This window comes from Eschrichtius robustus, chromosome 3 (genome assembly GCF_028021215.1).
Source record: "Eschrichtius robustus isolate mEscRob2 chromosome 3, mEscRob2.pri, whole genome shotgun sequence".
NCBI lineage: Eukaryota > Metazoa > Chordata > Mammalia > Artiodactyla > Eschrichtiidae > Eschrichtius > Eschrichtius robustus.
The window spans coordinates 165,183,480-165,326,404 of NC_090826.1; the positions used below are offsets into that span (position 1 = coordinate 165,183,480).

Sequence of the window (142,925 nt, forward strand, 5' to 3'; positions counted from 1 at the left end):
AAAAGTTCAGATACTTGACATCTCATAGGTCCACAGCAATGGCTTCCTAATCGACCTTCTCAAGGAAGCATCCCCACAGTTGCCAGGTTGGTCCAGATAACCTGTCTTTGGATTCACAGCCCCCAAGAGTATTCCTATCTTGTCTTCCCCTGATTATTCTGAAATAGTTTAAGATCTGTCTCCCTCCCTAGAGACAGACTCTAAAATGACCCCGAAGTATTCCTGCTTACAGGTGTTCATACCCCTGTGTAATCCCCTTCTCTTAAGCGTGGGTGGCATCTGGAACTTGCGTCTAAGCAATAGGATATGGAGAAGATGATGAGCTATCACTTCTGTGATTGTTATATAAGAGCACCACTTCTGTCTTGTTAGCAGTCTCTCTCTATTGCCTTCTCAGCTCACATGTTTTGGTGAAGTCAGTGGCCACGCTGAGGAGGTCCACATGGCAAAGAACTGAGGGCTGCCTCTGGCCAAAGCCAGCAAGCAGCTGAATCCCACCATCAACAACATAAGCTTGGAAGAGGATCCTTCCCCAGTTGAGCCTCAGATGAAACCTCAGCCCTGACCAACACCTTAACTGTGGCCAGAAGCAGAGGACTCAGCTAAGCCACACTGCATCTCACACAAACTGTGGGATAATAAATATGTGTTGTTTTAAGGTACTACGTTTCTGGTAATATTTATGGCAATAGGCAATTGGTATACTCCCTCAGTTGCAAGCTCCTGAAAGGCAGGGATGGCATTCTATTCATCTTTGAAGTCCTAGTACCCAGCACAGGTGCTCTAAGAATGTGGCCCCACTGAACTGGCCTCTGTCTCCCCTCTAACATATCCTCCACATTGCCTCAAGGAGATTGTTCTAAAATGCTAAAGTAATTGTGTCACTCTCTGCTTCAGACTCCTCAGAGCCCCTTATTATTTTAAATAAAAGTCCTATTAGCATAGCAATCAAGGAACCTCACTACATGTCCCTAAACTGCTGTTCCAGGCTCTTCTCCCCCAGTACTGAGCCTCTCCCACCCTCTGCTCCAGCCACACCCGCCTACCACTCTTCCACCTGCTCCTCCATAGCTCAGAGCCCTAGCACATGCTGGGTCCCTCCCTGCCTAGAAGACTCTTTCTTCTTTGCTCGGCGAGTTCCTACTTAGCCTTTACGGCCCAGCTCAAATAGTGCCCTTTCCTGGAGCCTTCCCACCTCTTCCTCCAGCCCAAGGGCAGCCCGCCACTGTGCTCTCCTGGTACTTTGAATGCTGTTATAACATGTATTACACTGAGTTATCCTTGTTTTCAAACTCGACTTCCCTGCTGATCTATGAGTTCTCTGAAGAACTTCCTAGACTTCTAGTCTTCTTCATATACCTCCTCCTGTCCTTCTCTCCCGCTCTCCCTGCCTGGAAAACTCCAGAATGGATTGATGCGTGAACGAATGGCATTAATAATAATACCCAAGGCTGAAACAAGGTGCTCATGGGTCAAACAAGAGCTAAATAGGCTGCATGCATGGGCACACAGGGAAAGCTCTAGACACCTACAGTGTCGATGGACGGTGGTTTGCAAGCACAAGAGATATGCTCTCATGTTGCTGATACTGTTCCTTCATTGTGAGGAACAGGAGAAATGGGAGGCCTAAGAAACTTCCTCTTTCTGCTGGAGATAGCTGTCTATTTTGTATTAGAACATTACACAGGGACCTTTTCTGAGACTTTGTCCTTAAAGACTCCGTATGTAAACTTTACACTTCCTTCCTCTTCCTAAAATATTAGATGATGGGATAGGTTTGACTCAAAGGCTCTCTCTGGCCCTCTTGGACTTGCTGATTGAGACCACTAAAGCCCAAGGCAGACTATATCATAACTTCAAAGGAAATATCTTATAAATTTCATGTAACTTACATGTCCTCCATGCTCTTTCTCATCACTTCCTTTTGTCACAGGGAGTCCACAGATATCACACAAATCCAGTTATCTAGAGAAGGCATTACGGAAGGGGTGTAGATGCTGAGGCTGTTCCCCATTGCTTCAGTTTTTAAGCCTTACAATAAGAGCAGCTTTTTCAGTCACAAACCGGCTCAGTGAGTGGGAGAGGATCCCTGGAGAAGGGGCGTACGTGGTACAAAACCATAGACCCAGTATCTTTTTTTTTTTTTTTTTACTTATTTATTTGGTTGCCCTGGCTCTTAGTTGCGGCATGTGGGCTCCTTAGTTGTGACATGCAGGTGCCTTAGTTGTGGCATGCGAACTCTTAGTTGTGGCATGCATGTGGGATCTAGTTCCCTGAACAGGAATCAAACTGGGGCCCCCTGCATTGGGAGCGTGGAATCTTAACCACTGCGCCACCAGGGAGTCCCTACCAGTATCTTAAACTGATAACAAACGACTTGGTTTAAATTTGAACGAAGTCTTGACACCACATTTCAACTTGAGTGTTGAAGTTGGCTAAGTTCACAATTAGATATGAAAAGCAGGAGCACATCTTTTCAATCCATCTCTTATCAGTTCATGGTTGCTTGCAGACAATGAAAAAAATATATTTATATATATAAACCACTAGCTTAGATAATGGCTGATCCACGGCATTTGCATGTCCATGCTTGAATCAGATCTGTAACACATCCAATCCAACTGTGCAGAAATCTGTTATTCAAGTGGTTGAAAAGTCTATTTGAAACTAGATAATTGTTCCACATGTAAGTAGGGTCTACCTATTTATGCTTTGCGGCAGGAATATTTCCAGCCAGTTTGATTTTCCAGCACCACCTCAAAATAGAAAGTAGAAAAAATCCTTCTGCTTTTTGCCCCTACCTGAGGTGGAGACAGTGATCATTCAACAAACATTTATCAAGTACCTTCTCTACATCAGGCCCTGCAGCTGCAGATGGGAATGAGGCATTATTATTCCCTGCCTCAAAGAGAAGGAGACAAAGGGAGCAGATTACAACAGATGTGTAGTGAGTGGTGTTGAGTAAATGTTTGATGAATGAATGGAAGAAATAAAGAATAAGCTATCATAACACAGGGAAGCCCCCATGATAAGGGCTGTACACAGGAAAATAAGAAGACTGGGGGGTGGGCAGGGGTCAAGATGGGCTTTTTCTGCTTCCTATCAACCTAGAATCACAACCTGTGCTATCTGCATTTTGCTCCTCCAGATTCTGTGGCCTATTAGTAGTAGCAGAGGGCAGCAAGACTCTGTGTGTGTGTCTTTTTTTTAATTTTTTTTTTTAAGATTAAGGAATTAATCGTGAATAAATATTTCTGTGTAAGGTAAGGTATTAGGTGGCTGGGAGAGGGTGGGGTTGTTCATAGAAATGCCACAGCTGTTCACATACCTAAGGGCAGACACAGAACCTGCCAGCCTCATGGGCATGGCATCTGGGATGCCACCAGTTGGTGAGGCAACTCCTTTCTCTCTCCCTGGCTTTCATCCGGAGCTGTAGTTTCTCTGGTCTCCACACCTGTCCTGCACTCCCCACTTCCCTAGAAATCTTTTGCTCATTCCTGGTTTCTCTTATACGTGCTTCACTAGCCCCAAGTTTACTACGTGATCCTTCTGTTCATTCCTGTAATAAGGCTTCCAAAGTCCCGTGAGAAGAATCCAACTGACTGCCTCATATTTTCATGCCAGGTCATTAGCCAGCCTGTGGATTAGCTGTCTTTGGGAGCCTTGTCCATCTTGGTCTAATTAGCTGTGGGCCCAGCATGGCCCTTTGATAACCCAGCATTTCTAATCAGGAACAGGCAGGCAGATTCACTTAGAAGGGGATGTGTCCTGAGAACAGGCATCTCTCATGTAGTTTTACATGCCTGAACGTGGGCATAGCCAACCTAGGTGTCATTAGACCTCAGAGTTTCTCAAGATAGAACAAAGAGAAACTGCTCAAACCCCTCCACCCTTGGTGCTCCCACCAGGAGATCAGAGTAGCATCAGCATAGGAAGGAAGGGTATCTGGGTACTAAAGAATCTTATTCTAGAAGCAACTATTTATTGAGTACCTGCTTTGTGTAAGGCAGATTCTTAGATCCACTAAGTCTTGGACCTTTTTGGTGTGAGGGGCTAAGGGGTTGAGAGCTACTTTTTTAAGAAAGCATATATTTTGGAGTGCTTAACTGTGCTTTATCTAATAGATCTCCATAAGAACACTGTGGAGAAGGGTATTAGAATGCTTGCTATTTTACAGAGCTCAAAACTGAGGCTCAGAGAGTTTCAGTTACTTGCCTAAGGACACACAGCTATGGGAAATGGAGGAGCCTATAAGACCCTCAGCTCTAACTGAGCTGTGTCTCCCTCCCTCCCTCCTTGGCAGCAGCTGAAAGAAGGGTACAGCTTATTTTTTTTTTTTTAAACCAAATGTACCAAATACCAGACTTATTTTTATTTTTTTAAATTAATTAATTAATTAATTAATTTTTGGCTGTGTTGGGTCTTCATTTCTGTGCAAGGGCTTTCTCTAGTTGTGGCAAGCGGGGGCCACTCTTCCACGCGGTGCGCGGGCCTCTCACTGTCGCGGCCTCTCTTGTTGCAGAGCACAGGCTCCAGACGCACAGGCTCAGTAGTTGTGGCTCACGGGCCTAGTTGCTCCGCGGCATGTGGGATCTTCCCGGACCAGGGCTCGAACCTGTGTCCCCTGCATTGGTAGGCAGATTCTCAACCACTGCGCCACCAGGGAAGCCCGGTACAGCCTATTCTTGATGCACTTGCTGGTCTCCCCCTAGAGTGGGGGGCAGGGATAGTCTTCATCATCTTGTGTTTAGTAGCTGCTGCAGGCCTGATGCACAGCTCCCACTCACTAGTCCAATACCTAAGGAATGAGTGAATCATCTACTGCCTTACCCAGATCAGGGGGAAGGTGAGGGAAACAAGTGAAGAAGGGGTCAGAGCATCCAGCGCAGACAGCTTTCCTGATGGTGCTGATTCCTTGGTCCTTTTGCATAATGATTTGATTGCTTGATTCATCTGTCTATTTTTTTTTAAATTTAAAAACATGTAAGATTGCCACTACATTGTAAATCAACTATACTTCAATAAAAACATATTAAAAAATAAATAAAAACATGTATAGATCCATTCTGTGTGGGGCTAACACCTAAGGCTAGAAAAATAAATAAATCAGGGTCCTTCCCTTCAAGAGCTCACTATCTAGGAAAGAACAGGAAAGACAGTAAGATTGAAGATTTTTACAGTGCAGCAAATAACAGAGTTATATGTGATGGGGAGAGGGGACACAGAATTATTCCATGAAGTTCTTGAGTGATGAATGATTTCATATTTTACCCAGAGAGTATATCACATGTCAGGCACTGTGCTTGGCACTAGGATGGGGGCCCATAACATCCTTATCAAAGGCTGTATCTATCCATAGCTATTTTTAAAAAATATTTATTAAGTTATAATTGATATACAGTCCAATAACGCACATATCTAACATTTCATAATTTGATAAATTTTCCCTGGTGTATACATTTCCTTACAATTAAGATAGTGAACGTATCTATCACCTCCAAAAGTTTCCTCATGCCCCTTTGTCTTCCCTGTCTCCCATTCCTCCCCACAGCTCCCCATTTTTAGACAGCCACCAATCTGCTTTCTGTTATTATAGATTAATTTGTGTTTTCTAGAATTTTCTATAAAAGGAATTATGCAGTAGATACTCTTTTCAGTCTAGCTTCTTTCACTCAGCATAATTATGTTGAGACTCATCCATGTTGTATGTATATGGATAGTTCATTTCTTTTTGTTGATGAATAGTATTCCATTGTATAGACATATCACAATTTGTCTATTCATTCACATGTTGATGAACATTTGGGTTGTTTCCTGTTTTATTCAAATAAAGCAGCTATGAACATTGGTGTACATATCTTTGTATAGACATATGCTTTCATTTCTCTACAGTAAATACCTAAGACCGGAATGCTTGGGTCATATGATAGGTATATGTTTAACTTTTTAAGAAACTGTCAAACTGTTTCCCAAAGTGGTTATGTCATTTTCTATTCCTACTAGCAGTGTATGAGAGCTCCGTTCCCCCATATTTTTACCAAGTAAGTTTTTACGTTTTTAACCATTCTAATAGGTGTGTAATGTTGTTTAATTGTGGTTTAACTTGCACTTCCCTACTGACTAATGATGTTGAGCATCTTTTCATATGCATGTTTGCCACTCTTATACCTTCTTTGATGAAGTGTCTGCTCAAATCTTCTGCCCGTTTTTTTTAATTGAGTGTTCTCTTATTATTGAGTTTTAAGAGTTCTCTTTCTAGATATAAGTCCTTTATCAAATATACACTTTGCATACATTTTCTTCTAGTCTGTAACTTGTCTTTTCATTCTTTTCAGAAGAGCAGAAGTTTTAAATTTTAATATAGTCCAACCTGCCAAAATTTTTTTTGTGGATCATGCTTTCAGTATTGTATCTAAGAAATAGTTGCTTAACTGAAGATCCCAAAGATATTCTCTTATGTTTTCTTATAAAAGTTTTATGGTTTTAGCTTTTACAATTAGATCTATGAGCCATTTTGATTTAATTTTTTGTATGTGGTTCAAGATATGGATTGAAGTTCTTTTTTTTTTTTTGCATATGGATATCCAATTGTTAGAGCACTACTTGTCAAAAAGATTCCTTTCTCCACTTTTCTGCACCTGTATCAAATATCAATTGTCCAATGACCACCTAGAGGGGTGGGATAGGGAGGGTGGGAGGGAGACGCAAGAGGGAGGAGATATGGGGATATATGTATATGTATAGCTGATTTACTTTGTTATAAAGCAGAAACTAACACACCATTGTAAAGCAATTATACTCCAATAAAGATCTTTAAAAAAAAATCAATTGTCCATATGTATATATGTTGGCCTATTTCTAGACTCATATTCTGTCACATTGATCTATTTGTCTAACTTTATGTTAATACCACATGTTCCTGATTATTGTAACTTTATGATAAGTCTTGAAATCAAATAGTCCTTCTACTTTGTTCTTTTTCAAAGCTGTTTTGGCTCTTCTAGATCCTTTGCAGTTTCCAGTGAAATTTCGAATAAGCTTGTCAACTTCTACAAAAATAAAAACTTGCTGGGATACTGATTTTGATTGCACTGGCTCTATAGATCAATTTGGGAAGAATTGACATCTTAACAATATTGAGTCCTCCAATTCATGAACATGGTGTATCTCTCCGTTTATTTAGGTCGTCTTTAATTTTTTTCAGTAGTGTCTTGTAGTTTTTACTCTATGGTTTTATACATCTTTTTTTCATGTATATCCCTATATATTTTATAGTTTTTGATGATATTATAAATATTATTTTTTAAGTTTTGATTTCTGATTGTTCATTGCTAATATGTAGAAACCAATTGATTATGGTATATTGGTCTTGAATCCAGCAACCTTGTTGCTATGGGCTGAATAGCATACCCCAAAATTTACATGTTGAAGTTCTAATTCCCAGTACCTTAGAATGTGACTGTATTTTGAGATAGGGTCCTTAAAGAGGTAATTTAGTTAAAATTAGGTGGGCCCTAATCCAATATGACTGATGTTCTTACAAGAGGAGGAAATTAGAACACAGACACACAGAGAGAAGACCATGTGAAGACATAGGGGGACGATGGCCATCTAAAAGCCAAGGAGAGAGGCCTTATAAGAAATCAAACCGACCAACACCTTGATCTCAGACTTCTTGCCTCCAGAATTGTGAGAAAATAAATTTCTATTGTCTAAGCCACTCAGTCTATGGTACTTTGTTACAGCAGCCCTTGCAACTAATACACTTGTTAAACTCACTTATTAGTTCTAGTAGCTTCTTTGTAGACTCCATAGGATAATCTACATAGGCAATCATATTGTCAATAAATACAGTTTTACTTCTTCCTTTCCAATCTGGATGCCTTTTATTTCTTTTTCTTGTCTAGTTGCTCTGACTAGGACTTCCAGTACAATATTGAATAGATGTGGCAAATTGCTTACCACTTTGTGCTTTAATTTCTTCATCTATAAAATGGGGATAATAATAGTATGTATCTCATATGGTTGTTATAAGGATTGAAATGTGTAAATATTTATAATGTGCTTAGAACAGTGCCTGGATAATAAGTGCTATATAACTTTTTTTCTTTGTTCATTTAAAATCATGGAAGGCTACCAGATTCTGCTTCAGATGCAAGCCAACCATGCTGGCTTCCAGATATGGCTTTTGCTCCATCTTTTCCCTAATCCCTGCCGTCCTTGGTAGCACAGTTAGAATTTTAGACTGGTAGAACTATCATTTAGTTCTACCGCCAGCCCAAGGCAGGAATCCCTTCAGCATGCCATACCTGACCAGTTGCTGGCTGCGTTCTGAGCAAGAACTCTTCAGGCTGATTGAACATTCAGGAAGCCTGAATTTCTCAGTTCTTCGGAATGCCAATGATGTCTGGCTGTGAGGTGACAGTGAGAGTTCCCAGAGGCTGGAAATCTAAGATTCTGTGTTCACTGTATGCACTGCTAGGTCCTCCAGTTGTTTCCACCATGACACCTGGCATGGGTGTTTGCATTTCCTATGATAGAAATAAGCTCCATGGAGTGGGTCTCCTGGGAACTGGCAGCTCCTGTGTCTTGCCACTGGGGAAGCGAATTAGGGGCAAGGGTAGGGCTGGCTTCTCTGCCTTAGCAACTGCCCAGATCCTGAGTCAACACCTGAATAAACTCTGGGCTCTTTTTATTTAGCCCCATTGGGGATGGGAGAGGAACCAGGCTCAGTCTTTTCAACATGGCACGTTAAAAAAACAAGTAGGACTCAAAAGTGTCTCATTCCTGGGAATTCTTAGCTAGAAGATCTGAGTTTCAGATTTAACATGAGTCTTTTTCTGATGCAGCAGCAGGCTGCTTTTCTCACTTAAAGAGTATTGTTACATAAACAAGCAAGAGATGCGTTTGCCACAAGCAAAGTCAAATTTCCATCTAAATTTTAGCTAATAAGACTATTAGGACTGATTCAGGCTTTAGAGTTTTACATTTCCTGAGCCTGGCAGCTGTATTTTCCCTCTTTCCACTAAATTCTGTAGTGTAGAATTTAGGGAATTATGGAAAACACACTTGCAGCACCAGAGCTTAAATGCGGTAAGATCCCTGCCCAGTAGTAATTGCTGATGGTGGGGGAAAAAGTCTCTTGAAAATCATCCAGCTGCAGGAGACTGAGCAAGGGGTCTCAGGCCTTCTTAGTTCCAGGACTATCCTTTTTCTTAAAATAACTTTGAGAATTGAGTGCAAAAATATGCCAATGTCACATTTGCTGTGTGCATTTAGTAATAGAAAAATGTGCAGTGCAAAGGCGTGTTTATACAACTAGCAATTGCACTGCAAAACCATCAGCAGCTCACAGCCCAACCAGTCTTCCAAAATACAAGTGTGAAGCATTTAAAATCTGCAACTCTGCAACGAGGTGCCCACAAAGTACCTTCTTCGAATTTGCATATTTGTGTACAAGAACACAAACCGTTTATATAAGGCTTTAGCCCGTTTTAAATGTTAAAAAAAGTCCCCATGATTTGCTTTGCTTAAAATGCACGCTCAAACTTTATTAAAAACATTTTTCAAAAAAAGTTTCATAAAGCTAGCCGTCAGCGAGTCTCGCTGGAGGGTGTGGAAAATGCATCGTATATCTTTAACCCGCAGAAGTTAAAAGGTTTTTTTTTTTTTTTGGTTGTTAGCTAACAATGGAAACTTTTTTTTTTTTTTTTAAGTGTTTCCCTCCCTCGGTCTTGCCAAGCAATAGAAAAAAAAGAAGAAAAGAAAAACTTGTTCCGCTGAGTTCAACCCCAGACAGGCTCACAACTTCCTTCCTGCTTTCCTCCCCCAAGCCCCCGCCTTTCTCCCTCCTCCCTCCTCCACCCCAAACCCCCCCCGCCCCAACTTTTTTTTTTTTTTTTTTTTAATCGCACATTGAACAAACACTGAAGTAGCCGGGAGCAGACGCTGACAGGGGTAGTATCTCCACAGCCCACAAGGGCGTGCAGGGCCGGCCGGCGTCGCCACCGCCCGGATCTCCCGCCCCGGCCGAGGAGCTTTCCCTCTTTTTTCCCATTCCCCTTTTTTTTTGTCTTCCAAAAGAAGTGAGGAAACCATTTCCGAGCTTTTTTACTTTTAAAGCCATCTTTCTCCTTCGAGGTCTGCGTCCCCGGGCCATGTAGTCTGCACAGGACGCGGGAATCTTGAGCAATTGCAGGTAAGTTTGGCGGCTTTTTAATGGCTCTCGCCTCCAAACCCTCTTTCCCCTCTCTCTCTGCTCTGGAGCGAATCTGAGGGTTCCGGGTTCTGAAAAGGCGCAGAGAGGTGGGCCGGGGAGACGGGCAAGGGGGTTTGATTGGGGAGGGTGGCGTGGAGAGGAGGGAGAGGCGAGTTTTCGGCGTTTCCCGTGCTCGCCTTCCGGGCCGCTGACTCCCCGCCGCCTACCTCGGCGCGCTGCAGGCGTCCACGGGCTCCGGCCGCCGGGCAGCCGGCTTGGCGCCGGGCGAGGCTGCCCAGGATGCGGAGAAGCCCTGCACTCGGCCGCGCCGCCTCCGGGCTTAGAGCGGGGCCCCGGGAGGTTTGCAGAGCCCGGGCTTCCGCCCGGCTGCAGCCATGCACACCCTGGAGTCCTTGCGAGTGGGCAAGGGTCCCGGAGCCCGCAGAGGCAGCCGCGTCCTGCGGCACAGGGTGTGCGGAGTGCGGACTCGCTGTCCGCGCGTGTACACACACACACACACACACCCCTACGCGGGGGGCGACAGCGTGGGGGGGGGCGGCGTGTATTGGTTCCGGTACAGGGGACGAGCAGCGCCTCGGCCCCGGGCGCGCGCAGACGCACCCACACTCACAATACACACTTGTTTGGGGACTGGCGACAAAGCCAGTGCTGAAAAATGCCTAGGCTGCGGCCCCGCCGCGCGCCCAGGCCGTCGTAGGCCGAGGGACACAGCACCAAGGCCAGGGTCGGGAAGGTAAAAGGCAGGCACGCAGGGGTCTTCCTAGATCCGGGCTCAGGCAGCGGTCGGGGAAGGCAGGTCCAGCTCAGGTTCCCTCCGAGTGGGTCCCTGATGGCCAGAGAGAGTGGAGCGAGGAGATCCTGAAGCCCAAGGCGGGGGTGGGGAGCTGCCCCGTTATACCCGATGTAACCAGTGTTTGCAAAGCCGAGGGGACCCAGAGACGGTGGAGGGGGTGTCCTCACTCTCGGAGAGCTCGGAATCTGCCGCGCCCCGCACATAGCCCGCTTAGGAATCAAGTGGTTGTACAGTCCCCCGCCCGTCCGCGCGGCTCTGGAGGCAACTCTTAGAATTTGGAATTTGAAGGGACCTTCAAGCGCATCACAATCTGGGGCGAAGGGTGGGAGCGCACTCGGAAAACACACCCACAACCTAGCTGGCGACCGAGGGCCCCCGGGGTTTGTGTCCTCGCCGTGCCGCACAGTCCCTGTAGATAAGATGTCCAGTGGCACCGATCCCCGACCGATTGGGGGATCCCAATCCCAGTCCTAGCCCCCTAGCCGTCCCCCGCCCCCGCCCTCTGGGGTCCTGACTTTTCTCCTTGTGTCTCCACAGCGGCGCTGTTGTTTACGGAACTCTGGGCGGGGGCTGAGCCCGCGGTCTTGCCCCCCGCCCAACGCCCAGGCCATGCCACCCCATCCGCGCGCGGAGCCGCGGCCGCCGGGCCTCTGGGGCTGAGCCGGGAGCCGAGAGCCGCGGGAGGAGGAGGCGCCGGCGGCGGAGCCGGAACAGGAGCGGCGGCGGCCGGCAGCGCGGCGGACCCAGTACTATGGCTATGTACTGCTATGCGCTCAACAGCCTGGTGATCATGAATAGCGCCAACCAGGTGAAGAGCGGCGGCGGCCCTCGGCCCAGCAGCAGCGAGACGCCCCCGCCGCCGAGGAGGGCCGTGTTGAGCCCCGGCAGCGTTTTCAGCCCCGGGAGTGGCTCCTCTTTCCTCTTCCCCGCAGCCGAGTCGTTGTCGCCGGAGGAGCCCGGGAGCCCCCCGGGCTGGCGGAGTGGCCGGCGCAGGCTGAATAGTAGCAGCGGCAGCGGCAGCAGCGTGGGCAGCCCGAGTTGGGCGGGTCGCCTAAGAGGCGACCGGCAGCAGGTGGTGACCACCGGTACCCTCTCCCCTCCGGGGCCGGAGGAGGCCAAAAGGAAGCTTCGAATCCTACAGCGCGAGCTACAGAACGTGCAGGTGAACCAGAAAGTGGGCATGTTCGAGGCGCACATCCAGGCGCAGAGCTCCGCCACTCAAGCGCCCCGCAGCCCGCGTTTGGGCAGGGCTCGATCGCCCTCCCCGTGCCCCTTCCGCAGCATCAGTCAGCCCCCAGGAAGGGTCCTGGCTCAGAGTGAGGAGCGGAGGACAAAGTCCTGGGGGGAACAATGTCCGGAGACTTCGGAGGCCGAGTCCGGGAGAAGAGGAGGGACGCCCAGCCAACGCCTCTCGAAGGACAAGGAGGGAGTAGCACCTTTCCCCGGCCCTGCTGCCCCGGCAGGATCAGCGGCTCAGGGTCCAGGCGCTTCGGTGAAAATGAGGAAGCCAGTCCCGGCCGGACCCCACTGTGGCTCACCCATTGCTATGGAAGTTGACAAGAGGGTTTCTCCTCTTTTGGGAACTCAGAATTACCAAGCTCCCTCGTTGGGGCTGGTCGGAGTGACTTTAACGATGGCCACAGAAGTGGCAGCGAGAGCCACATCCACTGGGCCACACCATCCACAGGACCCTGCCCTCACTGAGCTGTCTGACACGGCCCGCGAGCTTGGGGGTGTGTACCCCCGGGAGGCCCTGGCCAAGAGTCAGGGGCAGTCTTTGGGCAGTGAGACAAGTCCGGCCCCAGAGAGGGGCGGGCCCCCCAGTGGAGAGCCCCCTGGGAAGGTGGGGAGAGAAAATCTGCCCGGTGGCATGCCCGGCTCCGGGGCGCCTGAAGCGGACAAAAAGCCAGAGGAGAGGACTGTGAACGCACAAAGTCCGGCGGAGTCCTCTGAGGCCCCGAGCTGGTTCAGGCAGCCCGGAGACCGGGGCTCAGTAGGCTCCGAGGGGACCCAGAGTGGGGCCCTAGTGGCCAGGGAGGCACGGCCGCGCTCCAACAGAGTGGATGAAGGGTCTCCGACGGTGGGCTTGCTTGGGGGCTGCAGCTCAGCACAGCCAGGCCCCGGGGAGGTGGAGGTGGGGATTCCCTCTGGCGGAATGCTGGAGCCTTTGCCCTGTTGGGAAGCAAAAGATCTGAAAGAACCTCAGTGCCTTCCTGGGGACCGGGTGGGTGTGCAGCCTGAGAGCTCCAGGGTTTGGCTGGGCTCCATGGAAGAAGCGGGTCTGGCCTGGACGTGTGGCACAGGGGTGCAATCCGAGGGGACTTGGGGAAGCCAGCCGCAGGGCAGAGATGCCCACCCCAGCCCAGAGCAGCTCTCCCCAGATCAGAAGGACAAGCCTTCCCGGGGAGAGGCCTGCAGCCGAAGCAATATCCCTGCCGTCATCATTACAGACATGGGTGCCCAGGAGGATGGTGCCTTGGAGGAGGCGCAGGGAAGCCCTCGGGGCGGCCTGCCGCTGAGGAAACTGTCCTCTTCCTCTGCGTCTTCCACTGGCTTCTCCTCCTCCTATGAGGACTCGGAGGAGGACATCTCCAGTGACCCCGAGCGCTGCCTCGACCCCAACTCTGCCTTCCTGCATACCCTGGACCAGCAGAAGCCCAGAGTGGTAGGTCTTGCCCTGAGATTTTTCTAGAACTTGTGCTGCTTTCATACCCACGTGTCCCTTTTTCTTACCTTCTACTGAGTCAGAAAGACTCTGACCAGGGCCCTGGGGCAGTCACAACTTACAATTCTCTCCAGGTGTGTTTGCTGGGGAGGTACCTAGGCACTGGCCATGCACTTTGTAGCTTGGATAGCGAACCGGAGTCATTTCTGTTGTTATTTCCATGTACATTTTAAAAGACATTTTTTAAGGTACCTCTGGTAGGTCACCACTCATTTTTGGGGAAGATAATATTCATGAATGTTACCAAAAGCTTCCTGGTGAATCTCCAAAGATAGTGAACAGAGCTGCTGAGTGTAGCTTTTGTCTGATCAGGTGAAACACTTAATTCTGTGATTCATTTAGGCGGAGGAGAACTGACAAGGATGTCATCGAATTAACTCAGGCTCTACTAATAGGCCAGGAAAATGAGTGACGTGATTCTGGAACAGGGCCCTGACACCTGCAGATGTGGCAGTGGCCGGTCTTCTGGGTGAACAACCACCTAGCCTCAGTAAATTGTCGGGACATTGCAATATTTGTGGGGCCAGCAGAAGATACAGTTTGATGTATGAATTAAAATGAAAACTAGGCTTTGAGCTAAGCAGATAGTTTCTTTAATAACAGAATATTATATTACATTAGGTTGAATTGCATCTGGGTGATATCCCTAGGGTAGATACCTCGTCATGGATATGCTCGTTGGCTGGTACAGGTACATTTCAAGTACGTTTTCAAGTGCATCTGTTGTGACTCAGCACACTGACATCTTGTTCTGGCTATGGCAGTAGACAGGGGTTTATTTCTGTACACAGTTCATCTCAGTCCTAGGCTGTTTTCACTCTTAGGAGGATCAGAGCATCGTATGAAAGATGTAAGAGTTGAAGCTAGCGCTTCTGAAAAGGTCTGGACTTTCTCTTAGCTTTTCCAGAGTCTGGGGAATTTCCTAGTTCAGTGTGTAAGGGGTTCTTGTGCTACCTTGGGCGAAAGTCTGCATTTTATTGTAGTAGGTAGTCTTCCGATTTAATCTTGAATATCAAGTACTATTTGCTGTACCTCAATAACTTAAACCACAGCAACTGAGAACTTTGTATTTCTACTCTACATGCTGCTCTATAAGTTATTTTGGACTCCAAAGTATGTGTCTGTCAGACTCCCACTTCAGAAATCACAGTCTGAATCTTTGTAGACCAGGCATTTCTTTTCATGAGACTCTGCTTTCTGCTGATGATGGGGAGGCAAATGTGTGTGCAGAATCTGGCCCCAATCAGCCTGGCATTTTGTGGCCAGCACAGGGCATCTGGCACGGGCACACCACCTTTAGAGGAGGGATGGTCCACCTGGAAGGGGATGGATCGTGGTGAAGGGCAGGTGGAAAATGCTTCTCACTGAGGATATGGCTCAGGTTTCTCTGCCTTCTTGCCCACAATTAAAGATCTATGAGATGGTCCTCTGTTTCACTCCTCCCTTTGGCTTTTTATACCCTGGAGCGTGGCCAGCATAGCCAAGTTGTTTTAACTTGTTCTCCAACTTTCCATTTGCCCTTTCTAGTGGTGGATTAGCAGCTCCTATTGGCTGGCTCTCAAAGTATTTTATGTGTCCCGATGTTTGAAAAGGGCTCTTGTCTGGAAGTGAGTTAAAGGGGAGATAAATAATGATAGATGACAATATTTTTTTTTTCATTTGCCAGAGGGATGCCAGCTAAGAAACCAGAGGGTTGAGTGGTGTCAAGGTAGCGAACGGGTCCAGAGGTAGAAACGAGGCCTGCCCGTGGTCCAGCCTACCTCCCTTCTTTAAACAAGGTTTCAGACACCCACAGAGAAGGGCCAGGGAAAAAGCCCCTGCCAGCCTCGCTCTCTGGTCATGTGCGGCTGATAGGGAGTGTCTGTGGGGGGAAGGGTGGGTAACCAACTGGAAATTATGGGATCCTAGGGACTTTTGAGCTTTTGGTTGACTGCTTGCACGATAAGCTCAGTTTTCTTTTTCACGTACAGATTGTTGCGGTGGAGCCTTATCTGTGACACCAAAACATCTGCTCCTTGAGTCAAAAATCACTTGATTAGCTGAGATTGATATTTTGTCTACAGAAGGCCAGATAACTTGATTGACTGGGCCTTTTGGCTTGGCTGTTCAGTGTTTTATAGATAAAACCCCAGCCGGCGCTGTTTGAGGCTCTACAGTATCAATACTCGGTCCTCCCCTCAGACTGTGCTTCTTCTGTCTACACTGCTGCACTGCACTCAGGGGCACCCATCCTCACCCGTGCGCACCCGCACACACACACTCCCAGCAGCCCACTCACACACACAGGTTGGAAACTGCACGTTCAGCCTTCTGGTCACACAACCAACCCCTGACCTTCAGACCCATACTGAGAACACTTTTTTTTGTGCTGCTGTGTCTTTGAGCAGAGTTAGACCTTTCATGCCTCGTGTGGCAGTTCTTTGCTTCTGCGGAGGGATGATTGTGTGTGACGTGGTACGCAGGCAGAGGTGACAGCCCCGCAAAGCCTGGAGCCTGGCTGCTGGGTTAGCTCTCCTGCTGTGTGGCCTCCCTGCCTGCTTATCACTGTGAGAAGTCCCAGCGCCAGTGTAGGGGAATTGGAAGATGTCCCTGTAGTTAAAAACAAAGTGACAAGCAGGTTGTTTGGAAATGCACTCTGAAACTTATTTAGCCATTTAGATTATGCAAATTAGCAGAGGCCTTTTTACTGAAAGGGAATGTGGTGAGAAGCGCCTCTGCTCATTTGCTTCCATGGGTAGGAGCTGTATGCAAAGTGCTTCAGGCCTTTCCTACAGCTCAGGCTTCAGATATGCCTGTCTCTGAAATAGAGTGTTCCGAGTTTTTGCTCCTCTGTGTCTGTTTCTAAAGGAGCAGGCGCTTGAAATTTGCTCAGAAGTAGTTGTATCACGCGCTTTGCGTTCAGTGGCTTAAATTCAGGCGTGTTCACATTTACGGCTTTCTGAGATCTGAACAGAAGCGAATTGCACTGAGGAAGAAGGGTGTTCTCTCTTGTTCTTTAAGACAACTAGAAATTAATCAACAGTTCTTGACCTCCCTGTGTTATTCCATTTAAAAGTAACTGGGCCATTGAAACACCAGGTTTAAAGTGCTAAATTAAAATAAGCATGCATCTTCCAAAAATAGATTTTGTTGATTTATTCCAAAATTGTACTATCAATCATGTGTACAAAAACCAAAACAAAATGCTGGTCTAGTTACCTGGGGGACATTTAAGGAATTATAATACAAAATCCTTGCCTTCTTGGTGCTTACTATATTTTCAGGGCCATTGGAATTTTGTTTCCTTTACTTTTTTTGTGTGTTGACTAGTTTTGTTGCCTTTTTTAAAGTAAAAAACTAACTAATATATATGGTAAAAAAATTCGAGCAGTTTAAAATGGTTTTATGTGGTTTTTAAAAGTGTGAAATTTTTATTTGGGGGTGGTAAACGCAATTAAAATTTAAAAGCCTTAGAGGGATACTTACTTAAAAAAAAAAAAAAAAGAATCTAGTGGTAAGTACTTTTAAGTGGGAAATTCTTATCTGGAAGAGAATATGGAAGGCCCAGATTTATGGGGTTATGAGTTTGGGTTGCATATGCTGTTTTCTTAAGATGGGGCACCCTTCCCCCTCAGGTGTGCAGCCAGGATCTTTCTGGAAAGGCTTCAGGACCTTTCAGATCTGGGAGGACCCCTAGTCATTTATGTGAGGTTCTGGGTGTTACCCTGATCTGTTTAAGAAGGAGGAAACCAAGACTCAGGGGCAAAGGGACCCAAGGGCTGCAGCTCTGGCTCAGATTCCTCCTTTTAAAATTTGCATTCTGTGTGAGGACGAGCTCATGGGGGCCTGTAGAGTTCTAACTCTCTGTGACTATGTAATTCCAGACATTTGATTCAAAACCTGCTGTATGTGAAGTACGTATCAGGGTGTCTGGAAATGTGACAAGATTTCTTTGGTGTGGACCTCAGGCAGTTGAGGCCGAAACTGGGCACATTTAATTGTGTGCTTTTCCTTAAGATCCATTAACTATCTGCCTCTCATCTCTCTTAACTGGAAGAATGGTTCTTTGTAATTTCACATTGAAAAAGTATCATCAGAATAAATCAGTACAATACCCAAGATTCTCGTTAATGGTTAGACTGATATTAGAGGCCGTGCTGGTAGGATGCCAGCACATTAACCTGACAAGTGAAAAATGCATTGTTCTCTTGAGGGCTTCGGCCTCCTCAGATAGTTAAGTTTGGAAACTGAGGCTTTGCCTCTGCAGAGCCAAAACGTCACTTCAAAGACCTCGTTTTATCAAAGATAAAAGTAATTCATCCAGCTTGAATCATTTCAAATAAAGGTGGGGCGTAGAGAAAAAGGGAGATTGGTGTTTAGGCATCACAAAAACACAGCTCAAGATTTACCAGGCTTTTAGGTTTAACAAGAAAAAACGTATTAAACTGGACGACTTCTGCTTTTAGAGAAATGTATTTCAGGTGTTACAGAAAGCATTTTCAGAACTTTGGTTTTTAGCGCCAAATTGCTACCAAGCCACTTTTCTGATTTTGTTGGCACATGCCAGTTAAATGTAGTTACAGATTAGATTAGTTCTCTGTAGTTTATTTATATTCCTGGGAGCACTGATAACATTGTTTAGGCTTATTATATTTTGTCAGGTTTCAACTTAGTTGTCTAAAGGCAGAATTTTAAAATATTTAATGGAAAGAATTTTATACCTTGGTTGAAAAAACTTTGTAGACTTCAGGTAATCAGTGATTCGGGATTAACTCATGAACTCTTCTAAATTGTGTTGTGGACACACCGTCAGCATGGGAGGGTCTATATATATACATATTTTAAATTTATTTAGGCTGCGCCGGGTCTTAGTTGCAGCACTCGGGATCTTCAGTTGCGGCATGCGAACTCTTAGTTGCGGCATGCGTGCTGGATCTAGTTCCACGACCAGGGATCGAACCTGCGGCCCCTGCATTGGGAGCACAGAGTCTTATTCACTGGACCACCAGGGAAGTCCTGGTCTATGGGTTTTGATAAGAGATGAGATCTTGGCATCATTGTAGGTTATACACATTGTTCCCTCCAGCCCATGACAAATGTGCCTTGCAGTGATTTTTTCCTGACTGGGTGGAATTGACATTGTGAATGATGTATTTTTCATGAATTGGGGAGCTCATTGTTTACAAAATCACACCAAACCCAACCGTGAACTCTCTGGTAACATGAAAAGCCAGTTAGAGTGCCAACCTCCATTGTCTCATTGGGATATTTGGGATTTTGTATGTCCGGTTCTCCTGAGACTGTGTGCCCTCCTGTGGTTGCATACTATTATCTTAGTTAACTAAGGACTGTGGTACTACAGGTGGCCTCAACAACATGGAAACACTCAGCATTGTAGCATTCCCTCAGATCGATGGGTCCAGTCTGCTAGACTGTGGAGGCCACCCTGGGAGTCTGGAAGAATCTGGTCCAACCTGGTCCCATGATCCTGTAGTCAGACTCGACTTGCTGTAATTCTGCCATCAACTATCTCGTTGTGGTTCCCCCAGACACCTGGTCGTTCATTTTTCCAGGGGTATATTATTGTTTTAAAGACAATTCAGGTCTCCTGGGCTAAAAGACACTATAGATATAAATATGATCTCATTAGGAAGTTAGGCCTCTGTTCTTAGAATTTAAAAAATAACAGTTTTTTTTCTATAACCTACATAAGTATCATAATATAAATCTGAGTCTGGGAGAGGCTTTAGAGCTCATTTTCTCCAATATCCACATTTTACAGGTAAGGAAAGCGAGGCCAGAGCGTATTCAATACAGTTATGTTTACATTTTTCTTTTCCCTTAAAAAACTTCATTAGTGGATAAACTCCTTACTCACCTGGGGAGATCCACCTTGGCTTTAAACTAGGACGTGTTTTTAAAATGTTTGTTAAAGGAATGGATGAATGAATGAATGATAGACAGTAGCTCTGCTGCATTATCTACCCATAAAAGAACTGTCGAGTCATCCGGGAGAGGAGGAACAAAAAAAGGGAAAAAAGGAACAATTAAGGCAGACTCATTGCTTATTCCTGTGACCTTCCTGCCATAGGAGTAGGGGTGCCAGACTGGGGTTTAGGAGACCTAGGTGAAATCCCAGTCTGCACATGGCTTGCAAGCCCTCTGAAAAATGGAGAGAGTAGACCATGACCTCACGGGGTGGGGGATGAGAGTTCAGGGATGCAGTGTTCTAAAAGTGCCTCGGATGGCTCCTGGCACATGGTACAGGCTCAATTAATGTTAGTGGAGGTGGAATCAGGAGACATCTTAAGTACTGGTGAGGCAGTGTCTGTCTGGAAATTTCGTTGGGTCCCTTGGAAGAAATTCTTGGTAGCAACTCTAGGATTTTGTTGAGGTGCCACTTTCACCCAGTACCATCCTGGAAGATGATTCTGCCTCACCCAATAAGGCTGCCATGAAATTGATTTCTCAAAGACGGGTATTCACAGCCTACCCGTGAATTCACACACTACTGTGGGACCACAACAGCTTCCTGAAGTGCATTTCATGGAACACTGAGAAGAAGGCTGGTCTTACCCTCTGTCTCTGTTTCCTAGTGTAGTTTCCTTTGGTTCAGTTATGGGGCTGGGGATCAAAGACCAATACAGGCCTCAGGGAACAAGATCAGTGAGGACACCTTCTCGCAGAGTGTGTGTGCAGGGAAGACCACTCTGATGTTTCTTACGGGAAGGCAGGGCCCTCCAGGCTTTCTCTGATGAGGAATGATTTATGATCATCCTTTCACTGGTAAGCCAAGACGCACGCTTTTGACTAACTTGTCCGGTGTGTTTCTCAGCAGTTCCATTAAGAATTCACTCCTAGAGATCTGATCTTTCCCCTCCATTGAGCTTTACTTGGGCATTTTACTTACTTGATATCACTTAATGGAAACCCATTCAACAAAAGGTATCTCTTAAGGCCGCTAGTCAGTACTACATTTTTTATTTCCTGAAATGTTTATTTCTGTTTTGCTCCAAACCAGCTGATAAGTTTTATAAGTAACCAAAAGTAGGAGCTGCAGACAGTAAGCAAGCAGAATGAACCTCTGCAGTTCATACCTATGTATGATTTAATGGGGTAAGGGGGAGCGTGGGAGGGGGAGTATACTTGTTGTATACTCTAAGTATACTTGTTGTTTTTTATGTTTTTATTTTCCCATCTCAGAATAAGTAGGAAAAAACTTCTCATTCGACCTGGTGGTAACCAGTATTCAACTGAAGAGACTCCACCCTCTTGAAGGTCACTGTTATCCTGTTAATCTAGCATTTTACCTTTGTGGTAAGATTCTGGGTGGAAAGGGAAAATAAAATGATACAGCATCTCAAACAAAGGCATTGAGATCATTTCCATTGACCTGGTGACTAAGATTAGGGTTCGCCTAACCCAGAGATGATATATGTATTGTGAGGCCCGGTAAGGCTCTGTCCTTGCAGAGCTTGCCGAAAGGGTGGTCTGGTCCATTTGCTCACGTTTATAAAATTGGTCTTAATGCATCCGGAGGGCAGGAATGAGGTACTTTGGCCTTGGGCTTTTGGGGCTGTGACAGCTGTTTTCTTTCTTTACCCTTCTTAATGGGTCCTCTGCATCCTGCCCCCCCCCCATTCCATTTAATCAGGGTAAATAAACTGATTGTTTATTCTTCCAAGAAGAAGCTGTAATACATTTTTTTTTTTAATTATTTATTTATTTTTGTTCATTTATTTTTTTGGCTGTGTTGGGTCTTCGTTTCTGTGCGAGGGCTCTCTCTAGTTGCGGCGAGCGGGGGCCACTCTTCATCGCGGTGCGTGGGCCTCTCACTATCGCGGCCTCTCTCGTTGCGGAGCACAGGCTCCAGACGCGCAGGCTCAGCAGTTGTGGCTCACGGGCCTAGTTGCTCCGCGGCGTGTGGGATCTTCCCAGACCAGGGCTCGAACCCGTGTCCCCTGCATTGGCAGGCAGATTCTCAACCGCTGCGCCACCAGAGAAGCCCAAGAAGCTGTAATACATTTTATATTAGCAGCGCTTAATATTTTCATTCACTATGGGGAGTCTTCAGCGTGCCTCGGGACGGAGGGATTTGGTTCCCTGGTGACTGGCCATCCACCAGCTCACCTGGCAATTTCTCTTGGTATGCTGAGAGTTGGTGGGACCCCGGCAGTTACCGGGGAGGTCCCTGCACCCCCAGGCGGTTCCCAGCGAGTGTTTTTTCCAATTTCACTGACATTCTTTCCAGGCTCAGCTCAATTTGTTTTCTTCTTCTCTATGGCAATTGATGACTGAGTCGTAAAATGTATAATTCAGCAGGATCTTGTGTTAAGTGCTTCTTCCACAGTCGTTGGGAAGCTGGTGTTTGGCTAATCCTCTGCTATGCATGGGTGTGTAAGATTTTCTTTTTGTAAGTTAGCTCTCTGGAGAGTAGGTTTAATACAATACATCTCGTAACTATGGGGAAAGGAGACCGGCTGGGGGATGGAGAGGAACTCAGGGAGTATCACTTCTGTAATCCTTATCTAACCTGAATCTATTAGCAGGAAACTGAAAAGGCCTGTGTATGACAATGAGATAAACAGTTTAATCTCTTAACAATGTCAAGTGGAAAATCCAGCCGCAGCCAGTAACTTAAGAAATGGCTAGGAGGTTTTGTTGGGACAGCAGATCCTGAGACCCAGGTTGCTGAGCCAAGGGTAGGAAAATTGGTTGCTGTATGTTCAAGCTGGGAGGTTGGGAAGACACTGGTTCGAGAAACTACTGAAAAATCCTTACGGATACAAAAATATGCTAACGTAGGGGACATTTTGGATGTGTTATGATTGGTATTTTAGTCTGTATGAGGCCATTGAAACCTTTTCCTCCTCTTCACCATTGTCATCATCATTGTCACAGCATTTAAGGACTCATTAGTATTCAGCATCTTGCTAATTCCAAGTAATTTAGGACATGTAAGACCTTCTCTGAGAACTTTCCTGGGCATACTCGAGGAGTGCAGTGTGCTGGAAAGACTAGGACTCTCAGATTCGGCGCTTGGCCTCTTTGGGCTTTGGTGTCCTCATCTGTAAAATGGGTGCATCGATAATCTTGCTACATCATGTGGTCTTTGTGAGTCTTAAATGAGATCGTGTTTGTAGAGTCATTTTGAGAGTGTATTCTTTCCCGCCTAAATTTTTTTTTTCACGAGTACTATGATGTTGCCTTTTTTCCCCAGATTTTCTCTTGATTTCTACAGTACTCATTTGTTTATTTCTGTCATGCACACTCTAAGTATACTTGTTTTTTTAATAAACAATGATCTATTTTTTTTAAATTGATGTGTAATATTGCCTTATAATATTATATTAGTTTCAGGTGTACAACTGTGACGTTGTTTTTAAAGCTTTCCCAAAAGAGGATGGACCAGGGCAAGCACTGCACCAGTGCAAGATATTCCCACATCTGTGTTGCTGAAAGAGAAATTGCTAAGGACTCTGTCAGAAACAAGCTCTATGTCCACAGCAGAGCCAGTTCTGACGTGGACGTGGCAGTGGGCCCGGGGAGCAGGGATGCGTAGACATTCGGAATTACATCCTAGTTCCACTCTGGCTGCTCAGTAGCGCCACCTCCTGCCCAAGTGACCATCGAAGCCAGTGCTGACTGTGGACAAAGCTTCATGCCCCTTGTGGTTTGCTAACTGGTCTATGGAGATGCGAATGCGATGGACCTGAGGAAAGGCTGGAGGGAGCGAGGAGGGGCCACAGAGCAGGGGTCTGATGTTCCTGGAACAGGTCTGTCAGCTCCTGAATAATTGAGAGCAGACTCCGCTCCATCCAGAGTCCGAGGATGCTTAATGGGAGCACTGATTTTTCCAATACCGAGTTGTGGTTTTCCCTTCTGTGTCCTGCAAAGTGAAAGGGAGGAATTCAGCAAAGTCTTGAGTTTTTTTAAAGCAGACATTACATTCAGCAGATATTTCCTGGGCACTTCCTAAGTATGGCCGGGCCCTGGGCTTGATCCCGAAACCCTTTCATAGAGCTGGACCTCCCTTCTGGCGGCTGCCCACGTTGAGAGGCGGACGTGGCACCCCCGTGGCTGCCCAAACAGCAGGCATTTATCTACCGCCTCTGTCTGCAGATACCTGTGCTTGGGAGAATGGCTTAATTGCTGCTATCCCTGTCCTTGGGGATGTGCCCCCTAAGGCAGAGTGGATGCCAACAGACAGACTTGAGATTTGTGAAACTCAAGAACAAGTTGTCTAGCTATTAAACGAGCACATTCATTAAATATGAGTTAATAAATAATGAACCAGTGTTGGCATGGGAAATGCAGGAAGCTTCAGTGCGTGTCGTGGAACAGGGAGTAGAGGAATTGAATTTGGGCGACAGCCACTCAAGGCCTTGAGGGGTTTGCTGTCTCTGTTAGAAGTGGTCAAGCAAAGGGACTACTCTGGATCCAAAGACTCTGCGAGGTTGGAAGGGAAGAGGGCACCCCCACCCCCCCCCCCCCCGCAAGCCTTAACGCCCTGCGTTGAGCACCACACAAATTGATGCTCAGCAGATAAAGAATGTAGCGCTTGGACGGCTAAAATGGGGCCTCGGGAGAACCCCCATCCCCACCCCAGTCGACCAGAGGGACACGGTCAGGAAAACTTGGGAGGGACTGCTGCTCAGTGAGTGTCTGCTCAGTCTGAAGCTTTGGAAGAGCCCTGTGGGTGGCTGGGCTGGGAGTTGTGTAGACCCTTCCAGGGAGAGAGCCCTGGTGTGGCGTCAGGACAGTCCTGGGTTTGAGTCTAAGCTCTGCCACTTCCTGACTGCGTGACCCTAGAGAAATGTCTTACCTTTCTGTCCCTCAGTTTCACCATCCGTGCAGTGGGGCTGCTAATACCAGCCTTAAGGTTGTGAGCCTTAAACGAGGTCGCGTGTGAAGTGCCTGGCACAGTGACTGGACATACTATAAATGCCCAACAAACGGCAACTGCGAGGACTTAGAGGCAGCGGTGCTCTCCTTCCTGAGCGTATTATGCTGAACCTGCAATGTCCACCGTTCTCTTTGTTTAGGTGAAAGTGACGAGGGTACCCAAGGGAGTATTGCTTGCTGGGGCCCTTCTTCCCCTAGCAGAAAAAATGGGGCCTGGGGGCTCTTTGATGCTGAGGTTAGTAGGAGGTCTGTGCTAGAGTGGGGAGGAAGTGAGAGGGTCTGCTGGAGAGGGGGCTCCGGCCAGCCACACCCTCACTCCGTCCCAGACCTTGGCAGGGACTTCACTTCTTTGAGCCTTGGTTTCTTCATTTCCCACGTGAGGATAACAACCCTCTGTCACGCGCTGTTGTGAAGATGAACGGAGATCCTGCGGCCCGAGGACCTGGCACAGAACAGGCAGGGATAGAGGCAGCCCCTCTTCTGGCCCCCCCTCCCCAGTTGTGACACTAACTTGCCTTCAAGTGGCCTCAGCCACCTCATCCCAAAGTGCAGTTACTCGTAAAGGATGATGACAAAATAGGCAGCAGGACTTATTTTTCCAAGAAGGTTTCTCAGTTGCAGGAGAGGCCTCACTTTGTCACCAGGGCTCAGAGCTTAAAGTTTAAAAAACAATCCATTATATTCAGTAGCTTGGCAAGAGGTGTCAGGTTACTCACCGGGGACCAGCCTCTTTTTATTCTGTTTTGGAGGTGGAAACTGGCTGAGGTCACCCAGGCACGGGAGGCCCAGCCTTTACGGGTGAAGAAGGCTCCATCTCTTCTCTCCCCTCCCCTCACTCCTCTGCTTTCTTGGTGTGTCTTTTAGAGTCACCATTGCTCATAAGAGAGAGAATGAAATATATATACATGTGTATAAGAAACATCACCGCTGTGTATAGCTGTGGCTCTTCCTGCCAGGGAGGTCTTTGAACTTGTATGTGATTTAACTGGCCTTCATTGCTTTCCTGTGCCGTGTCTGGTGGCGGGCTGGGCACATGCTTATTAAGATGTTTCTTATTCTCTCTCTTAGAATAAAGAGATGCTTTCTTCCACTGCAGGCCCAACTGAGGTCTTGAGGCCCAGGCTGGTGGTCTCTGCAGCAAGCTTTGCACACCCCCAAAGGAGAGTGAGCAAAGGAGAGCCTGCCCAACACTTCTTAGCCACACGGCTGCTTTTTGCCGTTGTCCTGGCTGAGCAGACCCGGCCTGCTGGCCTGTTCTCAGGGCTGGGAGGGTGGAGGGTGGTATGGAGGGAGAATGCAGTCAGGTGGCTGGGCTCAGCTGGACTGACCTGGGCATACCAGCATACTTCCGAGTTCCAGGAGGGCCTGTGGGAGTCTGTGCAGACCCTGGCAGGAGCTGGGGCTCTGTGGCCGCAAGTCCCCGCCGAGCAGCACAGACTGCTCCGGGGCCAGACATCACCATAGTCTTGGGCACCCTGCCTGCCAAACACGGGCTTCTACTTTGCTGCACACTCGATGTGTGATGTGGAAATCCCTCTTTCCTTCTTGGCTGTAATACAGGGTGGCAGCCTGTGGTGTGCACCCTTGGGGTTCGCATCTTTTCTGTCTGCCGCTGGTCCACGCTCACCTTCCCACCCCAAGACGGCCACTAGGCATCCGGCCAGAGCTTCCAGGCCCTAAGCTGTTGGGTCCTTCACGTGACGTTACTGGGCCACGCACCTTTCTGGAGAGATGGGTCTCAGGGCTGGCCTGTGCTAACATGCCCCCTCCCCCGAGCCCCAGTCTCCTCCTGTCCTTTGCAGGGATGGAGGGGCTGATGTCTGGAAGGAATGAAACCACGAAAGGAACTTGTTAGTGTGTGGCAGCCTTGACCTCAGAGGCGGTCTGGATAGTGAGTGCACAGGACAGTACCTCCCTATTGCCCCGACCTGGAAATACACACAGGACGGTAATTAGTTTCCATCCCAGGCTAAAGCCATAGGGAGCAGCGTCTGGGTTGCTGTTTACATTGTGGAATCACACTGCACATTAAAAATCAGCCCACTCCCTCCGGAGAGCCGCCTCCCCCCCTCACTGTGGGCTGGCTGCTGGTTCACGCTGAGAAGCTGAACAAAGTCTTGCAGGTCAGAGGTTCTTCCTGGCATCCTTTCTTTGGCATTCTGGACTGGCCTAGATTTTCTGATCTGTCACCATTGGCCTCAAATACCACATCCCCAGGGGGAAGGCAGGAGAGTCTCACCAGGAGATGCAGAGGAAGGGAGCTGGCCCTAAGGGTCAATGGGGGTGAGCCTGGAGGGAAGTGCCCTGAATGTCCCAGGTGGCACACTGCTGGGGATCATTAGCTTGACTTCTGACCGTGGTTTGCAGACATGTTGCACTGACTTTGGAAATAAGATTTCAAGAATTTCAGAAAATAGTTCAGTATGACTCCATGACCAGGTATTGTAAAAGAGGATGTAAGTCCTGAGTAGAGGTTTTACAGTCAGCTGCACGAAGGATGGGATGGAGGGGACCCGGCTCAGCAATATTTCTTATGAAATTCGCTGGGAGTTATAATGTTAACAAAAATTCAGCGTGCATTAGCTGGTGGTGCAGCTGTTACAAATGCCCAGCAGTCTTAGGCTGCACAACAATAATCAAATAACAGTGGCTAGGATTTCAGAAGTATCTGCTCTGTGCCAGGTGCGTTCCATAAGTGACTTCATTCAATTTCTGTAAGGCGTATATTATTTTCCTCCTTTTACAGCGAGCAGACTAGGGATCAGGCAGATGAGGTTGCCAGTCCCAGGGGCACAGCTGGGCATTGGCAGGGCTGGGATTTGAACTCATGGGTATCTCCCAGCTCCCTGCTCCTTCCATTGTCTGTCACCTGGAGGAGAGAGGAAGGGGATGGAGCTCTGTGCAGAGGGATGCTGAGTTTAGTTCTGGGCTCCGTGCTTTAGGAATATGGGGACTAATTGTACTGAGTGCAGAGGAAGATGCTGGGCTGACGAGGGGTCTGAACCACAGGCCTTGGAGATGGTTGAGGGAACTAGAGTTGCTTGTTGCTGCGGACATATTACATCTGGGGGGGGGGCAGGAGAGTTGCCTTCACATGGTTGCCTTGGAGTAGCATTTTAGTCTGGTTCAAGATCAGTTTTCTGTTCACAGGGGTGGAACTGAGAGAGGATTCTTTTCCTTCTAAATGAATGGGCCTTTGTACAGAAACACAGATCGGTAGATGGAACTGCAGCAGAAGTGAGCTTCTGGAGCTCCCTCTCGGCCCCCGGCCTGGTGGAGTGGAAAAGTGAAGAACTCCTAACCCAAAAGGGCAATAAAAAGTGAAAGCTCCTCACTGCTCGGACAGAGCTGGGCTGTGAGCCCCTCACCGTGGCGGGAGGGGAGGGCATCAGGCATTCGTTCTGCAGCCCCCAGGGGCCCGGGGGACTCGCCTGCCCCCTCCCATAGGAGAGAGAGGGCAGTGCTGCCCGAGGACAGGGGTCCCCGCAGGTACAGAGCAATGATTTGTACGTGTCCCGTTTCCTCAGGCCACCCAGAGGGGCGTCACGGGCCTCTTCGTTTCATGGGTTCCTGGATTCGGTTATATGGCGCAGCCCCAGGCATTCTGGCCCCTTTCAAATGGCACAGGTGAAAGCCTGTCCTGGGTTTATATTTCAAACACAGTATTAGCACCTCACTTGGAAGTGGGTGCATCAGGTTGCATCACCTACCTACAGACGTCAGGTAAATTAGGAGACACTGGATGAGCTAAGGGAGGAAGTTTATTCCAAAGGGGCAGGTGGCCGGGAGGCCAAGTCTTCCCATAGATGATTGCCTCGGGGCTCCTGACCTACAAGAAGAGACTTTTCTGTGCATAGCCTCAGTGGGCAGAGCTGAGACCTGAGGGTGTGAGCTCCGGGGATGCCGTGTGTCTCCTTAGGAGCACAGCACTGTCACCACCGGAAGGTGACCTCCGGTGAGCACCATGTAGGGGCCACGTGGGGCAGTGAGCAGCGCCACAGGGCAAAGGCGGGCAGGGGTGGAGGGACCGCCGCCCTCTCATGGGGCCCCTCAGCTTGTCAGTTGGAATTCTCAGCCTCAGCTTGGCCTTCTGAGACTCTGAAGAAAGTCTCACTTTTAGGAGGGGACATCTAGGTGGTTTCCAGTTTTTGGTTCTTTAGGTAGAGCTGCTGCGAACCTTCACGTACAGGTTTTTGTGAGACCATAAGCTCTCATTTCTCTGAGCTGAATGTCCAGGGGCGCAGTCGCTGGGTCATAGGCTGTTGCATATTTATTAACGTTTTTTAAGAAACTGCCAAGCTGTTTCCAGAGGAGTGCCCACACCCTTGTACGTTCCCACCAGCAGTGATGCCGTTTCCCTGCATCCTCGCCAGCACGTGGTGGTGGTACTATTTTTTATTCTAGCCGCTCTGATAGCTATGCAGGGCTGTCTCTTTGTGGCTCTAATTGGTTTTTCCCTGATGGTGTTGAACATCTTCCCCTGTGCTTATTTGCCATCTGTATATCCTCTTCGGTGAAATCACCTGGCTTAGAGAAAAAAAAAAAAAAATTCCACAGAGTTGCTGTGAAACCATGGGCAGGGGTCAAAAGCCTTGGGCATTGGTCCCCCGCCCCCGCATGAGCTCCCCCTCTCAGGGCTTCAGGGGAGGGTGCTTGGTCGTCTCTGAGGTCCCTTCATGCCCCAAGCTTCTCTGGCTCCAAAATAGCGTGGTGCCCCAGAGCAGCGCCTCCTTGGCGGGACCGCGGTGTGCAGGAGGGAGGTCCCGGGCCTCCTCACCCACACACCGTCAGCTCTTGTCTCCTCAGGATCCCGCCGAGGCTGACTCACAGGTGCTATATTTAAGGCAAGGTGTCTTTGGGCCTGGAAATAAAAGCAAAAACAAAGGAAGAACTGTCGAGTGTCTCCGTGCCCCCTCTGGGCCTCCTGGAAGGCTGTGGCCCAGCAGGCCCCCGTCCCCGAGATGCTCCTTCCCTCTGCGTCTCCTCAGCGGGGCCTGTGCTGTGCGGTTTAGTTTTGCAACAGGGTCATGCTGAAGGTCCCAGCAGTGCTTCCCTTTTTATGTTAATTAAACAAAAAAATGTGTCGTGTAATTTAAAACCGCTAAGGACAGTGGTGACTGAAGTCATTGTTCAGGGTGCACTGAATCGCACCCTCTCACCCTCGGCTGCTTGGCAGTGTTGTTGATTTTTCGCCTCTTGCCTCCTGTGTCAGGAGTAGGGGCGGCCGGAAGTGGTCTTGAGTGTTAATGGAATTGCTACCAGTTTGAGGGCCTGCTGGAGGGTTTGGTCTCCACTGGGAAGCAGGGTAGATGACATCTGCTTAAGAATGTATTTATTTTTGTTCTTCTGTCTAATGATGTATATGGGACTTTACAGCGTGTGAAATAAGCATCCTTGATCTTCGCGTCAGTGAGTCATAAGAAATGAAAAGACAGGGTTGTTTCTCCCTCGGTATAATGAAGTATAATATTTGCAAAATCTCCTTTGGTGAAATTGTACAAACAATCTATCATAAAGAAGGAATTGTTTTCTGTGTGGGCTTAGAGGAGTTTCGGAGAAAGGGCAGAGGAGTGTCCCTTGAGCCCGGCCCGGGCAGTGGAGATAGTCTCCTGAACGTAGATGGTCACGGGCTTTTCCCCGTGGCCCATTAGAATATTCCAGCACATTGTAGCGGTCATTTGATTGGGTCCAAGACCAAAGATGGAGCTGAATCACATGATGGTTTGGTTCAGAATGCTTTTCTGGTTTGGTACTTTTTGAAAATCTAGGTTTATTTCTGGTTTGAACTTGTTCAATAGAGTTAAGAAAGAAAAAAAAAACCCTCTTGTTACGTTCCTGGTTCAAATTAAAATTATATATTTGCACTTGGTTTGAGGTTGAATAAATAAAACGTATTGTGCCTGTTGGTGAGAAGTTCATTTTGATTCAAGTCACTTCTCCAGATAGCATCACTGTTATAAAACTCATTTCCCATGAGCTTGCATTCTTCCAGGATGGTGTGTGTGTTGACCTCATTTCTTAAATATTCTGGATAATGAGAGTTACTATACTTGCATTAGTACTTTGCAATGAACTAGAAGTAATAAAATACTTAACGTTAAAACCAGCAGAGGTTTTGCTAGGTGCACAGACTTTGTCTTCTTGGGACCAGGCGGAGGGTTTTATCTACTATTTGCAACTAGCTAACTTTCAGGGAAGGGTGAACTAACTCTTTATTCCTACAGCCCACAAACATTTATTGTGTGCTGACTGCATCCAAGTTGTGCTGGCAGGTAGGGATCTGCATATTAGGGAAGCTTAGTTCCTACCCTCTAGGAATTTTCAGTTCAATCGAGGAGGCAAACGACAATACCCAACATCTATTATGCGTTTACTTACTTCATTTTTTGGTTTTGTTTTGTCTTTTGGTTTTTATGGCCGTGCCACGCAGCATGTGGGATCTTAGTTCCCTGACCAGGGATCGAACCCATGTCCCCTGCAGTGGAAGCTCGGAGTCTTAACCACTGGACCGCCAGGGAAGTCCCTATTACACATTTATTATGTGGTCGGCATTGAATGAGGAGTTAAGTGACCTGCCTAAAATCACAGTAGTAGAAGAGTCAGAGTATGAATCCAGACATTCTTATTCTAGAATAAGTTTTCTCAACTTTGGCACTATTGACATTTTGGACCAGATATATATATATATATATATATATATATATAGTTTGGGGGACTGTTCTGCACACGGTAGGGTGTTTAACAGTATCCCTGACCAATAGCACTCCCTCAGGTTGTGACAACCAAAAATATTTTCAGCCATTGCCAAATGTCCCCCGAGGGGCAAATCACCTCTGGTTGAGCCACTGCTCTAGAGCTTGTCCTAGTAACCACGGCTCTATACTGCCTACCCAGGTAATAAGTGCTTAGCACAGTATCCGTGTGTTTAGAATGATAAGTCCATGCAGAGTCCTGTCGGAAGCAGAGGACAGATGCCACTCTATCTGGGGTCATTGGGAAGAGAAGTCTCCAAGATAGTGCTGTTTGAGTTCAATTTTGGAGGAATTCACTTAGGTAGAGAAAGGGGAAGGATATTTGGAATAGAAGGACCCACAGGCACAAAAGCATGAAAGCGTGAGAAGACAAGGCAGGTTTAAGTGATGACAGTTCCCTCTGGACCCTTCACTTCCCTCTCTTGATGTTTTCTTGTTTCCTTAGCATCAGGCTGGGTTCACAGCAGCCGTATAATTCTTACTTTCAGTCAAAGGTGTTGTATCAGTCAGGATGAGCTAGGTTTTGTTGCATAACAACCCCGCAATCAGCGGCTTAAAACATCAAACGTTTGTTTCTTGCTCATGCCTGCTGCCTGATCTGGGTCAGCTGTGGGCTCTGCTGCTTGTCGTCTTCACTCTGTGACCCAGGCTGGTGGTGCAGCCACTTCGGGAACACTGCTGGGCACCAGGGCAGAGGGAATGAGAATGTGGTGTATCCCATCCTGGCTCGTAAAGCTTCAGCCCAGAAGTAGCATCTATCACTTCTGCTCATACTTAATTGGCCAAGCAAGTCTCATGTCCTCAACTTTAAGGCGGCAGGGGATTCGAGTCCTACCACGTGCCCGGGGAAAGAACCGGAAATGTGCTGGAGACAGCACTCACGTCTACCACAGATGTCAAAGGTCCTCACCTGGGATGTGCGACCACGGACACGTCATCCTCTCTTTGAGGGCCTCCTAGCTTGGCTTTCAATGATGGCCTATTGCCAAAGCCAGTGTGAAATCGCTGAGCAAAAAGAGAAAATAAAACTATTAAGATTCCAAAAAATTTTAATACTCTGAATAAGCCAGAGAGGTCCTTGTGGGTTAGGACCAAGTCACAGGCCCTCATTTTAGAGTTAGGATGTTGGGGGTGGGAGTGGGAGAAAGGAGTCAAGAAAATAAGACCTGGATGCAGTAGGTTGTTTTATGGAAGTGGGTGTAGTTGTTCAGGACACTGGTAGTTATCTCAACACCCAGGATGCTTTCCCTGGCTGATCCTGTAGTAAGTAGAACAGCTTTCAAGCCCGAGCCAAGTAGCAAGATGGTGTCCTTCGTAGACTGTAAATTTATGGGGCTGTTCTGAGACAGAAGGAAGCCCTGGATGAGAGCAGGAGCCACCGAGAGCATTTGGGATGATTTTAGAAAGTCTCAACCAATGCCTTATAAATAACCCAGGAGCATTTTCCTTGCTGGAAACTCGCTCAGACCGCGCCTCTGTCCCAGGCCCTGGGGTGAGGAGATAGAGACAGAGGCTGGCTGCAGTGGATCTAAAATGGGAAAAAACCGGAAACCTGTGGGGAGGATGCAGTCCTTGTCACCCCTAGGCAGAGGGGGCACAGAGGTCTTAGAAAAATAGAAATAAAGATAGCAATCGTTGGCCACTTCCCTCCCCAATGAAGTGCTCTCTCCAAACCTGGTTTCCACTCTGTTTCCAAACTGTTTCTCCCTGTGGTGTGTAGGGAGACAGGGCAAGTGAGGTGGACAGAAATGGGGCGGGCGGGGGGGGGACACACAGGCATCGACCCATAGGGAGACAGGATGAGTCACAATCTGGGAACTTGGAGGTAGGGGCTCTAGGGACCAGAAGAGCCGAGAACAGCCAGCTAGGTCCAGAGTCTCCTTACCTCTGGGGTCTTGCTGGAGCATGTGTGAGTGTGTGTGTGCACGCGCGTGTGTGCAGCTGTAGGGGCGCGTGGGGTGTCTGTACCCAGGGGAGGGCTGCGATGCCAGGTGTGCAGTGGGGTAGCGTTCCTGACCGTCCTGCGGTTTGCTGACAGCTGCCTAACCTGGGTTGCACGGGCTTCCTCCCTCTGCTGTCGGATACCCCAGGGTGCTCTGTGATGCACCATGGCTCCCTTCCATTTTTCACACCCCCAGCCTGTCCTGTTCTTTCTCCCTCTGAGAGCATCAAAGCTGATGGTGCCCTTCAGCAGGTTATGCAGGACCAGACGGGAACAGACAGGTGGACCTGCGGGGTGCAGGGCCAGGGCCAGGCCAGCTCCCCCTCCGCCCAGGCCAGGGCTCCCCAGCCAGGACCACCGTCCCTTCAACACCTTTTTCTCGGCTGTAAAGCGGGCATGCTGCAGGTAGCTGAGCAGGAACTGTTTGCAAGTGCACGGGCTCTGGGGACCTGTTTGGGCAGAGGAGGCCTGTAGCCCAGCTGCGTTTGCCGTCTTTCTCAGTTGCCCACTTAGTGTGGGGAGGCTGTGAACTCTTGCTAACCCTTCACTCATCCTCGGATTGGCACTGTGCCCACAGTGATCAAGAGGGCAGGGGACCCAGACTGCTGTGGCCCCCACAAGGGCCCGACCCTTCCCAGCAGGGCTCCGAGAAGGGCTGCTTCCTGGTGAGCCCTACCCACCCCTGGGGAGGTGGAAGGTGGTTAAACCTGTCCTTCCCCGCTCTGAGGTCTCCGGAAGACACAGGTGCTATATATAAAACTCGGCGATTATCTCACTCTTGCTAAGTTTCCACCCTGGCTTGGCTCACTGTAGCCACCGCAGGGAGATTTCCTGAAGCCCTCCTCCCAGTCCCGGGGGCTGGGGGACTCTCCCCCCACCGAGGGCACTGCAGGGCTTGCTTGGGAGGAGGGTGGAAGGGAACGAAGGGCGTCTAGAAGAATGATCAACCTCACGCTCAAGCTCCTGCTAACTGACTTGGGGCCCCAAATGGCCCCAGCCTGCCATGAAACCCCTCTTTCTTCTCTTTCTTGCCCTTCACGTGGGGCCTCGGGGCCAGGGACCGGCGTGGTGGGTGAGGGGTGCTAAGTACTGGCAGACACCCCAGCAGTTCAGCTCAAACCTGGAAGAGACAACGGGCAGGACTCCTGAGCTATTTCTGTTGTCGCCTCCATGACAGAGGAGAGGAGGTCCGGAAGGGCAGGTTTCCACTGAAGCTTTGGTGACTCGAAATTCCCCTGCGTGGTTTTTCTAGCGGGGCGTTGCTGGCATATGCTGGGTAGGACCCGTCTCATAGTTTGGGACTGCCCAGCACACTGCTGGCCATCTAGTATTTTCCACCACTGGGCACTGTTTGCCAGTAGTAACCCCCCTGTCCGCTGTGCACCCCCCTTCCAGACGCCCCCTGGGGCCAGGCCACATACTGTGTCTGGTTAGGAACCCACTGCAAGGAATGAGTTACTTGGGCAGCTTCTCAGGAGGACCCCAGTCAGAGCCAAAGGATTTTGGAGAGGTGGAGAGAAGACAGGGGTGGGATATTAGGCAAACACCTTGTTAGCTTGAGCCGGGTATGGGCCTGATATATTTTTTTGTTTGTTTTTGGTCATTTATTTATTTTTTAACATCTTTATTGGAGTATAATTGCTTTACAATGTTGTGTTAGTTTCTGTTGTATAACTAAGTGAATCAGTTATATGTATACGTATATCCCCATATCTCCTCCCTCTTGAGCCTCCCTCCCACCCTCCCTATCCCACCCCTCTAGGTGGTCACAAAGCACCGAGCTGATCTCCCTGTGCTATGCGGCTGCTTCCCTCTAGCTATCTGTTTTACATTTTCATTCCATCTTCTCTGAATCAGCACTGTTACCTCAGGGCCGGCTTCATGGGTGCGTGAGCAGTGCAGTCACACAGGGCCCCGTGCTCCCTGCAAAGTCCCCACCCTTGGGCTTAATGCTCTGCAGTCGCCATCTTGACATTCTTAATAATTCTGTCTCTGAGTTGTGTTTTGTAAATGAAGTCCTGTGAGACAATGGAGCCTGGGTCCCCTGGGTTGGGGCGCCACCTGCCTCCTTTCCCCACCCCCCAGCAATTGCTGACGTCCCAGCAGGGGCCTGGGGGAGGGGTCTGGGAGGGCCAGGGTCTGTGCCACTGGTGTCGCAAGGTGGGGCGTGGTGGCCATCCCCACCCCAGGCTGGCAACGCCCGCAAAGCGACAACTCAGTGGGGTCGAGCCTCACGCTCCCTCCCCATCCAGGTACCAAGAGTGTCCCACACGGAGGTTGTGATCCTTTGGGTGCTCCCATCCTGGGGCAGGCGAGCCTGTGGGGAGAGGAGACCTCTCCGCCCCTGACCTGGCAGCTGGTGGGAAGGGACCCGGCAGCCCCCTTGAGTGGCCAGAGTCATGGGGTGAGACCCCTGGGTCCCGTGAGGGTCTGCACTAGCCCAGAGATGTTAAACAGCAGAGAATCAACACTACATCAGGTAGAGAAAGAGAGACTGTGGAAGAAAGAAAAAAGTTTTATATTTTACTACCTTTCCTGGCCCTTTTCCCTGCATTTTGAACAATAGGTGCTGCTGTTTTCACTTTGCCCTGGGCCCTGCAAATTATATAGCATTCTTACCTGCCATTTCTGTTTAGTTCTCCTTCCCGTTTCTGGAAGGAAAAAAGACAAGTAATTAAAAGGGATCACTGTGAATGTAGGCGATTCCATGTGTTTTCTCCCTCTGTCCTTCTGAAGGTCATGGTCACCAGCCTCAAACTTTTCCAACAATACCTGTTGGCACAGCAGCTTCTACAGGAAGCGGCAAACTGGGAAGAGGAGAGAGAGGGGAGGGGAAGGGAGATGTGTCTGTCGCTGGAACGTGGCTGGAGTTTTTGGCCAGTCAGTCAAATCTTCCTTAGTCAGTGAGCTGTTTCTTCACAGGCACTTACTGTGTGCCAGTTCTGGGCCAGTACTGGCCTGGGCAGGACACTGGAGGGATACCAGACAGGAACCATGAAGCCAGGTTCCAGGAAATGAGGCTCCCCTCTCATCGGCAAGCTGTATTAAAGGATTGTGAGCAGGTGTAGATACTGTCGCACCAAGCAAATTACACACACCTCGTGCTCGGCCTGGGGGATTGTGCCGTAAGACATGGCCTGCTGGAGAGAGACCATGCGGCCGACGTGACCACAGATGAGGTGAGTCTAGACAGTGGACCGGCGCTGGCCAGAGGCAGGGGAGTCATATTCAGACAGGGCAGGCTCAGGGAAGTTTCTGCTTCATCAGTGAAGCTCTTATGGGGGAAGTTGGAGGTCAGGAGCCTCTGTGCTCCTCCAGGTCCTCTACCGCCTGCTGCACAGCTGCCAAACCTCCCAGGACCATAGCAACGCCTGCCCCACCCCTGCATTTGAAGCATCAGCCACTTCTTGTCTGTTACTATATCATGCTCATTAGACCTTCCTAGACTCATGGGAGACCTCGTGAGGCCAGACGCAGGCCATCCTCCTACCTCTGGGCCAGACACACCCAGGGCAGCCTAGATGATGACCGGGGGGCAGGGGGGCCATCTCCATGTCCAGTGTGCAGGCAAAGGACTTTGTCCCTAGTCTGGTGCCTGGCAGAGAGGGGAGAGCTGGAGCAGAGGCACGGAATCCTCACATATGGGATATACTTATACTAAAAAGTTACCGTTCTTTATCTGACTCAAACTTAGCTGGGTGTCCTGTACTTTTCCTGGCAGCCCTACTCCAGAGGGCAGTTTTGTCCCAGGCTTTGTGAAATGTGTGAATCCAGAAATGAGCGTTGGAGGCCAGCAGGCCTCTGGAGGTCCCCTCTTAAGGGGCCAGGCGTCTGGGGCTCTGCTGCCCAGTGCTGTCACCTGCTTGCTGTGCCACCTGGAGTTGTCCTTAGGCCTCTTTTGTAAGATGGGGATAGAAAAGCCAGTGTCTTGTCTTCTTCCACCTGCCCTGACCTCTCTCCCAGGATGGGCTACAGTGAGGCCTCCTGGCAGAATCCACAGGGCCCGGGGCTTCGAGGGGGCTGCTCAGGCTCCCTGCCTCATTAGTTAAGATGCTCTCGCTGCAAGTGTCAGAAAACTGCAATTCTGCGGGCTTGAACAGTAAGGAAAATATAATGTTTCACCATAATTAATTAGCTCCAGCATAGGCAGCTGCAGCGCTGGGTAATTCATTAGAGCAGCAGAGTCACTCATGTCCTTTGCATCGATCTGCTCCGTCCCCACAGCACGGTGATGCCCCTCTTCTCAGGGTAGCAGGACGGCTGGTGCAGGTCCAAGTGTCCTGTGTGGAGGGTAAAAGGGGATGGCTCTTCCTTGTGTCTGAGGCATCTTTCTCAGAAGATGGCTGGCAGATAGCCCCATCTCACTGACCAGAATGTGTCACAAGCTTGTGCCCAAGTCCGCCTCTGGCGTCGAAGTGACTTAAAACCATTAGTACGTGTTTACTCCTGGAAAGCTCCACCCAGCACACGTTTTTGCTGGGTTCCTTCAGGGCAGATGTAGACACCCAAACAATATCAGGTCCCTCGCTCTGTTCCCTGCCTCATCCTGCAAAGGGTTTGAGGCAGTGTTGATTATTTTCTTTGTTCTTTTTGATTTTTAACATAAACATTAGGGAGAAGGACTAACGATAACCATGATCAAACGAATGATTTCACTCATTCTGAGCGTACTTTGATAAGCTGCATAGTTTTGTTTTACATACGTGTAATCTGATTGTAGTATTGGTAGTTTTATCTTTTGATTGTATCATTTTAATGTCATCTCACATTTTCATTTTCATGAATTGACATGGGGTCATCTGCTTGTCATTTTAAGTGAATATAATAGTAATAGCACCTAACTTGTATCAAGTACTTACTGTATAGCAGGCACTGTTCTAAGTGTTTTCTATGGATTATTTTACTTAATCCTCATAGCAGCCCATTTTCAGATGAGGAAACTGAGGCACAGAGTATCTAGAAAGGTACTGCAGCCTGATTCCTGAGTCTCAGCTTTGAACCGCTACGTAATTTACATGGTCATGCCTTTACTGTAGCTGTTGCTATATGCAGCAATGAGCATTTTCGTAAAATTACCCTTTCTCTACTCCCTTTGGTTACTAATTTGGAAAATGTTCCTCTTAGTGGTATTGTCGGTCAGAGCCCAAGAAGAACATATGGCTGTGTCATCTTTCCACCTTACCCTCTGGAAAAACTGAACCAATTCAGGGTCTGCAAGGTCTAAATGCTCTGGCTTCCCTACCACCATTGGGTTTTCTTTCTAGTTTGGTATTGTCTAATTGTCCCTTAAATTTTTTTTTCCCTAAAGTTTTAATTTGTAATTCTTTAGTTAAAGTGAGACCCTACGTGTTTCCTTGTGATGATGCCTTTAATTATGCAAACTGGCTGCTTATCCCCATTGAGCAACCATGTAATTGAATTGTAGTATTAATGGCCCGTGTTGATAGCATTTTTCTATAGTAAGTGATCAGTTATATTATTTACAAATGTCTTTCTATTCTGTGGTTTTCTCTGAAAAGCATACTTTATTTTGCAACAGTGTTTCATTCCAGTTTATTCTAATCTATCTCTTTTCTTTACCCCCCTGTGAAACTGTTCTTAATTGCCCTGGCCTGGAAATAGGGACCATGTGGTACTTGAGGGCAATGATTTTTACTGATTTTTCTTATGCAACCAACCTTTGTGATGGGTCCTTGGAGGACTGAACTGTGCCTCACCCTGTGAAGACTGGGTTTTTTGAAAACCCCCTTTTGAACTCCCAGGAGGCAATTTGGTGGAGAGCTGGTGCCTGGGTGCTGGCTAGCTGGCGGCTGGCCATATCCAGCCAGCCCCAGCCCCCGGGCCATCTGTACACCTTGGCAACCAAGTGGCGACCGACACACCCAGGCCCAGAAAGCCAGACAGAATGGCGGCTGGAGACTTAACGGAATCCTTGTAATTAGAAAGGGAAAGAGCCTGTTAGCGCATGTGGTGTCCTCCCCTCCCACAGGCCCAACCAGCTTTAGAAGGTGCCTTGTAATTTGCTCTGTCACCTGGAGCACTCAATTAAGTTTCTGGGTCTTTGAAGTCCAGGAGTTGGACTAAATCGGTTGTTTTTAACCCCTTTTTGGGTCTTGTGCTTTTGGAAAGTGGTTGAAAGCAGTGCACCCTTTCCCTGGAAAAATGCACATTTCAAAAACCATTTTGCATGCTCTTTCAGGACACGTACAGCTAGAAGCCCATCTCAACTTCATTCCACAGTCTGCAGGTTTAGAACCCAAAGACTCGTTGATCTCTGAGGTCCCTTTTTAGTTCAGAAAGTCCAAGTTCCAGAAAGTTGCCGGTCAAGGAACCTGGGATTAGAAGTGGGCAAAGGGGAGCCTCTTGTACGTACTTGGAGGAAGCAACTGTCCAGCCCGAAGGGTTTTACTATCTGGTTTGTTTGTTTGTTTTGTGTTGTTTGTTATTTTCCAGGGTTGAGGTCAACTTTGTGATACCATGTTCTTTTCTTATATCTTATTCTTTCAAAATTTTGTACTGCCTCTGAAACTACTGAAATCTTTTAGAGTTCTGGGGGTGGAGATGGGTTCCGAATGCTTTTTGACATTCCTATCACAGGAAGGGGGAGGGGAACATCTGCCCAGATGTTCCTGGCAACTCCCAGCAGCTATTAGCCTTCGCCTGCTGACCCTTCGCCTTTAGCAGCTTGGGACATGAGAGAATGGGCTGGTTGCATTGATGTTTTTGTGAGCAGATGGGTCCTTGGGAGTTGGAAGAGGGGGAGGAAAATTTCTTCTGGTTGATCAGAGTGCTTTCCCAGCACCTCTGGGCCTGCTTGGTTAAGAGGCTTTGCTTCAGTTCCCAGGGACTTTTCTAATTCCTCAAATGACCTGCCTGAGAGGGAGCTGAAAGGAATGACTCGGGTCTCAGAGATCTGTTCTCAGGGGTCAGGAGAAAAGTCCCAGTGTAATTTGGCATTAGCTGGAGGGGAGATGCCCACAGTCACCAGCTGAGCCTCCAGCTGTCCAGGCCAGCCCAGCCTCCTGCAATGGGACGGAGACAGTCACAGATACAAGTCTTTCTGGTTGGAGGTTGAAGGTATGTGTGCATATGTGTGCACACAGCTGCTTCTCAATATTTGGATTCGACCCAGGAAGCTGACAGGACTTGGGGCAGGAGGGAGAGAATCAGAGTCTTCAACCCCGATTTTAGGTTTCTGGGATCTCTTCCCTCCCTCTGGCCGTCAGAATGTTTACATAAAATGTGGGGCAAGTGATAAAGGAATTAGCCCCTAAATATTTTACAAAATTTTAGGATGATTTTGCTGTGTGGGAGAGTGGCCTAAGTGTGGGGAACCTATGGACCTGGTTCTACCATAGTTACTGGTACTTTTTTTGTTTCCTGCGTATTCTGGAACTCATCTCTGAACATTTAGCACTTTTAACCAAGCAGGAGCAATGCTGTGATTCTTCTAAAAAGCACACACACGATTTTGCCAGTAGTTCTCCCTTCCAGTTCTAAGTTTTGAGGAGTTTTTTCACAGTGTAAGAGAGCCTACAACTTTAAGAAAGTTCATTCCAGCACAAGATTTCAGATGAAGCTGAAATTGTGTGGAGTCACAGTTTTTCCCGTTATCAGCTGAGGAGGCGAAAGCCTCTTACTCCTAGACTGGGCACTGCATTGTTGAACGTCCATCACTTACTGTTTAAGTAGCCAGTGATCCCTGAAAAAAGCCTGCCTGTAAAGTTGCCAAAATGATGCACTGCTTTGTTTCAAGCCACTGTAAACTCTCTTTCCGCATGTCATTTTTATCTCCAGTGCTTTGGTCAAGGTCTTTCTGTTTGTTCTCCAGAGTGAGAAAATGCTGCATTCCCCAAGAAAATCTCCCAGAAAGACAGTCTTCATTGTTGCCTGCTCAGTTCAGTTCTTCATAATGACCCAGGAAAGAAACTAGCTGGGTTTTTCTTCAGTCTCATACATTTTCATCAGCACACACAAGTTTTATACAGGAAATTCTCACAACTTTGACCAGTCATGTTGGCTGTTGGGGGGTGGGTGTGCGGCTAGCCTAGATTATATAACAATTTTTAAAAAGATAAGTCATTTTTATTACTTTCTTAGTCATGTACAATTACATCGGGGACCTAATTTTATAACAGTTAATAATTTGTAACTGATATTTTATGGCATGCTAAATAGATTTTTCTTAAGTGCTTGTACTGTTAATGTTTATTCTGCTCTAAACTCTTAGTTTAGCAGCCCCCTTTTTTCATACTCCGAAATATATTGAATTCAGCCTAAGACTGAATTATCCCAGGTTCTCTGAGCTGTGAATAAATAGTATTAGAGCCTGACCCTCTCAGTGTTTGAGGTCTAGGGAAATACAAGCTTAAGTCTGCCGGTTTCGTTTGCGGAACTGGTCAGTACCCTTCGCAAGCTGTCCGTGGCGCTGGGCACAGTGTTTTCTGAAGAAATGAAGGGTTTTGTTTCTTTGTGGGTTTTGGGGTATCAGCCCCTACACAAAGTTAACTAACAGTGAGACCAGAAGTTGTTGCTCCTGGGGTGTGAGAGGGATGGGGAAGACATAAGAGCCGGTAAGTTCAGTAATTCAATGTGGGCTGAATTCAACATACTTGGCGGTATGAAAAACGGGGGCTGCTCAACTAATGAGTCGTATAAATAGTAACAGTACAAATACTTTAGAAAAACCTGTTTAGCGTGCCATAAAATACCAATTACAAGTTATTGCTAACTCAGTAAATTAGGTCAGCCGACCTAGATTGTCCCTTTCGGTTCTCACAAAATCCCTACAAAAGAGCTATTCTACCCATTTTACAAATGCGGAAACCGAGACTTCGATAAATCCTCCCAAGACCACGGAGCTGGCAAATAGCGGCGCTGAGATTCCTTCCCAAACGGTGCAGTGGCGGACCCCAGCCTTTCCCACCGCCAGGGGACCAAGCAAACGCGCAGGAGAGCCTCTTAGGTCCCCTCAACCCGGCCGCGGGCAGAAGCGCGGGCCCGCCCCTGCCGTCACGTGACCGCCGCGGGCGCGCGCCCCCCGCCGCCGAGCATGCCGGGAGACAGTGCCCCCTTCTTGGCCGCGGGCTTCCGCGAGCGGGCGGCGAGCGGGCAGCGGGCAGCGGGTAGCGGGTAGCGGGCTGCGGGCGGGGCTCCCCGGAGGAGCACGCGCTGGGTGGTTGGGGCCGGGGGCGAGGAGGAGCCGCTGGGCGGCCAAGCCCCTCCGAGAGCAGGCTCTCTTCCGACCTCCCTGGCAGGGCGAACCGGAGCGGAGGGCGGAAGGCCCGCCGCTCCGTCGCTTAATTGTAAACAGCTCGAGTGGGAAATGAAGTCAGGCTTGGCCCCCTGGGTCCCCGGTGCAGGCTTCGCTGGTTTCAAGGGAGGCTCAGACCTTCACACCCAGGGGTGCTGGCCCTCGCTTTTTCTCATACTTAGGCGGTAGGACTTTGTGTGCAATCTCATTTTTCCAGCAATATCTGCACCTCTTTCCCTTTCACCTACTCAGACATTCCCGTGTTTCTTCATAATCACTTTCTTCTACTTAAACATACATACTTAGCCCTTGGCAAGCCAAGTGGAATCTTGGGTCCTTGTCAGACCTCAGTGTTTAAGCTGCTGAAACGCAGGGCATATTTGGTTTAGATATTTTACTGTTGTGAAAATAAACCACCTCCTGCAGTTTCACCAGCTCAGATTTTTCCTCGTTAGGGTCAATGTAGATTATCTACTGGAGAAAAAAATGTTTAATTAGAAAGGAATGAAATTATTCTAACTCCTGGTTCCTTGAGACTGGGGGGAGCTGAGGCAAGGAGCAGTTACATAGATGAGTACAAAACATACCAGGGCCTAAAGAAACCCCTGTCGAAATGCAATGTCTGTGGGCTCCTGGTGACGGACTTTCCTTAAATTTGCTTTCTTGCTCATAGCACGTGGCCCCAGGTTCCCTGGCTCTGGGTTTCCCTGTTCTTACTCCGCTCGAGTCTTAGAGAGTTCTAGACCGATTAAGTGGGAAGGCGCCCTGTTAATGGGTCTGCATTACCGCCTGCCCAGTAAAGAGACTGTGCAGTTGTTCCATGGGTTTCTTAGAGCCAAAGGATGGGAATTAAATCTATGCTCTTACTGTGTAAGTGTAGCCGCTGCCTCAGCTCCTCTCTCTCTAGGCATAGTGCCTGTTGTTTCTTGCCTTTTTAACGGAGATACAGTGAGGCCCTAGGAAGATGACAGGCAGCCCGGCAGAAGGTAACTCTTGGTACCTCACTGTGATGAGATAGAGGGGGAGTCTCAAGCTGATCTTTCCATTAGGGAAATAGTTGCCCTGCTCAACAAATACCTGGTGCAGTTTTCTTGTCTCTTTCTGTTCTCTGGTATTTTCTCTGGTCTTAGGCAAGCATTTCCTGCTTTTTCTGATCCTCTCAGTGTGTGTGCAGGGGTGTTAGAGGAGGAAGGAGGAGGAAGATTGCTGATAAGGGAGCAACTGGTGAGCAGGAAATGGCTATTTGGTACTGGTTGTTCTGCAGAAGTAGGGAGTGTTTATGGTGCTGATGCTGTGAGGTCAGTGAGAAGCATTCAGTTCATGACCAGGAGGCTTCTCATCACAAGCGGGTAGGTTAGTGAGGGTCCCTGAAGTGTGCTCATTTCAGGCCCAGTCAGCAGTGGGCGGAATCCCCACCTCTTCTACTCTCTGCCGTGCTGACAATTCACAGAGCAGGCCTCCCATGTCTCTGTGGCGCTTAAAAGATGAGGTCCTTAGAGAAGTTGGGGAAAGTCAAGTTTTCCAAGTAGGGCTCTTGTTAGAAGATGTTAAGATTCCTCAGAGCCTTACAGGAATTCTCCTGTTGGGATTGTACTTTCTGTTCTGTAGAAATGGTACTTCCAAAAGCAGGAAGTTCCTGGCTAACATAGCAGGGAGCCTCACCTGTAGCTCACACTGACCCTGCATGGCTGGCTTCTGATCCGAGTGCCAAGAGTATTTGAAGTTCTTGGAAGTGTGTTCACACGAAGAATGGAAGGTACTGTATACTGCCGTGCAATGCCTTGTGCAATCTGAAATCCAGAGTCAAAGGGGAAGCTCAAATGATGACAAACCTAGGTCCAGAGAAAGACACAGACCTTTCCAAGACAGTGAATTTCTTCTGAGGTCCACAGCGTCTCTTTTTGTATTCTCTTCTTCTCTTGCTTGACTTCTGTTTGGGCTTCTGCTTCCGTCTTGCTCTGTGCTGAGCAGGTGGTGGTTAGCAGTCAGGCAGTGTAGCCTGTGGGAAGAAGAAGCAGGCTCTGTAGTCAGAGGCTGAGTTTCAATCCCAGCCTGAACAGTTACTAGTATCATCTTAGGCAAGATATTTATCTCCTGTGAAAATACTTCCTGCATTGGGTTTATGTGGGGAGTGAGTGATGTAAGTCTCCACGGTGCATACGTGGTAAATGGTACTAATTGTTTTTGTTTTACATTGATGAGGCCATGCTACACTGGGCACTACGGAGAATATCTGAGTGAGGACTGCTCTCAGAAAGCTGACAGTAAAGATGATAATAGTTAACTACTGTGGGCTTACTATGACCAGGCGTTGTTCTCGGCGCTTTCAATCTCTTGGCTTATTTAATCCTTATAATGGCCCTGTGAGGTGAGGCTGTTAATATATCTGTTTTGCAGATGATGAAACTGAGACACAGGTTTAGTAACTTCTCAAGTCTCAGAGAAAGTTCTAGTATGTGAAAATAGGCAGCCTGGCTCTGGGGTCTGGGCTCTGAATTACTCTGCTCTCCCCTGCCTCTCAGTATAGGCTATTAGACTAGGGAATCAGTGTTGTCAGCAGCCAGTGGGTGCCTGGTGGTGCTGAGACCCTCAGAGGTCATCTTCCAGGCATCCTGCCCTTGAACCTTTCCTTACTCTGTCCCAGTGCCACTGTGACTCAGAGGCCGCTTACCCAGCTTTCCTACTAAACAAACGGCCCACTGAATACTTCCCTTTTGGCTGAGACCTTTCCCTCTCTCTTGGCCTGATAGATCCTTATTATCAATGTGTTAGAAAGTCAAGGCTGTTCTTTATGGAAGATGGCTGGGGGGAGAGGAGGCCACGGGGGGAGAGGAGGCCACAGGGCCATGGAGAGTTCAAGAAACCCGAGGGAAACTTAAGGCATTGTTCCTTGGCCATCAGCTCCTCCCTGGGTCCTCCCCAGCAGTTTGTTGGAGCTTCCAGATGACCCTGGTTTGATATGAGTTTTCCAGCTCTTTCTTGAGCTGCCAGGCTCAATCTTCTTAATTTTTAGCAAGTAAGTGCAGCAGGTTGGAGAGGCCAGAGCTGTGACCAGCATAGCAGAGCTAGTGCTGCCCAGGGCTCTTCCTGGAGCTCATCAGCAGATCTGTGAGTGCTGAGTCAGCAGGAGGGGAGGAGAAGCCAGGTGCAGGGCTGAGCTCGAGCTCAGTGGCCTGGCGGGGAGAGGGTTGCCCCATCCGGGATGCAGCCTTCCAGAACCTCCTGCAGAGGATGCCTCTCCTCTCCCTGATGCTCTGACCTCAGTCAGCAGCTCCCTAGCTTTGGGATCAGCCACGTGCAGGAGGCGTCTGTCTTTTCTGTTTGTCTCCAGCTGCTGGAGTTATGGAGTTATGACCCATTCAAATGTGAGTGAACAAAAACTGTCCCCCGGCCTCTGTCTTTCCAGGTGTGGTTTGGCTGGGCCCTGCTCTGAGCTTGGGGAGAGGCAGAATGAAGTGAAAAGACACGCGCTTTCCAGCCTTATGATTCTGAAAGGTGCTCCTCCTCTAATTAGCTCAGAGCATCCACGTTCTCAGTTAAGAGAGGTTTCTCATCACGCATGCATTCAGCATCCCTAGCCCTGCCCCTCTGTCCCGAGGCCAGCCCTGTGCAGTCCAGAAATGAGCCGTAACTCCTGCTTTAGAGGCCTTAACAAGTCAGTGACCTTTCTCATCTTTCACATCAACAGAGATTTCCTGAACATCCACCCTATGCCAGGCACCATGCTAGGCGCTGCAGAAACAGAAATTCAACAGATCTTCTGCCCTTAGGAAACTGTCCAGTATGAGTGATTCCTCTTGGCCCCTTGACAGTCACATCCATGCCATTTAGGGAACAGAAAACAAGATTTGAACTGGTTGGGCAGACAAACCCAAAGCTGCCTTTCAGCCTGTGATGCTGTCCTGCCGCGGGACAGTGCCACACCATCTGTCTGTAGGGGGCAGTGTGACACATGTGCCTCTGGGTCTGGTAGCTTTGACCAGCACTGTCCCAAGAGGGTGTTTGCTCCTCTCTGGGGCCCTTTACATCCAGATGTAAAGGCACCTCTGTTGCTGGCTGTTCTCGCCCACTCTGACAGGACCCTTCCCTGGAGTGATCGCTGAGGAGATGCTTCAGCCTTCATGCACGTGGAAAGGCACTTTTGGGGGATAATGTGTAACAGAGGACCGGCCACATCACCAAATTCTGCCCTCCTTTTAGGGTTCGGTTTTGGCAGTTACTTTTCCCTTTGAGGGCTTGGCTTGGGAAAGGAAGGCTCGAGAGCCCGTCGCCCCTCAGTCCTAACCCCTCAGGCCCTCACCCACCTCTGTGAGGTCTCCCAGGAGACACCAACAATCCTAGCTAAGGGCCCTGGCCTGGGGCGTGGCTGGGGCCCAGTGTGCCAGGCGAGGCTGGAGAACCGTGGCCTTGCTGGGGCAGCCCTTGCTGGGAGAGCTCAGGGTTCTGGGCAAAGATGCTGAGGGTTCTGTCTCCCTCACTCATGCCACCTGGAGCGGAGTGCTGGTGTTTTCCCCTGTAATCACCCACCCTCCAGCCCTGGCAGTTGTGCTGAGAAGTGACTGAGCCCTGATCAGAGTGCTGGGAAACACGTGCAGACCGTCTTCATGTGAGATGTGCTCCATTTCAGTTTCCCCTCAGCGTGGAAGTGGCTAGATGTCAACTGCAGAGTTGGAGAACCGGAGCAAAGGGATCCCGCACCCGATGTCCGAGCAGGGAGGGTGCCAAGAAGAGGAACCAGTGCCTTCACTGGCTCGTGCCAGGGCTCTGTCTGCTGTGCTCTCTCATCTCCAAGGCGGGGATTCTGTTTCTCGTGTTCACTGTGCTGTGTGTTCGTGATCTTTTCAGATTTGCTTATTGGTGGAGAAAAGGGAAAGAAACTTTACCTCTGTTGAATATTGGCCAAACACTGCACCATGCCCTTAAATGCGTCATGCCTTCATCACACCCCACAGTGATTATTTCCGCCATCTCTCAGCCAGAGAAACAGATGCAGAAAGGTTAACCACCTTGGCGACAGGCACGTAGCCTGAATCAGTGGATTTCCTCCTGGACCTACCAACTTGTAGTTGATGCTTGCCCGTGTTTTCTGGTTCAGTGAACTATATGGTTATTATTCTCAGATGATTACAACTCCAAATTCAAGTGAACCAGTTTGTTTAGTGGTTCCTGGTATGATTTGTTCCCAAGAAGGCTGGATGAATGAGCATCAGGGTGCGTCCTCTTTTTAATTAGGGACACTCTACCTGTCCTTATGTAGGAAGCTGGCATCCCTGAGTGTGATCCATGCTGGGGATGTTTCCTGGGAGTGGGGACGGGTTGTGCCGAGCTCGCTGCGATCCCTACGGGGGGACTCAAGCCTAAGGGGGAGGCTGGGACCATGTCACCTCTGCAGTGTCTCAGCTCTGAGATTCTGATGAAGCACTTAGAAAATACGCAGAGCCCTCACTGGATGTCAAGGCGTTGCGTGTTGTTTTTCTCATTGCTAATGCCAGCAGTGACTTTTCTGGAGAAAATCGGGCATCTTAGTGGTCACTTTGTCTCTGAGGGGACCCTGAGAAACAGGAGCAGCTAATGCTCCAACTGGAAGACGATGTCCTCAGGAAACGGAGGAGAAGGTGCAGGGCCTGGCCCGCCACCGTTTCCTCTCTTAGCTGTGGCCTCGTCAGAGGTGGGAGCTGGCATTCAGGGTAGTAGAATAAGGTTACTATCTACCTGCCAGGGTTGTCCGTTACATCTAATTCGAGGTACCAGGAGCACTATTTGTGGGCCAACCTAATTCTCATTTAATCCCATAGCACAATTATGAGCAAAACAATTATCCCCATTTCACAGATAAGGCAACTAAGGCTTAGAGAGATGAAATAATTGGACCAAATCATACAGCTAGTAATTGGTAAAGCCAGGATTTTAACCAATTGTATTGAATTCCAAAGACTCTCAGGTAGGGCATTAGTGAGTGGGTAGTGGGCGAAGCTGGGTGTCCTAGGTGAGGGGCAGGCAGGAGCTGGAGGGACGAGGGAAAATGAAAGTGGGAATGACAGCTGGAGGGCTGAGGAGGAGGCCTGGGAGCCATGAGTCTTTTCCCCTGCTCTGCCTTTTTCTCTTTTCTTCTTGGTCCTGGGGCCTAGGGCCCTTCCGCCCTCTCCCTGCCCGCATCCTCCTGCAATGCCCCCGCACTGGGGGTTCCATTGGTGGTGTGGGCCTTGCCATAGTTTCTCCATTCCCCTCCTCCTCTTCTCCTAGCCGTTTCCCCCACCTCCCTTCCTTTCCCCTCTCTTCCTTCGTGCCGTCTGTCTGCCAGTTTTACAGCACGCCGGACTCCTCGGAAGGGCAGGGTGAGGATGGGGTGGAGGCAAGTTCTCCAGGGGCAGCGGGGGCTCTGCAGTGTCTCAGGGTCCGCTGCCATGGGTGGGGAGGGGAGAGAGGACCACGGGGCGGTGCTGGGGCAGCGGAGCTGGATTGAAGGGCGGGAGACACCTGCACTGCTGCTCACGAGCTCGGCCCCCGCCCCTGGTCTGCCATATATAACTGCTGTTAAACCGGCATCAGCCTTAGTGCACAATGGGTATCTTTAACACCAAAATACAGACTCCATTCTCTTTTATTATTGATTTTGGCCTAACATTTCACTCAAGATAATTCTGACTCCTGTGAATTTCTGTGATTTATCCTATTCACCGTCCCGCCCAGCTTTTTGCAAGGGTAGGAAGAATAAGGAGACTTGAATGCAGATACAGCCCTGGCAACTTTTTAACTCTGGACCTAGAGACATTTTTTGTCTGTCACAACTACAAGGGAGGGGGTGCTACTGGTATTTTATGGGTAGAGGTCATGGACGCTGCTCAACATCCTACATGCACAGCAGAACAAAGAATTACTCCATCCGAACTGTCAGTATGGTAGAGGTTGAGAAACCCTGATGGCTGAGTCTGAGTTTCTTCAGCTGCAAAATGAGTGTTCTGATCCCAGGCTCCCTCACTTGGGAGGCTCAAATGAGATAAGATATGTGAAAGTACTTGATAAAACCGTGATGTGCAATATGGGCCTCCAGTTCATCCGGTCAGTTATGATGGAAGGCACTCCAGACCAGTTAGTCCTGCTGTGTTCACCAGTTACAAGAAGTCACTGATATCAGTGAAAAGGTTGTCTAGGGTTAGACTCAGGAAGGAACCCTGTGGGGTCCTAACAGAAGCATCCCTCAAGGTTCCTAAAGGTCTGTTGTCAATAGTCCCCAGGATGTAGTTCAAACAGCTTCAAAACTATTCAACCACGCTCTCGTGCAGATTTTATTTCTCTGCCTCTTCATGCAACTTGGTGAGATATAAACACATTCTCTGTGGCATTCTTCCTGGTTTTGTAGCCTGCATCCAAAGAAGAAATGAGAGTGGTTTGTTGAGATTTTTTTCTTACTGAATGCATTAGACTGTTAGCAATTTCTACTTTTCTCTGTTTGTTCACAGATCACTTGTTCTATAATCCAGCCCTTTGTTTGCCAGTTGGCAGCTTCCAGAATCCAGGTTGGCAGAACACTAGGCAAATACATATTGACCTGTCTGTAGTCCTCTGAGCCTTCTCCTACTCTCTGTGCTGTCTTAAGGGTTACTAAGTAGCGGTTCTGTGAACACACAGTTGAGTTCTTTCGGGCTGTCCCTGAAGACAAGTATAGTAAGCAAAGTGCGCTGGGAGATCCCCTGTGGCTGGGGCCCTTGGATAACTTGAGTTCTCTTAAAAGAACCACATGAGGCTTTGTGGGGAAATTGGGGTTATCCAGGAAAGGGGAATAAGATACACATCAGTCCCCGATGTAGCCCTTCTGTCTGACCCATGGTGTCAGCACATGATGTGAACTCAGAATGGAAGGACTGCCTGCTATGGACATAGAAAGTGGTTCTAAAGTCTAGAAATTAAGTTCTTAAAACCATGACTCTTAGACAAGCGTTTCCCTAATCTCTGTGTGTAAAGAGGTTCTCAGCATTGCTTGATGGTATTCGGTTTAGACCAGCCAGGAAAAGGCAGGAGAGGTGGAAGGGGGTGATGGAGGGCCCTGACTCCTTCCAGAAGCCCGAGGCAAACTTAGCTCAGTGTCTTCCGTGCTCTGCTTTTGGGTTCCTGGGCCTCCCATTCCACGCAGTAACTTTCATCCAGCTTCTGGAAAGGCTCTGTGCTGTCTGCTCCCAGAAGTTGACCAGAAGGTCTGTTGTAACAGTGTTGCCTTGAAGGGCTCTTTGGTCCTCGGACAAAAAGCAGCAAACTGGACCGAAATGCCTGCTTTGTTCCCTGACCAGCGAGCTCTGTTCCAGTCGGGTCTGAAGTAGCTCCAGGGCCAGGAGACTAAAGCCGTGGACTTAGGACCAGATGTTGAGATTTTATTGTCTGCTGGTTGTTGGTACGTGTTAGGAAAAGAGGAGAAGGAGAAATGAGAGACAGCGTTCCCATTGGCAAAAATACTTCCACAAGGTACTGTCGCATGGTGAGTTGGCCTCTTTCTTTCTTTCCATTTCTTAAGAAGTTGGCGTGTTCCTCAAACTTGAGTATTTATATTCTGGACATTAGTAGTTCTGCAGGTGAAGCTAAGTCTCTGGAACACCATGTGCCCTCCAGCTCTTTCTTTGGGGTTCAGCCGGGGGGTGGTGTGATGTGACTTTTCCTTACAGTGGTGGCTCAGGAATAGCCAGCATGGCCCAGACCCCCAGGCTCTCTAGAGGCCAAGTTCAGCCTCAGCTCCTTTGGGGCCGGGTAGGGTGGAGATCGGCCCTGGTTCCTGTTGAGGATTCCAGGGAGGCAGAATGGGGGTGCTTTCTTTAGAAGCTTACCCCTTTAAAAATAATTTCCAGTTTCCTATTTATTTGAAGAGGATTTTGGACTTATGTTTTTGAAACCTCTTCCCGCCATTTCATGTGACTTGGGACACAGCAGCTGGAATGATGTTCTTTTTACTCAAATGGAAAGTTGGACTGGGCTGGGGCCTCCAGAAAACTTGGGAAAGCTTAGAAGCCAGTCAAGTGAGATTTAAAAAAAGTATAAAAGTCATTGTGAGAGGCAGCTGAGCGTAATGGAAAGAGTGTAAACTGTGGAGTCAGATGACTTGGAGTTGAATTCTAGCTCTTCTTTTTGGGCAGATTGCTGAATTTCTTCTCCTTCATTAAACTGGACAACTATACGGTTGTGAAGGCTCATGAAAAATTAAGGTCTAGCATCGTGCACATAGTAGGCCCTTGATAAATACTGACCCCCCACCTCCCCACCTCAGGCCTTTTATCCTTGTTTTCCCAGAGCTGTTCTGTTTCATTGCTGGCCCTTCATAAGTCACCATTTGGGCTCCAGCCGGTACCTGGGAGCCCAGGACAAAGAGTAACCGCTATGGACTCTGGGTGGGTCGTGGTTGGGCCTCCCGGGACCCACTGCAACCTGCCTTGGGGATTAGGGCTGATACAATCTAGAGCTGCTCCCAGAGCTCTTCTGTGTTTATTTTTAGTTTGGGGTCATTTAAAATTGAACTCATCACGTACAAAGACTCCATGGGGAGAGATGGAAGCAACACAGAAGAAATATTTGGAAGCAGAGTACACAGCTGTTTAGGTGACAGGACAGACTCCTGGGCATTACAGCATTATTATTTATCAGGGAAAGTTGAAATTGGTCAGAGAACAAAGTTTTCCTTAACACATCAGTCTTAGTACCAGAAGTCTCTTTTTATTGTTCCGGCATTAAAATTATTTGCTGTGCTCTCTATTGGGCCAAATACACGAGCCAAAATACTGTTTTGCAAATTGGGAGGGGGCGTGTGTCTGCTAATTCTAGATCCTCCCTTTCCTCCTGTTGATTCAGGCTCGAGCTAAGGCATTTATATACATTTGGGGGCTTTTTCTGGGGCTCATTTTAGAATGTCTGCTTACTGTGTGTGCAGCTGCATTCGGCCACCGCCTGCTGCTGACCCTGGAAGCCTTATGGCCTGAGGTTGGGAAGAGAATAGAAGAAACTGATCTTATGAATGTGTCTATGGTTGATTTGAGGAAAAGAATATGCATCTTACCCCCAAGGAGAATAAACAAGTTTTTTTTTAAAGTGTGGAAAATTTACTTTTAAAAAAAAAAAATTGAAGTATAGTTGATTTACAATGTTTTGTTAGATTCTGGTATACAGCACAGTGATTCAGATATATATATCCTTTTTCATTATAGGTTATTACAAGATATTGAATATAGTTTCCTGTGCTATACTGTAGGACCTTGTTGTTTATCTATTTGATATAGAGTAGTTTATATCTGCTAATCCCAAATCCTAATTTATCCCTCCCCCACCCCCTTTCCCCTTTAGTAACCATAAGTTTGTTTTCTATGTCTGTGAGTCTGTTTCTGTTTTGTAAATAAGTCCATTTGTGTCATATTTTAGATTCCACATATAAGTGATATATTTGTCTTTCTCTGTCTGACTTACTTCACTTAGTGTGATAATTTCTAGGTCCATCCATGTTGCTGCAAATGGCATTGTTTCATTCTTTTTTATGGCTGAGTAGTATTCCGTTATATATATATACACCACATCTTCCTTATCCGTTCATACATCGATGGACATTTAGGTTGCTTCCATGTCTTGGCTATTGTAAATAGTGCTGCTATGAACATTGGTGTGCATGTATCTTTTCAAATTAGAGTTTTCTCTGGATATATGCCCAGGAGTGGGATTCCTGGATCATATGGTAACTCTATTTTTAGTTTTTTGAGGAACCTCCTTACTGTTTTCCATAGTGACTGCATCAGTTTACATTACCACCAAAAGTGTAGGAGGGTTCCCTTTTTTCCACATCCTCTCCAGCATAAAATTTACCATTTTAACCATTTTTAAGTGTGCATTTCTGTGGCACTAAGTACATTCACATTGTTGTGTAACCAACACCAGAGCCATCCATCTCCAGAACCTTTTCACCTTCCCAAACTGAAACTCCATACCATTAAACACTAACTCCCCATCCCTCCCTCCCAGCCCCCGGCAGCCACCATTCCGCTTTCTGTCTCTATGAATTGGACCACTCTAGGTCCCTCATATCAGTGGAGTCATATAGTATTTGTCTTTTTATGACTGGCTTATTTTACTTAGCATAATATCTTCAAGGTTCATCCATGAGTCAGAATTTCCTTCCTGTTCAGGGCTGAATAATATTCCATTGTAAGTGTAGAGCACATTTCGTTCATGCATTCATCCATTGATGAATACTTGGGTGGTTTCCACCTTTTGGCTATTGTAAGAAACTAGTTTTGACATGTTGGGATGAAGGCCTGCTTTCCCTGCCTCCTTGTGAGGTTGACAAGTTGCGTGGATGGTACTCTGTGTGAGTGAGTGAGGCACGTCTGGATGTGTCTGAGTGTCTGTCTGTCTGTCTACGTTTACGTAAATAGTTAGGGTATAAGAGTCCTGTTTAATATCTGGAGAAACTCTCCCTGCCCACCTGGCTTGTCACAGAGTCCTGATGAAAGGATAAACAGTAGGCGTGTGCAAGGCCAGCTCTCGACACAAGAGGAGACACGCGTGGCAAGCTCCTCCCCTGGGCCCAGATGGAGTTTCCCTGCTCTGAGCAGCCTCTCCTGACCAGCCCCACCTCACCTCCTGTACTAGGATGGCCTGTTTACTGCCGGGTGCTGCAGTGGTGGGAGATCCAGCTGGGAGCCTGGCAGCCTGGGGCCAGCACCAGTCCTGTAATTCCCGGGTTGTGTGACTTTGGCTAAATCACTGAACCTCACTCAGTCTCAGTCTTTGCATTTAAGAGGACCTTTTTTTTGGTGTGCGTGTATTAAAGGCAATGTAGCAAAAGCTGTTAGCCCACCAGTACCTGGCTTATGGTATGCATTCCCCCGGAAATCTTTGTTCCCTTTCTCCTCCCTCCTCCACCAGATAGTGAGCACCTTGCTGGGACAAGCCTTGTTTTATTTACCTGTATGGCCTCGGGGCCTAAACAGTGCCTGGCTCACAGTAGCAGCGGCTAGTTCAGTGCTTATAACATTATGCCGGACTATATGCAAAACAGAGGCTCTGCTACGACAGGACTTTCCAAAAGTGTTCTGAACAAACAAAGCACCAGTGCAATGAGGGCAGGGCCCCCTAAGGAGACCCCTTTGAAGAAAATATTGTTTATTTGGTTGGGTAGATTCTGGCTTGATTGAAAAACAAAAACCTAATACTGGTCTCATTACTTTTTTGGTCATCGCCTCCTTGTCTGTGTGTAGAGTGCCTCTCAAAGATTATTGGTTGGGACTTTAAAAATAGGCCAGTTGTCAGATATCTTGGCAAGAAAACATATCCCAGTAGCTTTAGGTATTTTCATAAAGCTAAATGTCTCTCCTTGGAGAGAGCTCTTTGGATGAAGAGTCACTAAATACCCTGAGGAAGTCGGAGAACAAACTCCGTCTGTCCCAAGCTAGTGGCGTGGAATCTGGATGTCAGTAAAGTGGGGAGGGCTTGTGTGTTGGCGTTGGGGGCTGAAGGATTGGTGACGGGAGCATAAAGGGTTCAAATCCGACCACCACCCTCCCCTCCACCCCACCAAGGGTACCTGTCTTTGGTTTGACCAGTGAATCATACCAGCCTCCGTGGGTAGCTGGTGGCTTGGGCAGAGAGGAGGATGCAGGGATTGTTGGTGGGGTTCCAGACGCCAGGTGGAAGGCAGAGGAGAAAGTTCTAGCATACAAGCTCTGTCCTGGGCTGGACAGGCCCCTCCCACACATGGGAATGTTGCACTGGCTCTGAGATCCGGTGGCTCTGAGCAGCCCCCTAATTGCGATGGGCCTCGTTAGCGTCGCGCCATGGGCCCTGCGGTGTCTCTGCCGTCAGGGTTGCTTTGGTGATGAGACCTCCCTTCCTCCTTTCTCCTCGTGGCTTTCATTATTACCTAATGCCAAATATAGCGGGATGGGGGTGGCTCTTCTCTTTGTCTTACAGGAGACGCTAAACAGATGGGGGCTGTCCTGGCAGAGCCGGGGGTTTACGTTCTGGGTCTCCAGGAACAGCTCTGCCCAAAATGGCAGCCGTCACATAGAGGGCTGCGGTGATAAAGGGAGCGCTCTTCTTTTCTGGGCCCCTCAGGGCTGCAGGGATCTTCTTTACAGTAATATCACTAGTCTAGTTTGTCATTTCAGAGGGACTTGGAATCGGTGCTTAGCTCTATCAGACGGGTTAGGCCCAGGGTTTTTTTTTTCCTTGCTTTGGATTTGGGCCAGACTTGGTATATAAGCTTCCACTTTTCCTTATCCTAAGGAAAATTTAGGAAGATTGGGTGCTTTCTCCTGTTTCTTGTTTTAAAAAAAAAAGGGGGGGGCTTCCCTGGTGGCGCAGTGGTTGAGAGTCTGCCTGCCAGTGCAGGGGACACGGGTTCGAGCCCTGGTCTGGGAAGATCCCACATGCCGCTGAGCAACTAGGCCCGTGAGCCACAACTACTGAGCCTGCGCGTCTGGAGCCTGTGCTCCGCAACAAGAGAGGCCGCGATAGTGAGAGGCCCGCGCACCGCGATGAAGAGTGGCCCCCACTTGCCGCAACTAGAGAAAGCCCTCGCACAGAAACGAAGACCCAACACAGCCATAAATATAAATAAATAAATTGTATAACTTTAAAAAAAAAAAAAGGGGGTGGGGAAAGGTTGTTGCAGACACCCTTGGCTGGTCCTGGTTCTCAGGAGCAGCTCTTTCCCCTCCTCAGATGCCTGCAGGAGCTGGTGAGCTCCTTGAGGAGGTGTGGGGATGGTGTCTTTTGACCTCAGCCTCTGTTGCCTCGCAGAGGGCCACGTGTAAGGGGCCCTTGAAGGTGAGGATCGATCACGGAGCTGCCCCGGTCCCCACTGGCATCTGCTTGGCTGTCTCTGCTCCAGGCAGGGCCGAGGAAGGGCAGGAGGCACTGCGCCTCCAGGTGAGTGGGGCTGCTAGGACCAGGATTTCAGGGAACTCCTCGGTTTCACTGGCTTCAAGTCTGCAAGCTCAGAAGCAGACTTTGTGTCAGAGCTCGCTCACGTTCCTTTACGGTGGAGGAAGCAGTTTCCGGGGACAAAAAGCAGAATCTCTTTTCCAGGCTGACCCCTGGGCTGGAGAACAGAAACCAAGGAGCTTTGGGGGACATGGAACACAGCAGATGGCAGCTGAGACCCTTCGGGGGCCCCTTTTTTAGGCCCACTTTTGGCAGCTCTGGGTGGGGTTTTTGTTTCCATCCAAGGATGAGAGCTGTGGACTCATGACTCTGAAAGAGCTCTCTTCACAAATAATTTATGGTTCCATACCTCATGGGCTAAATATTCGGCAGCATTCCTATTTCCTATCCCTATGCTCTGTTTCTGCTTTCTCCTCTTAACCAGAGTTTACTTTGCTCCACCCTGAACTTACTTCAGCCCACGTGTAAATGATGCTATAGAAAGATTGATTCCTTTTTTAGGTATTCCTTTTTGCTCACCAACTACAGAACTGGAAACTCAAGGCAGCAGATGACTTGTACCACGTCAGTGAGGCAGGGGTTGGTCCAGGGCCGCAGCACTCCCTGGAGGTTCAGGCCGTGCACCCAGCCAGGCGAGCCCTCCCGGGGCTTTTGTTGTCACACAGTCAGATCCTCCCGAGCAGCAGCGCCTTTCCTCTCCCCACGTGTCCTTCTGCACCTCATGCTCTGCTCCAGCCCCTCCCATCGCCATAAACCAGCCACAGGTAGCCCCCAGGCGCATACACCCAAACCCTTTGGGTGCCCTTTTCCAACATTATGCGTAGCTAATACTACAGAAGGGAATCCTAGGTGGGCAGGAGGCACTTTTAGCGCTGGGTTGGTCTGTGCTGGGTGCAGGGCGCTCACAGCTCAGGCTGGAGGAGGCGGGGCCTCTCAGAGGCTGGGGAGGGGCGGTGCAGGAGCTTTGTGTTTTCCCACTGGGCGTGTTTTCCCAAGGAGCCTTGCTTGAATGGTCTGATCCTTCTGAATTTATCCCATTTTCCTAAAGCCCAAGGTGGATCCCCAGCTCTGGACTGCAAAAATGCTGGAGGGGACCCGAGTCCAGTAATGGTATCTGTGTGAACCCGAGGGAATTTTTCCATGTCCTTTGGTAACTAACCATGCCCTCCTTTTCAGTCAATACCAGGCATGCCCAGAAGTGGAATTAGGCTCACTGGGTGGCTAAGGAATTGGAGACGTTCTCCAGCCAGCCGGAGCCTCACTGCTGATCTAAGAGCAGATGCTTCTGTGACCTGCCCCCAGCTTACCCACCTCCACTGCTTCCTTACAGCAGACAAAACCAGTTGGGAAGCCTGCTAGCCCACATGGCTTTCCCTTGGGTTCTCCTGAAGTTCCCTGGGAGTCCTGTGGGCATGGGCCTTATCTACCATGCTGGACGAGCTATTCGCTTTCCTGTGGCAACTTGTCCTGTTAATCGGGGGTGGGTATCGTCATCCTCCCCCGACTCTTCACTCAGCTGCTTACACCCACCATCAGCTCCTGTGTTGCTCCACATTTATCTGCTCAGGGAAAGCCTTTTCCCGAAGACTGCCCATCAGTCCCCTGCCCTCCTGGCACTCAGAAGCAAGCCACTTCACTCCCCCAGATCAAGAGCTTTGTAATCAAGAAAGGGGATTTTTTTTTTTTCCTTCTACAGTGTGTTTGGACTTTTCATTAGTTCATTTTATAAACACTGAACTAAACCACTGAACTAAACACTTGTTACATGCTAAGCATTCCAGCTGAGCGAGACCCAGTGCCTGCCCTGGAGGAGCTGGAGGTGACACGCTGGTCACAGGGGTGCAATCAGATCGGGAGCCTGGGAGTGGCAGGGCAGGGCTGTGGGGCACACTGGGAAGGCTCCAGCCCAGAGCCATCCGTGAAGGCTTCCCGGACGCGGGGTCAGTGGAGCCACGTCTTCACTGGTGAGCTGGACATCGGTGGCTGGACAGGGAGGGAAGTAAGATTCCATGTCAAAAGAGGCAACAACCAAGAGACTTAAGAGAATGTGGTGGGACCGGGAAATGGTGAGTGAGCCAGCGTCCCAGGACTGTGGGGCAGGGGTGGGGAAGAGCCGGAGTGTCTGTACCGAGGGTACTGAATATTGAGCTCAACGGGAGCTGAATTTTGATGGGCATTACTCTCAGGAGATTCAGATATCCTGCGAGTGACAAGAGGACATGTCGAGGTTTGAAAACGGCAACAACACATCTAGGTGTAGAGAGGCAACTCTGACGACAGGGACTTCGGGATGCCTCTCCGACCATGTTGCTCCCGTTGATGGACTGTTTCCCTCCTGGTGCATGGAAGGTTACCTCCTTCATTCCCCACCTTGGTTTTGATGGACCTGTGGATCAGTCTGATCCTGAGTTCTATATTCTGCCGCCCCGGGAATGCTGACCCATGGGCATGAGTGGCGGAGGGCAGGAGGCAGGGTGCCAGGATGGAGAGGACAGCACAGTGGCCTCTGAACCCCCCTGTGTCCCTCTGGGCGAGTCATTTAGGCCCCTGTGCCTGGGTTTTCTTATCTGTAGATGTGAATGACTGCACACCTTCTGGATTCTCCCTGAATGGCAAATGATACCCCTGCGTGCATGCATTTGTAGTCCTGTACCTGGCCCTACCAAGGGCTTTCACTGGCTTCCTCCATTGTGGAAACGACTTTCTGCCTGAGAAGGGCTCTTAGAGACCCCAGTTCTGGGTCATGTGTGATTTTGGGTTTGTATGGACTGTACCTGTGCATGTCCCTTTTTGGTTTAAAAAAAAAAGAGCTACCTTTTGTCCACCCCTCCCCGCTCACTGACAGAAGGGCTGCTCTGTGAATCCAAACGTAGGCATTCTGCACAGGCTTTTGAAGGAGGTTGGTGGGGTCTATGGGCTGGTGCTCATCTCCTTCTGGAAGCCTTGTGCCAGGCGGGCCGGTTGGAGAGGGCCTGGTAACAGATGAGCAGGAGTTTCTCCTGCCTTGAGTTCTTTGGGGATGAGTCTCTACTTCTACCACATTCCCTTCTGGTAATGCTTGTGCGGGTTCCATCTCATTCCCCTCGGTTTTGTTCCTAATAGCGCCACATCACTACTTCATGCTAAGGGCAGGAGAGAATTCTGTTGGTGAGAACTGGGTGCTGTACAGGGGCTATTTTTCTACTATTTCAAGTTCATTTACTGTTTGTATTGGACATTTCCCTGAGACCCAGCAAGCCAGATGGTTTGTCAATATGGTGCACGCCTTGGGGAATTAGCAGGATATCTGTGCCGTCTTTGGCTGGAACTTAACATTTCCCACTTTGGATCAGCAACTAATAAACTCTCTTTGCAAAATACCTTGCACTATCCTCATTTCCTTAATTTTTTAAAATGAAGTTTGGTAAGATTAAAGCTCTGGTCTGGGGCATAGATCTTGTAAGGGGCTTGGTGGTTGGTTTTTTCGTCCTCCTATAACCTGGCCTTGGGTAGGTGGCTTGGCCATTTCTCAGTTGAAGATAGGAGACAGGCATAGAAAAGAGGGAATGATGTGTTGCCCACATTTACAGTTTTGGAATTGAAAATCAAGCCTGCCACCTCTCCTCATCACCCGCCCCCCGCCATATTTCACAATTGACTTACACTACACAGCTAGTGGGAGGGATTTTGAAATGGGTAGGGGCAAGGGGACATAGCGTGGTGGAGAGAAACGGGTTCTCAGTACACAGACATGGATTCAAGTCCTGGTTACGCCCCCCGATGAGTTCTGTGACCTTGAGCAAATCATGGGATCTGCTGAGCTTCTGTTTTCTTATTGGTGAACGAGGGTAATTTAGTCCCTACATCGCCTGCCTCACAGGTCTGTTTTGAGCATCATATGACATAATATATGCAGAAGAGCTCCATCAACTCTGCGGATGTGGAGAAAGAGAGGAGAGGAAAAGGAGACATCATCATGTTGGCAGCAGGGTCTTTTATGCTGGGCTGCTCAGAGCATGAATGGGGAACTGTTGTTCCAGAGTGGGATTCCCCCCTTCCTCTCTGCCTTTGGACACCTGTCACAGATTCCCAAGCTCTGTCTCTTCCACCCAGGTCTGCACACGTTTGTACAGGACAGGTGGCAGTTTGCTGTGGTATGGCTGCCCCCCTGGGGCCTGGCTCCCCTCGGAGCGTCATGATGTCATGGCATCAAGTAGGAGGGAGGGAGGAGGCGTGGGTCCCTGGGCGGACAGACTTGTCCTGGGCAGAGCTGCCTCGGGTGACATAACCCAGGGTGACACAATCCAGTCTGATGGCCACCCACTTTGGGAGGTAGAGCTGTAGCCAAATGCATTTGGCTTCTCCCCCGAGTACACCCCTCCTCCTGAGGCTGAACGTGGAACTGAAAAGGGGACTGGAGGTGGGGAACCAAAGTGGGAGGTGTCCTGGAGGCTTGGAGGGCTGCCCTGCCTGTCTCCCACGCCACTTCCGAGCTTCATGGAGCTCCTCCCCAAAGAGGTATGAATCTCACTCACTCAAGGGGGCCCCGCTGAAGAGTGCCGTCAGCCCACGGCATCCCTTCTCTTCACACCGAGTGCGAGTTAATCCTAGGTGGTTTGTTAACAGTCAGGGCATCACCTACCGAGGACCTAATACGTGCCAGGCAATGACCTAGTACAGCTAGTCCTTAAAACAGCCCTGTGAGGGAAGTATTATTATTAACACCCCCACTTTACAGACTAGGAAACTAAGGCTCAGAACCATTAAGCGGCTTGGCCTGGGCCACACAGTGGGCAGCATGCTGGAGCTAGGGTTCTGATTTCTGCTTGCCTGGCTCTGAAACCTATGCTCTACCTTGCCAACTCACCTTCACTGCTGGTCAACAGAAGTCCTCAGGAACCCCAAATGGCTTGCTGAATGTTACTTCTGTTTTCCCAGCCCTTTGGGGCCACTATGACCAAACACTAGCCCAGTGGTTCTTCCGTAGGCTGCACACTGGAAACGTGGGAGCGTTAACCAATCCCGATGCCAGACTGCAGTCCAAACCAAATAAGTCAGACTCTCTGGGAGTGGGACCCAGGCAACAACGGTTGTAATGCTCCCAGGTGATGCTGTGCAGCCAGGAGTGAGGACCACTGCACTCGCCCACCAGGCCTCTAGCCGGCGGTGCTCCTTTGAGTAACGGAAGTTAGATGGTGGCAGCTGCCTGGGATCCTTCAGGAGGCCAAGAAATTCTTCAGCCCGCCCTTTAGGTGGCCCACCTCCATGGCTGCTACACTCTTTCCAGATAGCTCTGCCACTGACTTTTTATTTAATGGTGTCAGACAGCCTATAAGCTTTTATTTTTTTTATTTATTTATTTTTGGCTGCGTTGGGTCTTTGTTGCGCTGCACGCGGGCTTCTCATTGTGGTGAGGAGCACAGGCTCTAGGCGTGCAGGCTTCAGTAGTTGTGGCTCGCGGGCTCTAGCGCGCAGGCTCAGTAGTTGTGGTGCACGGGCTTAGTTGCTCCGCGGCATGTGGGATCTTCCCAGACCAGGGCTCAACCCGTGTCCCCTGCACTGGCAGGCTGATTCTTAACCACTGAGCTGCCAGGGAAGTCCCAGCCTATAAGCTTTATAAGCAGCACGAGAAACTCCCAGTCTGGGTTTCTCAAGACAGATGTGGGAATGAAGGTATTTGTTTTGAAGAGGGAGGTGAGGTACTGTCAGGAGAACTGTGTCCTGCAGGGATGCCAAAAAGATGGCCAGCTAGTAGACCTGCATTCACTCCCTTTCTCAGCACTGGGGTTGAGGCATGTAAATGTTGCAGGTGGGAAAGGATAAGCACAGATCCAAATCTGTACAATGCAAAAATATGCAAATTGGGTTTTAAAATAAAATACTATATTTAATTTTTAAATCAAATCTTCTACCTTGATGTAGGTGCCCCAGGCAATTGCAGGAAGGCAGCCTGACATCTAGCAGACCTGGGTTAGATCTGGGCTCTGGATTTATCAAAATTTCTACACTTACTCACTCTGTGCCCTTGCCAGGGTGGCAGATAAGCCTGAGAGAATGGACACAGTCTCTCTCACACAGTGCCAGGCACAGAACGCACACCCGACGCACATGAATTCTTTCCCCTTCCTTCTCTGCCCCATTTTAAAGACGGGGATGTCTGCTGCTCTGCAGTAGTAAACCTGCTAGTCAACCTAATGTTAAGTGAAGTAAAACCCCTCAAGAGCAGAAGGCCTGGTCTAGGCAGGATCCACAGGCTGGGAAGAAAGGAGCTATTTGGCTTCTCCGTGGGAACTGGCAACAGCCCACCACACAAGTGTTAGATCTTCTCTCAAGACCACCCGGTCTGACATGGTAAAAGAAAGCGGATGGTTAATTTTCTGACCAAGGTGCTCAGCTGAAAGGCCACCGGAGGTGGCACTAATAATTCTGCCATCCCTGGTGAATTTTGGTTTCAGAGGACAGTACCTGTCAAAGGCACTGTCAAGCACAATGACTTCACCTCACAGGCTGACCATTTCCTGTTTGGGGACATTTTCTCAGCATATGAAGAAACACACCCACCTAGCCATCACAAGGCGCGCGCGCGCGCGCGTGTGTGTTGGAGTGTGGTGTGGTCTTGCATTCACCCAGCATGAGGTGGAACATTCTTCCCTGTTTATCGCAGGGACAGGCTTGCTCTCTTATGTCCAGTGGGCTTCAAGGCAAGAGGGTAGCATAAATCCCTGTGATGAGAGAAGGCATTTAAAGTGTCTCCTGGACAACAGTTCCTGGCTTAAGTTCCCTTGATCTGACTTTTCTTTGGCTTGAGTTGCCTCCCAGCTAAGCTGAAAAGCCTGGGTCCCCTTTTTGCTTCCTCCCCAGATTGTGAGACTTTGCTTTCCTTTTTAATACAAATCGTGGATAACTTAATACAATTAATCACGGTAAAGTCACCTGTCCAGTAACTCGTCCACCCGCTGTTCTTAGACGAGGACCCTGAAACGTTCAGCCTTATCTCTTTAGGGGAAGAGTTTCTGTTCCTCCTGTCGGTACTCAGCTGCCCTCGGGCTTTCCTGCCTTCCACCTCGCGGCCAAAAGGGATTTAGAACCTCAAATCTCAAAGGAATGCGAATTAAATTTCCAGAAGCGTGGCGCTCTTTCCGAGTCGCGCTGATTTGCGCGGCTCGTGATCCCAGTGCGCCGGTCCCTGCGCTCCGGCCCCGCCCTCCCGCGCTCCGGCCCCGCCCCCACACGCTCCGGCCCCGCCCTCCAGCGCCGCGACTCTTCAAGGCAGGGGCGGGGCCGCGGTCACGTGGTCGGCGTGAGGCTGGGAGGCTCGGCCTTCTGACTTTTGGGTTAAATTTCAGCCCCCTGCTGGGGCCAGGGCGGCCGGGAGTTGACTTCCCGCTCAGAGATGTGTCTTAGGCTTGGAGGTGGTCTCCGTAAACACGTTAGAGGCGTAGACGCGGGGCCAAGGTGCCCATATCAGTAGGAAAACAACAGGTTGTCAGGGGCTTTTCGCATTTCTCTTTCTCCCACGCCTGGCATCGCGTTAACTCTTGTCAGGTATCTGCCTGCCTGGGAGTGAGGGCAGTTCACAGTGGTGAAGAGGGATATTTCTGAAGTCAGATTCTTTCTTAACCCCGTCTCCAGCAAAATATAATATGGAACAGTAACGTTTAAGTTTCTTGAAAACGTTATACGTCCGTTGTAGACAATTGGATAAATCCAGAAAACTATAAAGAAATGAAAATCACCTATACTTATCGTGTTAGACATTTTAAAGCATTTAAAAAAATATTGCTTTCATACTGTCAAAATGCAATTTTAAGTATACTCTTTTGGGTTACTCTGATAAGGTACAAATTTTCCATTCTCTTATCTGCTTTCTCTCTTAAAAAATCACTTCAAAAGGGAAGCAGAATATTAATGCAGGTCAGTAACCACAATTTGGCCTTTTTTGAGATTATCCCAAGACCACGGAATTTCAGAGCCAGCTATTGTTTTTGAGTTTATGTGGTTAATCCTTCCGGTTTGTGGACTGAGACTCAGAAGTGACATGACAAGCTTGGGGTTGCCGAATTAGCTGCAGATCTCCCCGAACTCCAAGAGCACGGAATATGACAACTCATTGTCAGGTTGGAAATCTAAAATAAGAAAGGCAGAGAAGGGTACAGGGGAAGTAGGCAGTCAAGTTAGAGAGGGACAATTTTCTTTGGAATTTTGATACATTCTAATTTCTTTTTACAAATGGAAATAAAATGACATCGTCTAAAATTCTAAATAGATGCTGTCCCCATTGGAAGAAAACACCAGCAAGAAGATGGATACGTAGAGAGGCACCCATTTCTTTGGGATACATGGCCGTATCTATGAAGAAGTCAGTCCCCAAATCCTCTAGCCAAAGTCCTGACAGCTGTGTGCTTTCTCCTGCTGGTCTGTCCTCTGGGCTGCCACCATTCTCCATTCGCCCATTACTAGCACCTTCTCTGGGGCCTGCCCCTTGGGGGTGCTCCACTTCCTGGCATCCGCTCTGTGCCTGCCCTGTTTCTCTTGCTGGGAGAATTAATTGACACTCCTCGTCACTTCCTGGGAGGCCTCGCTCTTCACACAGGAAACCTCTTTCCTGAGAGCAGCCTAGAGTAAGCCTCATGTGAACAGGGTTGTCAAGACCATGTAAAAACCCAACCAAAGCCTTAGCCCAGCTTGGCTCTTTTTGGAATAGATAATTCACTCTTTTTCTCTCTGACTGGGACGGTAATGATAATAAAAATGGACACCTATGAGACTGGAAGGAAGGGGGCAGGGCACAATCATTGAAAGAATGACACAACCGTTAAGAAGAACAGGATACCACAAAAACTGGTTAGAACCTACTAGGCCCAAAATGGTAGAAGATTTGACTTCCAGTAGACCTTGAGCCCCATTATCCACTCATTGTAATACATCAGCATATGCTAACTGACACACCCACAGGTGCCATGACAGTTCCAAGGCAGACCATAAAAGGCCAAAATGTGGGTGGTGCCCAATTCCTAGAAATTCCCACCCCTTCTCCAGTATAGTTAGAATATTCCTCCCACTCGTTAGCCTATGAAATTACCCAGCCCATAAAAACTAACCACCCCACACCTCGGGGCCTTTTGAGATAGACCGGAATGCATTCTGTCTGTGGAATGTGTTTCTCCCAGTGCCCTTTCCAAGACCCCAACCCCATGCCCTGGGACGGCCTACACTCTGTCTATGGAGTAGGTATCTCTCTAAATAAACCTGTTTTCACTTAACTATGGCTTGCTCTTGAATTCTTTCCCGCACGAAGCCAAGGACCCTCACTTGGCGGGCGGCCCAACCTGGAGACTCACACGAGACCTGAGCCATGACTATCCTCTCGCACCCCATTTATTCCTACAACACCTAGAGAGCATTTAATGCTATCTCAATGTGTCCCATGCTCATTTCACAGATGAGGAAACGGATGGGGCACAGACAGGCTTACCTGGAGTCATAGGGCTAGTAAATGGCAGAGCCAGAATTCACACTTGGCCTGGCTCCAGAGATCATGTTTCTAACCACTAGACTAGACTACTTGGTTTCCTACAGGGGCTCAGCCCTTTCCCTGTGTGACAGCATACTATAAGAGGTCTGCAGCCATCTGCACAGGCATTTTATTTTCTTCTCTCCTGAGCCAGAGTCTGAGGTCTTGAACACTAGGTAGAAGCCTTGGTTCCTATGCTCTGTCCTAAGTTTGCATGGCAGCCAGTTTTCATTTTGTGTCATTTTCTTTTCTTTCCAACAGGCCATTTTTGTCATGTTTAATAACTAATTGTCATTTAGTAACTGGTTCTTTTGTAAAATTTTTCATAGCAATAATGTTAGAAAAATAATCTTTGTCAGCTTCTGTGTCCTGGTTTGGGTTTGGACAAGTGTAGATGTGTGACCAGAGAGCATATTCTGGAATTGGACAAATCAGTTTAAATATAGATCACCACTGACTGGCAACATATCTTTTTAAAAAATTCCTTCATTTGATGTTCAAGTAACGCCTATACAAGCTTGTTATAGCAAGTGAAATAATATAAGTGAAATACCCGTACAGGCGGGATAATACATCACAAGATATATAAAAGTGAAGTTAGTCATCTCCCCCTTCAACGCTGTCCCTCTTCATCAGTGTTAGACACTTTCTTCTCCTGGGCAATTTACTTAGCCTCTCCAAGCTTGTTTTCTTGTCTGTAATGCGAGCATGATGCCCCACTTTGTGAAGGACTGAGCGTGATTTATGTAGAAGGTTCTCTTTATTTATTTAAGATTTTTTTGATGTGGACCATTTTTCAAGTCTGTGTTGAATTTGTTACGATATTGCTTCTGTTTTATGTTTTGATTTTTTTGGCTGCGAGGCATGTGGGATCTTAGCTCTCCTACCAGGGATCGAACCCGCACCCCCTGCATTGGAAGGTGAAGTCTTAACCACTGGACTGCCAGGGAAGTCCCTAGAAGGTTCTCTTCAAATGGTAGTTGTTTGTGGAACCAAAAAAAAAGATACAAAGGAATTTGTTTACAAAACAGGAATAGATTCACAGACACAGAAAACAAACTTATGGTTACCACAGGGGAAAGCGGGGGTGGGAAGGGGGATAAATTAGGAGTATGGGATTAACAGATACACACTACTATATATAAAATAGATAAACAACAAGGCCCTACTGTATAGCACAGGGAACTATATTCACTATCTTGTAATAACCTATAATGGAAAAGAGTCTGAAAAAGAATAGATACATACGTATAACTGAATCACTTTTCTATACACCTGAAACATTGTAAATCAACTATACTTCAATAAAAATAAATAAATAAAATGGTAGTTGTTATGTAGTGGGAACATATGTCCATTAGGGCTGCAGTAAGTTGCGTTTTTGCTGTGGAAAGAGGGGTTCGCCAGCTTTCCCACTCGCTCTTGTTTTTCCAGGCTCCTCCGTCTTGCAGCCTCTGGCACAGCCCGGAGCACAGGGGAGTGGGCAGCGGCGGCTGGTGACTCCCAGCGAGGCCCAGAAGGCGGGTGGGAGCTCACCTCTCCCACCTCGAGCCCCAGCCAGAACTCTGGGTCTGAGTTCCAGGCCTTCTGATCCTGGGGCTGGGCTTGTCTGAGATCCAGATGAGGTTAGAGAACTAAGGAGGAAGGAGAGACAGCCTTAACGCCCCCTCCCTCCCCCTCAAACCTCAAGCAGCAGCTCATGCTTCTCTCCTGCACACACACCTCTTCCTGCCTTCTCCACCTTGACACCCAGGTCTCTCCCCAGCCTGGTGGCATCTTGCCTGGTGCTAATAATAGAGAGGGGTAAATCTGCCAGGCAGTGTATTCAGCAGGCTGTCCCAGCTCTGCTCTTTCACCGTGATCCTGGCAAACTTGCTGGGCTGACTTGGTAAATAGCCTTTGTGAGCAGAATAAGCCTTTGTGTGTCCTGGAAACTCCTGCTGTCCCTCCCTGAGGGCACCGCCCTCCTGGAAGTGTGACGGGGATGCCTTTGGCCTGGAGATCTTAGGGAAACCTAGTTTCAAATAGCCCTAGACTTCCAACCCAGCTGGGGTCTGGGAAGGGAGGGCTTGCAGGTTTGGCCAAGTTGCTGCCCCAGGTGCTGGGGGAAGAAGTGGGAAGGCGGGGTGTGTGTGTGTGTGTGTGTGTGTGTGTGTGTGTGTGTGTGTGTAAATGTGAGGAGGCTACGTCGCATAGTTCTACCTGAAAGGCAACACAATATTCTTATGGTAGTCCTTTTCAAGGCTCTAAAGCAGAAATCAGAGTGAAAGAAGAAAAGTAAAAGATCTACAGTTTTCCTATTTAAAAAAATCCCCAAAGCCTACTATCCAGTTCATGTGGTGGTTTTTGTAACTTGCTTGTATGAACTTCTTTAGAAATTGTTTAAGCATCCCTCCAGGCAGCTACCTTAAATTCTTGTTAAATGAATGTAGGATATATGTCCATTAATGGATTCAATAAAACACTTCCAGATTTGGGGGTTATTCTCCAGGCACTTTTGCTAGGTAATACCTCGCACTTGGATGATGTTTTGTGGTTTGCAAAGCGCTTTCACATCTGTTTTCTCACTTAGTTGTCACAATAACCTTGGGAGCCAGGCAGGGCACGTCTTGTTATTATCCCTGTTTCACAGATAAGGAAGCCAAGGTTTTGGAGGGTTCAGTGGCCTGCTCAAGGTCACACGGGGGGCGGAGAGGGCCCTGGAGCTCAGGCTTTCCTTAACTGGCCTGCCTCCCACTGAGATGAAACAGCAGGATGGTTCCTGGGACCCAAGATCTGGGGGTGGGGTGGGGGTGTTCTTGGATTAAATTAATTCACAGTTCTTTTAAAAATAAATTTATTTTTGGCTGCATTTGGTCTTTGTTGCTGTGCGCGGGCTTTCTTTGGTTGCGGCGAACGGGGGCTACTCTTCGTTGTGGTGTGCAGGCTTCTCATTGCGGTGGCTTCTCCTGTTGCGGAGCATGGGCTCTAGGCACGCGGGCTTGAGTAGTTGTGGCGCGCGGGCTCAGTAGTTATGGCTTGCGGGCTCTAGAGCGCAGGCTCAGTAGTTGTGGCGCACGGGCTTAGTTGCTCTGCGGCATGCGGGATCTTCCCGGACCAGGGCTCGAACCCGTGTCCCCTGCATTGGCAGGCGGATTCTTAACCACTGCGCCACCAGGGAAGTCCCCACAGTTCTTTATGAACTTTATGTGTGGACCTGCTGGTTGTGGCTTTTCTTCATTAGAATTTGCACGTAAACAAAGATGGCTGACTTTTACTGTGCCAGACCCAGCCTGCTTTTGCACCGTGCACAGTGGCGTGGATTAGCCTGGGGGTGTCCATGATTCTTTTTTCTGCATTGCTTCACACATCAGAATTGCCCTGCAGGTAATCGTGAGTTAAAAGACCATACACAAAGGCATCAGGCAGCAGCCAGATGTTCATTTTAATAAATGGAAAATATGACTCCGAACTGGGGCCACTCTGACCCACCAAGCAGGCAAATTAGCCATTGAGGATGAAGTCTTTGTCTTTGGATTGATTGTAGAAGATGTGGGAGCAGGGGCCCAGGGTCAGGTAGTTTTGTTTATTTTTCCCCACTTTTTCTGTTTGGTCTTGCTTAGATCCTCTGACCAGACTCTATAGGATATTCTACCAAAATTCTGCAGAACTGTGGGCAGAATAATAAACAAGGCTCAGAAGGATGAGTTGGGCAGGTACTCAAGTGGAAATGTAGCTGAGGGGATGAGTTGGAGGAGCCAGAGGTCAGCACTCAGGAAAGCTTTGTAAAGACTTGAATCTTGTTGATGGTAACAGCCTGCATTGGCATAGCACGTTGGAGTGTCCTTTATGCCTTCACCTTTATGCCTTATTCCATATCAATCTCACAACAGCCAAGGATGTGAGCAGCGCAGTCAATAATATCCCCGTTTTATAGGGAAAGTAGAAACCGAGAAGCAGGGAGGTTGAGTAATTTGCCCAAGGTTCCACAACTAGTAAATGGCAGAGCTGGGACTAAACCCGGGTCTTCTGACCCTTGCTTAGTTGAGTGTTCTTTCCAGGCTTCTTCCCCTTCTCCTCCCCTCAGCTGCCCAGGGGGTCCTGGCCGTCCGTCTGCTTAGAGGTAAGGGAAGTGATAGTGAGAATTTTTCCAGTGCTGAGATGTTTCTGGAAAAAAGTGGACCTGTGTCTGTGTCCTAATCTGTGCTTTTTAAGGTTTAGGGTAATAGGACTGAGTCTTAGACACTCAGCTCTGGAGAGTGCTGTGCAAGCGTTTCCAAGTGTGGCCGGTTTCTTGCACGCTGCTAGTGGAAAGTAGTAAGAGTTCCATTTTCCGGTTTCAAGCGAGCATTTCCCCCTTGGGGTTATAGTAACCACTTCCTCTTCAGCACCCAGTGGAACATGGTAAACACCAGTTACAGAAGAGTATTCCCTTCTGAGAGCCTCATCGGGTTCCTTTTTTTCCTCTTGTCTTTAAATACACACACAGGGCTGTGAAGGATAGGTCCCTTTCCCCTCTGATGCAGGGTCTTTGGAACACAGAAAACCCACACACAAGTCAGATGCAGGTCTGCCGAGGTGCTTTGTCATCCTGCTTCATTTTGGAGGGAACTGGGTTGGAGGCAACTTAGTAGGAATACGGAGCCGTTAATTATCGGGGGTGGAGGGGGACACACTGCATCACATCGCAGACTCGATGGTGAGGTTGTTAGGAAGGATAAGGAACAGACCCTGCAGTGGTTCTTTTGAAAGTGGCAAAGGGAGCAGAGCAGGACTTGGTGGTTAGGTAATGATGAAAAGGAAGCAAATAGGGATTCTAGAGAAATTAAAAGGGTGTGGGGAATATAAGGAAAGGGTCAGTAAAGGATGAGTAAAATGTCTGAAGAGAGACTGTTGATTTTAGATATTTTTAAAGTACTTTAATACTGAAAAAAAAATTGTAATTGCTGGTTTGGGGCTACAAGAACTTCTGAACCCACCCCAGTCTTTCTTAGAGCTTTGAAGACCGTGAAATCCGATCACCAGAAAATGCTTATGATGTAGATCACCCTGATCACCCCTGACTTTGGAGGGTGGCAACTGAGATTGACCAGGAAGTGGAGGAGTTTGAGGCATGTGTGGGCTGTAAAACCTCCTGACTCTGTCCTCCAATTATGCAGTAACTGAGCCAAAGGAGGGGGAAAAAAAGTAAAGCCACTCTTTGTGTGTTTGTGCTTAATCTTTATGCGTTATTAAATAGAACAATAAAAGAGCAGATCTCCGAGCCTATCTGGGAGAGATCTCTCTGCAGAACAAGAAGGAGCTTCCTGCAACTCTGGCAGGGTTGCAGGACAGTCCAGATATAGAAACTTCAATTGCACACAGGCTTGTAACGTTTCTCACTTTGTGCAGATAGATAATAAAGCTGAAAGGCCAAGAAACAAAACTATATGACGTGTATCTAATGTATATGATGTGTATTATGTATCCATCTATAGCTATGCTATACTCTGTACTGTACAGGCTCCAGAAGACCTATCAAATATTTCCATATGTCTAGAGAATTTAGGAGGATCCCCTGATAGGTAGGAGTTGAGACTCTGGCTACGGGTTGGGTGTTGGCCGACCTGGTTACTAGTACCGCCCCCGGTTGCTGTGCTTGTGTTTAGACTGACCGAGGCCTCTGTGTTGGCCTTCCTCACATCATCTCCACTCCTGAGCAAGACTGAACCTGTTTCCACAATTTCTCCAATGCATCCCTTTTTTAAAAAATGGGAATATCTAGAAGAAGATTCTTGTCGTTACACTTGGTACAGTTTAAAGCATGTTCTCCACTTGTCAGAAGCAGGATTCTGGTTAGGAAGGGCCAGTGTTCTGAACGTGGTGGGGATTTCTCATCACTGGAATTGGGGGACAGAAACCGAGTGCAGACTCTGTACCGGGGACCTACTTCCTGTTTGTCCGCCCAAGTTCACACCTCTCTTAGGAGCTGCAGTCTGGAGTGAGATTATTGCACCCCTAATCAAACGTGGAATTCCTTCCAGGCTTCACCTCCCACCGAGGCCCACCCAGGGCAGCGCCCCTCACCTGCCCACAGACAGGCTCTTATCTCTGGCACAGGATTCCTTCCCACTTCCCTGTTGTCTGTTTCCCAAGGTCTTTGGAAGCACCTACTTTGAACAGGGATCTCGCCTCCAGGCTAGAGTGGGCATGTGAAGGAGCTGTGCTCTCACACCCAGAGACCAACAGTCATGGTCCAAAGCAGAGAGCTGTTGGTTTTTTCAAAAGTCTATCTTCCTCTCTTACCTGGACGATTACAGCAGCCTCAAAACTGATCTCTCTTCTGTGCCCTGCTTTCTCTTCCCCAGGTCTGCTCTTCACAGGCTGAGTGAGCCTGCTTTAGACACTCCTCTCCCAAAACCCTCCAGTGCCTTCCTGTCTCACTCACATAAAATCCAAGATCCTCAGTGCAGCCTGAAGAGCTCTGCCTGAGTGGACCTGGTTTCATTCCACGCCCCTCTTTGCTCACTCCATTCGGCCACTCTGTTGCTCTTGCTGGCCTTTGAACCTGCCCAGCACGCCCTGTCTCAGGCCTCTGTACTTGGCTGTTCCCTTGGCCAGGACCAGGAGGTGTGCAGGGCTCAGGCCCTCACCTCCTGCAGGAAGGGCTTCCCTCTCAGCGCCCAGCCCAGACGGCACAGCCTCCCCCTGCCCTCGGCCATACCCTTTCCTCCACCTCCCGTTCTCTTTCTTGAAAACACTTGCTGCCATCCAAGGTACTGTGCATGTATTTATATGATGTACTATTTATATATTTATGCCTTTTTCTACTTGGAAGGGAGGGGCTTTGCTGTGTCCACTGCTGCGTCCCCCGTGCCTAGGACCCTGCATGTGGTAGGTACTCTATAAATATTTGTCCAAAGGCCAGCAAAGAAATGCATCCACAAGCTGTAGCATTTGTGGAGCTCTTGCTTGGGTGTCGTGTTTGTAGCAAGGGGCACAAAGATGAATCTCATAGCCCTGCTCGTTGCACAACCTTGATCTCTTCTCTGTGGGGGGGTTTCACACATAATTCTGTTCCCCACTCCTGTTCTTGCCTGTGCTTTTTGAATATTGGGAAGGCCACTCACCATGTGCTTCTAGTTTGTTATCCTCTGCTAATGTTTCTGGGCTTCCAGAGTTCCACGGGGTCCCATTCAGGGAACAGGGTTCAGTCTCGACCTTGAGGAGCCTACCCAGAGGGGAAGGAAGGCTGCTTCTCCCTCAGATGAAGAGGCGTTTTGGAGGGGGCTGTGTTCTCAGATCAGATGCAGGGAGAAGCACTGAAGGTGCTGGAGGAGATACGGCAGCAGCGGATTCATGTCGCCTGTTTTGTGTGTGTGTGTGTGAGATCCGTACATTTTTTTAAATTGTAAAAGCAGACTAACCACACGCAGACATTTAAAAAATAAAGCAAAAGGGCCTATAACCATACTATCATCATAACCCTAAAATCTTAACTAAATCTATTGATTCTGTTGATTATTAATTGGTTACTTTATATTCCATCTTAATTCAAAAAGGTTTGAGGATGCTTACAAACATATGTAGTGCAATAGAATATAATAAATAGCTAAGAAATCAGAGCAAAGGGTTAAATAAGTTTATGGAAGTCAGTATAAATTTAATATGCAGAAATGCGTACTAATGCACCTATTCATATAAATTGGTATATTTCTTCCTGGCCTTTTTTTGTTTGTTTGTTTTTGTTTTTTTTATTTTTGGCCGCACCACGCGGCTTGTGGGATCTTAGTTCCCCAACCAGAGATCGAACCCATGCCCTCAGCAGTGAGAGCGCAGAGTCCTAACCACTGGACTGCCAGGGAATTTCCCCCTCCTGGCCTTTTAAATATGCACATTCTTCACAGTCTCTTCTGCTTTCGCCCCCACTTAACATTTTAACAAATTTTCCATGTTTCCTTCTAAGTCTTATTGTTCAGGACCAAATGATAAATCCCAAGGACAGACCCCTAATTTATTTAATCATTCCTCTATTGTTGGGTCTTGGGTTATTTTCAATGCTATTGTTAAATAAACAATGGCCTAATTAACATCTCTGTGCTTGTAATTTTTTCCATATTTTAGAGTATTTCCTTAAGGAGATTTCCAGAGGGAAAATAATTAATGAAAAGTTCAGACATTTCTATCGCCTTTGAAACATATTCGAGGGCTGGTTTCCCCGAGGGTCCTGTGCACTTGGGGTGTCTCCAGCAGACTTCCATGGCGTCCTGCGCCTCACAATCACTTGTATTGATTATTTTTCTGTTTTTTGCTAATTTAATAGGGAAATTGTATATTGTTATTTTCATTATGTGTTTGTTGAATTTTGTGTATGTTGCCAAGTTATCTGTTGGCATCTAAGAGGTTTTTTTCACCCATTTCTTTGAGCTCTTTATGTACAGATGTGTTAACCCTTCCACCATAATGTATATTGTAAAAATTTTTTTTCCAGTTTATTTGACTTTTATTTTGATTTGGGGGTTTCTTTGCCTTTGATACTTGGAAGTCTTACAGTTTGGATAGTCAAAGCTTTTGTTAATTTCCTCCGTCATTTCTACCTATTTCCCTAGAGACTGTAGTCCAAGTTCATTAGCCTGGCAGTCCAGGCCTTGGTGATCTTGGCTTGGTTCTCCTTTGCCAAAGCCTCACCTTTTGCTCTCCTCTTGAAACCTTCTTGTCAGGAAGCTGAATCAGTGGCATATCTAGCATATTTGGCACCAGGCATGGATGATTTTTTTAACACTCCTCTCTTCTGTATGACAGAGTTATTTTCAGTGATAATTAAGAGATAAAACAAATAATGAAAATGGCCAGAAAAGACTTGCAGACAGTGAAACTTTTCTCTTACTGAATTTTGTGTATATGATCATGGCAGTAAATAAAAACTGTGTGTTTGGTGGGGGGGGGGGGATTAGTAGTGGAGAGAGCACAGCTGGACTGTTTGCTCTCAGTAAGGATAGACCCTTCTGGAGAGGAGGGCTGACAAAGAGAGGTGACAGACATACTTGTGGAACCAGCTTTGGCCTGGGTACGGAGAGACCTGGATTTTTCTCTGCTGAGCTTGTGATCTGGGCAGGTCCCTTCCCTCTGGGTATTCTCTGCGGTGATGGACCTGCACAGTGTGGCCTGAACTCTGGCTGCTTCTTGCTCCGATGGTCAGAGCATCACACAGGGTGGCTTTGGGGGATCTGCCTTCCTTGTGTGTCCTAGTCCCCAGGTGGCCCTGCCCTAGGTCTGCGGGAGGAAGCCGACCCACAGTGTGCTGTGCGCAGGCCAGGAGCAGCCTCTGACAGCGGGGAGGCCTGGGGGCCCACCCAGGGACAGCTGCCTGGCTCCGGGCTCTGGGGCTCTCCCTGAGGGGCTGGCCCTGGCGGTGGGACCTCATGCAGGCCTCAGAGGCTGCTGCCTCTGGTTCTTGACCTCTGCGCGAGTGTGAGGTTCCCCTTCCTGGTTTAGGAACCCCCAGCCTTCAGCCAGACTCCTTAGTGAGGGCTGGGGATTCCGGGCAAGTCTCCCTCCTGCCTTCCCAACCAGGCTCTGAGTCTAGGGGGCTCCCAGCAGTTTAGTGTAACAGGCACTTAATGCTTCCTGACCCTGGGAAAGTAGTGTGCTAGGGCCTAGGGGTTCAGCTGTTCGCTGCCCTCGAGGATGGCTCTCTGTAGTGGGGGTGACAGCCGGGGTACAATCAGGGGATTTGAATACACTCTAAAAGGAGCAGCAAATGCATGTACAGGGTATGAAGGAGCAGTTCTGCAGAGGAGGAGGCAATGAGCTTTTTCATGCGCTGGACAAGGGGAAGTGGGCTCTGGGGAAGGGCAAGGAGGAGGTGATAAGTGAGCATGGTTTGAGAGAATGGAGGAGAACTCTCTGGGCAGGTTAGGGGAGGGCTCTCCAGCCAGAGGGAACAGCACAAAAGGCTCAGAAGCGTGAAGCAGCAGGATGTATCTTGGCGGATAGGTCAGTTTTTCTTCAGCATAGGGGGTAAAGGGGCATGGCTGGGCAGGAGCTCTTGAGAGCCCATCTGAAGGAGTTTGGTCTTTGTCCTGAAGGCTTTGGGGAAGCTATTGAATGAAGGTTTAAAGCAGGGAGGGGTCTGCTGGAATTGCTGTGATGAGCTTTACATTTTGGAAAGATCTCCAAGGCAGAGGTGTGGAGAGGGGCCTGCAGGAGGGCACACCTGGAGAACGGGAAGGCTGTCTAATCCAGGGGAGATGGGAGGAGCAAGGGGTGACGCGGATAGGGACGGGAGAGGCGTCAGGGAGGTAGAATCGGGGGCCTTTGGTGATCTCCTGGATGTCCTGGAAACACAGTACCAGAGTCTCCTTAGCTTGCCTGAGAGGAGATTCCAGGGTCCCCCACATAAGTTGTGATCTTCATAGTTCCATCAGGCCTGCTGGGTGGGAGCTACAAGGCCGGGCATTGGAGCAGGACTGTGCCCAGAGCCCCTAGAGCCCCCAGCCACCAGGAAACCAGTTGGGGGTTAGGACAAGCAGTGGGGCTCCTACCCTCTGGATGCTCTGGGAAGGAGCTGGTAATGCCAGGAGCAGTGAGCACTTGGGCTCCGCCCTCTGAGCGCCTCTGGCTTTTTGGGAGGCGCCCTGATTGGGTGGCCCATCGCTGAGTCCCCAGCCCCTAGCCACAGGCACACAGGCCATGGGATCCCATCCTGTGCTCCCTGCTCTATTCGTTTCACAGTCACTCTCTCCCCAGCTTTCCCTCGTGCGTTGCCTTCGGGAGGACTAAAGGATGGAGGTGGGACCAACGCATTTACCACTGACACCTCTCCTCGTCTGGGAGAAGCCCCTGGGTAGCTAGCCCTCTACCATCGAGTCTGTCATTTCGTTCTTATTTTCGGCAGGTTTGGGGGGAGAGAGAGGATGGGGCAGGGGCTTTGGCTCTGGCGTGGCGACTGTCCTGTGAAATACTCAGAGGCCGTGGGACCCTCTGGTTTTCCCCTAGCATTTGAGTGTTAAGTTTCATAGCCAGGACGTGAGGCTTCCTCCTGACCCGCTGCAGATGCCATGGCGAGTGTCACCTCTCCAAGGCTGGGCCACAGCTGGCAATCCCAAGGACCAGGCACCCCCAGTTCTAAATTCTGCTCTAACTGACTCGAGGCCCATCAGAGCCTGTTCTGTTCGGCCGTGAACGAGTGATGTCCCACCTCTCTGGTGAGCAGGCGGGGCCGGGTTGGGGGGATTCAGAAGTCCCCGGTTCTATTTCAGCTCCTGTAAGCAACTACTGAGCCACCTCTTGTCTCCCCCTCCCCGGCTACTAATCCAATCATAGAGGCCAACTTTCTCTGAGTGTTTTATTTTATCCTTTAGATCTAAACGGCCATCTCACCTGGCCTGTGGGGTGGGCGGGTGCTCAGAGCACTCCTCTTGTTTCCCCACGCCATCCTCCCTACAGTCTGAGAGGCGGGGGAGGTTCTGAGCACTGTCTGCAGATGGAGAGACAGAAGCTCAGGGAAGGAGGTGACTTGTCCATGTTACATGGCAGTGAGTGGCCTGCTTACGACCAGTTGGGGTCCTAAGGCCGTCCTTGGCACTCCGTCCCCTTCATCTGTCCTCGAATGCCGTCGGGGGCCGGACAGGTGATGCATATGAACAGGGCCTGGTGACAGGGGGCGGAAGGCCCGTCTCAAGGTGTGCAGTTCAGCTGCAGCCCACAGACGGTCGCTACCGGGAATGTGGGCCCAGTATTTCAAAGAGTGCTGGAGATCTGGATGTTTGTGTGAAATGTCCCGATTTTTAAGTGTTGGCAACTAATTTAGAACAACAAAAAAAATTGTTGCCAAAGAAAATAAGTCTGCTGGCCACTGGCCGGAAACTCAGCCCTGCATCACTGGTCACTAAGTGGCTTTCCTCTGGGTCTGATTCAGGGTTGAGGGGGAGCTCCACTGACTGACTTCCCCGGCGAAGGGCAGGGGAGAACTGAGCTTGGGAAGTAAGGGAAGAGGAAACGGCCCCAGGAGCTGCCAGCCCATCCGCGTCATGCTGGCCAAGCACCGTGTACACAGCTCAGCCGCCCGCATTCCCAGGGCAAATACTTTCCATTTTCCTCTTGGGTCACCCTGAATTCTGGGGTTCTTTGGAGGTTTATCGCCTCACTTCCTTTTCTAGAGATTGAAATGACGATGGCTTGAAAATATTTTCTTCATTTGGGTTTTTCCTTGGTGACCTCATTCAGAGACAGATGTGCCCTAATAATAGCATCGAAAGTTGAGGGGAATAAATCAGCCAGCTGGTTCTGTTCCCTAGAAGTGATCTTACAGTTCCTAAATGTGGACCGTCCCCAGAGACCCGGGGTGGGGGCGGAGCCTGCGACAGGGCCACGGTCATTGTGAGACTCCGGAGTGTCCCTCTCTCTGGGACAGAGTCCCTGCGGCTCTGTTCACCCAGGAGGGCAGCTCTCACGTCTCGTCCGGGCTCCCAGCTTAGCTGCCGGGCTCCCAGCACACGGCAGCTGGACATCGCAAAGGTTTGCACTTGCCACGGATTGGCAGACAGAGCGCTCACTCTGCTCCTGCCTTTTCCCTGTGCACAGAGGCCCGGAGCTTGGTGACACCTAAACCCAGTCTGTCTCAAGTAGCCCAGCCCTCCAAAGGGTCTCTCCCGTTCCTTTGGTTCAGGGCCACTGGCCGGAAGGACCCTCAGTCTTTAAGCCCCTTCCTCAGCCCCTCCCATTCCAGAATACATTTTCCAGACAACCCGCTCGCATCTCTCAATAACGTTTCACTTCCTCTAACTCAGTAGGAAGGGGATGAAACACATCTGAGAGAACCAGAAGCCTTCCGTAAGCTGCACAGGCAAGAGGGGGACTTCTGTGGGTCAAGCTTTGAGGTGGAGGGTGGTGTGTACCTGAGATAGAAAAGGTACCATCCATATGCAGGTGCTGATGCTGGGTTGTGGGTTAGCTTCTCTTTAAATCCGAGGGAGAGGACGGGAGAGACTGCAGCGGAAGCCGGCTTTGCCCATCTCTAACACAGGAGATCCCCACCACAGTGCTGTGAAGGTCCGTCCCCGTGTAATTACCCCAAGAGCTGCTGTAAGATACCTCGATATAAAATGAATGTTAATGCACTGTAGCCTAAAGCCAAAAAGTGAGGGAAACAGTGATGGGGTGTCCTTGCTTCCAGGGTGTGGGAGACCCCCTTGCAGTTGGGCATGCAGGCTGCCAGGGATAGGGGTTGGGGCAGGAGCCCCAGGTCTGTCCCCTGATTGGGACCCAAGCCTGGCTGAGCCCCTTGGCCCCTGCTGCTCAGGGAATGAGAGGTGAGTCCGCTGCCTGTTTCTCAGGGCCCCGGGTGGCTCCTGCTACACAGGAAAGTGCTAAGTAAGCACTCGGGGCCCCAGCTGACAGAGATGCACGGGGACGGGCGATGAGTCAATCTGTTTATGAAAATCACACATACCGACACGGACGTCAGGATGACCCCCCCCCCCCCGGGGTCATCTCACAGCTGCGCTCTGAGAGCTGACGAGTCTTGCTCATACTTGGGGGTTCACTGGTGTGTCTTTTTGGCCTCCAGCAGTCTACACATGAACAGATGCATGACCGCCTCACTGAGACAGGCCTGTGCCCTGAACAGCCCTGGTCGGGAGAGGGAGGCCGGGTGACTCAGAGCTGGTGTCAGAGCTGTACCTCAGCCTCTGGTGGGCAGGGCTGCAGCAGCTGGGTTTCTGAGCCTCTGCGAGTCTGCCTTCCCATTTGCTGAGCACCGTTTAGCCACAGGCAAATCAGTGTAATCTGTCAGAAATATGAATTGCACCAGTATGTCTTGCTGGGAAATATTTTCTAAATATAGCTAAATATTTGATACTGCACATGATTTGTTCTCATGTGGTATTCATGCTCTTCCTGAAAAGTTTCCTTGTTAGAAATTCCTTTGGTGGGAGTTCCCCCCAAGTCTGACTTTGGAGTTAGTCCAGAATAAGCCCCTTACCAAATCCCTTACAAGTGCTTTCTGGGTTCTCCGAAACTACTTAAAAGGTAGTATTTTGTCTGTGAATGTTCTTAGCCTAGAGAAGTAAACTTTCAGCAAGCTGGAGATTGAGGAAATCTTGTCCCTTCTACTATGTACACAGTAGGATCCTTAGGTTCTCAAATTTACAACCAGAAGATTTTCAATCTCAGGGAATCTTGGAGAAAATACAGGAGCTCCTAACACAGGAGAAGCTTGTTTCCATAAGCAGGGCTGTGCTTGTAAGAGTGGGGGGCAGAGAAGAAGACTTTTCTGATTCTTCCTCATTTTGCAGAAAACTTCCTTTCAGATTGCTGGCTTAATTTAAATGTCATCTTCCAGCATGGGATGAAGCAGTCTGTTTCCACATGGGCCACCTGTCAGAGCCCGTGGGTCCTGTTGCTGGGTTGAGCCTCCCTGGGAACAGGCAGAGTTACTTCCTTCAGACTTTGGGTCCATGGGGTGGACTGGGGCAGTGGGAGGGGAGGGTCTGCAGGAAACAGAAGGACCGCTGGTGGCTTCCGTGCGAGGCCACCTCCTTACGTGCTGCCTCTCACACCCATCCTAGAAGGGCTCCTGGGCGTTCTGGACTTCCAGAAAGTCTCTGTTTAAGGCCAGCCCCCAGCTCCTCCAGGGTTCATTTCATGGCAAGGAATCGGCTTGTTACTGGGGACCCACTGCCTGCCATCTGTGGCCTTCACCCTCTGCCCTTTCCTCTTGGAAAAGTGGCCCCTGAAGGCCAGGGCTGGGATAGAGGAGGAGGTGATCAGACCCTGCTGCTAATTCTGCTGAGCCAACGCAGAGTCCCCTCCTGTGTGTTTCATCCCACAGACAGTCTCATGCCCTCAGGGGGCTTACAGACCAGACTGGACACATGAGAGGTTTGTAGGGTAGGTGGTATTCCCATTTTACAGATAAGGAGGAAACTGAAACTCGGAGAGGTTTGGTAACTTGCCTAATACCACCAGCCAAGAATAACAGGATCTAAACCTAGGTTTATCCGGCTATAAGTTTACATGTTACAAATGACCAGTGAGGTAGCCTAGCAGAGTGATGGAGAGCTTGGACCCTGGAGCCAGACTGCCTGGGTTCAAATCTTGGCTTTGCCACTTACCATGTGTAGAACCTTGGGCAAGTTGCTTAATCTCTCTGTGCCTCAGTGTCCCCATCTGTAAAATGGGCTAATGAGATGACCTGTGTGACAGGTTGAGACATTTGTATCATGCATACATAATACTTATCAAGCACTTGGCATTGTGTCTGGCTCTAGAAGACAGTCGAGACATATCACCTATTTATTACTAGAACAGCCCACATGCTATTGGCTCCACCCCACTGCCCCCCTGGCCTTATGTCTTGGGAGCCGAGAAGGAGGGATTGAGCTGGAGGAGCTGTGTTGGGGCTTGGGGGTGTCATGACTGGCCCCTGTGAGGAAGTCGCCCAGGAGGGGCACTGGGGGTGCTCAGCCGTCCCAGGCCTTCAGTGCCAGTTGTCTGTTGACCAGTAAAGACCTTCAGTAAATTTCCACCCTCTGTAACTCGGCCTTGTTTTTTGCATTTTAACCAAAGTAAAAATAAAATCTCTGGGGAGGGGTGGACGAAGCGAAGGGAGGGAAGGGACCTGGTGTGTGTCGCAGGGGCCGCCTCCACCAGCTGGGCAGGGCTCTGGATGCCCTTTCCCAGAGGAAAGGCTGAGCCTTTCTGTCCTCTGAGCTTTGTCCGTTAGGAAGTCGGCTGCTAGAGGCTGCCATTCCCCATCCCCCAGGGCTCTTCCTCAGCCCCCTGGCCACTCCCTGTTTCCTGCAATTGTTGGCTCCCCCCAACCTCTGCTCCAGCGGCCCCAGCAGGCTCCTGGTGTGAGAGGTAGGCTAGGCCCCTGCGCACCAAAGCATTTCCTTTGCTTTCAACTGCTTCCCCTCTCTCGCCTCTTTCTTCCAGCGCTCCATTATTTTTAGTTCTTAAGAGGATGAAGTCCAGGAGGGAGGAGGAAGGAGGAGCCAAGTCTGTGACCTTCTAGATCAGAGATGGAGCATTTGCCGGGCCTCCTGGTAGGGAGTGTTTGGAGTATTTCCATTTTGGGTGAAGGATACCTCCATTCCTTGGTAACCAAAAAAAACGCTGGTTTGGCAAGACTGTGAGCCCCTTTGTTGCCAGCTCCTGTAAAGTTAGGAAGAGGGAAGGAGGGTGGATCTGGAATAGTCATTGGGAGAAGTGCTTTCTTTGCTGGGTTGACTAACCAGAGTGAAAGAGTGACCCTCATGTGTGCATGTGAAAAGGCCCCTGGGGCCGGGGCCCGCTGTCCTGGAGCCTGGTGGTGTGTAGTGAACCCCAGGCAGATTGGACAGGAAATCCCCCCAAGTATTCCCCCTGGAGATGTCTCTGGAAAGATCCAAGCTTGGGCATGTGAGCATGAAGAGGTATGAGCTGGTTGAGGTGTATTTCAACTTCTAGGAGATGGCACGTAGCAGGGCCTGAGCCCCTGCTGTGTGATGGACCTGTAAAATTTTCTCATCGGTCACGCAGCTGGTAGTATCGTACTCCCACTGTGTGTCCAGCCTAGGGGGGCATCCAGAAGTGTTTGGACAAATTCCGGTTCTCCAGAAGCTTACCCTCTGATGGGAGACACAGCACAGGACACAAGAATCATGAAGCTCTCAAAGCCTATCCTGCTAGGGAGGAGGATTCTTGGAATGGCCTGTGGCTGGTCTGAGAGGCTTTATGGAGAAGGTAGGGCCAGCTCACGGACTCCAGCACCATCAGCTGTGAGGACAGGTGGGATGTGGGTAAAGGAAAGGAGGGGGGAGAACACTGCAGGCAGAGCACCTGCGTGAGCGGGGACCTAGAGGTGGGGTAGGCATGGGACAAGAAGGTGACCAGCCCTGCAGGATCAGAGAGGGTGTCCGAGAACGTGTGCATAGGAGAGGAGGGTGGGCAGGTGTCTGGGGCGGCCCTCTGTCCCTGGTGGGGCCTTGATCCCGTCTGTAGGTGGTCAGGGAACTCTTGGTGGCCAGTCGGGCCAGCTGGGCCTGGGCGGACTCCTCAGGCAGGGATTCTGGATGATGGTAGGGGAGGGAGAATGGCAATGAGGGATGGACCCCTGTGTGCCCATCTGGGTGCTACCCTTGTCCCAGAAACTGGGCCTCTGGTTGCGACAGAAAGAAGGCAGCTGCTCAGGAGAGGGCAGCTAGGCAGCCGCTCAGCATTTTCCTGGCTTTGGCCAGAATGTGCTGCTGGGAGTTCACCGACCAAGGTGGTGTAACCCTCAGGGAGGGCCAGCCCGAGCTGAACACTTGCATCAGGAGCTTCCATTTTTCAACAGGAGCTCTGGGCCCTGACCGGGTCCTATGCTCCAAACCTGGAGCAGAGCAGCCCTCTGACCCGACCAGGAGTGGAGAGGACGGAGCACCCACCCTGAGAACACAGAGCTGGTTCCTGCCTCTCACGCCCTCAGTAGCCAAGGGGTCCAGGCCTGCAGGGGCTGGTGAGGGCCCGCCGTCCTCATTCTCCTGCCCTAGAGCAGTCACTGATGCTGTGGGAGGTACGTCGCCCACCCCACTGCCCTCAGCGTGATTCCAACCACCTGTGGGTGGGTTCCCTGCAGGACAGGTGAGGAAACGCTGTGCCAGCCGTAGACTCTGAACCACTCATCTTGTGGGAACACCATGTGGGGTGGGGAGAGAGGTAGGGATGAAATTCAGCATTACTCAGGTCTTTCTCAAAGAGTGTTTCTGCATTCAGTTTTTAGGGGAGTTTCCTTGTTTGTTAAAGGGGAAAGACGGTTAGTCTTAAAATCCAGATTCTTATTTTTAGCCAGAGCTACCTGCCCTGCCAAGTCCTTGGGCTTTGTTTCTCCTACCCTTGGTGTTTTGGTTTTGAAAGGCCTTCCCTCCTCCGCTCCAGGCTCCCAGCTCACTTTGGCAGGGGTGGGTCTGGCCCCAGCCAGGTTTCTAACCAGGCCTCCAGGACGGAGCTATTGAGCCAGGGGCCCCTACCTGCCTGGGCTTGGCACCCAGCTGCCGTCACAGGAGGGCCCTGCCAGGGCGAATACAATGAACAAAGTTGGCTTGCCTTGGCTCTGCCTCCTGGGAGAAGCACAGGCTTTTCCCCAGCGAAGGAAAGAACGATCACTAGGGAAACCCAAACTGCTTTTTTAGAAAGACCAAAAGAAGAAAAGAAGGAAGAAAAAAGCATTTTTTCCAAACATGGACAACTCAATGCCTTTTGCTCAGACTTCTGCAAGGCCAGAACAAAGGCACTGACACAGAATGAACCTTCCCGGGCAGGGGCGTCTTCACCCACGTTCAGCGCTTTGTTAATGTGTCTTCCCAAAGTGGGTGTCAGTGAGGCTGTTCTGGGAACCACTTGGAAGGGAGGGCAAGGCGGGTCATTATTCAGGCCTGTCCCATCTGAAAGGTCACTCTTTTGACAAAGCACTTGTTTATCTGAGGCTATTTTTTAACTGGAGGAGAGACGATGGGGGCCCAGTTACCCTGTTGGCTGAAACAAAACGAAATCCTCGGAGCAAACCAGGAAGCTGTGTGACCTTGAGCAAGTTACTTAACCTCTCTGAACATGTTTCATCATTTGCAGAATGTAGATAAGTATCAGTGCTGTGAGTGAGGATTACATGAAATATTAGAATAGTACCTAGCAACATGTTAGGCATTTAATATGTGATTTCTCTGCCTCTTTCCCCGGACAAGCCAGGTTATCACCACTAACCAGCACATACACACAGGCATCATGTACACATGCACACGTGTGCAGCAAGGCAAAGGATTCTGGCAATATTGCTTTGGAGAGTCATAGGGTCCAGAGATAATTTCCCTTTTCTGATATTTTAGAGATTTCCCTTCATCTCTTTCACTCAAAAAAAAAGGATACTCTTTATAATTATCTAAAAATAAAAGTTTGGCAAGTGATCTAACTATTTAAATAAAAAGGGAAGTACTGGAGGAAAGAGTAGAATATTGGGGGAACAGCTCAGATGGGAAAGGGGTTAAGAAGAGTGTGTAAACCCTCTGTGTAAAATGAAATCCGTTCTGCAGTCTCACTATTTATTATGTTCTTCGCTGGTGCCTAGCAGAGTTCCACATGTGTGAAATGGCGTTCTTTGGGGAACTCTTCTTTCTCCTTTTAGCAACTTTACTGACCTTCTGAACCAGAAACTGGTGTCGAGGCACCTGGACGCCGGTCGGCTCTGCTCTCCCTGAGTCACAGAGCTCGAGGCCCCAGGAGCCGCCCTGTGTGTTCCTAGTTGCCATGAACATCCAAAGGGAAGCTTTGTAAGCAATTAACCACACAATTAGCTCATCTTCTTGCCACCGGCAATGATTGACCCTCTGGAAGTGCCCAGCGGATTTTTGCCAGTCTCCTATGCCTTGGAGAAGAAAACTGTTTCAATTAAAACAAACAAACAAACAAAAAACAGACACAGAAGTACAAACAAAGTGAACATCTAAGGTTCACCTGTCCAATGACGGTATACAGAGCACCTGTGTACATGTGTACCACCTTATCAGTTCTCTCAGAGCTGATAGAGTGTGCATCAGGGCAAGTGTGACGTTATCGTGCCCAGTTTACAGGTGAGAACGCTGAGGTCGGAGAGGTTCAAAGGCTTGCTCACAGCTGCAGCCAGGAGGTGGCAGAGCAAGGGATTGTTCTAGCTCCAAAGCCTGGGTCGTGTGCTGTCTTCTGGAAACAAAATCCAACGCTGTGGCCTGCCTCAGAGGCAGAGGATTTTAAACACACTCGAGACGGAGGGGAAGAGTGCGTTGCTTCAGCCTGAGTTTGCAGGGCGGAAAGAGCGGCAAGCCTGGCAAAGCCAGCGGGAGGGGAAGCTGCAGGAAGGGCCGGCTGCCTTGGGTAAAGTGGGATTGTGGGGAGCTGTCTTCAGGAGGCCTGCTTCTCCAGACAGGAGGCAGTGCAGGCACTGCTGGGGCCGACAAGAGGGGAGCAGAGCCCGCAGCACCCTGGAAACTTCAGCTTACTCCGAGAGGCTCTGACCAGGTTCCCATCGGGCGATGTTGGATTTGGTCTCCCTCCTCCTGAGCCGGGTGGGGCTTGGCTCAGCCTGCAGGCCTAGCTGACTGGCCGTGGTGGCCTCTCCAGGACCCGCGGCAGGGGGTTGCCAAGGATCTGGTGGAGCCAGGTGCTGGGGGTCCTGGCTGTCGGGAGGGTACACTCGCCCAGAGGAGAGCTGGGGCGCAGGCGTGCCCCGGGCACTGTGGGAGCACCCAGGAGGGACAGCTCTAGCAGAGGAAGGGCCTCCGGGGTCTCTGAGCTGCCTAGGGGGTTAGCGGAGTCCTTTGCCTCCGCGCCCGTGCTTGCGAAAAATCCCTGGTGGCAGAAGGTGTCACCCTTGCGGTGCCTGAGGGTGGGTGAGGAGGGGTACATGCAGCGAGCCAGGAGTCGCCTGCAGAATCTCATGGGCCTGAGAGAACATGTGTTTACTGAACTGCAAATACCTCCGTGTGTGGATGGGGGAGGAGACCTAGGGCTGCAGACATCCTGGGGCATGTGAGGCAGTCCTCCAGCAAAGGAACAGCTGGCCCCCATGTCACTGCCCCTTCTGGGCCGTGCATGTCATGCACCTGATCCTGATGACAGCTAAAGCGTCCTGTGAGTGGGGTGGCTAGAGGCCCCCCTCAGCCCCCAGCCTCGGCTCTGGGTCCCTGCTTCCCCGCCTTCCTCCTCCTCCTCCTCCTCATCTCCACCAGTCCTTTTTGCCTGTGTGATGGAAGACAAAGGCCTGCCTTTGAGGTCATCCACTTAGCCCTTTTATTTAAGGCAGTGTTCCCTGCAGCACGAGGCGGATGACTGGCTGGAGGAACCAGCCAGAGGGTGGCGTTTACGCAGGAGCCATTAGCATCCCTGGGAGGCTTGGAGTCTGGTTTAGATAAACACAGAATCAGAGACGCTGCCCAGGCTTCCTCCCTTGGGCCCCACTGGCCAGTGGACCGTTTCCGCGCTGGGCTCTCAAGGGCTCTGGGTGAGTCCAGGCCAGAGGGATGAGGAGCTGCCTTCCTCGCCAGGGCTGCCCCGAGCCCTCTGAGGCTCTGCATGCTGAGTGGAGAGGTCGCCACACGTTGGTATCGGCCGTTAGGGAGTAGATGCACATCTGCTGTGAGGCCAGAAGTCTTTGGGCAAAGAGGAGGAGGGAAAAGTGAGAGCCCCGAGCCTTCCAAAGGCACCAGTGGCTGGAGAGGGCTCAGCTGGGGTTGGCCAGGTTCTGAAACTCCCTTTCCAGGTGACTTCTGTCACCTCAAGCTTGAAGAGGGTTGGGGTTTTGTTGTTACTAGGCTTTTTCTCCTGCTACAAATCCCTCTCCACATTCTCTGAATATTTTAGCTCCTGTCAAGTCAGGTATGAAGGGAGGGAACTGCCCAGAGCAGTTTCAGAGCACCAGACGTCTCCAGCCACTCTGAGTCTTAAAGGACCAACTCCGCTCCTCAGGTCTGGCTATTTTCTGATCCTTCTGAACTTCTCTGAGTGAATTAGGGCCCTACCTTTTCCTGTGCAGCCAAAGTAGAGAACATGACCCCACCTCTTACAGAGCGAGGTCAGGGCTGTAACAAACATCAGCAGAAGGCCCTGCCCTGCACTCAAGTAGAAAACAGAGCGAAACCAAAATCAGTGCTGATTTAACCCAGGAGTGCAGTCCTCTAGGGATTTGTGGAGCTGGGCCATCCAAGCCCATAAACCTGAGGTGTTACCTGAAAAACCTCACTCCTGGTCTGCAGTTGGCTTACACCCAGCACAGAATCAAGGTGAGAGCTGTGTGTCGTCAGCCCACCCTGTGGTTCCTTCCCTGCTCAAGAGGCAATCAGCTTTGTGGGGCTTGCCTTTCCCTTGAAGTGCCGCCCAAGAACATCCCAAGTGTAAAATTCCAGCCACAGTCTAGGAGCGATTAGCTGGTCTGATCTGACTCATGGGAGAGCCTTGTGTCACCTGGTAGCTAAGCTGGAAGTGACACCTGCCCAGCCCCGGAATGAGACCTGTCTGGGGTTTTGATGGCCAGCTGTGGAGCCTCTCCCAAAGGCTCTGGGCGCCTCTGCTGAAGAAGCAGCCAGAAGACCCCCTACCCCAGGGCACTGTCCTGCCAGCCCAGCTCCCTGGCTGCCCAGGGGAACCTCCCTGAAGAAATCTCCTTGTCCTGCCTGCCCAATCTTCTGTCCCCATCACCTTGCCCAGCGTGCTCTGGGTTGGAAGGGCCCCTGCTTGTTGATAGGCACAGCAGTTGGTGAATCGGTTTGAGGTTCCCAGGGTGATCTGGCACCTACTGGCAGGGAGGAGAATGGAATGACTTTGGGGAAGCAACTCAGCTTGTAAGATTCTTCATCTTACAGAGAAAATAATCCTGTCTACCACCAGGTTGTTTGAAGATGAGAAATGAGGCCATAAGGAGCCTGGTCCCGCTCCTGTCACCCCATAAGTGATGAGTCATGAACGCTCACGCCAGGCCCAGTGCTGAGGGAGGCTGGCCGTCTGTCCTGTTGCACATCTAGGGAAAAGAGCCCTGCCGGTGAGATGACAACTGATGCCAGCTTGCAGGGAGTTTCTAAGAGCCATTCCCTTTGCTCTGTCATGCCCAGCAGACTTAGGAAGAACACCCCAGCTTATCCATTAGGTAGGCCATTTTATCCATCAGATCTGCGTGTAAGTAGCGTGCCAGAGTAGAGCTTGGCGGAGTCAGCTAGCTGACTCCTCAGATTTACACAGGAGGACCCCGCCACCCAGAGAGGCCAGGGGGCCTGTCAGGCATGTGGAGCTCTGGGGGGCGGGCGTTCCAGGAAGGGTCAGCAGAGGGTGTCCAGATGACCCTGGTGATTGGGAGGTGATGGAGGGACGGGGCCAGTGAAATCAGCTGGCAGCCAGCGCTGCCAAGGGGGAGCGACCAGGTGCCCTTTGCCACACCGTGTTCAAGGCATTTGAGAGCTGCCTGTGTGTCTGACAAAGCTCAGCTTGTTAAATTCGAGACCTGGGACTGTAGTCCGATTGCAGAGAAGTGACTGAGGCTATTGAGACTCTCCCAGGAGAGAAAAGGTGATCAATTCCTCTGGATGGAATTCTTCCAGGTTGTTGGGCTGCCCTCCTTTCTTGCCTCGTCGGCTGTCTTGGGTGGGGAAGAGGCCTGGTATCCCTTTCTGAGGACTGTGTCTTCCTCCAGCGAGGGACTTGCAGGGAGACTGTTAGCCCAGCTGACCCTCCGGGACCCACCACCTGGAAGCAGCTTCTGCCTAGAGTTGGTGGTGCCTAGAGCACCTAAATGGGTGCTGTGGTCTCCCGGGCATCGTAAGGGAATCGATTCTCTGTAATCTCCTGCCCTAATGTTTCTCTCCACTCCCATGGGCCGGGGGTAGGGGCGGTGGTCACCCTGCCGCCTTCTTTCCTGGGCCTTTCCTGGACCTGCTTTTCTGTTTAATGTTTGGCCGCGACTCTAGGCACTGCCTGGGTGCTGCTATTTAAAAACCACAGGAAAATCCCCTGCTTGCTGCTGCCAGCACAGTCGAGAAATCCCGTGGTGTGCAAACCCGCCCCAGTGGAATATTCCACCTTGGAAGCGGGGGGACGCTCTGGCCTTGGCCATATGGGGCCCAATTTTCATGTTGAAGAAATGCTCCCTTGTGGAGGAGGTGTGGGAAAGAGGAAGCTACGTGGAAAAATGCCCCATTTGCTCAGAGCTCAGCCGTGTGGGGAGGCGCTTGGGTCCTACGAGCCATCAGAGGACCCCTCCCTGGAGCACCCCTCTCCTTTCTGGACCCCTGAAGAGGGGTCCGGGAACTAGAGGTTTCGCAGCTCAGATGCCACTGCTGGACTCGAACCTGGCTGTTCTCACCCAGCTCTTTTCCCTCCTGCCTCCCGGGTCCCAGGCCCACTGCCCAGTGTGTCCCCGTGGATCCCCAGAGAGCTGCATCCTGACAGGGTGGGTTTGGTCCAGCCCCAGGCTCCGTGACCTTTATTCCTGAGTAACTACGGCAACACCTCCACTTGGCTCCGGCCTGACTCTTCCTGGGATGACTTCAGGGACACCCCTCCTTGAACTCAGACCACTAAGACTCTTCCACAAACACCCCTGTGCCCGTGAACTTCTAATGGCTTTACCTCCGGGGCTCAAAGGAATGTATGTGTTATTCCCATTTTACAGGGAAGATAATAGGGCCTCAAGGGGAGGGTCAGGAACTTGTCCCAGGTCACTCAGTGAGGAGCAGGCGGAGCCAGGACTCAGGCCCAGGGCAGCCTGCCTCCCCAACACCACACTCCCCGGAGTCCAAGCGTCTCGGCCCGGCGTGCAGAGCTGGCCTCGCCCTCTCACCCTTATCAGCCACTGCTTCTGACTCCCATTCCCAGCACGTCCGGCCCAACTGCTCCAAAGCCCAGTCCCGGACCTCTGTTCCCACAGGCCCCGCTGCCTGCAGTAGTCTTCTCCTGCTCCCTGAGTGTGCCCCCAGCCTGCGTCTGCGGGGTCAGCCTCTGTGATGACCTTCCTCCCCGGCAGGCATCAATCTTTGCAGGCCCCCGACCCCGGCAGCAGGACACATCCTCCCTGGGTCCTCTGCTGGCACCGCATCTGCAAATGCAGTAGGAGGTGACACGCTGCAGCTGGGTGATCGTGGCCTCTCTAGTCTTCCTCTGAGGGGCCCTTGCTGTTGGCATGCGAGAAGTCATTTTTCAGAGTCCTAGAGTGTCCACTGATCCAAAGAGCGTGGGGGGGACCAGTTGTCCATCCCTCACTAGACAGATGAGGAAGCTGAGGCCCTGAGAAGGGGGCATGAAGAAGGGCAGTGTGGGTTTAGTGGTCCCCTGATGGGGGAGTGGCATGGGATGGGGTCCGCCCTGGATGGAGAACAGTCTGCCCTCCCCCTCCTCCCACCCCACTCTGAACCCGTTGGACCCTCGTCCCTTCTGAGCTCTGTTGCAGGGGTGTGACCAGCAGGTAGTGAGAACTGTGCACTTTTCTTCTGGACCCACCTAGACGTCTTCCCCGTGGGTGGAACAAACCATCACTTGGTTGGTCATCTCATGTAATTAGGTTTTCCCATTGCTGCCCTCATGCATTGTCTGTCCTGAGCGTTTGTGCAGCCTTCTGGGTGCTTAGATAAGAAACGCTGGCTTTCCTTAGCCTTCTTCGGAGATCTCCATCAGAAGGATCTAGGAAAAACACCCTTGTCGGTGAGGCCGGCCCTTTTGTCACATGGCCTGGCAGAGCGCTGCCCTCGCTTTAGACTAGGTCTTGGCGGTAGAGTGAGGGTTTCTGGGGTGGGATAAACATTGCCAGGTTCGGTAGGGAAGAATTCTTCTCCTTAAACAGATTTTAACTTGAAACCTTGATGACAGAAGCAGCTGAGTCTCACCAGAGAGAAAAAAACAAAGGAGACGGATTTAACCTTGGGCTCCAGCAGCTGGAGTCAGTCCAGCAACCTCAGTGTGGCTGCTAGCGGACGCTGCAGGACAGAGAGTGAGGAACCGCCTCTCCAGGGGTCCACTGTCCAGGCGGGACCACTCCTCACCTCCCTCTTCTGTAGAATTCCCAGCTCCTCCTTCCCAGCGCAGAGCCTTGGGGGTTTACTGTCTGTGGTTTTGCTAGTCAGGGATCCGCTTCTCAGGAGCTTGAAATGCTTCACTTCTCGTCACTCCCTTCAGGGGCACTTGATCTTCATGTCTACAGCCCGGTCTTAGTAAAGTAACTTAGGGATATTTTTATAGAGAGAAATGTGTATAGCTGGGGATAAAAAGGATTTTCTTTAAAGTAGTCATATAGGTGAAGGTTTAAATGTGGCTTTATCACTTACTTGTCTGAGGCTTGGGTTCTGCAAATGGAAATAACAATGATTACCTTGCATGCTTGCTGTGAAAATAAAATAAGAAGGTGCTCAATAAATGTTAGTTCTCCTTTCTGCCCAAGGAACCCCTCCTACACACACACACACACGAGTTTTTACTTAAGAAATGTCTTGAGAAGGAGAAGTGCAGTGGAGAGAGAGTCCTGCGGGCTGGCTCACCCCTGAGTGCACCAAAGCCTCGGAGGCACTGCTGTCCCCGGGGAGTTCCCTTTAAAGTCTCCTCAAACCTCTCACAGGCAAGAGGTGCCTCTGCTGGCACCGCATCCTCAAATGCAGTAGGAGGTGACACGCTGCAGCTGGGTGATCGTGGCCTCTCTAGTCTTCCTCTGAGGGGCCCTTGCTGTTGGGATGCAAGAGGTCATTTTCCAGAGTCCTAGAGTGTCCACTGATCCAAAGAGCATGGGGGACCAGCTGTCTATCCCTCACTAGACAGATGAGGAAACTGAGAGGGGGCACAAAGAAAGACAGTGTGGGTTTAGTTGTCCCCTGATGGGGGAGTGGCGTGGGATGGGGTCAGCCCTGGATGGAGAACACTCTGTCCCTCCTCCCTTCCTCTGTTCCCAGAGCCTGTCAGATCCTTGTCGCCTTGATTCTGGGTGTTTTACTCAGCCTGTTTGTAGAATGGGGCAAAGCCCATAGATGCATGCCACGTAGTTGATGGAGGTGAAGTCCTCAGAGCTGCCTGCGCCATGGGCCTGGCACTCACCTCTTGTCCTGTGCCACAGGCAGCGGGGTTCCCTGGTTTTGAATTCATCCTAACCGGAAAGCAGTAGTTCTGTTTCTAATGTAGAGCTTTTCGTTTGCTTGTTTCTAGAGCAAATCATGGAGGAAAATAAAAAACATGGTGCATTGGTCTCCCTTTGTCATGTCCTTCAAGAAGAAGTACCCCTGGATCCAGCTGGCAGGACACGCAGGTAGCCACAGCTCTCCCGGACTTTCTGACAGGATGTCCAGCTCTCTGGGGAGGCGTCCAGCGCGTGTGGGGGACGGGCCTGGCCCTGGATGCTCCCGGGGATGAAGCATCTGAGCAGGTGCTCCCCGAGAGACTTCGTGGTCTGCAGTCGCAGGCGTACTTGAGAGACGGGCCTTAACACCGCCTCGAAAATGCACATGGACACCCGCCCTCTCCACAGTCTGTGCCCCCTCTTCACAAATCACACACATTCCCCCCTCAGTCTCTCTGTCTCTTTCAATCTCTTTCTTTCAATCTCTCTACCATTTTAACTCAATAAAACAGATGAAGTCATCAGTCTTTATAGCTTGCCTGCCATTTGTCACCTGGGACAAAGAGACAAAGCTAAGTGCTTCCCTGAGTGCCTGTTGTATGCCCTCATCAAGGTGCTCCTCTGGGTGACAATACGTATGCAGATATAGTGTCTGCCCCGAAGGAGCTCGTAGCTGGTGGGAGAGGCAGGCAGGTCGCCCCAAGAGTGTTAAGACGTAGTGGAGTACTGGCTGCAGTGGCCACGCCCTGGGCTAGCCATGAGGTCTCCAGGTGGCCCCTCAGTGACAGGGGAGGGTGTCTAGAGCTGTCTAGCCCACTCATGGTGGTCCTTTGGTGGGCATCGTCCTCAGGGGACAATTCAGTGGCCGCCCGTGGACTTCAGGCCAGCACAGGGTCTGACATTTTTTTTTTACACCCTTAACCACGTTGGCCCAGACCCCAAGGCAGGTGGATGGACACCCTTCCTCAATACTTACCTGAGGGTGTGGCTCAGAAGGAGCGCCGCCCAGCCGGGCAGAGCCTTGGACCGCTGCTTCTCAGCCGGTCTCCCTCTCCTGGCGCTAAATCCGGTTCTATCAGGGCTTCTCCTCCACTGAGACCGGAGACACTTTCGTGGCTGGGAAGCAGGGTTGACGGTGGGGTTGGGGGGTGGTAGTCACACAGAGAGGGGTGAATAGGTCCTGGCGCAGACCTCTCACTTCGCCTTCCTCACCCTCCAGTGGTGAGCACTGGTGTACTTCCATCTTCAGAGGAGGAGCCTGGGGTCTGGGAAGTCGGGGAACCAGCCCAGAGTTGCTGTCAGGGCATGGCGGGGAGGCGGGGACTTGCACCCACTCCGCTTAAAGGGCTCGGTCCACCAGTGGGGACCTGGGCACACCTCCAGCCCCGTGCTGGCAAGCTCCACAGCATGCCCGAGAGGCCCGGGCCCTGTGACGGAGGCCGTGTCTGGCAGGGGCGGGGGTCACAGCGAGGGGGGCTCAGGCTGGGGACCCAGGGCCTCCTCCCACCTTGCTCTGCAGGGAGCTTCAAGGCGGCTGCCAATGGCAGGATTCTGAAGAAGCACTGTGAGTCGGAGCAGCGCTGCCTGGACCGGCTGATGGCCGACGTGCTGAAACCCTACGTGCCTGCCTACCACGGGGACGTGGTGAAGGACGGGGAGCGCTACAACCAGATGGACGACCTGCTGGCCGACTTTGACTCGCCGTGCGTGATGGACTGCAAGATGGGCGTCAGGTGAGCCAGGCTCCTCAGATGGGGCACACCCGCCCCTCAGCCCCCAGCTGGCCGGGCGGCAGATACCAGGCACGGCATTCCAGGCTTCCAGGAGGCCGGGCTTTCTGGGCTGTCCCTGAGGCCTCATGTGGGCGAGGCCGGGCCAGGAGTCTGGTTGGACCCCGCTCTGGTCATCTCACATATGTGCTGGCTTTGCCCAGGACGGCCCCTTCTCTTCTCTGGCGAGCCAGGGGCCGGCGGGGGAGGGGACGGGAGCCGGTAGCCGGTGGGACCAGAAAGGGGACCTGGTGGATGTGGAGCCTCCCCAGGGAGAGGGCAGAGAGAACTGCCCATCTGGTCAGGTGGGATTGCTGGGGGGAGCAGGGGGCGGCTTCCCGTTAATGTGGGCTGCGAGGGGGAGACTGGAGTAGAGGCTGTTCTCATCCCACCCTCCCCGCCCTGCACCCCAACCCCGAGCCAAAGAGGGAGCCGGTTAGCAGATTGTGGTGATTTGCCAAAAGAGACTTGCGCCTGTCATAAGGGTGCAATGGAGGAGGGAGGAGTGTGAGAGGCCCTGACAACAGTCACCAGCTTGCCGCATTCTGGACTGGGGCTGGCGGTGACCCCAGCCCAGTGGCTGCGTGGTCCAGGGCACAGGGCCAGATGGGTATGTGGGCATGTGTGTGGAAATGCGTGTCCCCCCCCCCCCCCGCCCCAACCAGGCTCCGCCCAGAGAAGACCGGGAGGGAAGGAGGCGGGAGGAGCGGGCTGGAGAAGACAGGGTGGAGGGCAGAGCCAGGAGGACCCGAGCCCCGGGCGCCTGAGCTCTGGGCCCTGCTTTGGCAGCAGGGTTTTCTCATCTCCTCTCAAACTCTGACCATTCCGTGTCAGGAGTCATGGAGTAGCTCCTCCCCAGCGGGTCAGCGGGTGGTGAAGTCCTCTGAAGCCTCAGAGAGCCGCTGACTGCAGGTGCCCAGATGGGACGGCCGGACGCGGGCCTCCTCCATCCGGCCCGCCGCTCTCCGGGGAGACCAGGCTCCGAGACGCAGAGCTCACAGCTGGAGCCTGCGTTTGCTTTGGATGGTTTAAGCAGTTTTATTTCTTATAAGAGGAGTTTGAGAAAAGGGTGTGTGTGTGTGTGTGTGTGTGTGTGTGCCCGCAGGAAAGAAGCTAGGCCAAGCCAGTCAGTTTTCCTTCCTTCCTCATTCCTCCTGGGAATTGTGTTATAAAATCAGACCCTGACCCTGCAGCCTGACCCGCTGTGTTCCCTTGGCTTTGCCTCGAGGGCAGGGACGAAGGGGTGGGGAAATATAGACCCCACTCTTTGCACTGTCCCCAGCCTCTCCCTCCCTCCATCCAGGGGTCTCACCATCTCCAGCCCACAGGGAGAAGACAGAATGTCCCTCCAGCCACCACTCGGCCACTGCTCTCCCCAGAGTCTTATTTCTCTCCCTGGAAGGACTTCCCGTGATGCACCAGGATGTGCCCTCTCAAGGGGAGACACATAAATATTCTGATTGGTATTCACTCAGACCGGGGCCAAAAAAAGTACACCCTGTGGGAAGAACGTGTGGCCAGTCTGTCCTAAAAGGCTGCCGGGGTGCCTGTCTGTTCCCTGGAGGCTGCTGGGGACAGGAGCCCCCTCTCCTACCAAGGCTGCCCCATCCCCCTGCTGCCTGGAGCTTCTGTCCCACTGCACCCAGGGCTCTCAGGAGAGACCCAGCGTGACCAGCAAGGCTGGGACGTGTTTAACCCAGTCCTGGGCGGGGCCGCCTGGAGGCTGAGGGAGGAGGTGTGTGAGGATCCCGTATGGAGGGGAGGAGGTTGGTCTCCCCAGAACGGGTCCCACCCCAGCACCCCCTTTCCTGTCTCACGGGTCCTGAGGACGGGGTGGAGGCCCTTCTGTACTCTGAGCGCTGGGTGCTCCTTACAGCCGCCCTGGCAGATGGGCCACCATCCAGTCTGAGCAGGAGGACCTTTGACCCCAGAGGCTAAGGGACTCCCCAGGGCCACGCAGGCAGGGAGCCACACAGCCCGCCTCTGCACCAGGCCTCTGACTGCCAGTCGAGCCTGGGCTGCAGCTTGGCACTCCCCAAGGGTTCTGTGCTTGCCAGAGGGAGGAGGCCGCAGCCCAGGGCCACCACAAACCCTGAGTCCGGGGCATGAGAGGTTGAGACTTGTCACAGACTTGTCACAGTGGTGGAAGGGCTGGCTGGTCAGCAGACCCAGCCATGGTGAGGCCTGAGGAAAAGATGATGCAGCCACCTGTGGTGTCCTAACGAGGGGTGTCTTGGGACCCCAGTTCCACACGGACATAAGCTCACATTGCTCTAGGGCGTTTTCTTAGATTTGACCCCGTATCTCTTGTGTGTCATGTAGCCTGCCGTGGAGAATCAGGAGTGTCTTCCTGACCTCTGGACCAGGGCTGGCAGGTGGAGACCAGAGCTGTCTGTAGCAGCTGTGCCCTGGTGGGAAGCAGGTTGGAGAGAGCGTGGTGGGAAGTGGGTGGCTTTGGTGTATCACCTGTTGGCTCCCCATGGGCTGGCTGCCTTCCTGAGGGGAACACTGCCTTTACTTAGTCTTGTGGCTTCACCCAGCAGGCTTCATGGACGTGTGACCTTCCTGCTGGGGTGGACGAGGTGGGCCGGGCCAGTGTCGGGACACCAGGGTTGGGGAGGCTTTGCAGCTCACCTCCCGGTGGACCCCTGACCCCACCACCAGGCTCGTGACCCCTGTGGGCATCTCTGCCCGGCCCCTTTCCTCTCCCAGAGGGTGAGCAACTCTGCCCAGACTGCACTGCACAGGCCCTTTCTGGAGCAAGCCCCATGTGGAAAGGGATTTGACAGTGAGGCCTGCTTCCTGCTTAAGGAGCTACTGAGAAGTCTTTGCAGAAGTGCACCACCCACCCACCCGCAGGCCCCTGCAGCGCACTCAGGAACATTGGGGATGGCAAACCCTTTGCCCGCCACACAGCACGCACACAAATACACACATGGGCCAGCATGACACAAGTCCACGCAAAAGCAGCCTGCCACGCAGCTCTGCCCTGTGGCGCTCATCAGCACTGACCTGGCTCTGCACGCAGTAGTGTTTGTACATGCACGTGTGCGTGCATGGGCGTGCATACAGTAGTGTGTGCATGCGTGTGTGTGTGTGTGTGTGTGTGTGTGTGTGCAAGGGCACAACCAAGGACAGAACCTCCTTATGGTCTGCATCACCCGCTGGAAGGTCCTAAATGACCAGACCCAAGTTCACCACCAAGGATTTGCTTTTTTCTTGAAAGAGTTGGTACAGTGGTTCTGGAAACTTATCTTTTAAAGGATTTGACCAGTCTGTTCTGGGTCCCAAACCGGCTGGTTGGAGGTATGGTGGGAAGCGGTAGAGCAAGGCCCCGGGGACAGATGGAGAGTGGAGGCTGGGCCTGCTGTCACAGACCGCCGTGTGGGCAACGCCCACGCACACGGGCCCAGGGAGAAGACCTCTCTCTACTCAACTGACATTGCGGATTCCTGTTTCCGGAAGGGTCACAGGCAGCAGCTGAGCCCACTGTGGGGGAGAAGGGGAGTTTAAAATAGGAGCAGGGAGGAGGGTGGGCGTCTGTGATGTGCAGCAGGGGTGACTCACCCCGTTGGCGAAGGGGGCCAGGGAGGCAGCCTGGGGCCGGGAAGCCGGTCTCGGGCTGCCCAGGTCCTGTCCTGTCCCCACTCCTGTTACCTCTGCCAGTTTCTAGGGGACCCCTGCCAGTTCGGCCCCCTGCAGTCCCCTCGCAGCCCGTGTGGAGGGCAGGGCGGGGAACAGTTTACTTGGCCACATTGTCTTGAGACCTGGGGTCCGAGGGGCAGGAAGAGCCCAGCCCATCTCTGGGGTAGAAAAAGAGCCCCGAGGCTTTCCCTCCCATCATGGGCCTCCCCCTCCAGCACTGGGGCCGCTTCAGAGGCCTTCTGGCCTGAAGGTGTTCCCTCTTCGGAGAGAGCCCTTAGGCTGCCGGAGCAGCCAGGGAGATGGGTGGGGTGGACGAAATGCGCGCTCCCCGACTCACACAGGTGCTGGCTTACGAAGCCCTCGCTTCGTGGAAGGCAGCCAAGGAGGGGGACAGCTGGACCCTGAGCGGACCTGCCCTCCACCCCCTTCCCCACCGTCACCCCAGCAGAACGAGTCGCCAGGCGGCCCCTCCTCCTCCCTCCTCTGCTGGTCCCCGTGAGGTGCCCTAGAAGGAGGAGCTCCTTCGGCTTTGTCCGGCCTTCCCAGTGCCCTTGGAACGAAGCAGCTCCCACTAGGCAAGGCCGGCCCGTGCTCGGTCAAGAGCCAGGCCCAGCCCGACCAAACGTGCGCCTGTCCGGGACGAGGCTGACTTGGCCAAGCTGACTGCAGCCCTCGGGCAGGGCACCAGTGGGCTGCGCTCCGGCCAGTGGCCCTCATGTGGCTGCCCCTCCCTCCCAGGACCTACCTGGAGGAGGAGCTCACCAAGGCCCGGAAGAAGCCCAGCCTCCGGAAGGACATGTACCAGAAGATGATTGAGGTGGACCCAGAGGCCCCTACCGAGGAGGAGAAAGCCCAGCGGGCTGTGACCAAGCCGCGGTACATGCAGTGGAGGGAGACCATCAGCTCCACGGCCACGCTCGGGTTCAGGATCGAGGGCATCAAGGTGAGGACAGCCAGCAGTGGCCTGAGGCTGCCTGAGCCATCCCATCCCGCTCCTGGTTGGGGAAGGGACTGGGTCCTTGGGCTCCAACAGCATTCACCCAGCGATCCTGGCTGCTCTCAAGACCCTGCGGAGGCTGTAAGATTCCTCCCCATACGGGCCCAGGGCCTGGGCAGCCAGCCCCAGGGACAGACGTATGGGGAAGTTGGCTTACTCCTTGGTCTGGGTCTGGGTGCGATGGCCATGTAGGGGGCTGGGGCCTTGGAGCAGGGGTGGCTTCTAGCCCCGCCCAGCGTTGAGCCCTCTGCCGGGGACCCTACATTTAGCCCAGACCATGCCCAGCACTGAGAACCCACCCAGGAGGCAGCTCGCTCGCTGGATGCCAGTGCCGGGAGCCAGCTCATTCTGCCCAGGGCCCGAAAATCAGGACTGGCAGTGAGATGCAGCCAAGGGAGGGAGTGTGCGGCTGCCTTTGACGTCCGAGCCATCTGCCTGGGGGGCAGGACCAGGCGCTGCTCCTACGCGTCACCAAGCCCCCTGGGGAGGCTGCACCGAGGCCACCCCCAACGTCTGGGCCACCTCATTCTCTTTTCTTTCCTCTTCACTCTCCCAAGAAGGGCCTGAGAATGCTCTCCCTAGACCCAGGCTCCTACAAGCCTCCTTTGCTGTTCGATTTGAGAGCCGGCTCAGACACACGCTTCACCCCAAGGAGCAGGGCTGTGAGGCGTGGCCCCTCGGTCTCTGGCAGCCGTCCCTCTCAAGCAGAGGGCAGTCCGAGCGTACTCGGGTTTCTGTTCTCTGCCCATTCTTGGCCCACGTTGGCCAGCCCTCGAGTCAGAGTAGGGCAGCGGGGAGCCCTGACTCACGAGCGAGAGAAGCCAGGACAGCCTCCTTGCCGATGGCATTGGCTGGAAGTTTCTGCGGGGCAGTGCCTCGCTGCCGATGGTTTCGAGTGGGGCAAAGTTTTCACCTTCCCCTGTGACAGCTGCTTTACGATCTCCAGGCTGAGAAAGCCATTTGCCCCGCCCCTGTCTTCTGAAATCGGCTTTTGCTGTTTTTTTGGATCCAGTGTGAGAGTAAATTATATGCTCTTCCTCTTCCTCTCAATGCTCCGTTCCTTTCTGTATCTGTCTGAAACAGTCTGCTTTTCCCTTGACCTCTCTCTCCGTCTCACGCTGGATCTCCTGGTCTCTGTCCACTGTCCAGCTGCAGGAACGGCCAACAGCCCATCTTCTCGGGCTGAGGGCCACCAGCTCTGAAAGAAGCCAGCTGCCTTCACCAGCAACCCCCGCCTCCCCCGTCCCTGGTCCAGGAAAGGCCCTGCAGAGACCCCTGTGGGGAAGGCCCGGCCCTCGGCTCTCTCCCTCTGCCCAGGGTCCTGCCTGTTCTTGCAGAGGCAGTGACAGTGCTCGGCTCCACCCTGCTGGTGCACAGACGCACGTCTGGGGGCCTAGTGGAGCCAGCCTTTCTCACCCTTTGATCTTAAAGAATAGCTTTCCTCGTAGAGATGCTAAGCCCCAGGTGCTGCCTGAACAGCCTGGAACAGACATAGTACTGGGCTCAGGAAAGGGAGCCATTCCGTGCGCTGGGTGGGGCAGGGAGCAGGATGGGCTGTGTTACGTCTTCGCCTTCAGGGGACCTAAGTAAGAGACCTTCCATTACAAAGGGAATCGAGCTGAACTTGGGGCGAGGAGCGCCTCTCTCCTGTGGTGAGGGAGGGTGTGTCCCTGGGCAGCAGGGACTTTCAGGCACCCCGGTTCCAGGGACCCGGCCCCTCGTGGAAGCAGAGGCCCGTGCACCTCCCTCAGCCCCTGCTGCTCACACTCAGGACCCTCAGGATGGACGGGCGGGCCCCGCAGCCTCGCTCCTCCAGTCTTGGCCCAAGCACCCCTCGTGCCTCCGGGCCTTCCTAATGCCGTTTACTCTGCCTGGGACGCTGGTGCCACCGCCTTTGTTCTCAGCCAGGGCGCAGGACAGGCTCCCCCGTGCCGTGTGGTTGGATTGACCACGCGGCGCCTGCCTCCTTGTGCCCCGTGTGGGCACCTGGCTGCCTGGGGGTCAGCCTGGGGCTCATGGCTCTGAGGCACTGTGTCATTCTCCTTCTCAGAAAGAAGACGGCTCCGTGAACCGGGACTTCAAGAAGACCAAAACGAGGGAGCAGGTGATCGAGGCCTTCAGAGAATTCACTAAAGGAAACCGGAACATCCTGGTGAGTCGGGTGCCCCCTGCGAAGGGGTCGGGCCATGTGGTCTCCAGGCAGGGGTAGCTGCGCCCCCTCTGGAAGTTCTTGCCCAGCCCGAGACGGAGCCAAGGTTCCCACACAGAAAACCCTGGCCCCAAACTTCTGCTTGGAAGGTGAAGAGGGAGGTGGTGTGGTTGTCAGCCCGTCCAGCGGGTGAACACTCACTCACTCTTTCCCTGAGCCAGCAACTCAGCTCCCAAAAATAGTCTCCATCCCCTTCAGAGCAACCCTTTCCTCTAGCACCCGCTGCAGGCCAAGTATTGTGCCAAGTGCTCACCAAACCCTCATAGCAGCCCTCTGCAGCGGGTTGGCATCCGTGTCCCCATTTTACAGATGAGGAGACTGAGAGGTCAAGGGCACACAGCTAGGAAAGGGGGAGCTGAAGCTCACACCCAGGTGGGCCGGCAGCCTGCTGGTCCCTGCGCTTCTAGGCCTGGCTGGGCCTCCACCAGGCTGAGACTGAGTGAGGGAGGTGTGCGGGCATTGCGGGGCGAGGTGCCGCGTCACCCTCCCCAGCCAGAACTGATGGGCTCTCTGAGCCTGGAGGTGTGGGTGGCAGAAGTTCACGACAAAGTGACTTCATTCGCCGCAGGCAGGCTGCTGGACGGACGCTCTGAGCGCTGGGATCAGCTGAGGTAGGGTGTGTTGAGTCGCCACACCCCAAGGACAGTCAGAGACCTGGGTACACCAGGGACCTGAGCCCTGGAGCCCCTGTGAGAGGCACCTTCCCCTGCACAGGCTCCCGGGATGCTGAGTGGGGAGGGCTGGATCCAGACAGCCTTTCTCCAAGGAGACTCAGCACCGGCTGGAACTGGGGAGTTTCCCTACCCCCCTTTTCCAGCTGGGAGACTTCGCTTGGCCCGTGGTAAGAGCCGAGGCTTCAGTCACGGGGCAGGCACCCCAACTCTTCCATAGCTGGAGCCTCTGGACTCCGGGTCAACGGCTGGGGAGGATTCCAGCTCCTCAGCGGAGTTTGCCACAGAACGTGCGCTGCCTGCACCCGGACGAGAGGGATTATTCCTGGTCCTGAGCCCCAGGCTGGCACTGCTTCAAATGGGTGTCAAGGGACCCTATGTGCCTGTGTGCGACATGCTTCCCTCGTGGCCCCTGGGGAGGGTGGGCACCCCCAGGGCCAGCACAGCTCTGTGGAGAGGCCACTGGCAGAGATATCTGTGGCCCTGGCTCTCTTATTCTGTCCTTTTCAAGAGTTCAGGGCACTGAAGTTTGTATCAGGAAGACAAGCACCATGGCAACCGGGCTCTCTGGGTGCTGCCTCCACACTGCTGGCGTTCCAGAATAGACTTAACCCTCGTGCAAGGGGCTCCTGGAGGCCTCCCGGCTGTTGGGGAACTGTCCCCCGCTCCCCCGTCCCCAACCGCGCCTCCTGTCACAAAGCAGTGGAGGGAGCGTGGGACCAGGGCCCCAGCTGCTCCGCCTTCTTTGGGCCTCAGTTTCTTCATTTCTAGATGAGGAGGTGGGAATAATCAGGGTGTAAGGCCCTCTCACGCTGACACTCAGAGACTCTAATGGGCCAAATAGCACCTAAAATCCACCTCCCACACCCACGTGTTTAAAAATCTGGTCATCTTTCTGTTCCCAGATCGCCTACCGGGACCGGCTGAAGGACATTCGGGCCACCCTGGAAGTCTCTCCCTTCTTCAAGTGCCATGAGGTAGGTGTTGGGCTTTGTCCTCGGGGACAGAGAGCCGTGTTCCGTGTGGTTGGCCACAACCCCTGGGCATGCCCGCCTGAGCTGTGGGCCTGACCCCCGTGCTAGCAGACCTGCGTGTTCCTAGACGAGCCGCCCATAAGGAAGGAGTGGGGCATACGGAGGGCCGGCTCGGCCTGGGTCTGCCCTGTGTAGCTGCACTGGGTCCGGCCATTCTGGAAATGCCCTCTTCGCCCTTTGTCCTCGCTGAAGCCCAGTGTCCCTGGGTGCTTGGCTTCTCCTGGGGTTTCTGCCTTCTCAGCTTTGTGCAGCCTGCAGAGCTTCCTCCAGCTGGCCTGCTTTCTCTGGGGGACAGCCTGGGGCCAAGGCTGAAAGGACCTGAGGCTGAAGAGCCGCGCATGACCTCCTGCGTGGACGGAAGGACCCGCGGCTGCCCACTTGGCAGCCCCAGGCTTCGTCTCACAGCTTTGCCCTCCCTTCTTCAGCACTTTGCTCTTATTTCCTGAAAAACTGTTGTGCTATACTCTTTCTGGAGTTTCACTCGGAAACTTCAGGTCTAGACCGAGGCCAAATTAGCTGGGGCTTCTGCTTTTTTCCATCTGGGAAGAGAATGCCCCCTTCTCTGGGCTCAGCATGTCCAGGGGGGTCTTCCCTGCCCTGGCCGGGGCCCTGGGAGCTAGAATGACACTTCAGCGCCTCCCCACACCCCCATGTCTCCTTCGGGCCTCACACAGGTGACCCAGGGGGTTGGAGGGTGTGTTCATATTTGGGAAAGCGCCTTACCCCACGCAGGTGCCCTGACCTGGCCCACAGCAGGGAGGGGTCTTGGTGCCCACTGTCCCTGGCAGAGACCGTGAGCAAAGACCAGCCTCAGAAGCCCTGTCTGCCCAGGACTTGCAGCAGGTGTGCTTCCGGGCTGGGGGGTGACCTGTGCCTGACGGCCCACCCTCCCTGGGGGCTGTGAGTGCCCTGGGACAGGGTCCTTTCCAGTCTCCCCGCAGACAGGCATGTGGCATCTCCTTGGCACCTCCCCCTCGGGGAGTTGGAGAGGACTCAGTGGTGCCGAGGGATGGGTTAGCTGTGGTCTAGAAATAGAGGAAAGTGTGCAGGTTGGGACTGGGGGATGGGGACGGGGTCTGCCCTCCTGGACTGTCCTCTCTGGCGGTGTGGGCGGTCATTGTTCTGGGTCCCATGTCCTCCGTCCATTGCGTGGCCACTCGGGCAGGCTCTGCTGCTCAGGTGAGAATGGGGGACAGAGCCCATCGGCTGAGCAAAGCTCGCTCCACTTCACCGAGGTCTCAGGCTTTTCCAAGCCCCCCTAAGGTGCCAGCTTGCTGTCTGGAGGGCAGGGCGGGGCCCCAGCCCTTCCCCGCCTCACCTCCCTGCTCCCCTCCAGGTCATCGGCAGCTCCCTCCTCTTCATCCATGACAAGAAGGAACAGGCCAAGGTGTGGATGATCGACTTTGGGAAAACCACGCCCCTCCCCGAGGGCCAGACCCTGCAGCACGACATTCCGTGGCAGGAAGGGAACCGGGAGGACGGCTACCTGTCGGGTCTGAACAACCTCATAGACATCCTGACGGAAATGTGCCCGGGCGCCCCCCTCTCCTGAGGCCACCCTCTGCCCCACCTCGTTGCCACCCTGGCCTCTCCTCCCCCTTGCTTCCCTTCTCCTTCTGAATTTTTCCTTCACTTCCACCTGGGTGCAAGCCCTAGAACTGACCCTCCCAAACGGCACTACAAGACACTTTGTAGACGAGATGAGATGAGATGAGATGAGATTTTCTAGTTACTGCCTGATTGAAGGGTTTGGAGCAGGGGCTTCCATTTTGCTTTCTCAATAGGATCTCCTACTAGCAGAGAAATGCCCAAACCCAGGCTTGGCCGCCTGCAGGGAGGTCAGTAGGGTTTAGATCTGGAGGGAGGTTCAGGTAGCCATGGGGTTCCTGGCTCCAGAGGGGACCCTAACAGAAGAGCCCCCCACCCCAAGCCTCTGGGCAGGTTACCTGTGGGGGCCTGCTGCCCCCTGGTGGCCAGTGCCATTGGCACCACTGTTCGGCACAGCCTGTTCCTGCCCCATCCTCTCAGCCTGGGGATGGGCTGGTGCTGTAAAAATAGGTGCCTGGTGCCAGGCTTTCTGGTATTTGGGGCACAAAACCACTGGGAACAGAATGTTGGCCATGAATAAAGTACCCTCTGCTTAGCAGCCTAGGGACTCCGAGAGATGCCGTGGTGGCCTTTGTAGGGCTGCTAAAGCAGAGACCCCACCCATCTGGTATTGAAACCCTCCGGCATTGGGACAGACCCAGGAGCCAGAAGTCCAGATCCAACTTGACTGTGCTCTCTGACATTGGCCTTCCGAGGAGTGGGCAGGTAGGAGCTGTGTTCTCCCTCTCTGATTTTCGCCCGTGAATTCAGAGGGACATTCTGCAAACCTGAGCTTCCAGGGATGCCACCCAACCCCCAGAGCCACTCGTACCCCCCACTCCCCACCTTGCTGTGACAGGGTCCTCAGGGCTGGATGGCAGTGGGCCAGGGCCCAGGCAGCCCCAGGGGAAAAAAGACAGAACCTGCCAAGGACATTCCTCTCCTGTCCCCTCACCTCCCAACTTCCTGGTGCCAGGTGGTCCCCCTGCTGCACACCCAGGATGCTCATGAGGCCCAGGCTCCCCAGCAGTTACGGGGCAGAGCTGCAGGCCAGTGCTACGCAGGGAGGAGGCAGGAGGCTGGCTTACCGCCATCATTCCCCCACCCCGGCCCTGAAATAAGTCTTAACAGCCTGAAGGGCTTAGACCCGCTTCCCAGATAGGGCGTGAGCAGCTTCCAGAGTATGTGGAGGGTGCCAGGCATCTCTTCCTGGGGTCTCTAGGTTGCTTGAAGATTCACAAGGAACCAACTGTAAGCCTTATTTTAATTGTAAAGCAAGTAGGTCTATATTATTGAGAAGAATGTAAATTTGCGTGAGTTGTAAAGAACAAAAAGTCCAGCTCTTTGGCCATTTGGAGCTGGGCCCCAGGTGTTCACCTTTGCTGTCAGAGGTTGGACCCATTGCTCTGCAGGGAGCTGCTCCAGGGACACTTGGAGATGATGTGTCCCCAGGGGTGTGTGCCTGGAGGACCAATCCAGAGGGAAGCCTTCCTGGGCTGCCCCCTGTCACCGCAGGGTCTCTGGGGGAACTGTCAACTTGCCCACGTGACACGTTCGTTTCCCCTTTCATGCTGGGTGAGTGACGGTTGGTGGGGGCAGAGGGTGGGACACATGAGGATGCATAAGTACAGAGTTTAAAAATGGAAATCACTTTTGAACTTCCTGGCTCTTGTTCAAAACAGCAGTGAGCTCCTGTGTGGGCTGCCTTGCTAAAGGTCACACCCCCTCCCGGCTGAGCACGAGAGACCTTGTGACACCACATGACCCTAGAAGGCAGAAGCACCAAAGTCAGCCTGGGGTCTTGGGAGCTGTAGTCAGCTGGGTCAGAAGGGACCCTGGGGGTCTGGGCTGCTCCTGTCTGTGGGGAAGGGACATCATTAATTCAGATGTAAAAGTTCTACAACTATGGGCTGGCCAAGTTACCCTCATTCTATCTATGAAAAAAATTTGCTAAAGCAAATTAATGCTATGAACAAAAATTACAGGGGACCAGCTTAACCAATTTAAAAGAACAAACTTTCCAAGCACTTTAAGCAGGCATCAGTTGTTTGCAAACAATGTGCTGATATGCAAGTGACTTGTTCATTAAAGGAGGCCCATCGGGCCTCTTACTGGTGATCCTTTGCTTTGAGTTACAGTATATATGTGAATGGTAGAAAGTGGCATCTTTCTAGGGTTATGCTATTAGGGGTTTGGGGGTTTTGTATTTCCCATGCTAGTTCTCCTGCACACCTACTCTCTCTCTCAACCCATTCTCCCCTCTGTCCCCCACTCCCTTAACCGAGCGGGATAGATGGATCCTGGAATGTGATTTCCCAGAACCCCTGCCCAGGTGGTCTGAAAACCTTCCCAAGCCAGCCTGGTCCAGGCAGGGACTCCTTGGGTCCCGGCCGTGCAGGTGCCAGGAGGGTGGGACGAGGTGTGCACACCTGCGCACAGGTGAGTGGGCGCCCTTTCTGCCCTGTCCCCATGGGGCCCCGGGGCTCTTGGGGTTCAGCACTGCTCAGCAGTGGAGGGAGGTATCTCAACTGCTTGTCCCAGATGTGCCTTTAGTGTCATGTAAGAAGTTTTTAAGTTATATTTATTTTGTTGGGTTTTTTTAATTGCACAAAACACTAAGTCTGAGAGGCTGGCTTCTGTTCCTCCTTTAAAGCTTTGCCTTCCTTCTGAATTTCCTTTCCCACCCAATGGAAAGAGCCGGATGCAGCCCTGGCCATCCTCCCACCCTACCCCGCCACCCTCTGCCATGGACTCTTTCCACGCTTCGCTGTATTTAGCTTTGAGTTTCTCTGCATCTGGTCAACTCCCGTGTGTATATAACCCAGGCCGTTGCTTGGGAAGAAGCAGGGTGCTCACCCCCTGCCAGTGCCTTTTTCTGGAGGAGAGAACTCCCCTGAACGTCCTCCTTCCTTCTGCACCCCTCTCCCCGCCACACCTTTGGAGAAAACTGAGCTGTTACAAACCCCCGCACAGTGCCTGTCAAACAGACTGCAGATGCTCTGTACCTTCCTGAATAAAGGCCCTGGAGATCACGGTGCTGGGTGCTGTCTGCGTGTGGTCCTTCTCACCCCAAGCCCTCCAGGAGTGTCTGGGGGTGAGGGGGTCTTTGGAAGCTGGAGGATCCAGTGGGGCTATGACAGCCCCCAGGGGTGGGGGTCAGATTGGGTAATATTTTAATCTGCAAAGGATTTTAAACACTCTTCAAAACTGCTCTTTTCTGCTCTCTCCATGAAAACTTTTACATAGCAGCTCAGGGATGAAGCAACAAAGCGCTCTCCACTCCACCCCCCCGGGCTGGCGGAGCTGCCAGCAGCTTTTGCTTATGGAGCCGCGCTCTGTACGAGGTACTGGGTGCTTGCATCTGTAGTCCCCTTTGATCCCTGTATTAAATCCATGAATAAAGCTGTATAGTCTACAGATGGGGAAACTGAGGCTCAGAACAAACACCTTGACCTGGGTAATAAGTGGGAAGCAGGGCTTCAGATCCAGAATTTGTCTGGTTTCAAAACCAATTCTGTCTTCCTCCCTCCCGAGGGAGCATCTAGAGGGCAGAGAGCTTGTCTTATCTTTACCCTGCATCCCAGGCGCTAAGCACCGGGCCTGGCACATAGTAGCTGCCCAGCGAGGGTTTGATGGACTAATGAATGGCCACGTGGCTGGGATGGCCAAGGAAGACAGCTGAGAGCAGGGGCTCCTGCAGCACATCAAGGGTTCACCATGCACTTCCCTTCAGGCCTCTCCAGCTCTGGATAGCTAGTGGCTTCATTTGCAGAACTCAGAATTCTGTATCTGGGGGCTGGTGCATCCTTCCTTTATCATTTTGAAAAATTATAGGACAAAAGTACAAAAAGGCCACAGTGCCTTTGTACCTTCTGTCCCTTCTGCCTGGACTGCTCTCCCCAGGTTATCATGTGGTAACTATGCTCACTCCAGATTCTCACACCTGTATCTCATTCCTGCCCCACAGCTGGCTCAGTGGGCTCCAACCATTGTCTACACAGGTTCACGCAAACTGCTTCCTGCCCTTCCTTCCCTGTCAGCCCAGAGCCCTGGGATGTACCCAGGCCCGTGCCCGTGTAACCCTGAAGTCTGGGGGATTTAACCCCCCTATGGTACAAACTTTTCCCCGATGGGAGATGAGAACAGGTCAATAGGTCCCTGCCCCTTCACCACACCCCTCACTGACGGATGCAGCCTGACTGGCTTCCCCGAAAGTGGTCCTATGAGATCAAGCAACCAGCTGCACTTAGTGGGGCTTGCACTCTGACAAAGCAGCAGGAAATAAGCCTCCTCCTCAGGCTTTTCTCCCTGGGGAACCTGAACAGAGATACACCATCATTTAGATCTTGGCTCAAATGTTGCCTCCTTGGAGAGGTCTCTGAACCCCCAGCTAAAGCAAGCGTACCCCAGCCGCGCTCTCAGTGCCCTGTCTCATCTCCCACACTCTTGCTCAGTGTTCAAAATCATCTACAGGACTTGGGGTCTGTCTCTTCCATTGCGACACTGCCCCTGAGAGTGGGGACTTGACCTTTTAACTGTTGTTTTCAGTGTCTCACGGTGCCAGGCACAGGTGCTTAGGGAATGTTGATGGGGTCCCTGAGCACCCTGCGTGACCATGGCAGTTGGGCACACAGACACCCCTTCTCAGGCAGGAGAACAACTCCCAGGTGGTGTGGATTCTCTGGCCTCGGTCCTCTCCTGCGATCCTACCTGCGCCCCTTTCAGCCAGCCGTTCTCAGTGTCTTTCTCCAGATCTTGCTGTTGCCAGTTATTGACCAGTAAAGGCACTCAACCAGTACTTTCTGGAATGGGTGAGTGGCACTCCCTCTTCTCATCCTTTCTGCTGTGGTTACCCCCCTGCCCAGGGCTTTGTGATCACGCCCAACCCATGTGGAGCCCCTGTGGCCATGAAACCCCGGCCTCTTGTGTCCGCCTGGGTTTCCCTGCTCAGCCTCCTGTGTCCAGTGCACAGGCTGATGGAGATTCTGCTACAACCCTTCAGAGGTGGTGCCACTGTCCCCCACTCCCACCCGCCCTGGGCCACCCATTGGAGGGAGCTCCTCTCAAGTGCTGCAGTGAGGGCACCTGGAGCATCCAGGCCTTATCAGCTTCTGCACCCCTCATCCTGCTAACCTGGAGTGGACGCCACACATCCCCTAGAGGCTCTGGCCACAGAGAAAGGACCAGACCCCAGGCCATGGGGAGACCCTTAGAGGAGCCTGGGCACCACCAGGGCGCAGGCCCCTGGATGGGGAAGAGTTGTTCTCTGGCTCAGTTAATGGGATCTTGGGTCTTTCTGCCTGCTTCAGACGAACTTCAATGGCCAAGGCGGCCTGTCGAACTCTGCCTGCCCTGGGAAGGGAGAGTCAGCCTGGGAACCAGTGGATCTCAGGGAGCCTGCTGCCTACAGGCCCCATTCATCCTGGGTGGAGACGGGATTGGCGGGGGAGTGGGGTTCTGAGTCATTCCAGCGCGGCCCAGCCGCCTCAGAAGGGTTTGACCTTGGTCCCAGCAGCAGGGAGGAGTGCCACCTCTTTCTCTCAATGGTTCCCACCTGGCTGGGCATCTGCACAAAACAGCCTGAAGCAGCTGCTCACGTTCAGCTGCTTCATTGGGAGAATCTACCCCAGTCAAGGAGCTGAAGTGAGGTTCCATCCGCTGCAGATTAAACCCATTCCAGTTATACACCTGGGAACCGGGCTGGCTCTGTGGACTCAGGGCAAGATGGCTTGGGGCCCAAACTCCTTCATCCCATGGACTCTATAAGCCCCTCTCTAAGCAGAGGCCCAGGGTGGCCTTTCAGGTGTCAGGTAGCCCTGTCAGCACAAACCCCAGAAGACTGACAGCTGGTGCAACAGGAAAGTGCTGACCCTCCCAGAATGACGTCAGCTCACAGACCCCGGCCCCTGACTGGGGCCTGCCCCTGCTCGCCTGCCACCTGCCCTTCGCCCCACTGGACCACAGGGGAGAGCCATGGCTGCTGACACAACTGCCTCACTGCCTCCAGACCGGTGGGTGAGCCGACTTCTCAACCCCACCCTGAGGTTCTGCTTTCTAGGGAGACAGACTGTCCGGGACAGTCCTGCGTCATGGGGAACCTGAAGGTCAGTCACCCTGCTGCTTCCCAGGACCACTTCTGGCACCAGCTGCCTCGGCTGGGTTCCCTGAAACACGGAACCCAGGGTAAAAGCTTATGAGCTAACACTTCATTGAGCAGAGCGGTCCCAAGGGGCGGGGGGGTCGGGGTGGGCTGGCAGGGACGAAAGCAACGTAAACACGAGGGGACACGTCAGAGGGGCCTACGCACTAGTGTCGGGGGTCGGTCCTGGGGGGCAGGGAGGAGCAGACCTTCCCACTGGTCCTCTGCACAGATCTCCGGAGTGGCACTGCCAGCCTCTCCGGCAGCCTGGGTACAGGTGCCTGTCCCTAGCAGGTGGCTGTGGCGGTGGCAGGGGAGGCGATGTGACTCCGGGACCATGGGGAGCACAGGGCTTTGCTGAGCTGCTGCGCCCTGGGGTGCTGCAGTGGGAACTAAGTTTGATCAGGAGCTCTTTCCGTAAATACCCGCAGGGCAGTGCCCATCTGACCCCCATGCCCAGGCCGGTCCTCACTTCTGCCTCTTGCATTTCCCTGACTGAGAGCCTCACCTCCTTACCCAATTGGGCAGGAAGCTGGTCACATCAAACTTCCCCCCAGTTCTGCCAGGGCTGGGGAGGGGAGAGAGGTTGAAAATAACAGAGCTCTCCGGGGGGTCTACAGAGGGTTGGCTGGAGAGTTCTCGGCTGTCTTGGTAACAAGGAGGCTGTCTTGGGACCAGGGATCAACAGGAAAACCTCCTTGAGCCAGTTTGAGAACCAGAGGTTAGGGGAAGGCCTCTGGGGAAGGGACTGGGAGACCGCTGCCTGCTTCTAAGCAGCTGTGTCCCACTCAGCCAAGGGACCTCTCCTCCCACATCTGTCATGGCCCCAAGGTCTCCCGGGGCACTTCACTGAAGTCTGGGGAATCACGTGGCTTAACACAATGGTCTTTCACCTTTTGAGGATCACAGATGTCTGAGATAATCTACAGGGAGCTATGAGCCCGCCTCCCAGAAAAATGTCCATAAGCATATACATAAACAAACGTATGTACAAATTTAGGGACTCCTAGACACCCCCCAAAGCCCCTTGAAAAATTCCCAGATGGCCTATGGGCCCTGGTTTAAGAACCCTTGGATTGTAATAGCCTTTCCTAATAATACATTAGGAACACGTGCCCGCCTCCCCTTGCTGCAAGGACATCTCTGTGCATCAGAGACCTGCCTGGCCTCTGCAACCGCCCTTTCCCCCCCCTTAACCATGCAGCCTTCTGTACAGGCACCACCTTTGAACTACGGCCCACCTGTTTTTAAGCAAAGCTTTATGGGAAACAACCATGTCCATTCCTTTATGTACTGCTTATGGCTGCTTTCATACTAAACGGCAGAATTGAGTAGTTGCCAGAGACTGAACAGCTGCAAAGCCTAAAATATTTACTCTCTGGCCCTTTATCGAAAAGTCCTCCAACCCCTGCCTTAGAATAACGGTGACCACTGATGAAGAATTGCTACCTGTCAGGCACCATACCAGGTAATTTAAGGCTACATAGTTTAATCCTTATAAAAACTTCATGAAATGAGCTTTGTTAACCCCATTTTGTACACAAGCAAGAAGAGGCACAGAGAGGGTGAGTAACTTATCTAAGATCACACAGCTGATAAGCAACAGACCAGGCTTTGAACCAAAGCTCAAGATCTTTCCATGACCCTGCATGACTGAGTTTCCCAAGCAGCAGGGTTTGTCCCTACACCTCGCTGCATCACAGGATTGCTGGAATGGCCTGTTGTCAAGCCAGGAGTCCATGTTTTGGCGACTATAAACCTGACCAGGCCCTGGGAATGTTAATCCCAAGCATGGCCTTCTCCTGGGGCTGGGGGATGAGCTGCAGAGCCCCCAAGACCAACAGGCTGGACCTGGTCTCCAGCCAGCCTGGAGGAGTCAGGGGTGGAGGGAGACCCTGGATCCGGTGCTCTCTGATGAGGCACTGTTTGTTCTAGACTCTGTGGGACCCTGCAGGGAAGTGCAGCCTGCACAGCACCGTGACACCAACACTCAGACTCACACTGCTCCCCCCACCCCACCCACAGCAGACTGTGCAGAGCCAAGTTCACTTGCCAGTTCACGGGCTGGCTCACACATCTTTCCACAGAAAAACAGAAAACGCGTCCTAGCTTTCGAAAACACCAGGAAACAGCACGTGTGTCGTTTTTCTCTCTTTACTGTGACAGCTGTGGCCTGCTCCTGGCTTTTGGTGTGCTGTGTGCAGGCCTGAGGTGACAAATTCAACAGAGAAGTCAGAAAGGGAGTGGAAAGTGCTGAGTGAGAAGAGGGCTTTCACACTTTAGCAAGAGGTGAGGGCTTGCGGTTATTTTTTTTTAAGAAGAAAATAACTAGTTTGATATAATACTGACAACAATAATAATATAAGAAAGGGAAGTGCTTCCCTGACTAGGTACCTGTCTCAAAACATAACCAAAAGTCACAGACTGGGTGGCTTAAACAGCAAAAATTAATTTTCTCCCAGTTCCGGAGGCTGGAAGTCCCCGATGAAGGTCTGGCAGGGCTTGGTTTCTGGTGAGGGTTTCTCTCTTCCGGGCTTGCAGATGCTGCCTTCTCACTGTGTCCTCACACAGCACAGTGGCCCGGAGTGGGAGAGTAACTCCTGTGTCTCTTCCTCTTCTTCTAAGGGCACCAGCTCTATCTGATTAGGGCCCCACCATTATGACCTCACTTAACCTTTATCGGGGCCTCACAGACCCCATCTCCAAATACAATCACTTCTTGGGGTTAGGGCTTCAACATATGAATGGGGCAGGGAGAGACAGTCCATAACAGAGCTCCTGTGCTACCTAACTTCAGGGACTGTTTCCAACTCCACCTTCCAGTCCTGTACCTTCCAAACTGGTGAATTAGTAAAGCAGTTTGGGGGTGGGTTTGGGGAGTGCAACGCTAGTTTCTGTGATTTGCAATGTGGTTTGCAACCTGTATTTGGGTTATTTTAAAAATAGTTTCTGCAAATCATAGACAAACAGCATCTTACTGAGACAATTTGCTGTCGACAGCAGCCCTGTTTTATTTCAATGGGAAAAAATGCCCAATTTTAGTCATGCTTTCGAGAACACATGCTGGAGTGAAATCAAGACTGCAGCCTACACAGGCTGCTGAAATAATGCGGCCACTTCAGGGGAGGGTGCCCCCTTCTGGACAGTCATGTGCATTACAAGGTACATGAAGAAAAGGAAGATGGGTGGAGAGTTCGTTGAACTTCCAGGCTCAGCGAGCCTCCTTCCTCTGCTGTCGCCCAGGAATGCCCTGAGGAAGAGAAAGTTCCCTTCCTTTCATGGCTTCTCCAAGCCTAGCTACATCTTTAACTAACAGGGATGCAGTGGCCGTGGCAATGATGAAGGAATCACCAACTATCATTACAGAGGGTTCAATGTTGGGTGGGGAGGCATGGTGGTGAGCACGGTACGTACATTACCTCATTTAATCCTTAACAACACCCAGCTGAGGTAGGTACTGTTAGTATTACTACCTGTGTTGTCTAAATCAGGGAACTGAGGCTTAGAGAGGTTAAGTAATTTGACCAAGCTTGCACTGCAAGTAAATAAATACCAGCTGTGGACCCAGGTGTACAGGCATGGCGTGGAGGTGGGCAGTAAGCAGGCACGTGCAATGCAGTGTGAAGAGGGCCATGTTGGGGTAAACATGGGGCTCCACGGGGCACAGAGGAGGGTGCCTGATCCAGGAGAGGCACAAGAAGGCCACTGGAGAGAGTCTTTGCAGAGGAGGTGCCACCCAAGGTCGGTTGACAGGCTTAGTAGGAATTATCTGGAAGGGGAGGGCAGGTAGAGGGAACAGAACCTGCAAAGCCACAGAGGCACATGGGAGGACACGGGTCAGCTGTCACTCAGGTGGCAGGAGCATAGCGTCTGTGTGGGGCTGAGGTGGCGGATGGGACTGGGGGACGGGCAGGGCCCTATCACAGGGCTGGTGAGCCCGGTGCGGTGCATGGACTTTTCCCCCTGGTAAGGGGCCGTCCTATAGGCTCTTACACCAGGACGTGACGAGATCGCCATTTGTATATGGCGGATGGCTCTGGCTGCCTGTGCCTTTGGAGTGGGGTGGGGGGACGGACGAGGTGAGGGGATTCATTAGGAGGAGGTTAGGATAAGCCAGAAGAGAAATACTGGGGTCCTGAAATGAGGCGAAGGCTGTGGGCTGCAGAGGTGTGAGAGACGCAGTGTGGGTGCCCTTCCATGAGTGGCCGCAGGAGGGCTGGGCCTGGGGGCCTAAGAGTGCCCAGCTGGTAGATTGGGGCAGGGTGGCACCACTCTCCCAGGGGAAAGGCTGGGAGGAGAAGCAGGACTGGGGTTGGGCTAGGGGGAGCAGATAATGAGTTTAGTTTGGATGTCCTGAGTTAGAGGTGCCTGGGGCACATCCACGTGGAGCCGTCCTCGGACAACTGGGCACACGGGCCTGGAGTTCAAGAGCCAGGCCTGGGGGGGAAACGATGCTTCTGGAGTCGTCGGGATAGACTGTGGGCTTCCCCAGGGAGGCCGGAGCAGGGAGAATGCTCACAATATCACCATAAGTAAGAAAAGCAGAATTCAGAATTGTATGTGCTATTTAGCCCGGGTTTTTGAAGTTAAAAGGAAAACAGATTATTAACTGTGGTTTTTTTGAGTGATGGGATCATGAGTGCTTTTAATTTCCTTCCTTACAGTTTTCTATTTAATCAAAAATTTCCCAGCAAGCGTAATTTGCTTTCATAATCAGAAATTTTGTTTTAGTCACTACATCTGTAACCAGATCATCCGGAACCCACCCAGCAGTGGTGGGTACCCCTTTCCGAGTCCCCCAGCCCTTCTGGTGCTTATCACACACTGTTGTAAGTATTTGTTTAACTGCGGGAGGGTCCAAGTCCTTGTCATCCCAATGTCCTCAGCTCCAGCCCAGGACCTGGCACACAGAGGTGGCATGATAAATGTTGCATGAATGGAAAAATAAAACCTAAAAGGCCTACCACAAAGCATGTACCCGAGAGCCTTGACAGTGCCCTTGTCAGGGTTCACAGGCTTGGGCAGGGGACAGGAACTTGCTCTTTACGGAGCTATCAATCCTTGTCAAAATCTGTTTATAAAGAAAAATATATTTGTAAATGCTAATGAAATGCTAATATGAAATAAGGATCAGTAATGAATAATATATCAACTCAGAAATGAGCTCATAAAGTGCAACGCTACTCATGGACATGTATACACTACCAAATGTAAAATGGATGGCTAGTGGGAAGCAGCCGCATAGTACAGGGAGGTCAGCTCCGTACTTTGTGACCACCTAGAGAGGTGGGATAGGGAGGGTGGGAGGGAGACGCAAGAGGGAGGAGATATGGGGATATATGTATACATATAGCTGATTCACTTTGTTGTACAGCAGAAACCAACACAACATTGTAAAGCAATTATACTCCAGTAAAGATATATTAAAAAAAAAAGATGCCATATAAACCCAAGTTCTAACCACCTCCTCCAAGGTACTCATCACTGGGTGCTCCCATATGTACGCACAATGCACACACTAATAAACTTGTCTGTTTATCTCTTGTTAAAAAAAAAAAAAAAAAGCAACGCTACTTTCATAGGGGAAAATTTGGTGGTAAATAGTCCCAAGTTTTTAAAGCACATACATACCCTCTGACTGAGCAAAACTATCCAGGTGTTTACTTATAGATACCATAGCCCATATGTCCGATGACACTGACCCAAGAATATTTATTCCAGGACAGCAAAAGATTGCAGGCGCCCTCCGTGTCATCGTGGGGACTGTCTAAATGCATCCTTCTAATGCAGCTGTTACAAAGAACGAAACGTCTCTATCAGTACTGAGAGGCAACCCGCTCCAGAGCATGTAGTTAATTGGAAAAAAGCTAGGTTGATAACAGTGTATGTTTGTTATTGTGTAGACTCTTTGGCAACAATACTTGCTTCCGGGGGGGAGAGCTGTGGGTGGGATCCTGTGGGAAGAGGCCTCTTCTCACCGCAGTGTGTCTTTTTGTTACTTTGAGTTTTGTACCATGTTTAGGTACCCCCATATGAAAAAATTAATAAAATAAGATAAATAAATATTTAGTGAGGCACAATTAATACCAAGCTATAGCAAATACATATTTTATTTTATCTATTTATTTTTTTGGCTGTGCCACACGGCCTGTGGAGATCTTAGTTCCCAACCAGGGATCGAACCCCAGCCCCCGCAGTGAAAGCATGGAGTCCTAACCACTGGACCACCAGGGAATTCCCAGCAAATACATATTTTAAACCACAGGGTGTTGTATTTTGTTTTCCCCTTTTCAGACAAAGTTCTGCTCAGAAACACTAACCTCTCTCGTTTTCAGGCAGCGCAACTCTCCTATGTATCTTAACAGATTCTCTTGAAAGAAGTTTAGATGAAGGACCGGTTTGGTTGTTTCTTTAGAAAATGTGATTGAGGGGCTTCCCTGGTGGTGCAGTGGTTAAGAATCCGCCTGACAATGCAGGGGACACGGGTTTGAGCCCTGGTCTGGAAAGATCCCACATGCCACGGAGCAACTAAGCCCGTGCGCCACAACTACTGAGCCTGCGCTCTAGACCTCACAAGCCACAACTACTGAGCCTGCGTGCCACAACTACTGAAGCCCGCATGCCTAGAGCCCATGCTCCAAAACAAGAGAAGCCACTGCAATGAGAAGCCCACGCACCACAACAGAGAGTAGCCCCCTCTCGCCACAACTAGAGAAAGCCTGCGTGCAGCAACAAAGACCCAACGCAGCCAAAAATAAATAAATAAATAGTTTAAAAATGAGATTGAATGTGCCATATCTGACTTTTCTGCCCTTTTCTTGCTGCCAGTCCCATGAAGGGGTCATTCAAGGAGCTACCAGCTGCTATGTGGAGCAGATTAGGTTTCAGGTGGCCTGTGAGGATGGTGGTGGGCTACTGGGAAGGTGCAGGTGGGATGGAGGAGCCATATGTGGAAAAGCCCCTGACCCTCATCTGCCTGAGGTTGTTGGCCCTCTCATTTGCTAACTGGTGTGAGAAGAACTTTGCAGAGTCCAGAGGTGGGAACTGCTGCTCAGAGCTGTGTGGGCTTGAGCTTCAGTTTCCTTCCCTATGACATAGGCATAACCTCAGGCTCAAAGGATCACAAAGGAGGGAAACTCCTGCACCTTCCAAGCAGGATAGAAGCTCTGGATCCAGCCCCAGAGCATCATTCCCTTGGATTTCCTGTGAATGGTAAAGATATATTAAAAAAGAAAGATGAAAGGGCTCCCTGGAACCCACAACCTGGGCCTTTGGGCTTTATTCCAACTGCAGAACCCCAGGAACCACCCCTGAGGGTCTGCGGTGGACATTGGCCAGGTGGTGGCCTGGGGTGTGATCAGAGGGAACGAGTGTGTCTTAGGTCCCCAGGGGAGTGGGAGGTCAGTATCCAGGAAACTGACCAAAGAGTGAGTAGGACTTTAAACAGTGTGGGGTCAAGAAGCAAAGGAGCACAAGAGCTTGAGAGGAGGGGTCCAGGGCAAGGTGCTGAGGGCCTGGTTTTGCTGGGTGCTGGGTGAGGGCTGGACAGGCTGCCCCTTAAAAGTGAAGGGCCAGGCTCACAGGTGGGAATTTTGTTGGACCCCACAAAACAGAAGGAGAGATGGTCCTCAACATTCTTCCCCTAGACGCTGCCTGGAGTCTCCCTCCAGGCTGTCCTCCCACCCTGCTGAGGCCCAGGAGGTCTGGCTCCCCTGGCTACTGGATGTGGGCATTGTGATTCACACAGGCCTTGTGCTAGCAAACACCCAGGATCTTTAGAGAAAAGTGTTAGAGATTTGTGATTTGGGGGCCTGTTCAGGCTTTACTTTCCAAGCCCTGTACTTCTATAGGGCACCAGGGGCTCAGGGCTGGGTCAGACTGGGAAATTTGGGACATTACTAAATGCACCAACATACATGTATACATGTATATAGACTACCAGAAGGAGAGGAGAGAGAGAAAGAAGCAGGAAAAAAAATCATTAGAAGATATGTATGAAAGACAGACTTTTAACATTTGATGAAAATCACTAATCTACACATCCAAGAAGCTCAACAGACTCTTAGTATAAACACAAACACTTCATAGAATAAATCCTGGAAGACAAAGGTAAAGAGAAAATATTGAAAGCAGCAAGAGAAAAATGACTTGTCACATATAAGGGAACCCCAATAAGATTATAGCTAACTTCTCATTAGAAACGATGAAGGCCAGAAGGCACTGGCATGACATTTCAAAGTGATGAAAGAAAAACAAAAACAAAAACAAAAACAGTTTTATATCCAGCAAAACTATCTTTGAAAAATGAAGGTGAAATAAAGACATCCTCAGTTACAAAGAAAATAAAATATGTTGCTAGCAGACCCATCTCACAAAAAAATATAGGGAGAAGGGAGAAGCAGAACTATTTCTTTTCACAAGCAGCATGATCTTGCATATGGAAGATCCTAAGTATCTACTAAACAATTTGAACTAATATACAAGTTCAGCAAGGTTGAAGAATACAGGATCAATATAGAAAACTCAACTGTATTTCTATATACTTGCAATGAATAATCTGAAAATAAATTTAAGATCTATTTAAAATAGCATCAAAAAGAATTAAATAGGAATAAATATAACAAAAGAAGTGAAAAACTTAACCTCTGAAAACTACACAACATTACTGACAGAAATTTAAGAAAACATAAATAAATGGAAAAGCATCCCATGTTCATAGATTGGAAGACTTAATATTGTTAAGATGTCATACATCCTAAGTTGATCTACAAATCCAATACAATCCCTATCAAAATCCAAGCTGGTTGGATTTTGCAGAAATTGACATATTGATCTTAAGATTTATGTGGAAATAAAGGGATCCAGAATGGACAAGACAATCTTAAAAAAAAAAAAAAAAAGAACAAAGATGGAGGACTCATACTTTCTGATTTCAAAATTTTCTAAAAAATTAGAACAACCAACAGAGGTGTGACCAAGATGGCAGAGTAAGAAGACCCTGAGCTCATCTCCTCCTGGCACATCAAAATTCAACTATTTACAGAGCAACTATCTATGAGAATGACCTGAAAATTAGTAGAAGAGATTTTCCACAACTAAACTAAAGGTATAAAGAAGGAACCATAATGAAATGAGTAGAAGGAGTGGAGATATGGTACAGTCAAGACCCATATCCCTGGGTAGGTGACCCACAAATGGGAAGATAATCACAACTGCAGAGGTTCTCCCCAAGGAGTGAGGGGTTTGAGCCCCACATCAGGCTCCCAAGCCTGGGGGTCCTTCACCAGGAAGATGAGTCCCCAGAATGTATGGCTTTGAAGGACAGCAGGGCTTGCACATAGGAGAGTTAGAGGGCTGTAGGAAACGGAGACTACAATGTTAAAAGGCTCATGTAAAATCTCACATGCTCTGAGACCCAGTGCAGAGGTAGTAATTCAAAAGGAACCTGGATCAGACCCACTTGCTGATCTTGGAGAGCCTCCCAGAGAAGCAGGAGGCAACTGGGACTCCCTCTGGGGGCATAAATGCTGGCAGCAGCCATTTGGGGGAGCTCATTCTACCACAAGGACACTGGTGCTGGAAAGCACTATTTTGGAGTCCTCCCTCTAGCCTATTAGTGCCAGAGACTTACCTGCCACCAGTAGGCCAGCACCAGCCTCAGGTGTCCCCAGGTCCCACAGCCAGCCACCCTGGAACCCAGCCCTGCCCACCAGCAGGCTGGCAGCCCATTCACAAGGCAGGGCCTAGCAGCCAACCAGACCATGACCCAGCCCTGCTGACCAGTGCACTCACAGTAGTCAGCCCTGCCACAATAGAAGGACTCATGTAGCCCAGAACATATAGCTCTGGTGACAAGAGGGGAGTGGGCTGCTGGACCCCATTGAACTTCTCCTATATAAGGCCACTTCTCCAGGATCAGGAAAGGTAACCAACCTATCTAATACATAGAAATAAACACGGAGAATTAGACCAAATGAGGAGACAAAGGAATATGTTCCAAGTGAAGGAGAGATAAAAGAAGAACTAAGTGAAGTGGAGATGAGCAATCTACCTGATAAAGAGTTCAAGGTAATGATCATAAAGATGCTCAACAAACTCAGGAGAAGAAAGAATGAACCCAGTGAGAAACTTAACAAAGAGTTAGAAAATATAAAGAAGAACCAAGTGGAGATGATGAATATAATAACTGAAATTAAAAATACACTAGAAGGAATCAACCAAAGATTAGTAGATTAGTAAAGGAATGGATCAGTGAACTGGAAGACAGAGTAGTGAAAATCACCCAAGCTGAACAGAAAAAAGAAAAAAGAATTTTTAAAAAATGAGGCTAGTTTAAGAGACCTCTGGGACAACATCAACCATACTAACATTTGCATTATATGGCTCCCAGAAGGAGAAGAGGAGTGAAAGGGGCAGAGGACTTATTTGAGGAAATAATAGCTGAAAACTTCCCTAACCTGGGAAAGGAAACAAGCACCCAAGTCCAGAAATCACAGAGAGTCCCAAATAAGATGAACCCATAAAGGTTTATACCAAGATGCATTATAATTAAAATGGCAGAAATTAAAGTTAGAGAGAGAATCTTAAAAGCAGGAAGAGAAAAGCAACTAGTTACTTACAAGGGAACTCGCATAAAGCTATCAATTAACTTTCAGCAGAAACATTGCAGGCCAGAAAGAAGTGGCATGATATATTCAAAATGATGAAAGGAATAAACCTACTACCAAGAACACTCTACCTAGTAAGTCCATCAGTCAGATTTGAAGGAGAGATGAAGAGTTTTACAGACAAGCAAAAGCTAAAAGAGGTCAGCATGACTAAACTGGCTTTAAAAGAAATGTTAAAGGAGTTTCTTTAAGCAAAAAAGAAAGGACCATAAATAGAAATATGATAATTATGAAAGGAAAAAATTTCATTGGTAAAGGCAAACATACAGTAAATGTAGTAGATCAACCACTTATAAAGCTAGTAGGAACATTAAAAAACAAAAGTAGTAAAATCATCTATATCAACAATAAGTAGTTAAGGGATACACAAACAAAAAAGATGTAAAATATTATATCTAAAACATTAAACATGAAGGAAGGAGTAAAAGTTAGGGGTTGTTAAAATGCCTTCAAACTTAAGAGATAATCAACTTAAACATGTATGTATATGAAATAATCATAGTGTTATATATGAACCTCATGGTAACCACAAACCAAAAATCTATAATAGATACATACACAAAAAAGAGAAAGTAGTCTGAATATAACACTAAAGATAGTCATCAAATCATAAGGGAAGAGAGTAAAAGAAGAAGAAAGGTACAAAAAAGAACTATCAAAACAACCAGAAAACAATGAACAAAATGGCAATTAGTACATACATATGAATAATTAGTTTAAATGTAATGGACTAAATGTTCCAGTCAAAAAACCTGGAGTGGCTGAATATATTTTTAAAAAATTTTATAAAAGACCCAGCAAGCCTTCACCTTCTATGCTGCCTACACAAGACTCACTTCAGATGTAAGGGCACACACAGACTGAAAGTGAAGGGATGGAAAAAGGTATTCCATGCAAACAGAAACAAAAAGAAAGTTGGGTAGCAATACTTATATCAGATGAAATAGACTGTAAAACAAAACCTGTAAAAAGAGACAAGGACATTTCATAACGATAAAGGGATGAATCCAGTAAGAATATGTATAACAATTGTAAATACATAAGGGCCCAATATATGAGCACCTAAATACATAAAGCAAATATTAACAGACGTAAAGGGAAAAATTGACAGTAACACAATAATAGCAGGGAATTTTAACACCCCACTTACAACAATGGACACATCACCCAGACAGAAAGTCAATAAGGAAACACTGGCCTTAAGTGATACATTAGGCCAGATGGAATTAATAGATATGAAGAGAAAATTTAATCCAACACCAGCAGAATACACATTCTTTTCAATTACACATGGAGCATTCTTCAAGATAGATCACATACTCGGCCACAAAACAAGTCTCAATAACTTGAAGAAAATTGAAATCATATCAAGCATCTTTTCCTGCCACAATGATATGAGACTAGAAATCAACTACAAGAAAAAAAAAATTAAAAAATCACAAACATGTGGAGGCTAAACAATACACTACTAAACAACCAATGGGTCACTGAAGAAATCAAAGAGGAAATCAAAAAATATCTGGAGAGAAATGAAAATAGAAACAAAATGATCCAAAATCCGTGGGATACAGGAAAAGCAGACTTAAGAGGGAATTTTGTAGCAATACAAGCCTAACCTAGGAAACAAGACAAATCTCAAATAAATAATCTATCCTTATCCTTATACCTAAAGAAACTAGAAAAAGTTTGAGAATATAACCCAAATAGTGGAAGGAAAGAAAAAATAAAGATCAGAGCATAGGGCTTCCCTGGTGGCACAGTGGTTAAGAATCTGCCTGCCAATGCAGGGACATGGGTTTGAGCCCTGGTCAGGAAATATCCGACATGCTGTAGAGCAACTAAGCCTGCATGCCACAACTACTGAGCCTGCATGCCACAACTACTGGAGCCTGCATGCCTAGAACCCATGCTCCACAATAAGAGAAGCCACTGCAATGAGAAGCCCATGCACTGCAACGAAGAGTAGCCCCCGCTCGCTGCAACTAGAGAAAGCCTGTGCATGGCAGTGAAGACCCAACACAGCCAAAAATAAATAAATAAAATAAATAAATTTATTTTAAAAAACGATCAGAGCATAAATAAATAAAATGGAGACTGAAAAAACAATAGAAAAGATCAATGAGGCTAAGATCTGGTTCTTTGAAAAGATAAACAAAATTGATAAATCTTTAACCAGATGCCTCAAAAAAAATAAAATAAAATAAAAAGAGGGCCCAAATAAATACAATCAGAAAGGAAAATAGAGGAGTTGCAACCAGCATCACAGACATACAAAGGATCATAAAAAGACTACTGTGAACAATTATATGCCAATACAATGGACAACCTAGAAGAAATGGATAAATTCCTAGAATCTTACAATCTCCAAGACTGAATCAGGAAGAAATAGAAAATATGAATAGACTGACTACCAGTAATTAATTTGAATCAATAATAATAATAATATTTTTAAAACTCCTAACAAATAAAAGTCCAGGACCAGATAGCTTCACAGGTGAATTCCACCAAACATTTAAAGAAGAGTTAACACCTATCCTTCTCACACTATTTAAAAAAATTGAAGAAGGAATGCTTCCAAACTCATTGTACAGGCCAGCATCAACTTGATATGGAAACCAGACAAAGATATCACAAAAAAGTAAAATTACAAGCCAATATCAATGATGAATATAGATGAAAAAAATCCTCAACAAATATTAGCAAACCAATTCAATCATACATTAAAGATATACACCTTGATCAAGTGGGATTTATCCCAGGGATGCAAGGATGGTTTGATATCTGGAAGTCAGTCAATGCAATACTACACATTAACAAACTGAAGAATAAAAATCATGTGATTATCTAAATAAATGCCGAGAAAGCTTTTGACAAAATCCAACATCCATTTATGATAAAAACACTCAACAAAGTGGGTAGGGAATATACCCTAACATAGTAAAGGCCATACAAGACAAACCCACAGCCAACATCATACTCTGCAATGAAAACATTTCCACAAAGATCAGGAACCAGGCAAGGATGCCCACCCTCACCACTTTTATTCAGCATATTATTGGAAGTCCTATCCACAGCAATCAGACAAGAAAAAGATATAAAAAGAATCTAAATTGAAAAGGAAGAAATAAAACTGTCACTGTTTTCAGATGACAAGATACTATATATAGAAAATCCTAAGGACACCACCAAAAAATATTAGAACTAAGAAATGAATTCTGTAATGTTACAGGATACAAAATTAATATATGGAAATCTGCTGTATTTCTATACACCAAAAATGAACTATAAGAAGAGAGATTAAGAAAATAATTCTATTTATAATGGCATCAAAAAGAATAAAATACCTAGGAATAAATCTAACCAAGGAGGTAATAGACCTGTACTCAAAAAACTATAAGACACTGATGAAAAAAATTGAAGATGACAAAAACAAATGGAAAGATACCGTCCTCATGGATTGGAAGTGTTAATGTTGTTAAACTGACCATACTCTCCAAGGCATTGTATAGATTTAATGCAATCCCTATCAAAATACTAAAGGCATTTTTCACAGGACTAGGATAAATAATTCTAAAATCTGTATGGAAACACAAAATACCCCCAAATAGCCAAAACAATTTTGAGAAAGAACAAAGTTGGAGGTATCGCACATCCTGATTTCAAACAACACTACAGAGCTACAGTAATCATAACAGTAGGTATAGACACATAGATCAATGGAACAGAAGAGAAAGCCCGGAAATAAACCCACACTTATAGGTCAATTAATCTATGACAAGGGAGTCAAGAATATATAAAGGGTAATAGAGAGACTCTTCAGTAAATGGTGTTGGGAAAACTGAACAGATACTTGCAAAATAATCAAACTGAACTACTTTCTCACACCATACAAAAAAATAAATAGTTGGTGGGAATGAAAAATGGGCACTTTGGAAAACAGTCTCACAGTTCCTCAACAGGTTAAATATGGAATTACCATATGATCTAGAAATTCCACTATAGGTTTATACCCAAGAGAAATAAAAACATATGTCCACACAAAAACTTGTACACAAATGTTCACAACACCATTATTTATAATTGTCATAAGTGGAAACAATACAAATGTCCATCAACTAGTGAGTGGATAAATAAAATTGGTATATCCATACAATAAAATATTATTAGAAAATAAAAATGAATGAAGTACTGATACATGCTACAACATGGACAAACCCTGAACACATTATGCTAAGTGAAAGAAGCCAGACAATATATCAAATGGTTCCATTTGTATAAGACATCCAGAATAGGCAAATTTGTAGAGACAGGAAGTAAATAAGTGGTTGTCTAGAGCTAGGGGGATTGGGATGAAAGGGAGAGTGACTGCTAACTGTTACTGAGTTTCCTTTTGGAGTGATGAATATGTTCTAAAATTGATGATGGTAACTATCCTTATAAGGGGTAATAGTGCATCATTTAAAAGGATAAGAAATAAATATTATAAATAAATTTTTTTAAAATAAATAACTTTAAATTTAACAACTCAGATAGAATGGACAAGCTACCAATGCTCACTCAAGAAGAAATAAATAAATTGAATAGTCCTATATCTCTTAAAGAAAATTAATTTGTAGTTAAAAATCTTTCCACATCAATTGGTTCAAGATGGCGGAGTAGAAGGACATGAGCTCACTCCCTCTTGTGAGAGCACCGGAATCACAACCAACTGCTGAACAATCATCGACAGGAAGACAATGGAACTCACCAAAAAAGATACCCCACATCAAAGGACAAAGGAAAAGCTGCAGTGAGACAGTAGGAGGGGAGCAATCACAATAAAATCAAATCCCATAACTGCTGGGTGGGTGACTCACAAACTGGAGAACAATTATACCACAGAAGTCCACCCAGTGGAGTGAAGGTTCTGAGCCCCATGTCAGGCTTCTGAACCTGGGGGTCCAGCAACGGGAGGAGGAATTCCCAGAGAATCAGACTTTGAAGACTAGCAGGATTTGATTGCAGGACTTCGACAGGACTGGGGGAAGCAGAGACTCCACTCTGGGGGGGAGCACACAAAGTAGTGTGCACATCAGGACCCAGGGGGAAGGAGCAGTGACCCCATAGGAGACTGAACTAGACCTACCTGCTAGTGTTGGAGGGTCTCCTGCAGAGGTGGCAGCTGTGGCTCACTGCGGGGACAAGGACACTGGCAGCAGAAGTTCTGGGAAGTACTCCTTGGTGTAAGCCCTCCTGGAGTCTGCCATTAGCCCCACCAAAGAGCCTGTAGGCTCCAGGGCTGGATCACCTCAGGCCAAACAACCAACAGGGAGGGAACTCAACCCCACCCATCAGCAGACAAGCGGATTAAAGTTTTACTGAGCTCTGCCCACCAGAGCAACACGCAGCTCTACCCACCTCCAGTCCCTCTAATCAGGAAGCTTGCACAAGCCTCTTAGATAGCCTCAGCCACCAGAGGGCCAAGAGCAGAAGCAAGAAAACTACAATCCTGCAGCCTGTGGAACGAAAACCACATTCACAGAAAGATAGACAAAATGAAAAGGTAGAGGACTATGTACCAGGTGAAGGAACAAGATAAAACCCCAGAAAAACAACTAAATGAAGTGGAGATAGGAAACCTTCCAGAAAAAGAATTCAGAATAATGATAGTGAAGATGATTTAGGACCTCGGAAAAAGAATGTAGGCAAAGATTGAGAAGATGCAAGAAATGTTTAACAAAGACCTAGAAGAATTAAAGAACAAACACCTAGAAGAATTAAAGAACAGAGATGAACAATACAATAACTGAAATGAAAAATACACTAGGAGGAATCAATAGCAGAATAACTGAGGCAGAAGAACAGATAAGTGACCTGGAAAACAGAATGCTGGAATTTACTGCCACGGAACAGAATAAAGAAAAAAGAAATGAAGACAGCATAAGAGACCTATGGGACAACATTAAACGCAGTAACATTCACATTATAGGGGTCCCAGAAGGAGAAGAGAGAGAGAAAGGACCCGAGAAAATATTTGAAGAGATTATCATTGAAAACTTCCCTAACATGGGAAAGGAAATAGCCACCCAAGTCTAGGAAGCACAGAGAGCCCCAGGCAGGACAAACCCAAGGAGAAACACACCGAGATGCATAGTAATCAAAGTGACAAAAATTAAAGACAAAGAAAAATGATTAAAAGCAACAAGGGTAAAATGACAAATGACATACAAGGGAACTCCCATAAGGTTAACAGCTGATTTCTCAGCAGAAACTCTACAAGCAGGAAGGGAGTGGAACAATATATTTAAAGTGATGAAAGGGAAGAGCCTGCAACCAAGATTACTCTACCCGGCAAGGATCTCATTCAGATTTGATGGAGAAATCAAAAGCTTTACAGACAAGCAAAAGCTAAGAGAATTCAGCACCACCAAACCAGCTCTACAACAAATGCTAAAGGAACTTCTCTAAGTGGGAAACACAAGAGAAGAAAAGGACCTACAAAAACAAACCCCAAACAATTAAGACAATGGTAACAGGAACATACATATCGATAATTACTTTAAATGTGAATGGATTAAATGCTCCAAACAAAACACACAGGCTCACTGAATGGATATAAAAACAAGACCCATGGAGAGACCTTCAAGATGGCAGAAGAGTAAGATGTGGAGATCACCCTTCTCCCCACAAATACATCAGAAATACATCTATATGTGGAACAACTCCTACGGAACACCTACTGAATGCTGGTAGAAGACATCAGACTTCCCAGAAGGCAAGAAACTCCCCATGTGCCTGGGTAGGGCAAAAGAAAAAAGAAAAACACAGAGACAAAAGAAAAAGGATGGGACCTGCACCAGTGGGAGGGAGCTGTGAAGGAGGAAAAGTTTCCACACACTAGGAAGCCCCTTTGCTGGTGGAGAAGGGGAATGGGTGGGGAGGCTTCAGAGCGACGGAGGAGAGCGCAGCAACAGGGGTGTGGAGGGCAAAGCGGAGAGATTGCTGCACAGAGGATTGGTGCTGACCAGCACTCACCAGCCCGAGAGGCTTGTCTGCTCACCCGCCGGGGAGGGTGGGGGCTGGGAGCTGAGGCTTGGGCTTCGGAGGTCAGAACCGAGGGAGAGGACTGGGATTGGCTGCGTGAACACAGCCTGAAGGGGGCTAGTGCACCACAGCTAGCAGGGAGGGACTCCGGGGAAAAGTCTGGACCTGCCTAAGAGGCAAGAGAACATTGTTTTGGGGTGCACGAGAAGAGGGGATTCAGACCACTGCCTAAACAAGCTCCAGAGATGGGTGCGAGCCACGGCTACCAGTGTGGACACCAGAGACGGGCATGAGATGCTAAGGCTGCTGCTGCAGCCACCAAGAAGCCTGTGTGCAAGCACAGGTCACTATCCACACCACCCCTCCTGGGAGCCTGTGCAGCCCGCCACTGCCAGGATCCCGTGATCCAGGGACAACATCCCTGGGAGAACACATGGCGTGCCTCAGGCTGGTGCAATGTCATGCTGGCATCTGCCACCGCAGGCTCGCCCCGCATTCCGTACCCCTCCTTCCCCCTGGCCTGAGTGAGGCAGCGATCCCTAATCAGCTGCTACTTTAACCCCGTCCTGTCTGGGTGGGGAACAGATGCGCTCAGGTGACCTACACGCAGAGGCGAGTCCAAATCCAAAGCTGAACCCCAGGAGCTGTGCGAACACAGAAAAGAAACGGAAGTCTCTCCCAGCAGCATCAGGAGCAGTGGATTAAATCTCCACAATAACCTTGATGTACCCTGCAACAGTGGAATACCTGAATAGACAACGAATCATCCCCAAACTGAGGTGGTGGACTTTGGGAGCAAGGATATATATATTTTTTTTCCTTTTTCTCTTTTTGTGAGTATGTATGTGTATGCTTCTGTGTGTGATTTTGTATGTAGAGCTTTGCTTTTACCATTAGTCCTAGGGTTCTGTCTGTCCGTTTTTTTTTTTAGTATAGTTTTTAGTGTTTGCCATCATTGGTGGATTTGTTTTTTGGCTTGGTTGCTCTCTTCTTTCTTTCTTTCTTTTTCTTTCTTTTCTTTACTACTTTTTAATATTTTTATTTTTAATAATTATTTTTTATTTTAATAACTTTCTCTTTCTTTCTTTCTTTCTTTCTTTCTTTCTTTCTTTCTTTCTTTCTTTCTTTCTGTCTGTCTGTCTCTCTCTCTCTGTTTTCTTCTGAGCCATGTGGCTGACGGGGTCTTGGTGCTCTGCTTGGCTGTCAGGCCTGTGCCTCTGAGGTGGGAGAGCCAAGTTCAGGATAATGGTGCACCAGAGACCTCTGAGATCCATGTAATATCAAACGGTGAAAGCTCTCCCAGAGATCTCCATCTCAACGCTAAGACCCAGCTCCACTCAACGACCAACAAGCTACAGTGCTGGACACCCTATGCCAAACAACTGGCAAGAGAGGGACACAACCCCACCAATTAGCAGAGAAGCTGCCTAAAATCATAATAAGGTCACAGACACCCCAAAACACACCACCGGACGCAGTCCTGCCCACCAGAAAGACAAGATCCAGCCTCATCCACCAGAACACAGGCACTATTTCCCTCCACCAGGAAACCTACACAGCCCACTGAACCAACCTTAGCCACTGGGGGCAAACACCAAAAAAACCGGAACTACGAACCTGCAGCTTGCAAAAAGGAGACCCCAAACACAGTAAGTTAAGCAAAATGAGAAGACAGAGAAATACACAGCAAGGTAAAAACCCACCAGACCAAACAAATGAAGAGGAAATAGGCAGTCTACCTGAAAAAGAATTCAGAGTAATGACAGTAAAGATGATCCAAAATCTTGGAAATCGAATGTAGAAAATACAAGAAACGTTTAACAAGGACCTAGAAGAACTAAAGAGCAAACAAGCAATGATGAACAACACAATAAATGAAATTTAAAATTCTCTAGAAGGAATCAATAGCAGAAACTGAGGTAGAAGAATGGATAAGTGAGCTGGAAGATAAAATGGTGGAAATAACTGCCAGTGAGCAGAATAAAGAAAAAGAATGAAAAGAATTGAGGACAGTCTCAGAGACCTCTGGGACAACATTAAATGCACCAACATTCGTATTATAGGGGTCCCAGAAGAAGAAGAGAAAAAGAAAGGGACTGAGAAAATATTTGAAGAGATTATAGTTGAAAACTCCCCTAATATGGGAAAGGAAATAGTTAATCAAGTCCAGGAAGCACAGAGAGTCCCATACAGGATAAATCCAAGGAGAAACACGCCAAGACACATATTAATCAAACTATCAAAAGTTAACTATAAAGAAAAAATAGTAAAAGCAGCAAGGGAAAAACAACAAATAACATACAAGTGAATCCCCATAAGGTTAACAGCTGATCTTTCAGCAGAAACTCTGTAAGCAAGAAGGGAGTGGCAGGACATATTTAAAGTGATGAAAGGGAAAAACTTACAACCAAGATTAATCTACCCAGCAAGGATCTCATTCAGATTCGACAGAGAAATTAAAATCTTTACAGAGAAGCAAAAGCTAAGAGAATTCAGCACCACCAAACCAGCTATACAACAAACGCTAAAGGAACTTCTCTACTCAGGAAACACAAGAGAAGGAAAAGACCTACAGTAACAAACCCAAAACAATTAAGAAAATGGTAATAGGAACATACATATCGATAATTACCTTAAATGTAAATGGATTAATGCTCAAACCAAAAGACATAGACTGGCTGAATGGATACCAAAGCAAGACCCATATAAATGCTGTCTACAAGAGACCCACTTCAGCCATGGGGACACATACAGACTGAAAGTGAGGGGATGGAAAAAGATATTCCATGTAAATGGAAATCAGAAGAAAGCTGGAGTAGCAATTCTCTTATCAGAAAAAATAGACTTTAAAATAAAGACTATTACAAGAGACAAAGAAGGACACTACACAATGATCAAGGGATCAATCCAAGAAGAAGATATAACAATTGTAAATATTTATGCACCCAACACGGGAACACCTCAATACATAAGGCAAATGCAAACAGCCATAAAAGGGGAAATAGCCAAAAGATTGCCAAAGCAATCTTGAGAAAGAAAAATGGAGCTAGAGGAATCAGGCTCCCTGATTTCAGACTATACTACAAAGCTACAGTAATCAGGACAGTATGGTACTGGCACAAAAACAGAAATATAGATCAATGGAACAGGATAGAAAGCCCAGAGATGAACCCATGCACATATGGTCACCTTATTTTTGATAAAGGAGGCAAGAAGATACAATGGAGAAAAGACAGCCTCTTCAATAAGTGGTGCTGGGAAAAATGGACAGCTACATGTAAAAGAATGAAATTAGAACACTCCCTAACACCATACACAAAAATAAACTCAAAATGGATTAGAGAGATAAATGTAAGTTCACACACTATCAAACTCTTAGAGGAAAACATAGGCAGAACACTCTATGACATAAATCACAGCAGGATCCTTTTTGACCCACCTCCTAGAGAAATGGAAATAAAAACAAAAATAAACAAATGGGACCTAACGAAACTTAAAAGCTTTTGCACAGCAAAGGAAACCATAAACAAGACGAAAAGACAAGCCTCAGAATGGGAGAAAATATTTGCAAATGAAGCAACTGACAAAGGATTAATCTCCAAAATTTACAAGCAGCTCATGCAGCTCAACACCAAAAAAATAAACAACCCAATCCAAAAATGGGCAGAAGACCTAAATAGACATTTCTCCAAAGAAGATATACAGATTGCCAACAAACACATGAAAGAATGCTCAAAATCACTAATCATTAGAGAAATGCAAATCAAAAGTAAAATGAGGTATCACCACACGCCAGTCAGAATGGGCATCATCAGAAAATCTACAAGCAACAAATGCTGGAGAGGGTGTGGAGAAAAGGGAACCCTCTTGCACTGTTGGTGGGAATGCAAATTGATAGAGCTACTATGGAGAACAGTATGGACATTCCTTAAAAAACTAAAAATAGAATTACCATATAACCCAGCAATCCCACTACTGGGTGTATACCCAGAGAAAACCATCATTCAAAAAGACACATGCACCCCAATGTTCATTGCAGCACTATTTACAATAGCCAGCTCATGGAAGCAACCTAAATGCCCATTGACAGATGAATGGATAAAGAAGATGTGGTACATATATACAATGGAATATTACTCAGCCATAAAAAGGGACGAAATTGGGTTATTTGTAGAGATGTGGATGGACCTAGAGACTGTCATACAGAGTGAAGTAAGTCAGAAAGAGAAAAACAAATATCGTATATTAACGCATATATATGGAACCTAGAAAAATGGTACAGGTGAACTGGTTTGCAAGGCAGAAATAGAGACACAGATGTAGAAAACAAACATATTGACACCAAGGGGGGAGGGGGTGGTGGTTTGGGCATGAATTGAGAGATTGACATATATACACTAATATGTATAAAATAGATAACTAACAAGAACTTGCTTTATAAATAAATAAATAAATAAAATATGTATATGCAAAAAAAGAAAAAATTTTTCCACAGAGAATAATTCAGGCCATGATGGCTTCATTAGCAAAATCTACTAATTGTTGAAAGAAACAAAAATACAAATTCTATACTAACTTTTCCAGAATGTAGAAGAGAAGGGAACACTTTCCAACTCATTTTCTGAGGTCAGCATTACCCTATTATCAAAACCAGACAAACCATTACAAGAAAATGAGAGATCAATTACTTTCAGGAACCTAGACACAAATATTTTCAAAAAAATGTTAGCAAATCATGTCCAGCAATATGCAAAAAAGAATAATACATCATGACCATATGGGGATTATCCTGGGGATGTGAGACTAGCTCAGATTTGAAAGTTAATCAGTGCAATTCATCGTATCAATAGACTAAATAAGAAAAGATATATGATCATATTAATAGATGCCAAGAAATTATTTAACAAAATTCATCATCCATTCAACATTCAATTCCAGGTAAATAGGAATCAAAAAGCTCCTTAACATAATAAGGGCTTCTACAAAAAAGACTGCAACTAACGTCATACTTAATGGTGAAAGACTAAGTGTCTTTCTCGTAAGAATGGGAACAAGGCAAAGATATGTTCTCTCACCACTCCTATTCAACATTGTACTGAAGGTTCTATCCACTGAAATAAGGCCAGAAAAAGAAATTAAAAACATGCAGATTGCAAAGGAAAAAAATAAAATTTTCTCTATTTGCAGATGACATTTTTGTCTACTCAGAATATCCAAAAGAACCTTACAAAAAAGCAACTAAAACTAACAGGTGAGTTTAGCAATGTCTCAGGATACAAGGTAAATACACAAAAATCAACTATTTTTTCTATATACTAGTGATGAACAAACAGATATTGATCTTTTAAGAACAGTACCATTTACCATAAATCATGCCAAAAATGATGAAATACTTAGGTATAAATCTAACAAAATATGTGCAGGATCTATATGCTGAAAACTGTAAAATGCTGATGAAAGAAATCAAAGAAGCCCTAAATACATGGATTGATACAACATATTCATGAATGGGAAGACTCAATCTTGTTAAGACGTCAAGTCTCAAAATTCATGTAATCAAAATCCTAGAAGGATTTTTTTGGGGTAAAAACTGATAAGTTTATCCTAAAATATACATGGTAAGACAAAGTAATTAGAGTAGCCAAAACAATTTTGAAAAAGAACAAAGTTGGAGGACTCACACTACCTGATTTCATTACTTACTATAAAGCTAGAGTAATTGAGACAATGTGGCACCAATGCAAGAATAGATACATAGATACATGTATATAGTGGAATACTACTCAGCCATAAAAAAGAATGAAATGATACCATTTTCAGTAACATGGATGCAACTAGAGATTATCATACTAAGTGAAGTAAGTCAGAAAGAGAAAGACAAATACCATATGATATCACTTATATATGGAATCTAAAATATGACACAAATGAACCTATCTGCGAAACAGAAACAGACTCACAGTCATAGAGAACAGACTTGTGGTTGCCAAGGGGGAGGGGAGGTGGGGGAGGGATAGATCAGGAGTTTGGGATTAGCAGATGCAAACCATTATAGATAGAATGGATAAACAGCAAGGCCCTACTGTATAGCACAGGGAACTATATTCAATAACCTGAGATAAACCATAATGGAAAAGCATTTTTAAAAGAATGTACATATATGTATAACTGAATCACTTTGCTGTACAGCAGAAATTAACACAACATTGTAAATCAACTATACTTCAATTTTAAAAAATAAATTAAAAAGAATAAACACATAAATCAATGGGACATGAGAGAGAGTTCAGAAAGAGATCTATACACAGATTATGAATTCATTTTCAACAAAAATGCAAAAGTAACTCAAAGGAGAAGGGATAGTTCTTTCAACAAATAGTGCTGGAACAATTGGACATCCATACACAAAATAAACAACCTTGACTCAAACTTTGCATCACATACAAAAGTGAACTCATGCAAACTGAACTCATGTAAACTCATGTAAAACCTAAAACTATAAAACTTCCAGAAGAAAATATGGGATAGCATCTTTGTGATCTGGAGTTAGGAGGAGAAACTTCTGTTCTTTTTTTTAATTAATTAACTAATTTATTTATTTATTTATTTATTTATGGCTGTGTTGGGTCTTCGTTGCTGCGTGCAGGCTTTGTCTAGTTGCAGCAAGCAGGGGCTACTCTTCGTTGCGTTGCATGGGCTTCTCATTGTGGTGGCTTCTCTTGTTGTGGAGCACGGGCTCTAGGCACGCAGGCTTCAGTAGCTGTGGCACGCAGACTCAGTAGTTGTGCACTGGCTTAGCTGCTCTGTGGCATGTGGGATCTTCCCGGACCAGGGCTCGAAACCACGTCCCCTGCATTGGCAGGCGGATTCTTAACCATTGTGCCACCAGGGAAGTCCCCAAAACTTCTGTTCTTTTAACAATATTGTTAAGAAAATGAAAAGACAAGCCACAGGCTGAGAAAAAATATTTGCAAAACACGTATCTGACAAAGGATGCAACCATTGTATCCAGAATATATTTAAAAAAAATTTTTTTGTGGTAAAAAACACAAAACATGAAATCTACCTTCTTAACAAAATTTTAAATGTACCTTATGCTACTGTTAACTCTATGCACATTGTTGTACAATAAATCTCTAGAATTTTTTCATTTTGCATGACCGAAACTCTGTACTCATTAAACAGCAATTCTCCGTTTCCTTCTCCATCCAGCCCCTGACAACCACCATTGTACTCTCTGTTTCTGTGAGTTCAACTACTTTAAATACCTTGTGTAAGTGGAATCATACAGTATTTATCATTCCGTGGCTAGCTTATTTTACTTTGCAGAATGTACTCAAGTTTCATCCATGTTATAGCACATGAGAGGATTTCCTTCTTTTTAAAGCTAAATACTATTCCATTCTATATCTATGTTTTCTTTGTCCATTCATCCATTGATAGGCATCAGAAACTCTTGAAACTCATCAATAGGAAAACGAATAACCTTCCGCCAAATGGGCAAAACATCTGAACAGACATCTCACCAAATAAGATAGGAAATAAGCACATAAAAAGATGCTCAACATCTTTAGTCATACGGAAAATGCAAATTAAAACCATAATGAGCTGCTACTACTTACCTATTAGAATGGCTTGAAAAAACAAACTGTGATTGCAAGTGCTGGTGAGGATACAGAGCAAGTGGGACCCTGACTCACTGCTGAAGGGGATGCTGAAGGGAATGGTGCAGTCACTTTAGAAAATAGTTTGGCAGCTTCATATAAAATAAACATACGCTTGTCATACAATCCAACAATCCCACAATCTCTTGTAGTTACCCAAAAGAAATGAATGTTTTATGTTCGCACAAGAACATTCCCAAATGTGTGTAACAGCTTTATTCACGATCATGAAAAACTGAAAACTCTGCTTATCTCCGTCAACTTGTGAATACATAAAAACTGTGGTTATCCTTGCAGTGAAATACTACTCAGCAATGAACAGGGACAAGCTACTGGTACAGGCAACGACATGGATGAATCAGAAATGCATTATGCTAAGTGAAAGAAACAATTATTCTAGTTATAATTATATATGATTCTCATGATATGACATCCTGGAAGTGTAAAAGCTACAGTGACAGAAAACAGCAGTGGTTGCCAAAAGCTGAGGTTCGGGTCAGGGCTTGAACACAGGAAACTCTTTGGTGTGAAGGAGCTCTTCTATATCTTCATGGTGGTCATGGTTATACAGCTGTATGTGTTTGACAAATTGTACGTAGGGCTGTATATAGAACTATTCCCTATAAAGGGTGAATTATGTAAATCATTTCTCAAAACACCTGACTGAAAAATTAATTGATCTCTGTTACGAATAAAAAAGCCTGGAACATAAAGAAAATAAATCACCCAGCATCACTGTTAGTGTCTTGGACTAATTCCTTCCACATTTCTTTTTTATGCATCATTACCCTTTACCCTTTGCCTGCTCTATATCAGCTCTGTTCTAGGCATTGTGCACGTGTTATTTCATTTATCCTTAAACATGGTTATTATTTACAGAAACCAAGTGTGATGGTCAGTTCTGTGTGTCAACCTCATGTTGCTGTGAAGGTATTTTACAGATGTGTTTTAAGTCCATAATCAGTTGACTTTCAGTAAGGAAGATTATCCTAGATAACCTGGAGGGCTGGATTCACTCAGGTGACAGACTATAGGAGCAGAACTGAGACTTCCCAGGAGAAGCAACTTCACCTGTGCGTGGTAGCTTCTGCTCACGCCCAAGCATTCCAGCATGCCCTTCCTGGTGGCCTGCCCTGCAGGTTTTGGATTTGCCACAATTGCCTAAACCGTTTCCTTGCTATCTATGTCTCCTACTGGTTCTGCTTCTCTGGTTGATATGCCTGAAAGATACACCAAAACTCAGGGAAGTCACGGATAGGTATCAGCTTACTCAGCTAGTTAGTAGCTCGGTGGGTCCTGTTCTTTCCCACTGTGTTACCCGACTCAGAGGCGAGACCCTCAGGGACAGAAGAAAGAAACATTTTGACTTGCCTCTCAGTTTAAAAAGAAAGGAATGGCATCCGGACCTTTCCCTCCCTCCCTCCCTCCTCCACTATTTCTTCTGCAAAATCCCAGTCAGTGATTCTCTCTCTGGGGCCCCTTCTTTATTTTAAGCTTCTCCCTTCCTCTCCCCTTCCTCCCTACTCAGTTTCCGGCTTCCCCTGCACTAGGTTGACAAGAGCCCCTTCCCTGGTGAAAGAGCCGCAGGCTTTCCTGCAGCAGGGCCTTCCAGAGAGGAGCTGGAGTCCTCCCAGCCAGCATCCACTCTCCTCCACCTGCCTCTGGCAGGCGACAGTGGCTATGGAAGAGGCTCCTTCCCTTGGCCCGTTCGTTTGGGAGAGAACAGAGTGGATGCGCCAGCAGTGGCAGGGCTGAAAGTTCTAGCATCTGCAGGGAAGGGTGAGAGTTGGCTCAGGCTCTCTCAGGGCTCGGGGTGTTGGGAGTGTGGGGAGTCTTAAGCCTGGGGTTGCAATCACTCAGGAAGGGAGGCCGAGGTGGGTGCCAAGGACTCATTTATTTCATGGCTGTGTCTAAACCTGTGTTGGGCAGTGAGGTGACCATTGCAAGGACAGAGCTGTGGTGACCCCAGCTCTTTTCTAATCTCAGGGCAATGGAGTGTGGGGCACTGAGACTTACAATCTAGTTGGTGAGACACCCACACACACATACACTTATCAGCAATCAAAACACTTGGACTAGGATTCCTTGTTCAAAACATGGGCGTGTCTGGAATTCAGGTCACATGGGTGACGGTTAAAAGGACCAAAGGTATTTACCCTGCAGAAGAGAAGGGGAGATGGAGACAAGAGAGACACCTTCAGATGATCGAGGGGCTAGCTATCTAGTAGAAGAGGGAGAGGACCTCCTGTACTCCCATCTTATCCTCATTCTTTAACTCTGGAAAGAACCACTGGGACTGATGGGGAGAAGTTACAGGAAAGTAGGTTATGACTCAACCAACAGTCTCTCACAATTCTCTTTCCATCCCACGGAGGAATAAGGTAGCGAGTCCCTGGTCATTGGAGGAATCTACACAGAAGCTTCATGAGCACTCATCTGGCAGACGGTAGGGGGGCATTCACAGAAAAGGTAGGGGTTGGGGCACCGTGACCTCCAAGCTCCCTCCCAACTCTGAGATTTTATGAAGAGCCACTTGACATGCAGAAAAGTAATTTTCAACCAACAAATAAGCTTTTATTTTAACTGCCTTTTTACATTTTCCAAAATGTTTTCATGAACATGTATTGCTATTATAGTGAAAAACATACATTTAAAGGCTCAATTTTTTTGCATCAAATCCTGCAAAAGCAGATGGTCTGCCTGTGTCCTGAGGAGGATGTAATAATGGCATGATTGACAGGAAATGAGTGTGGAAAGCAATCTGGGGAGGTGAGTTTTGAACGGGATGGTCTTGACCTTCACCACTCAAACCAAACTACTGTCAGTAGAGAATTTGATCTCTCCAACTGGGCACTCAGGGCAGGCCACCTCCACGGGGACCAATTCCCAGGCTGGGACCTCGAGGCCAAGGCAGCAGTTGAGGCCAGTGACCTGCAGTGACTTCTTTCCTCACACCGTGGTCCTCGGCACATGCAGTGTTCCTCACCTCTGCAAAGTGTGGCTCCCACAGATGTTTCCAGACATGCTCCCAAATGACCTGGGGCCTCAGGACTCTGGGCTGCCATACGGCCACAGCAAACAGTGCCTCTTGGGTCTCACAGCAAAGAGAGAACAGAGTCTGTAGGTTAATGCTTTCGCTGAAATTGAGAGACATTTTGGAAGTCCTTGTCAGTCCACCCAAGTGTCAGCATCGCTTCGAGAGGCTTGGCTGTTCGTCTTCTTCCATATGTTTGTTCTCTTTCTGTCTAGCTTCTTTCTGGTCCAGATGAAATTCTTTGACTTGTGCTTATTTTCATGACTAGTAACCAGCATTTCAGACAGGCAGGAAGCCAACGGACACAAACTTTGCTTCTATCCTAGGTTCCGAGATGGTCCTTTGCACAGAATATTTCCCATTTTAGGTAGAAGGTGGGAGGTGGAAGAGGGGGCCAATATGCAGGTGTGCTTCATGTCCATTAGCAGCTTGCTGCTTCTAACTCTTCCTTCCCCGTGCAATGAAATTTCCCAGGAACAGGGCCAGAGATGGCACGAGGGAAATAAAAATATTATCGGAGCTGGTGCTATTTGGGGGAGAGTTTCATGTCTGAGAAGCCTAGTTCCCTCTGTGAAGCGACTTGGGCCACTGGCCTTGCTTTGTGGAGAATTTAGTGGGGCTGGACGGCAGGACACTGACTGAGGGTCCAGAGTCACAGAGAATTCCCAGGGACTTTGGAACACTAACCTCTGGGTGCAGTTCTCACAACGACTAAAAAGGAGAAACTTAGACGTAAGTCCTGAGCCTTCAGCCTTAGTTTCTTATTCTCTAACTGGCTCCTCATTAACCAGCTAGCAACTCCCAGCATGCTTTTTGTGCCTTGCCACGTGCTCGAAGGCCCTGCACCCACCTGGGGGGGGTCCATACTTACAATCTTTTATTGGTGGGAAAAGAAAGGGGTTTCGTATGTATGTTAACCTTTTCTGGAACTTCTTATTTATTTATTTATTTATTTATTTATTTATTTATTTATTTGGCCATGCCGTGAGGCTTGTGGGATCTTAGTTCCCCAATCAGGGATCGATCCCAGGCAGTGAAAGCGCGGAGCCCTAACCACTGGACCACCAGGGGATTCCCTGGAACTCTTTAATGTAAAAAAAAGTTTTCATTGAAATCACTGTGCATATATACACCTACATTTTTTCTTCTAAACAGTGTTCTCCACTACTGTCAGGTGAGACAGGAGGGGTCGGGTGGAGTGGGAAGCTGGGAGGACGGCGCTGGAAGAGATGAAATCCTGGAACACGTAGGAGGCAGATCCATCACTTGTCACAGGTGGAAAACAATCACACGTGTGCCCAGGCCTGGCGCATGCACACGTGTGTGTGAGTGTGTGTATATATGTATGTGTATGTGTACATGCAATGTACGTAAGGATCTAGTCTGTGTCTGACGCATTGTAGAAGCTCAGTAGATGGCAGATATTGTTCATAGGTGGGCAGAACAGTGAAGATAGGATGACTCAGAGGAGGCTTTGGGAGCAAATACTTACTTAGGATTTTTTCTTATTAGTGAGAGAATCTCAACTTGAACAAGTTTATGAAAAGGAAGAAAGAAAAAAAGGCAGGGAGAGGGGGAGGGAGAGAGGGGAGAGGAGCATAGATGGCTCATGCATTTAAACTGTGGGATGGGCAGGGGTGGTACTGCCTTGGGGGTGACGGGTGACATCCTCCCTCCCTCTCTCACCTCTACTCTTCCCCGTGTGCTGACGTCTTGCTCCATCCTCGTGTCTCCATGAGTGGGGGGACCTTGGCCATTGGCAGATCTGGGCTGTCAAACCACTGCCTCAGGACCAAGGAGGGAAAATAGCTTTCCCGTACTCCTGTTAGAAAGATCTCAGGGAAGAGCCGGATCTTTGCAGGTTAGCCCAGCAAAAGGGACATGCTATGGGCCTGTCTGGGATGGGGAGGGGTCTGTGAGTGGCTTCCTCCCCCAGAATCCCATGCGCTGAGTAGGGGAGAAGTTGGCCCCTGGGAAAGGCAGGTGGAGAGCAGAGCAAAGAAGATTGCAGTCTTGTCTCACCCTGGTGGATGCGGTTCCTGAGCTGGGCCTGGGAGCCAGCGAGGATCTGCGTGGCGAGGGGAGGAGGGCTGCCTCCGCTCAGGGAGAGGGAGCAGGTGGCAGAATCTGGGGACACACCCATGCTGGGGGGACAGGATGCTCAAAGCCACAGCTCTGACCTCTTTGTAATAAAAATCTATACATCACCACCTCAGCTTTTTCAGAAGATTCTGGATGTGTTTCAAGTTTCCCCAGAAACTTAAAAGCAACAGCGGAGGCGAATCCTCTGTCCCCTGACTGCTGGGTTCCCCTCCTGGCCTGGAACCTCAGGAGATGGGGACAGCTTCTAAGGGTTTGGAAAGTGCTTATTTCCTTCACTGAAGACATTCCTAGTTTTAAAAGTTTCTTTGCTTTCTAGAGCCTTTTTTTTTTTTTTTTTTTAAACATAGCTATTTTTGACAAAAATATAAATATCCACCGCCCTGACTGGAGAGACAGCTGCAGGCTCCTGCTCTGAGCACCTTCGCCTCTGATTACCCTCCACGGAGCCAGAGCCCATCGGGGGGCCTGGACTCAGCATCGTGGGCGGAGGGGGCACTAACCCAGGGGCCATTCAGGTCTCCAGGTTTTCCACAAGGACACTCAGGGCCACAGGCCACACGAGTGGCTGCACAGCTGCGACCCACAGACACTGGGAAGTGGGTGGGCACCGGAAGTACCCGAGGCACCCTGGGCCCAGGACGTGGGGCTGGCCCCGGAGCCATGAAAGTGTACCCCACTCACGTGGCCAGACATTGCTCTGTCTCCTCTTTTTTTGCAGGGGGTCCCCTTTCGCCCCCTGCTACCAGCCAAGTGACCATCTCAGTAATTCCTAGTTTATGTCGCTGTGTGAGAAGGTCTCAGTGACCTGGCTGGCGGCCATCCTCCAGGACTTTGGGCCACTGGCCAGCTGGGGGCTGAGGACAGGTCACGGGGCTGAGGGAGAGGAGCCATGCGTACAGGACGCAACTTCCTGCTCAGGGAGCTGCCCGGGCCCGCTGCTTCCTCAGCACCTCTGCCCTCCCTCCCTCCATTCCATTCTTCCTTTCCATAAACGGATTCAAGCCGAGTCCCTCTCACTAGTGACAACAAATCCTAGTTAAGTCCTTGCTCCCAGGACGCTCTCTGCCCCAGCTGGGTGCTCTCTTCCTGCTCCGAAGGCCATGCATCTTCAGGATAGATCCTCGGCCCCGTCCACAAACCCAACCATGGCCCACCCGCCTCCTGTCCCCCGTGAATCCTGCCGCATCCCCTCCTGTGACTGACTACAGGCGACCACAGATCTCCCTCAGAGCCTGGGCTCTGGGAGTGCAGGGACCTCTGGACAGCAGATGGCTCTGTGCTTTTCACAGCCCCTTCCCTCTGGGTCTGAGGAGAACTCTCTGTCTCTTTGGGGGACACTATTCCTCACCTGCCAGGAGAAGCGCTAGAAGTTTCAGCCATGCCACCTTCCTCAGGATGAGCGGGTGGCGGCGGGGAGCGGAGAGGAGATGTCGGTGCCCCCCAGGGTTCTTTTCTGTCACGTAGCAGGGCTGGAGGGTGCTGCTAACTTCATCTCCCACTGTGCCATCCCACCAGCCCCTCTGAAGCTGGAACCCTCTGCAGGAAGAACTCTCTAGCCAAAAGCATTCCTGGAATAATCTGAGCACAGTAAGTACTTGGAAGACGCACACGGTCAAGAAATGCTCCCTGGGGTGTCTGGGCGACCGTGATGTGCCTTCGGTCATTATGCTGCCTCGAGCTTTGCGTCCTGGTTTTAGCAGCGACTAAAGTCAACGCTTAGGCACAGGTGGCATTTCTGGGGCCTCGAAGCAGTCGCTGAGGTTGAGCCTGAAGTCTCCCTGGAAGGTGTACCTTGCAGCAGATTCACTCTTTGGGGCCACAGCAACATCAAGGCCCCGAGATGGCAGCATCTCTCAGTAGACACACCAAAACGCCCCCCCGGCAAGT

The 142,925-nt window shown here is 49.4% G+C and overlaps 1 protein-coding gene across 1 annotated transcript; it reads left to right on the top strand.

Annotated features, from left to right (window-relative positions):
- The first annotated feature begins 9,925 nt into the window (after positions 1-9,925).
- On the top strand, positions 9,926-107,436 carry ITPKB (inositol-trisphosphate 3-kinase B). Its single transcript, XM_068541735.1, has 8 exons — positions 9,926-10,198; positions 11,550-13,677; positions 92,586-92,685; positions 94,016-94,229; positions 98,649-98,853; positions 100,958-101,059; positions 102,693-102,764; positions 104,158-107,436. Exons 2-8 carry the CDS (start codon positions 11,764-11,766, stop codon positions 104,371-104,373), a joined length of 2,823 nt encoding a protein of 940 aa, XP_068397836.1. The 5' UTR covers positions 9,926-10,198; positions 11,550-11,763; the 3' UTR covers positions 104,374-107,436.
- Positions 107,437-142,925: the final 35,489 nt, after the last annotated feature.

Excerpts from the sequence above, each read along its gene's own strand:
- ITPKB (XM_068541735.1), top strand. The coding sequence starts at position 11,764 with ATGGCTATGTACTGCTATGCGCTCAACAGCCTGGTGATCATGAATAGC. Across the intron at positions 92,686-94,015 it reads CCAGCTGGCAGGACACGCAG|GGAGCTTCAAGGCGGCTGCC; the intron begins GTAGCCACAGCT and ends CTTGCTCTGCAG. Across the intron at positions 101,060-102,692 it reads AAGGAAACCGGAACATCCTG|ATCGCCTACCGGGACCGGCT; the intron begins GTGAGTCGGGTG and ends TTCTGTTCCCAG.